Source organism: Elephas maximus, chromosome 11 (assembly GCF_024166365.1).
Source record: "Elephas maximus indicus isolate mEleMax1 chromosome 11, mEleMax1 primary haplotype, whole genome shotgun sequence".
Taxonomy (NCBI): Eukaryota; Metazoa; Chordata; class Mammalia; order Proboscidea; family Elephantidae; genus Elephas; species Elephas maximus.
This window is the reverse complement of record NC_064829.1, coordinates 115,928,864-116,057,199: the sequence shown is the minus strand read 5'-3', so window position 1 is coordinate 116,057,199 and position 128,336 is coordinate 115,928,864. Positions and strand designations below refer to the sequence as shown.

The window sequence follows — 128,336 nt, the reverse complement described above, 5'->3', positions numbered from 1 at the left end:
GCATTGTGCACAGAGGAATATGGATACATCTAAAAAACTGTGCTGAGCAGAGAAAATGAACTCATAGCATTAATGCCATTGGTGTAAATTATAAACACACAATATATGGTCTAGTTGATAAAGGATACACACACATGTAAGGATGCATACAAACATACCTATCCATAACTATGGGGAGAGGAATAGGAACTAGAAATGAAGGCGGAAAGAACAAACGAAATGAGTGTCGCATTGAACTATGTTGCTAATGTGAATTGAGGATTAGGATTGGCTCAATCCCTGCACCTGAGGTACAAAACAAAACAACAAAAAAAGAGCCATATCTTTCTTTTTCTTTCTGGCCTCTATCTCAATAGAAGGCAGAGTCTCGACAGCCTCAAACATTCCAACAGTGGGAGAGCTGAGACTCAGGAGATGCAGAGCCCCCTCCAGGATCAGAAAGAGACCACACTGCTATTTGAAACATCCATGTGCTGGGAGACAGGACACGCGTTGAATTTACAGTTCTGTCTCCCATGAGTAGCTGGCTCTCAGACATGCAATTCCACTTTCTGTGTTTGATTTCATCATTAATAACAACTGCCATGTGAACTGTTTACGTATATTACATTCTCTCAAGAAACCCTCACAAAAGCCTGAAAGGTTGTTATTATTCCATTTACAGCTGAATAAACTGAGGCTGAAGGAGGTATAGTCGCTTGTTCAAGCTTCTCTAAGCTGATATCCACCCAGGTCTAACTCCAAAGCCTCCGCTAGTCCCACAGAACAGCAGATACTCCCACTGCCTTTTCTGGAAGGACATGCGAGGAATAACGGTGAAAATGCCTCTAAGAAAGCTGACCAGGGAGCTGATTCATTCACCTGTCCCTGAAGGTTCTCTCCCCTCGTGGCTTCAAGAAATTTACTTTTCTTCACCATCTAATCAATTAGATCTCCCTGTCCTGAGCTTTGTAGAAAAAGCAGGAAGTCTTTGAGTACAGCAAATTAGTATGCTAAATAGGAACTAGTAATCAATGTGAAATCATGTTCTAAAAAGGAATTTTTTTTCCAGTGGTTTCTAAGAGACCCAATCATAATGGCAGCAACTTTGCCCAAAATTCATGTGCAGTCCTGGCATCCAAGTACGTTGCTGTCGTTAGGTGCCACCCAGTCAACTCCCGTCTCACAGCGACCTTCTGCACAATGGAACAAAACGGGGCACGGGCCTGCGCCACCGTCATGACTGACCGCAGATCACAGTGTGATCCACAGGACTTTCACTGTTCGAAGTCGACTGTCAGGCTTTCCTCCTCGTTCATCTTAGTCTGGAAGCTCCGCTGAAACATGTTTTCAGCATCATAGCAACACAAAAGCCTCCACTGGTAGATGAGTAGGGGCTGCACGTGAGGGTCACTGGCTGGGAGCGGAACCCAGGTCTCCTGCATGGAAGGCAAGCAGTCACTACTGAAAGGGACCCAGACTCTGGAAAATAAGTCACATAAAATTGTGCGTTTTGTTTGCTCAGGGAAAGCTGTCTGAAATGCATCAACAGAAAAAAAAATGAAAAGAAAAACTTTCTGTAGGCAGAATAAGCGCAATTGTAATGCATCTTAAGCTGTTATTAGTCTTTCACACTCATATCAACTGAGACTTTTTTTCCTCAGTTCATGTTTTTTTCCTAAATTTTATTTTGTTGTTTTTGTTGAGAATAAACACAGCAAAACATACACCAGTTTAAGTTTCTACATGTACAATTTAGTGGCATTGATTATATTCTCTGAGTTGTGCAACCATTCTCACCCACCTTTTGTGAGTTGTTCCTCCCCCACTACCATAAACTCACTGCCCACTAAGGTTCCTATCCAATCTTTCGAGTTGCTGTTGTCAATTTGATCCCATACAGGTAGTTCTTAAAACAGCATAATGCTCAAAGAAGATCTTTTTTACTAGTTAAGCTAAACTATTGTTCAGTTTTAAGATGCCTTCAGGGGATATTTTTAGTTTGAGGTTTAAAGGTTATCTCACAGCAATAGCATCAGGGCTTCATCCACCCTCCATGGCTCCAGAAAGTCTACAGTCCATGAGAATTTAAAGTCTCTTCTGCATTTGCCCCCTTTTGATCAGGATTCTGCTACAGAATCTTAGATCAAAATGTTCAGCAATGGTAGCCGGGCACCATCCAGTTCTGGTCTCCTGGCAAAGGAGGCAGTTGTTCATGGAGCAATTAGCCGCACATTTCATATCCTCCTCCTATCCCTGACTCCCCCTTCTTCCTCTGTTGCTCCAGGTAACAAAGACCAATTGTTGTACCTCGGATGACCATTCGCAAGCTTTTAAGACCCCAGGCGCTGTGCAATGAGCTAGGAGGCCAATTATTAGGCCAATTAACTGGGATGTCCCATGAAACCATGACCCTAAACCTCCGTACCAAGGAACCAGACCCCATGAGGTGTTTGTACATAAGCAGCCTCAGCAGCTGCTTTTTGTCGTAAATGTACCTATCACATGACTTTTGTCAGTTCAACTTTTTACAGGTGTACAGCTTATTGACAGCATTTACAAGAATCAGCCAGGCCACTCTACCTTTAATCAATGCGATTTTTTCCATCTCTGTTAACCCTCTTCCCCCGCCCCACCCCCTTTGTAACCACTAATAAGCTTTGGCTTCTTGTCTTTTCATGGAAGTGAGGTCATACAGTATTTGTCCTTTCATTACTGGCTTATTTCACTCAGCTCCATCCGTACCGTAGCTTGTATCGAGACTTCATTTCTCCTACCGGCTGATTACTGTTCTTTGTATGCACCACATTTTGTTTATCCATTCATCTGCTGATGGGCATTTAGGTTGTTTCCACATTTGGCTATTGTGAATGGTGCTGCAGTGAATATCGGTGCGCAAGTACGAGTCTCTGTTTTTAAGTCTTTTGGGTATATACCTAGGAATGGAGTTGCTGGATCATGTGGCAGTTCTATTTTTAATTTTTTGAGGAACCAAGACACAGTTTTCCACAACAGCTGTACCATTTTGCATTCCCACCAGGAATGGGTAGGGGTTTTAATTTCCCCACATTCTCACCAACATTATTTATTTATCTTAGCCATACTGCTGTTATTAGGTGCCATCAAGTCAGTTACTAATAAGAGTGAAATGGTATCTCATTGTGGTTTTGACTTGCATCTCTCTGATGGCTGATGATGCATCTTTTCTTGTGTTTGGTGGCCATTCGAGTGTCCTCTTTGGTGCAATGTCTATTCAAGCCCTTTGCCCATTTTACGACTGTGTTTGTTGTTGTACTTGTTGTTGAAAGGTTTATATATATTTTGACTATTAGATTCTCGTCGGAATTCAGACAACTTTTAATTATCATTAATTTTCAAATGATCATTGTTATTTAATTGAAATGTTTCACAAATTCTGAAACAAATTCAAGTTTTTAAGGCATAGTTTATACTTCTACTGTGAAGTTGGGCCATCTTTTTTTTCTGTGGGTATAAGGAACTATAAAAAGCAGAAAATACAGCATATAAGGAAAATTCAGCCTTACTTAGACTTATTCTTACTACCCCAAATGTAGCTAGCAAGGCATTTTACTGAGAAAAACTATTTCCTTTCTTAAAGGGGGAACTCCTATTTCTGATGCCATATCCTCTTTGAGATGTACATGATTATTTTCTCCCTTTCTGAATTTCTCTTGACTTTATGATGGAGGGTAGAAACACTGAGGATGCATCTGGAATATGCTATTACTACCAGAAAGTAAGGACAGCTGCAAAAAGGTAGCTTAAAGCGTCCTCCAGTGCTAAGTTCTGAAATATGAGCATCAAAAATATGAATTAATTAAAATTTGTTAAGATTGTTAAAGGGCATAAATTCATGAGACTCAAAAGAAAAATGTTGATATAAAACGCCCAAACACAAGGAAGGGCATAATGAAATAAGTACTGTGTAATACATATGGATCTCTTTTCTGTTAGGCGTATGAGGCATAGAAATGTGCCTAGATTTGTGTCTGTGTATATGTGAATGGATAGATTAGATAGGTAGATAGACGGAGCCCTGGTGGCATGGTGGTTAAGAGCTCAGCTACCAACCAAAAGGTCAACAGTTCAAATCCACCAGCCACTCCTTGGAAACCCTATGGGGCAGTTCCACTCTGTCCTATAGGGTCACTATGAGTCAGAATCGACTTGATGGCAACAGGTTTGGTTGGTTTTGGTTCCATGGCCACACTATTTAAATTTACTTACACATCTTTTTATTGTCTGTTTTCTCCATTAGAAATTAGTTCTACAAACAGGGATTTTTGTCTGTTTAGTTCACTACTGATTCTCCATTGCCTACAATAGAACAAAGCCTGGCACATAATTGGCACTCAATACAAAATTTTAAAATGAAATAGACACAGACACACATACATGAACACAAATCTTCTGCTTAATCAAGACTGAACAAAGAAAACTCTTAAATATGACAAGCAAAAATTGCATACACTGTAACAAGGCAGAAAGATGTGTTCAACACTAAAGGTCATACATAATGTTGTTGTTAGGTGCCATCAAGTTAGTTCCTACTCATAGCGACCCAATGTAAAAAAGAACGAAACACTGCCCCATCCCGCACCATCCTCATTTCATTATGTCTGAGTCCACTGCTGCAGCCTCTGTCAATCCATCTCATCAAAGGTCTTCCTCTTTTTTGCTGACCTACTTTACCAAGCATGACGTCCTTCTCCAGCAACTGGTCCCTCCTGGTAACATGTCCAAAGTCCATGAGATGAAGTCTCACCATCCTTGCTTCTGAGGAGCACTCTGGCTGTATTTCTTCCAAGACAGACTTGTTTGTTCTTCTGGCAGTCCACGGTATATTCAATATCCTTTGCCAACACCATAACTCAAAGATGTCAATTCTTCTTCTGTCTTCGTTCTTCACTTCGCAGCTTTGGCATGCATATAATATCAAAAGTATCATGGCTTGGGTCAGTCCAGCTTCTTGGATTATCTGCTCAGCATACAGACTGAATAAGTATGGTGAAAGGACACAACCCTGATGCACACCTTTCCTGATTTTAAACCATGCAATATCCCCTTGCTCTGTTCCAATGACTGCCTTTTGGTCTATGTACAGGTTTAACAGGAGCACAATTAAGTGTCCTAGAATTTCCATTCTTTGCAATGCTATCCATAATTTGTTATGATCCACATAGTCGAATACCTTTGCATAGTCAAGAAAATACAGGTAAACATCTTTCTGGTATTCTCTGCTTTCAGCCAAGATTCATCTGACGTCAGCAATGATATCCCTTGTTCCCCGTCCTTTCTGAATCTGGCTTGAATTTCTGGCAGTTCCCGGTCAATGTACTGCTGCAACCCCTTTTGAATGATCTTCAACAAAATTTTACTTGCATGTGGTATTAATGATAGTGTTCAATAATTTCCACATTCTGTTGGATCACCTTTCTTTGGAATGGGCACAAATACGAGTCTCTTCCAGTCAGCTGGCCAGGTTGGTGTCTTCCAAACTTCTTGGCATAGGAGAGTGAGCACCTCCAGCACTGCATCCGTTTGTTCAAACATCTCAGTTGGTATTCTGTCAATTCTTGAAGCTTGTTTTTCACCAGTGCCTTCAGCGCAGCTTGGGGTTCATCCTTCAATACCATTGATTTTTTATCATATGCTACCTCCAGATTAAAAAAGGGATCCAAGAGTCAATAACCATTGATCCCACCCAATAAGAAAGTGGAAAGAGTTCACCAGTGTGTTCTAAATGAATGAGTCTAATAGTAAGGACAATTAGCTGCAGGCTCAAACTCTCACCTCCTAGAACAGGAATCTCTACATGGTCCTAGGAAATATGAAATACTAATAAAATATAAATTTTCAGTAACACTAAAAGATTAGGTCAATTATCACAAGACAGTGGGTTGCACATAAACGAAACCTCAGTGCACAGAGAAACACCATACTGCAACATACAAACACCTATGCTAAAGGCATGGGCGTAAAAGATTTCTTCAATGTCACAAGTGAAGTTTAATCATAAAACCAGAGAATCAACCAGTGGCCTGGGCTTATGCTTACATGTATTTTCTCCATAAGGCACATCACAGTCTTCTTGTGCTTAAGAAAATAAACAGTACACTTCAGCATTGTGCTTGGAAGCCATTTTAAACAGTGAATTCACCAACAAAAAATGTGAAAAATGTAGCACTAAATAGACTGCAAAAAGGACATTTGTTTACAGTATGAGAGCTCAAACAAGAGAGCGGCAGGTCACTTCATTCAACCTCAGCTGGGAAAGTGTCCGGTGACTCACATTTTTCACTGCTGTGTGCATGTCCACAAATGATCATGAATACTGATTTTTGGATTACAAACATATTTTAGGGAGCAGGCAAATTTGCAAATACGGAATCTGTGAATTATGAGGATCAACTGTAAATATTCCTATATCTCCAGGAAGTACAAGAAATAATAAAATGAAGTAAGATAATACTAATGATTTTAGATTAGATGTGATATAAGTTTGGTAATGTTTGATAATCATTATATTTGTTTCTGTTCAAGGCTTGAAGTATTGAGTCCTACTATATCTGTAGTTTTTTTAAAGAGAATTTGTTTTAATATTTAAGAATTTTCAAATTTTTATTAGATGTTTAAATTGACTATTAAATTGTGAAAGTAGCCATCATCCATGCACATATATAGGCTCTTCTTTTTTCCCTAATTCATTTGTTATGATCTGTTTTTATATATGCTCTCTGGACAATGCTCAAGATTCTTACTGGTTCTGAATGTTCAAGGTGGCTAAGTTTCCATATCACCAAAGTTTACCTCCCTATATCTATGCAGATAAGATAGGAATATATTGCCCATACCCTCAGGTTCTTCATCACTCTGAAAGAATGGCAATGATTTATTCTCTAGAAATCTTAGGCTCCAATTGCTTTACTTTTACCGTTAGTTGAAAATGGCTGATCCTTTTTGTCTGCCAAAAATTCCATGTCTGATATCTCTAGTTTCAAAGAAATTATCCATAAACTTCTTCAACCAAGCTTACAGCCCACCTACAAAAGAAGACCTCATTTAAAATCCTATCTTATTACCGACTACCACTCAACATGTTCAAATCAACACTGAAAGCAGAAAATCAAATAATTCCTTTAAGATGAAGCACCATTCATTAAACTGATCCATCCAATCTTCTCTTAGCTTGCCATTCTCTCTTTAAAGGCTTATGGTGAGTCACTTCTGCAAATGGTTTTAACTATTTAAGGGAAAGCCTGTTAAGGATTTTACTAACTGAATTTTGAAAAATTCATCTTTATTGTGACTCAGACTAGTAAATACTAATTTCTTATCAATATATAAAATGTAACAATTCTCTCAGTTTTATAAGGCTGTATTTCCAACTTTCATGTACTTGACATATCATAACTTTTCTCCTCAGGATAAATAATTATGCCATAAAGAGGATTAAGGCTTTCTAACAATTACAGTAAACACAGGGTGTGTGAGTCAGGACTCTGAATTCCAAGTTAAAAATGCAATTCAAATTAAGCAAAAAAAGGGAACTTATTGGCTCATAAAGATGAAAAAATAATAAATGGTATAGACTTAAGCATGGCTGGATCTAGATCAAACAATGTCAACAGATATCTCTCTCATCTTCATTTTCCTCTGTGTCAGTTTTATCTTCGGGAAGGCTTTTCTCATGTAGTGAGTGGCAAAAATGATACGGTTAGTTTTTAATCTTACTTAATTATCAAAGCTAGCAATTCTGGAAAAAAAAATAGTCCTCTCTTAATAACCATATAACTCCTCAAAGGACTATATTGTCCCAGACAAGGCTGTTTGCCAATTCCTTATTAATCACAAGTCGGCCTGTGACCAATCCCCTGCTCTCCCTGATTATCAGTTTCATCAAAATCACATGCAGTAGGGCTGGGGATAAGTCAAAAAATGGGTTATAGATAAAAACAGATGTCCACTTCTCATGCTATTTCAAGTAAGAAAAGCATATGGACTGAAGGCTTTTCCGTATATACTACATTCATAGAATTACTATCTAAAAAGAATGAAATGATAATCAATAAGTAGTGATGATTAAATGTTCTCTTTCCTATATTTGTTATAATAGAGGGTTTCTCTATTATGAATTCTCTGATGTCTCCTAAGGGCTGAGGCACAACTAAAATTATTCCCACACTCACTGCACTTACGGGGTTTTTCTCCAGCATGAATTCTCTGGTGTAGCCTAAGGGATAAGATCTGATGGAAAGCCTTCCCACATTCATTACATCCATAGGGTTTCTCTCCAGTGTGAATTCTCTGATGCTGATTAAGGTATGAGCCACAACTAAAGGCCTTCCCACATTTGTTACATTCATAGGGTTTCTCTCCTGCGTGACTTCTCTTATGGTGAATTAGAACTAAAGCATCACTAAAGGCTTTCCCACATTTACTGCATTCAAATGGTCTCTCTCCGGTATGAATTCTGTGATGCCGATTAAGTTGTGAGTCAGTCCTAAAAAACTTCCCACATTTGATGCACTCATAGGGCTTTTCTCCAGTATGAATTCTCTGGTGTTGATTAAGGTGTGAGCGATAGCCAAATGTCTTCCCACATTCATTACACTTGAAGGGCTTCTCTCCTGTATGAATTCTTTGATGCAGAGTAAGGGCTATGCGCCTACTGAAGGCTTTTCCACATTGATTACATTCATAAGGTTTCTCTCCAGTGTGGATTCTCTGATGTTGATTAAGGTGTGCACTCTGTCTGAAGGCTTTGTTACATTCCTTACATTCATATGGTTTCTCTCCTGTGTGAATTCTCTGATGTTCAACAAGGAAAGCATAACGGCTAAAGGCCTTCCCACATTCATTGCATGAAAAGGGTTTCTCTCCAGTGTGGATCCTCTGATGTTGAGCAAGGTGTGCACTCTGTCTGAAAGCTTTGCTACATTCTTTGCATTCATATGGTTTCTCTCCAATATGAGTTCTCTGATGTTCACTGAGAAAAAAGTCATGGCTAAAGGCTTTTCCGCAGTTGTTGCATGCACACGGTTTCTCTCTGCCGTGAGTTCTCTGAGGCTGAGTAAAGAACGAGTAACAGCTAAAGGCATCACCACATTCATTGTATCCGTGGTGTAATTTTCCAAAATTCGTTGTCTGATGTTGAGTAAGTAATGAGTGAAAACGTAAGAGATCTGAAAAATCATTACTTTCATAAGGTTTCCCATGAGAAGGAATTTCTATATCCTTAGTAAGGTGTACACTCTGGTTGAATTCTTCATCACAGTCACTATCTATCAAAGATTCCTTTTCAGCATGGAGTCCTGCATGTTCAATTATGACTGAATTTGGGGGGACAATTTCTTCGTAAATATCAGATTTATGTACTGGCTCTTCTGCAGGAACTCTGTCTTGTGTTAACAGTACTGACTGCAGGGGGCTGCTTCTCCCAGAGTTACCGTATTTACGCTCTCTTTTCTCAGCAGGGGTTTCCTTTAGAGTTGTCACTTGCCTGATATACCTCTCCTGATTTCCCTGATGCTGCTCAAATTCACCCTCATATTTCCAGACTTCTCTGAAATCGGAGCACTCAAAGTCATGACTTGTAAGCCTTTCTATTACCATCCCCTGGGATATTTCATCTTCATCAATGTACCATTTTGGAGATATTTCCGTAATTTCACACCAAGACTCCCAGTCTGAAAAATATCAAGAACATAAATACTCCCTTTGCCAGGAGAAGGAAAATGTTATCAAAGAAATTAGAGAATTTAATTGTAGAGTGAAACAGGGAAAAAGTACATAGCTCTGAATACAAAGAAAGCACGAAGGATAAAGAAAGTTGATAGAAAAGGTAGTATGTTAGTGATGGGGAGGAAGTGATAGGTGAAACTGGAAAAATGCAGATAAAGCTAAATACCAAGAACATAAAGGATTGAGGCTGACTGATTGGATCATAATCACACTTTCCGGGCCTCTAGTCTTTAAAGCCTCCAGTCCATCCTGTACTGGTATTCACAAGACTGAAAGCCCCATGATGTTTACTTCTTTTTTGTCTTACTGTTGTAGCCAGTGCCTAGGGCAACTGGGATTTTTCTCAGTGTCTAGAAGAAATCTAGAGGTCAGCTTTTCTCAGCATTGAGAAAAAACTGATGCCTACAACAAATACATACAAATATATGTGTTTGTTGAGGTAAGGCAGAAAAAAAAATTTTTTTAAAAGGTGATCTCAAAAAGAGGGAAAATGAGAAAGTCCTTTTCATGTGTACCCCCACAATAATCAGTCAATACTACAGGGCCACTATGAGTCAGAATCAACTCGACAGCAATGAGTTTGGTGTTATACTCAATTATATAGAATCTACTACTATGTGCCCAGCACCTAGTAGAGGGAAAAAAAAAAATCTGAGACACAGGTCCTTCTCCCTTTTTTAAACTCTAAGGAGAGAGATAAAACTTTTATGTCCAATGATTCAGTATGGCACGAAATCAAAGACTTCTTAATGTGATATAGATATAGATCATTAGTAGTTACAAAATGTGAGAAAAAAGAAAACTCAAAACTCACTAGTTTAATTAAAGAATAATTCCTGGAGAATAAGATCTTGGTTTTCAAGGCTATGATCAAGTTCCCAAAATACAGTGATTATTTCAGTAAGAAAAACATCTGCATGTTTTGATGTGCTTAAGCATTATTTTAGAACTGCATGTGAGCAGTTTTGGGTTAGATACAGTCTCCCCATAAGTGTTTTCCATTTGTTGCAAGAATAAATTAGATCATCACAAAATTAAAAAGAAGAGATTATGCACCTCTACCTTCCTTTTTTTCCAATACACCCTCCACCCAAGGAAAGCCCCCATCCCTAGTAATCCCTCCTACATACAGTCCTGATTTTTCTCTTACCTGAGCCTCTATCTCAGCCCAGGACTGAGAGGGCTTTGTTCACTTATCCTCTGATAGGTCCACACTGTTATTCACTCTTTCTGCAGAAGCACAACTATTTCTGTTCCCTCACCCACTCTCCTGGAACCTCCTCTCCTGTGTCATCTCCTAGGGCCACTATATTCACTCTTACCAAGAAATATTTCTTCTCTATTCCAGGCAAATGGAAGCTTTATGCAATAACAAATGTAACAGTGAGTAGAAAAGGTCTGATGGGAGAAGATTATAGACATTTTCACACATGGGGGGATCTGAGGTGTCTGGAGCTCCAAGAAAGGGAAAGGAAAAAGGAGGATATTCTGAGCTTAGGCAGACGAACACTCCATAAGAAGTAGTCATCTAAGGGAAGTATAGTGCAGGAAATAAGCATTGTATGTGTGGAAGACACACTCACTATGACTAGAGTAGAGAAATAAACAACGATCTCATGATGGCATTCAGCAAAAGAGAGAAGGGAATTCACCCATATTATTAACTGATTGAAGGAAAAGCGAAGTTACAGATTCAGAAAAGTGGAAGAGAATCAAACAGGCATCTATGTGGTATAGTGGAAAAAACATAGGCTTTTGGGGTCAGACAGAGGTGGGTTTGAATTCCAACTCTGCATCTAGCTAACCAATTATTCTACCTTTAACAAACTGATGAACCTACCTGTAGAGCCTCAATTTCCTATTAGGCAAAATGAGGTAACCTTGCAAGTATAGTATAAGGATAAAAGATAAGATACTTGTGGCAAAATGAGTTCCTTTATGTGGCCTTTTGTCTTGGTCCTTTGGAAAAACACCTTGAGAGATCTTCCCCCTAAACCCTGAGGAGTTACCTTTGCCCTAGTTTTCTATCCCAGAGGGTTTGTTACTTTTGTCCAGGTTCACTGACATTTCCTGGGCAAGCTGTAAACAACTTGGTTTTGATACTTTTTGTCTGGCCCTGGGCTGCACCTGCCCTGTGATTGGTACGCACATTGCAGGGATTGGTCAATAGACTTTGCAAATGAGGTGAATTGTAGCCCAACGGCACCTACTCTGCAAATAAAGTGTCTGTGGCCTACCAAGAGTGGACTGGTCAGTCTGTGGCCCTGCTGGGAGGGGCAATGCCTTGAAATTGACAAAGTAGTTGTATATATACATTCAGCCAGCCCTACAGAGGACTGGCAAACAGAAAGCAGGAAGAGAAGCAGAAGGAAAAGAGAGAAAAGAAGCACAGGGAGAGAGAAGGCAAGGAACCTCCTAAAAAAGCTGAAACACAGGTTAAGTGCTGTAACACTGAAGACAGTGAGGGGCCTGGAAGGGGCCCAGTGGCAGAGCTGGCAGTGGCAGACAGCAGGGCCTAGAGGAGCCTGTCCATCCTCAGGGGGCCTGCGAGCTCTGCCTACATGCTTCCTGATCTTGATTCCTCAGTTGTAGCCTGTAAGTCCTGACCCCAAGTTATATCCTGTTTCTTAATAAACCACTTAGCTGGAATTACAGTCTGTGAGTTCTGTGCGGCTATTGCAGGGGATTAATAAACCCACAAGAGAAGTAGAGAGTGCTGTGAGACGGATGGTTGGTGTGACGGTTACGACTGTGTGTCACCTTGGTTGGGCCATGATTCTCAGTGTTTTGGCAGTTGTATGATGAGATCACTTCCCTGTTGAAATGTGATACGTGATCACCCCCATGATGGAATATGCCCAATGGTAGGAGTGGGGGCGGGGCCTGTGGCGGCTCATCACCCCCTCAGCCTTCATCTCTCCGCCCTCCACTACCCAGTTCCTTCCTGCTTGCCTTGCTAAGGTTTTTTGGCTTGTTCTAGATCCTGCAGCTGCCTCTTGTTTGTCCGACCTCTGGTTCTTGGGACCTGAGCTAGCAGCTTACCTGCCGATCTTGGGATTCATCAATCTTCACAGCCTGTGAGCAAGATTCCTGCTCTCTGACTTGCCAATCTTGGGTTTGCAAGCCTCTGCAGCTACGTGAATCAGGAGAAACCTCTATCCTGATCCATGGATTTGGGATGTTTCGGCCTCTACAATCACATAAGCTGTTTCCTTGAATATAAATCTCATTCTCTCTATATACATATATGTATTTTGTTATGCTTTACTCTAGAGAACCCAGCCTAAGACAGGTGGTGTCAGAATTGGTAAAAGGTTGGAGAGTGGAGATATGTCTGACCTCCACCTCATATGGATCAGCCATGGGCTGATCGTGATTCTCATTATCCCGCATGAAGTTAGATGGTACACTGCAATGGATCACTTTTATATGGACTTTCTCGCCATGGTCTTATAACTCCCACCCAAGTGATTGGGTGGGACTATGCAAATAAGGTAATTGTGGCCCACCAGGGGGTTGGGCAGCTTTGCCATTCTGCTAGGCTTAAAATGAGCAGTCCCAGAGGTAAAAGGAGAGGATCTCACCACAATCAAGAAAGAAGGGCCAGGATTGGAACACATCCTTTAGACCCAGGATCCCTGTACTGAGAAGCTCTTGGAACTAAGCAACTGAGAGAGACAGAGAGCTGTAACACTGAAGACAGCAAGACGCAGTGGCAAAGAAACAGCAGCAGCAGAGGCAAGAGAGCACAGTGAGCTTCCTGGGCCCATGGAGTCAGAAAGCTGAGTACCTTCGGACAGGAGGCTTGCTGGTGGAGTATGGTGCCTCTGGGCCGTTAGTGGAGCTAGGTTTGCTGGCCCATGGAGCTAGAGCTGGGTGCCTTTGGGCCAGGGCTTGTTGTTGGAGTGGAGTGCTTTGGGGCACTTATCGGGAGAGCTAAAAGAGCTTTGTAATACTTCCCAGAGCAGGGCAGAGGCTAAGGGACTGAAAGAGCTTTGTAACACTTGCCCAAGCAGGGCAGAGTCTGAGGGGCCAGAGAGGAGCATGCCTGTGGGTACGGCTGAGAAGAGGCTGTCTTGATCAAAGAATTGTATCGTGGGTATTCCTAAACCTGAATTGTAACCTGTTACTTCCCTAATAAACCCCATAATCATGAGTATTATCTGTGAGTTCTGTGCGGCCACTGCAATGAATTATCAAACCCAAAAGAAAAGAGTGCTGTGGGAGGGACAGTTGGTGTCAGAACTGGTAAAGATGGCGGAGAGAGGAGGAACGTCTGACCTCTGCCTCGTAGAAATCAGCCTTGGGCTGATCGATGCCGATGGTGATTCTCTCTCCATTTCGTGAAGTTAGAAGAGGTCAGATGCCGCTCCCTACCCGCCCCCAACACACACACCATTTTTACAGACTGGTTCTGACACTACTGACATTACTACTCCCACCAGTTTACAATACTTACAGCATACTCATAGCAGTGCCTGGCTCATTACAGATATTTAATAACTCATATTTCAGATAAAATGAAACAAATTAATATATAGTAGTAGGCTAAGATATTATTACATCTGTGTCTGGCTAAACCAGTTGCTGTTGAGTCGGTTCTGACTCGTGATGACCCCATGTGTGTCAGAGAAGAGCTGTGCTCATGTTTTCAATGGTTGATTCGTTGGAAGTAGAACACTAAGGCTTTCTTCTGGGTGGACTTGAACTGCCGATCTTTTAGTTGGCAGCTGGGCGCTTAGCCGTTTGCACTATCCAAGGCCTCTATGTCTTATGAGGCATTATAGTCTGATTGTCAAGTGGCAAGAAAACAATGGAAAAGGCAAATTTTGGGTCTAGAATGTATCTAGGAGATATGTCCGATATCAAAGATATGTAATTTCCAACTGGTTATTACCTATAAGTGGATAGAAGTTAGCAGTAAAAGTATGATCAACCTTGGAATCCAATCAGAAACGTATACTAATTATGCTAATGTGTAACGTTGGAAGAGGTAAAGGTCTAACTAGACTGTGGATCTACTCTCCCAAATGTTCAGCCATGGGTAAGAACAGGTAATAGATAAACTGAAAAAGTAAATCATCATTATATCCTTGACATGAAACCCAGGAGAATCTGATGGGATGTCCTGGAAAAACAGATGAGACCTATGGGTAAATCTTAAGAAAATGGAAGGAGGTCACTGCTAATAGCCAGAATATGTTCCAATGAAAAGCCTGACCAATGACATACAGACTGAGAGATTGTATCTCTTCTTTAAAAGACTGCATGAAGCTACGCTGTCCAAGATGGCAGCCACTAGCCTCATGAGGCAATTTAAATGTAAAGTAATTAAAATAAAATTTAGAAAAACTCAGTGTCCTTAACCACACTAGCTACATTTCAAGTGCTCAATACACAAGTATGGTTAGTGGCTACCGTACTGGCAAGCACAGACATAGATCATTTCCATCGCTGCTGAAAGTTCTATTAAACAGCACTGGATAGAGATCCAAGGCTAATATGACAAAAATCTTGCAATTAAATGAGGAAAAGACAGAAAAATTGGGATGGGGCAAGTTAAAGGGAAAAAGAATTAGAACAGAGCTTTGGACGGAGAAAAAGGAAAATGGTTGGAATTATCTTTTGTATCTCATTAAGCTGAGGAATGTGAAAATTGAAGAAAGGCACCTGGATCTAGTCAAACTAGAGAGGTAGAAGACAGATTGCAAGCTTGTAAGATAGTGAAAGAGAATTTGAAGTAAGGCAGTGAATGGAGATTACAATTAATATATATGTAATTGGGAGAGAGAAGGGTGAGCAAAAACACTAAAAAGGTCCTATAAAATGTTACGAAATTATTTTAAAGAAGATTTAAATAAACAAGAACATGAGATGAACTGCACCAAAAGAAAAAATAATATATGTATGCTTCCTTACCCCAAGTTAATTTATATCTGGTTAGTTTTAATCAGAACACCTGGAGGGTTTTATTTTTCATCTTATAAAATTATTTTGGAAGGCACATAGAAAAATGGTCAAGAATATTTTTCAAAAATTCTGGGACTGATGTCAGCAAGATGACAGCATATGTAGTTCCATGCTCCTGTCCCCCCACAGAAACACCGAAAACAAGCAGAAACCAGCAAAGTCAACTTCGTCAGAAGTCAGAGGTTTACAGCAACTAAGCAAATGCTGAATCAAGAAACAAGCAACTTCAAAAAGACAAGCTTTGGTTTTCTATGTGCTCACGCCCCACTCCCTCCCTGGCTTGGTGGCAGTCTTAAGCAGAAGCAGCCCACACTCTCAGAGAGTGATGCTGGTCCCTGGCTCCAGAGAGAGAATCGCAGACCTTATTCGCAAATTATTGTCTCTGTCTGTTCTAACCTGTCTGAGACCTAAGTGAAGGACTAATGCAAGGCACTCACCTCTGTTGGACCTATCTCAGAACACACGCAGGGTAGAAAAGTGATGGGTAAGCCCCAAAACTGTAACTTACTGCAGTTGCCTGGGGCTAAAGAGTGCAACTGAGGCAAATAATAGATGCTTAAAGACTGAGAGGAGAAGCAGGGAGAAAGGTTCTTTGGGAAATTAGGGCATTCAAAAGCACTTATGTATAAGGGAGAATTTAGAAAGCCCACACATGCACAGGGCCAGACACATGCTCAGAAAACACTTGAGAAAACTGCTTTCACCTGATCCCTAGGCTCAGTGCAAGCCTGGCTAAGTGCTGAAGGAGTGTCCCAGCACACAGATAATCTGAAATGCCTGAGAGGTTTTATTTATTTATTCTCAACTAGTGTTCAAGGAAATCTCTGCCAAAACGCTTGCTGAACACAAGATAAGGAACAAAAACTTCAGTGTCTTTGCAAAAGTAATTAAAGGGAGTCACTAAACACATGGACTACTACAAACTTCAATAATAATAATAATAATTAAAAAACCCATCAAACTCTGAGGAAAGGGGGGAATCTGATTTTCAGAGTTACCACGTTATAATATTCAAAAAAGAGGACAACCCTCAACAAGATGGACTGACACGGTGGCTGCAACAATGGGCTCAAGCACAACAATGATTGTAAGGCTGGTGCAGGACTGGGCAGTGTTTCATTCTGTTGTACACAGGGTGACTATGAGTCAGAACCAACTAAAAGGCACCTAACAACAATATTCAAATGTCCAGTTTTCAACAACAACAAAAATCACAAGGCATAAAACAAAACTGGGAAGCATCACCTATTCAGAAGAACTAAACCAACAGAAACTGTCCCTGTGTAAGACCACATCATGGACTTACTAGACAATGACTTTAAAACAATGGTATTAATATGCTCAAAGAACTAAAGGAAAACAAGAAAACTATGCATGAGCAAAATGGATAGACCAATAAAGAGAAATTATAAAAAGGAGCCGGACAGAAATACAGGAGTTGAAAAGTACAATAACAAAAATGAAAAATTCACTGGAGGAATTCAACAGCAGATTGAAATATGCAGAAGAAACAATCAGTGAACATGAAGATAGACCAGTGAAAATTTTTGAGTCTGAGGAGCAAAAAGAAAAATAAAGTGACACAGCCTAAGGCACTTGTGGGACACCAACAAGTGGACCAACATATGCATTACTGGAGTCCCAGAAAGAAAAGAGAGAGAGAAAAGGGCAGAAAGAATGTTTGAAGAAATAATGGCTGAAAACTTCCAAAATCTGATGGAAGACATTAATCTACACATTCAAGTAGCTCAGTGAACTCCAAGTAGGATAAACTCAAAGAGATCCAAAGTTAGACATAATGTAATAAAACTGCTGAAAATCAAAGTCAAAAAGAAAACACTGAAAGCAGCGAGAGAAGCAAATCATCATGTCCATCCTCAATAAGATGAACAACTGAGCTCTCATCAGAAACCATGGAGGTCAGAAGATAATCCGATGATATATTTAAAGTACTGAATGAAAAAAAACTGTCACCCAGGAATTCTATATTCAACAAATCTGTCCTTTAAACCAGTTGCTGTTGAGTCAATTCTGGCTCATGTTCACCCCATATTTTGCAGTGTAGAACTGTGCTCCACAGGGTTTTCAAGGCTGTGACCCTTTGGAAGCCAGGCCTTTCTTCCAAAGCACCTTTGAGTGGGTTCAAACAGCTAACCTTTCAGCTAGTAGTTGATCACTTAACAATTTGTACCACCCAGGAACTCATTTAAAAATGAGGGCAAAATTAAGACATTCTCAGATAAACAAAAGCCAAGGGAGCTTGTTACCACCAGACCTTCCCTACAAGAAATGTTAAAAGGAGTCCTTCCATCAGAAATAAAAGAACACCAGGTAGTAACTCACAGCCATATGAAAAAAAAAGACCTCTGGTACAGGTAATTCCATGGGAAAATCTAAAGACCAGATTTATTGTATTTTTGGTTTGTAACTCCACCTGTTATGTCCTACATGATTTAAAAGACAAATGTATAAAAAAGAATTAAAAATTTATGTTATTGGGCACATAAAGTATAAAGATGCAATTTGTGACAAAAACAAACGTAAGGGGAGGAAGTTGTATAGGAACAGTTTTCTTATATTATTGAAATTAAACTGACATCAATTCAAAATTGTTATAAATCTAGGACGTTAAGTGTAATCCCCATGGTAATCATGAAAAAACACCTAAAAAGTACAAACAAAAGCAAGAGAGAAGGGGTTAAAATGGTTCACTAAAAAAAAAAAACTAAATACAACAAAGGAAGTATTGGAGGACATGAGGAAGAAAAAAAAAGGAATAAGACACAAACAAAACAAATACCAAAATGGCAGAAGTAAGTCTCCTTTATCAATAATTATTTTTAAACATAAACTGATTAAACTCTACAATCAAAAAACAGAGATATGCATAAAAAAGAAACAGAGAAAGGCAGAATGGATTAAAAAATATGATCTAAACTATATCCCCTGTAAGAGACTCATTTAGATCAAAAAACACAAAAAGTTTGTAAGCGAAAGGATGAAAGAAAATATTGTACACAAATAGTAACCGAAAGAGAGTTGGGGTTGCTATATTAATAATCTGTTACAACAGAGAAGATCACTACAAAATGATAAACAGTTAAATTCATCAAGTAGATATAACAATTATAAATTTATAGGCACTTACTATCAGAGACCCAAAAATACATGAATCAAATGTTAACAGAATTGAAGGGAGAAATAAATAATAGTTGGAGGTTTCAATATATCATTTCCAATAATGGATAGAACACTTGGAAGATCAATAAGGAAACAGAGGGCTTAAACACTATAAACCAACAAGACCTACAGCCGTATAGAGAAGTACTGAAACATTCACCTAACAGCAGCAAAACATACATTCTTCTCCAGTGCAAATGGATCATTCTCCACGGCAAGCCACATGCTAGGTAACAAAAGAAGTCTCAATAAATTTAAAAAGATTGAAATCATACCAAGTATCTTCTCTGACCACAACGGAAGGAAACTAGAAATTAATAACAGAAGGAAATACGGAAAGTTCACACATATGTGGAAATTAAATAACACATTTTTAAACAACCAGTGGGTCAAAGAAGAAATCACATGGGAAATGAGGATATACTCAGAGATGGATGAAAATGAAAGCACAACGTATCAAAGCTTATGGGGTACAGTGAAGGCAGTGCTTAGAGGGAAATTTTATAGCAGTAAATCTCTACATTAAAAAAAAATAAAGATGTCCAATCAATAACCTCACTTTACAGCTTGAGGAACTAAAAAAAGAAGAGTAAACTAAGCCCAAAGGTAGCAGAAGGGAGAAAATAATTAAGATTAAACCAAAACCAATCATATTGCCATCATGTCGATTCCGACTTATAATGACCCTTTAGGACAGAGTAGAACTGCCCCACAGGGTTTCCAAGGAGCAGCTGGTGGATTTGAACTGCCGACTTTTTGGTTAGCTGCCAAACTCTTAACCACTGCGCCATTAGGGCTCCAATTAAAATTAGAGCAGAGATAAATCAAGTAGAGAATAAAAAACAACAGAATCAATGGAACCAAAAGTTGGTTCTTTGAAAAGATCAATAAAATCAACAAACCTTCAGCTTGACTGACAAAAGAAAGAGAAGATGCAAATAACTAAAATCAGAAATAAAAGTTAGAGACATTACTACTGACCCTAGAGAAATTAAAAAAAAAAGGATTATAAGAGAATACTATGAATAATTTTATGCCAACAATTAGAATACTACAAATAATTGTATGCCAACAACAATTAGATTACCTAGATGGAATGGACAAATTCCTAGAACTTCCAGTATAATGTTAATAGCATTGGTGAAAGTGGGCATCCTTGTCTTCTTCCTGCTCTTAGAGGGAAGGCTTTAAATCTTGAGTAGGATGTTAGCTGTTGGTTTCTTATAAATGTCTTTTGTCATGTTGAAGAAGTCTCCTTCTATTCCTAGATTCCCCAGTCTTTTTATCATGACAGGGTGTTGGGTTTTGTTAAATGCCTTTCCTGCATCAATTGACATGATTTTATAGGGTTATTTTTCTTTCATTCTATTAATGCAGTATATTACATTGATTCATTTTCTGATATAGAACCACCCTTTGCATTCCTGGAATAAATCCTACTTGGTCAGAGTATATAATCCTTTTAATACACTGTTGGATCTGGTTTCTTAGTATTTTGCTGGAGGATTTCTGCATCTATATTCATACAGGATATTGGTCTATTATTTTCTTTTCTTGGGTGTTTTTATCTGGCTTTGGTATCAGAGTAATACTAGCCTCACAGAATGATTTAGGAAGTGTTCTATTCTATTTTTTGGAAGAGTTTCAGGACTGGAGTTAAGTCTTCTTTAAATGTTGGGTAGAACTGACCAGTGAAGCCATTTGGACCTGGATTTTTCTTTGATGGGAGGTTCTGTTTACTGATTCAAGCTCTTCATGAGGGCTACCCAGGTAGTCATAAGGCCCGAGTTCTAACTCATGAGGAACCAGCTTTGGGCAGCTAAACAATAGAGAAAGGCTCCATGGGCAGTTGATGAGGACAGGGTCCTTTTACCTTGTGACCTAGCCCCATGGGGCTGGGTGATCTAAAGTGCAGGGAATTGTGCAGACTCCTGAGCCTACAGCTGGTGCCAGATGACCTGGCCTTGGGTGGCCAGAGATGTCCTGGCCTAACTCTGGATGGTTAGGGTGAGAGAGGAAGTGCCCTAGAAGAAGTGGCTTGTGACAAGGATCTTGGAGATGTGGGAAGGTGAAGCCTGAGACGTTTCCAGGTCAGAAGAGCATTCGTGCTGACCCTTGCCGTGCAGTTAGTAATAAACGCAGGGTTCACACACCTTCTCCCTTAGTAGCGCACTCAGCAAGGACAGCAGCGTCACACAAAGTGCATGCATGATTTTGATAATAACTTTGATGGAAATAAAACTCTAAAAAGAAATCTGTAACACCTGAGAATATGTGGGCAATCCCTGTGTGGTGGCGAGATGAGAAGGCAGAGGGGGACAGGAGCTGGTTGAATGGACATGGGGAACACAGGGTGGAGGGGAGGAGTGTGCTGTCTCATTAAGAGGAGAGCAGCTAGGAGTACACAGCAAGGTGTGTATAAGTTTTTGTAGGAGAGACTGACTTGATTTGTAAACTTTCACCTAAAGCATGATAAAAAAAAAAAAACTATAAATGTATACAATTCTGACCATAAAGCAAAAAGAAGAGCTGGGAAGGTCTGATATTCAGGGTATAGATAGAATTCTAGATAATATAATTTGATAGAAGTAGGGAGACAAAACCCCAGGGTATAGGTAAAGTTTCAGGCAAGCTTGGGCTGAAGAGATTTCAGCTCCTTCCCTTAGCCCAGGGTAGCCTCCTGAAGACTAGAGCAGCTTTCTCATGACTACCTGGGCTGGCACCTTCCAACAGCCCTCACTTACCAGTTCTCCGTCACTTACCTGCACACTGAGCATCTGACGTCTCTCTTTCCAACATCCAAGGTTGCTTCCCTTGCTCCAGTAAGGAGATCGTGTTTGGCTTAGAAATGGACAGTCCTGTTTCCAGGGGAATAAAATTGAGAGCAAGAGTGAGACAGACAGACAAATCAACATGTCACAGCTGTCCCAGGACTCAGATCCAACCTCTTGGTCATTAGCCAAGAAAACACATTAGAGGAAGGGCCAGTGAATGGAATGATGCTTATAGCGAGGATGAGGAAGACAAAGCTTCTTCCATAACAGTTCTCGAAGTGTGGTCCACTGAACAGCAGCAGCATCACCTGGGAACTTTTCAGAAATGCAAATTCTGAGGCCTTCACTCAGACCTACTGAATTAGAAACAAGAATGGTTCTCAGACTTTTAACAGGCACCAGAATCATTGGGAGGATTTATTAAAACCCAGAATGATAGGCCCCATTTGCAGAATTTCTGATTCTGTAGGTCTACAGAGTGTCGGTGTTAGCTGCTGTCTAGTCAGCTCCAACTAATGGCAGAAGATGGTACCGAGTTCTGCGTCATCTGCACGATAGTACGCATGTATGAGTCCACTGCTGTGGCTACTGTTCTCAATCTATCTCATTGAAGGTTTCCCTCATGTTCACTGACTTTCTAACAAACATGATGTCCTTTTCTAGCACTTGGTCTTTCCTGATGATGTGCCCAAAGTAAGCAAGCTGACACCTTGGCATCCTCACTTCTAAGGTGCATTCTGGTTGTATTTCTTCTAAGAGTGATTTGTTCATTTTTCTGGCAGTCCATGGTATAGTTAATATTCTTTGCAATGCTACAATTTGAATGTATCAATTCTTCTTTTGTCTTTTTTCATTGTCCTGTTTTTGCATTAATATGAGGTGATAGAAAAGACCATGGCTTGAGTCAGGTGCACCTTAGTCGTTAAAGTGACATCTTTGTTTTCCAAAACTTTAGAGGTCTTTTGCAGTAGATTTTTCCAATGAAATATGTCCTTTGATTTCTTCACTGTTGCTTCCATGGGTGTTGATTGTTGATCCAAGTAGAACTGAATCCTTGACAACTTCAATTTCTTCACTGACCAGTTGTGAGGATTTTCATTTTCTTTACATTCAAGTGTAATGCATACTGAAGGCTGTGGTCTTGTACCTTCACCAGTAAGTGCTTCAAGTTGTTTTCATTTTCAGCAAGCAAGGTTGTGTCATTTGCATATCAGAGGTTGTTAATGAGTCTTCCTTCAATCCTGATGCTGTGTTCTTCTTCAGATAGTCTACCTACCTTCTTGGATAATTTGTTCAGCATAGATTGAGTAACTGAAAGGATACAACCCTGATGTATACCTTTTCCAACTTTAAATCACACAGTATCCCCTTGTTCTGTTCAAACGACTGCCTCTTGATCCATGTACAGGTTCCACGTGAACACAGTTAAGTGTTCGGGAATTCCCATTCTTCACGTTATCCATAATTTGTTATGATCCACATAGTCGAATTACTACGCATAGTCAACAAAACACAGGTAAACATCTTTCTGGTATTCTCTGCTTTTGGCCAAGATATATCTGACATCAGCAATGATATTGCTTGTTCCACATCCTCTTTTGAATCCATGTCCTCTTCAGAATCTGGCTTGAACTTCTGGTGTTCCCTGTGGATGTACAGCTGCAGTCATTTTTCAGTGATTATCTTCAGCAAATTTTGTTAGCACATGATATTAATGATATTGTTCAATATTTCCACATTCCATTTGATTGCCTTTTTTTGGATAGGCATGAATATGGATCTCTTCCAATGAGTTGGCCAAATTTCTTGACATAGATGAAAAAGTGCTTCCAGTGTTGCAGCAGTCTGCAGAAGGATCTAAAATGGTACTCTGTCAATTCCTGGAGCCTTGTTTTGCCTCCAGTGCAGCTTGAACTTCTTCCTTCAGTACCAGTGGCTCTTAATCATATGCTAACTCCGGAAATGGTTAAAGTCAATCAATTCTTTATACTGACTCTGTGTATTCCTTCCACCTTTTTTTGATGCTTCCTGTGCCATTCAGTTTTTTGCCCATAAATTCTTCAATAATGCAACTCTAGGTTTGAATTTTCTCTTCAGTTTTTTCAGCTTGAGAAATGCTGATCGTGGTCTTCCCTTTTTTCTAACTCCAGACTTTTAAATACTTCATCCAGAGAGCTTCTAGAGAGTGGGGCCCCATAACTTGCATTTTAACAAATTCCCAGGTCATGCTGATACGGCCATTCCAAAGCACCATTCTACAAAAGAGAGCTGATGACTTCCAACTCTATCAAACTATCTCCCTCCATTTCCTGGAAATAAAACTAAAACCAAAACCAAATCCAGTGCCGTCGAGTCAATTCCGACTCATAGCGACCCTACAGGACAGAGTAGAACTGCCCCATAGAGTTTCCAAGAAGCACCTGGCGGATTCAAACTGCCGACCCTTTAGTTAGCAGCTGTACCACTTAACCACTACGCCACCAGGGTTTCCTTTCCTGGGAATAAAATAGGAAGTAGAAATTCAGCTAAGCACTTTAGATATGCCCTAGATATTCCCAATGGAGGAAACAAAAACACCCCAGAGGGAAGATTTTGAATTACAAGGGAGAGACATCCTTACCAAGCCATACCAAGTTCTTGTAGTTCTCCAGCATGACATCTCTGTATAAATCCCTCTGAGATGAGTCCAGCCCTTCCCACTCCTCTTGGGAAAAGTCCACAGCCACATCCCTGAAGGTCACCATTCCCTGAAATAAAAAATTATTTTTCGCCAAGCACCCAGACCCCATCTGGTTCTAGCAAAAAAGAATTCTGCCAGAGTTCAAAGTTCTAAGAGATTCAAAGAAAATAATTATTAGGAAACAATTATGAGCCCAGGTTTTTCAAATACTTTTAGGGAGAAAGATTGAAAACTGACTCATCCCTTGACATTAATTTTTGTGAAAAAGACAAAAAACTAGCTTATAACATTAAATAGTATATGAGCAAGGACTAAATTGTATGTTATATACACTAAGTATAAAGAAACTCTTATACAGAATTCCTTTATATTCCTAAAACTGGAATGTGTGTAGTACACAGTAGTGAAGAAAGACCTTGAATTGAGCTTTAACAAAAGGGTATGGTCTGAATTTAGAATGTATCCTGAATAAATAAAGAGGTATATGTGAAAAGATATAAACAGAACTTTCACTGGAAGTTTCTATGAAAAATAGAAAAAAGCTTTCATGTCCAAAAAGAGAGTGTAGACTATACCACTAGGCTGTGTGCTGTATAAGCGGAAGGGTATATGTTTTATAAGACCTGTCAATGCTTAAAAACCAGAGTTCCAGTTTATAGGATATGGTCTTTTTATTAAAAATAATAAACTGTCAAATACAGTTATTCTCCATAGCGGAGCTATGGCCAGTAATTGTGTGACTTCCGTGTGCTCCTCTATCCTTGTCTGCGTCCTGGGAGGCTGATCTGCATTGACTACGTCGGTACACTCCTTTTCCCTACCCCGTTTTCAGCTAGCTTCAGTCACAAGTAAGAGATGAGAAGGAGGCAAGTGAAGGCACAGTATTTATTCCCCTGGCTCCCTCCCAGCTGTGCCACTCTGGGTAACCTCTGTCCCTCAATCAAAGATCATACTGACTGTAAGAGGCCCTCTCCACACAGGACTCTCTGTCTGTAGGTAGAGACACAGGGTTAATAAGGGAACTCTGCTCTTACAGGCCCAGAATACAGTACTATCCTTTATGGTTTCTCTATATCCTAATCATATCTGGCAAATAGGCCCCTTTGAGTTTCTTGCTAGAACCGACTGATACACCTGCTGACCCAATGTACTTCGAGAATATATGACCAGAGATCCCAGAAAATCACTGCTAGACAACTCTACTACACTTCCCTAATAGATTCACTCTCCCATTCCCATGATGACTCTTTCATACCTTCTCTCTCTCTCAAACCACCAATCCTCTTCCCATTCTTGCTTTGAGCTGCTGACCCTGGTCCTCCTTTCACTGAGAAAATAAGAACAATAGGAAAAGAACTTCCTCAGACTCCTGCCACTGTATCTACTTACCTACCTGCATCTGTACTCATATATTTTGCCTTCCCTGTTACTATGGATAAACCTCTAAGCTCCTATCTAAGACTAACTCCTCCACTTGCCTACTTAAGGACATTGTCGCCTCTTTCCCTTGTAGTGTCACAATTCAGTAACAACCTTTCTCACTTCACTGGGTTATTCCTATCAGCATATGAACTGATACAGTATCTTCCAACTTATAAGTAAATACATAAATTCTCTTCAGTGATCTCACTCTAGCTATTGCTCCATTTCTCTACTCCTCTTAATAACAAAACACTTCCAAAGAGTGTCCAATAGAATTATAATGTGAGCTATATATATGATTTTAATTTCCAGTAGCCACATTAAAAATTTTAATAAAAATAAGTAATATTAATTTAATAATATATTTTATTAACTATGGAGCCCTGGTAGTAGAGTGGTTAAGAGCTATGGCTGCTAACCAAAAGGTCACAATTCGAATCCACCAACCGCTCCTTAGAAACCCTATGGGGCAGTTCTACTCTGTCCCGTAGGGTTACTGTGAGTAGGAATCGACTCGATGGCAATGAGATTGTTTGGAAACCCTGGTGGCATAGTGATTAAGAGCCTACAGCTGCGAACCAAAAGGCCGGCAGTTTGAATCCACCAGGTGTCCCCTAGAAACTCTATGGGACAGTTCTACTCTGTCCTATAGGGTCGCTATGAGTCGGAATCGACTTGACGGCAATGGGTTTGGTTTGGTTTTAGGTTTTATTTAACTAATACATATATATACACACATATGTATATGTGTGTGTGTGTGTGTGTATATATATATATATATATATATATATATATATATATATATATATATATATATATATATATATACGGAAACCTTGGTGGCGTAGTTAAGAGCTACCACTGCTAACCAAGATGTCAGCAGTTTGAATCCATCAGGTGCTGCTTGGAAACCCTATGGGGCAATTCAACTCTGTCCTGTAGAGTCACTATGAGTTGGAATCAACTCCATGGCAAGAAACTTTTTTTTTTTAAACATAAATGTTATCATTTCAATATGTAATCAATACAAAAAATTAATGAGACACTTTACATTCTTTTTTTTTGTACCGAGTCTTCAAAATCCAGTATGTGTTTTACACTTTCAGCATATTTCAGTTGTGACTAGTGGCTACTGTGTTGGCCAGCACAGACCTAGAATCACTGTCTCCGTTACCTTCCATTCTCTCTTTAGCCCACTATAATGACACTTTCATCCCAAACACTTCATAAAGTAGCTCTTGTCAAGGGTATCAGCAACTTCCAGTCTGTCAAATCCAATGGTCAGTTCTCAGTCTTCATCTTCCTCAGTCTCTCTCAGCAGAACTTAACTCAGCTGATTACCCCTCCTTGAAACGCTTTCTGCTCTTGAACTGCAGGACCCATAGTCTCCTGATTTTCCTTCTATATCAGTAGTTAGTTCTTCTCAGTCTCTTTCGCTGGTACCTCCTTTTTCTTGTCAGCCTCTAAATGTCTAATGCCCTAAGCTCAGCTCTTGAACGTCTTCCCTATCTACATTCACCACAACCCCACCCTCAAGATAGTCTCATCCTTAGAACCCTCATCCGTTGCTGGTAGGGATGCAAAACGGTATAGCTGCTGTGGAAAACAGTTTGACATTTCCTCAAAAAGTGAAACATAGAACTACCATGTGACAGTAATACCAATCCTAGGTATATGCCTAAAAGAATTGAAAGCAGGAATTCAAACAGAAACTTGTACACCAATGTTCACTGCAGCACTGTTTACAACAGCCAAAAGACAGAAACAACCTAAACGTCCATCAACAGATGAATAGATAAACAAAATGTGGCACAGAGATACAATGGAATATTACTCAGCCATAAAGAGAAATGAAGCCCTGATACATGCTACAACACGGAGGAACCTTGAAAACATTATGCTGACTTATATAAGTCAGTCACAAGAGGACAAATAATGTGTGATCCCACTTATATGAAATGGGCAAATACAAAGAGAAAAAAGTTATTAGTGCTTACCGGGGGTGGGAGGGAGGAGAGAAGAGGGAGTGTTAGCTCAGTGGGCACTAAGTTTCTATTGAAGGTGGTAGAACAATTTGGAAAAGGGTGGTGGTGATGGTCGCACAACATGATGAACAAAACCAGTATCACTGAATTGTACATGTATAAAATGTTGACTTGGTAAATGTTTTGTTATATTTATTTTTACCACAATAAAAAACCAAACCCATTGCTGTCAAGTCGATTCCAACTCATAGCGACCCTATAGGACAGAGTTGAACTGCGCCATAGAGTCTCCAAGGAGCACCCGACAAATTTGAACTGCCGACCCTTTGGTTAGCAGCCGTAGCACTTAACCGCTACGCCACCAGGGTTTCCTTTACCACAATAAAACAATTAAAAAACATAATTTCATCCTATGCCATGGCTTTAAATACTTGATGGCTCCCAAATTCACCTCTCCAGTCTTGATCTCATTTCTGAATTCCAAATATATACTCACATTCCATGTGGATGTCCAACAAGTCTCTTAAACCTAATATACTGAAAACTCAATTCTTAATTTCTATTCCCACCCCAACTCTGTCTTCCCGTCACAGTAAGTAGCATGACCATTTATGCAGTTGTCCAGGCCAAAACCTTTGTAATTCTTGACTTTCTTTTTCCTCTCACACCCCAGGGCTAATCCATGATCAAATCCCGTAATTTCTGTCTCCAACATATATCCAGAATCTTACCACCTCCAGTGCCACCACCATGGTCCAAGCCTCTATCACCTCCCATCTGGATTACTGTATTAGTCTCCAGACTGGCCTCTCGTATCCCACCCTTTTAAAATAAAAATCACATCACATCACAAACACTTCAATGGTTCCCCTCACACTTAGAACAAAACTCCAAGTTCTCTTCATAATTTTATGTAACTTGGCCCCTAGCTACTCCTCTGACCTCCTCGTGCTCGTGAGTCACTGGCTACTCGCTTTTCCTAGGACACATCAAACACGCCCCCACCTTAGTACCTTCGTACTTGCTGTTCCTTCTGCTTTTAAAGCTCATCCCCAGATCTCCCCAAAACTTACTCCCTTTCACTGAGGCCTCTGCTTAAATGTCATCTCCTCAGAGGCTGTCCCTGACCTCTCTACTCCATAAGGCACTCCACAGTCACACCCTATGCCTTTATTTAACTCGCACAACAAACCACAATCCAACCAAAGAAGACACTCCTCTTCCATTACACGTTTGAGGATAACACTAAGTAAAAAAGATACTAAGTGTTTTGTAGAAGGACTATATGAACAAAAGGTGGAGAGATAAGTGGAGAAGGTGCTCACTAGACCATCTGTGACTCTCCCTGTGGTCTCAAAGTCCAGAAAAATAAGGTGGAATTTGTGCAAACAAAACGAAAACATCAACTTACTTGGGACATGGCTTTACAAAGTCCAACAGCCATTTCTCCTTCCTTCTTCAGTTTTCTCTTTGGGAGAAGAACAAAATCCTGGGAAGGGAGAGTTAAGGAAGAATAAATGGCAGACCAGCCCTATTTTGTTGGTTCAAGATGGGCAAAGATAGAACTATTCTCCCTTTATGGTGTCCACATCCTCATTACATGGGGCAGTACCAGCCCTTCCAAGACCTGAGTAAGAGGCCAAAACTAAACTTGACCTCTGAAATCCTGGAGGGTACTATGGTCACGCAGGCTGAACTCGACAAAATCTAACGTCCACCCTATGGCCAACAAGGTTGATTATGATCTGACCTCTGGATGCCTTCTGGCCCCATTTCTTACCAATCGCCCCCTGCTTACCCCACTCTACACAGGACTCCTTGGTGTTCCTCAGACACCATGCACAGTCCTCCTTTAGGGCTGCTGCTCCATGTGCTTCCCTCTGCCTGGAACCCTCTTCTCCCCAGTAGTAGCATACCTCACTCCCTCTCTTCATTCCCGTCTGCTCAAATGCTACTACCCGAAAGGGGTTTCCTGGAACATCCTACTTAAGGAAAACTTCCCTTCCAGTAACTCTCTTTTCCTTACCCTGATTTATGTTTCTTCTTAGTATTTATTACCATCTGACATGTTACATATTCTTTTTCCATTTCTCATCTGTCTCCTCCACGCCCTCCCCACCCCCACAAAGTCTTAAGATCAAAGAGATCTAGGATACGTTTGGTTCACTGGTATAACTGCAGTGCTAGAACAATGCTGGAACTGTTGTAGGTGCTCAAAAAATATTTGGTAAATTAATAAATAAATCTTACTGTGCCTCCCATAATATAAATAATGATGTTACACATGTTGCGTATATCATTATCTCATTTAATTCTCCCCAAGGTAGATATCCCCATTTCCCCATTTTACAAATAAGCCAAATTGAGGTTCAAAAACCATAAGCAATGAACCCAAAGTTACAAGCATCCAACCAAGATATGACTCAGAAACTGGTCCTCTTTCAAGAAGCCACAATGTCTAAATGGGAAATACTCAGCAAAACCTGAGGAATCAGTGCCATATATTCCTTAAAGAAGCATCTTCAGAGATGGTAGACATTACCTTTATTACCCCACAGAAGATGCACCCTGAGGGACGCAGCAAATTTTAATTCTAAATTAACAACAAACTGTGCAGCATGAAACAAGTCCTTGTCCACTCAGAGGCAAGATTTCTTCATTCTGAAAACGGGGATAATTGTGTGACCTAGAATTGAGGCTACCTGATTCGTCCTGAGCTACTTCACACTTAGCCAACTCAGTCTCTAGGAAGTTGTTTCCTTAGTGAAGTGCAGTTTGAAATTGCCCACTATTGCCTGTGCAACCTGAGGAGAATCAGTGCAGTCTTCCCGGCATCTGGACGCAGCAGCCCTGAACAGTACAGGCCTAAAAGAAACTTAAGTCTCGGTTTGCAAATACCTGTGTATTCCTTAGATATGTCTCTGTATTTGAGATGAGCCACCAACCTCTAAAACAAACTGTGATAAAAAGACTTGGGCTTTATAGCCCCCAGACCCAGGTGACTCTCCACTCCTTTTCTCATTAACTACATAACTGTGGGCAAGTTCTCTCTCAGAACCTTTCTTTATTCACTGTCAAAAAGTGTCACCCTAGTTCCCATTGAGATTCTACACAAAAATTTGGGGAAAAAATGAGGACATTTTTCTTTACTGAGAGAGTCAGCCCTGGAAACTTAGCTTACTTGGTACATAAGAAATAAAGCCATGAATCCAACCTCTGTCAGCACCAAAATGGAAAAGTTTTGACAAGGACAAGGCTAAAATCTCCAACTCAATGGCCTAAGCAGAGGAAGACTGGGCTTCAGGCTGGGCTTTCCTCCAGCAGGGGCAGCCAGTTTGAGGATGATCTCACTACAGTGTCTTTTAGACTGGGTCCTGTTACTCGCAAGAGGACTGAAGAAAGAGATCCAGATTAAGTTACATGTCCGTAAAGTTCCTAGTCCAAGACCAGGAAAAATCCCCTCCAATACCTTCAGGGCCCAGGGCTCTCAGTTTTCACCCTCACAATGTGGGAAAGATCAAAGAGTTTAGTAATTAAGTGCAAGGACTCTGAAGGCAAACTGCCTTGGTTCAAGTCCCCATTCTGTCACTTATTAACGGTGTAAACTTGGGCAAGTAATTTTGATCTTTCTGTACTTCACTATCACACACTACGTCTCACACAATGAAGCCCACAATCGCACATACACATTTCAGTTCTCAACCAATAGCACACAGTCTCACAATCACAACCATAATCTCTCTCTCTCACTGTCTCACACACACACCACTCTAGCACGAAAACAGGGAAATGGTCACACACAATTACTCCAAGAGCGACAGTCACGCACACTCAGCGACAGACCACACAAAGTCATATATTCTGTCACACAACTCACGAAAATTATACCTTCAGAGATAGTCATGGTCACACAAAATCGCACCTGTCAGCTACATTCAGTTATATCCGCAGAGACACGTGGACAATCACATTCACACTGCGACACATACACACAGTCTCACGCGCAGTCTCTCACACCCATATACAATAGCATAGTTGTAGCTGCACACACAAACGCACATATTCATACACAGACCCAGACTGTCAGTCACGCACAATCGCACACACACAGTGACATAAATCATATCCTGTCACATCCACAGCCTCACAGTTACACATGGAGCCCTACACAAGGTGACACACTCTCACACAGTCTCCCTGGCAGCGCCCGCCAGGTCCCCATCCCCGCCACTGCCGGTCGCCCGAGCCTGGCCCTGGCCTGCTGCTGTAGCTCGCGGCCGGGTCCACCTCACCTCCCGGAACCACGGCTCCAGCATCCGGCCCCGCAACCTGGGACCTGCGACCTCGCCTCCCAGAATGCCCCGCGGGGAGGAGCACTATGGAGCAGGGCGGGGACCCTGGCGCGCGTGAAACGAGCTTCGCGCCGCGGGCTTCTTCGCTGAACTACATTTCCCAGAAGGTCCAGCGGCCACCTCCCACTCGGCGTCTGTGCTACGGGCGGCCGCGGCGGACAATGCCGGTGCGCGGTTACCTTGTGCGAAGTGACGGTGGGTAACTATGACAGTGAGGCTGCGCGTGTGCGTGACTGTGACTGAACGTTCGGTGTATCTTTCGCCGCACATCTTTGTGCTTGCGCATCGTGGGGGGCAGTGGTTCTGTCAGTGCAGTGAGCGTCGGCATTTTAAATCACGTCCCTGTGATTGGGGGTCGTTGCGTGAAAGACTGTGGGTGTGTCACGCCGAAAAATGAGAGTGAGTGTGGGTGTGTGAGTGAGACTTTGGCTGACTTTGGGGGCGACCATTTCTGTAACTGTGTTCTTGTCCCAGACGCTGCAGGAGTTTACCTCTGACAGGCGGGGTAGCATCCTTCCTTTGCTCCTCGGCTTACCGTTTGAGTCTGGTGCGGTCTGTGTCATCCCGTTTTTATATCCCTTTTTCTACTTGCACTTAATGTAATCCCGGGCACGGAAGGGTTATTAGGTTCATTTGTACAGGGACACTCCTTTGTACCAAAGCCGTTTGTAATTTGCAGCAGATAGCTCTTGGGTTCCTCTTCCTGGTGTTTTCAACTTTTGGCTTTACAAATTAGAGCCCAGCTTTGAGAAAACTGCCCAGTCAGGAGGACAAGACGGTGAGCCCCTGAAATAAAGTTCCAAGCCAAGCAGCATTTTTCCGCATCCCCAAACCCTGGAAGATTTGAAAGGTGCACCCAAGTCAGGATCCTAGTAAGCAGGGGTGTGTGAAAGCAAGCAGACGTGGTGGAAATGAGAACCCATCCTTGGAGGATACATCCCCCAAATCCCTCCCCACTGAGAAAGCGCTGTAACAGTTAGGGCAGGAGAGTCTTGGACAAAAGGATTCTGGCTAGTAGGTCTGGGATGACTTGCTATTTATCGCGTAAAATTGGGCAATGTTACTTTGAGAAGAAAGCAAGCGTTTCTTTGTAAGGCTCTAAAACAAATCCTCATTTAAGAGTTGAGTTGCTTTATTGCGGGAATTTACAATGATAATTGTGGTTTTATACTTGACAAATACATTGAACAGTTCTTCCCTGGACTTGTCAGGTAGGTTAAAGGATATCTGGGACATTTCACGCTGAGATGCTGGAAATTTGAGATTCCATTTTTGACTGGCAAGGTATACCTTCAGAGAAACTTTGGATCATGTATGACTATCTCTTCCTATGTCAGTAATTATTTTTCTTATCTCACACCACCAAGTCCAAAGCTGGTTTGAATTAGTCATCTCCTAGGAGTATGGCATTTTCCTCGAAGTATCCCCAGTGATTATGAGGGATCTAACTCCTTTTTTTAAAACGTTTGTTTTGAGAATATACACAGCAAAATATGCTGATTTTTGCCTTTTGATATATACTACTTAATTGGACACCTATACTCCACCATCTTTGTCTGAGATCTGTGTAATGAATATTTTCTCTCAGCATTTTTTTCCACCCCCATTTGATTTTTACAGAATTTGGTAGTTGGTATTGCATCATATTATATCATATCGTATTTTAACATATGTAGTTATTGCACTGGGTTAGAGATGTGACCAAGTTTCATCATCAAAGGGGGAGTTTGTGTTGTTTCTAGTTTTTCTAGTTGTTGCTGGGTGACTTCGGAGAAGATGAAGTATCTGGGGGGGGAGCTACTTTGACGGTACGTGGACACCCAGTGTCTCACCATGATTCTGCCCACTAACTTTAGCATTCATTGATGATTACTGCCTGAAACAATTATTACCATGGAGTTTACCAAAAAGTCATTTTCTATTCCTATCATTCCTTCCACATATTTTACTTCAATTCTACCATATGGAGGAATGTTCCCTTCTTATTTATTTTTTTCAGTGTGGTCTTTTGGATTATTATTAAATAAGTTTTAATCCATGATTCTCACTATATTTGTGTATGTGGTAAATATAGATATTAAAAAAAATTGTCAATTCAATGTTTTTTACAGGTAAAACTAATTATGTTCATTATATGGTTAGCCAACACCACTGTTTCCAAAATTTTCCATCATCCTTAACAGAAGCTCAGCGTCCCCTAAGTGAGAAGTCCCCGTTTCTCCCTCCCCTCCACGTGCCCATGATAACCACTAATAAACTTTGTTGTTGTAGTTTTTGTATATATATGTATATTTTTATTGTGCCTTAGGTGAAAGCCTACAGCTCAAGTTAGTTTCTCATACAAAAATTTATATACACATTGTTACGTGACCTTAGTTGCTCTCCCTATAATGTGACAGCACACTCCCCCTTTCCACCCTGGATTTCCCGTGTCCATTCAACCAGATCCTATCCCCTTCTGCCTTCTCATCCTGCCTCCAGACAGAAGCAGCCGATTTAGTCTCATGCATCTACTTGAACTAAGAAAAATACTCCTCAACAGTATCATTTTATGTCTTTTACTCCAGTCTAATGTTTGTCTGAAGAGTTGGCTTGATGAATGGTTTTAGTTCTGGATTAATAGAGAGTCCGGGGCCATGTCTTCTGGGGTTCCTCTACTCTCAGTCAGACAATTAAGTCTGGTCTTTTTACTAGAATTTGAATTCTGCTCCCTGCTCTGTCAGGAACTCTATGTTGTGTTCCCTATCATGGTGGTCACTGGTGGTATCTGGGCACCATCTACTTCTGGTCTCAGGTTGATGGAGTCTCTGGTTTACGTGGCCCTTTTTGTCTCTTAGGCTCATATTTTCCTGTGTCTTTGGTGTTTTTCATTCTCCTTTGCTCCAGGTCGGCAGGGACTAATTGATGCATCTTAGATGGCCACTTGCTAGCTTTTAAGGCCCCAGGCGCCACTCACCAAAGTGGGATGCAGAACATTTTCTTAATAATAAACTTTGTTGTACCAATTGACTAAGGTAACCCCCAAAACCATGGTCCGCAGACCACTGCCCCTGCTACTCTGTCCCTCCAAATGCTTGGTTGTTTTCAGGAAACTTCTTAGCTTTTGATTTAGTCCATTTCTGCTGAATTCCCCTGTATTGCATGTTGTCCTTTCCTTCACCTAATTTTTGTCTATCTAATTACTGAATTCCTCTCTCCCTCCTCCCCACCCTCATAACCATCAAAGAATATTTTCTTCTGTGTTTAAACTCTTTGAGTTCTTATAATACTGGTCTCATACAATATTTGTCCTTTTTTAAATAATTTTTATTGTGCTTTAAGTGAAAGTTTACAAATCCACTCAGTCTCTCACACAAAAACCCATATACACCTTGCTACACACTCCCAATTACTCTCCCCCTAATGAGACAGCCCACTCCCTCCCTCCACTCTCTCTTCTCGTGTCCCTTTCACCAGCTTCTAACCCCCTCCACCCTCTCATCTCCCCTCCAGGCAGGAGATGCCAACATAGTCTCAAGTGTCCACCTGATCCAAGAAGCTCACTCCTCACCAGCATCCCTCTCCAACCCATTGTCCAGTCCAATCCATGTCTGAAGAGTTGGCTTTGGGAATGGTTCCTGTCCTGGGGTGACAGAAGGTCTGGGGGCCATGACCACTGGGGTCCTTCTAGTCTCAGTCAGACCATTAAGTCTGGTCTTTTAATGAGAATTTGGGGTCTGCATCCCACTGCTCTCCTGCTCCCTCAGGAGTTCTCTGTTGTGTTCCCTGTCAGGGCATTCATCCGTTGTAGCCGGGCACCATCTAGTTCTTCTGGTCTCAGGATGATGCAGTTGCTGGTTCATGTGGCCCTTTCTCTCTCTTGGGCTCGTAATCACCTTGTGTCCTTTCTGTTCTTCATTCTCCTTTGATCCAGGTGGGTTGAGACCAATTAATGCATTTTAGATGGCTGCTTGCTAGGATTTAAGACCCCAGACGCCCCTCTTCAAAGTGGGATGCAGAATGCTTTCTTAATAGATTTTATTATGCCAATTGACTTAGATGTCCCCTGAAACCATGGTCCCCAGACCACTGCCCCTGCTACGCTGGCCTTCGAAGCTTTCAGTTTATTCAGGATAACTTCTTTGCTTTTGGTTTAGTCCAATTGTGCTGACCTCCCCTGTATTGTGTGCTGTCTTTCCCTTCGCCTAAAGTAATTCTTCTCTACTATCTAATTAGTGAATGCCCCTCTCCCACCCTCTATCCCTCCCCCCTCTCGTAGCAACGAAAGAATGTTTTCTTCTCAGTTTAAACTATTTCTCAAGTTCTTACACTAGTTGTCTTATACAGTATTTGTCCTTTTGCAGCTGACAATTTCACTCAGCATAATGCCTTCCAGGTTCCTCCATGTCATGCAATTTTTCAGATTCCTCACAGTTCTTTATTCATGCGTAGTATTCCATTGTGTGAATATACCATTATTTACCCATTCATCCGTTCATGGGCACCTTGGTTACTTCCATGTTTTTGCCATTGATAACAGTGTTGCAATAAACATGGGTGTGCATATATCTATTCGAGTAAAGGCTCTTATTTCTCTAGGATATATTCCAAGGAGTGGGATTCCTGGATCGTATGGTAGTTCTATTTCTAGCTTTTTAAAAAAGTGCCAAATCGATGTTTCTGGGTTGTTAGAGTAAGATGAAATCTCATTGCAGTTTTGACCTGCATTTCTCTAATGGCTAATGATCAAGAACATCTCCTCATGTATCTGTTAGCTACCTGAATGTCTTCTTCAGTGAAGTGTCTATTCATATCTTTGCCTATTTTGTAATTGGGTTATTTGTCTTTTTGCAGTTGAGTTTTTGCAGTATCCTGTAGGTTTTAGAGATCAGGCGCTGATCAGAAATGTAATAGCTAAAACCTTTTTCCCAGTCTGTAGGTAGTCTTTTTACTCTTTTGGTGAAGTCTTTGGATGAGCATAAGTGTTTGATTTTCTTCCTTGCCAATCTGGATGCCCTTTATTTCTTTATCTAGCTTAATTGCTCTGGTTAGGACTTCCAGCACAATGTTGAATAAGAGTGGTGATAAAGGGCATCCTCGTCTGGTTCGCAATCTCAGCGGGAATGTTTTCAGGCTGTCTCCATTTAGGGTGATGTTGGCTGATGGCTTTGTATAAATGCCCTTTATTATGTTGAGAAATTTTCCTTCTATTCCATTTTGCTGAGAGTTTTTATCATAAGTGTTGGACTTTGTCAAATGCCTTTTCTGCATCAATTGATAAAACCATGTGATTCTTGTCTTTTGTTTTATTTATGTTGTGGATTAATTGTTTTTCTAATGTTGAACCGTCCCTGCATACCTGGTATGAATCCCACTTGGTCATGAATTTTTTTTTGATATGTTGTTGAATTCTATTGGCTAGAATTTTGTTGAGGATTTTTGCATCTACATTCATTAGGGATATAGGTCTATAATTTTCTTTTCTTGTGGTGTCTTCCCTGCTTTTCCTGTTATTGATTTCCATTTTTATGATCTTATGGTCAGAAAAGATGCTTTCTAATTTTCGAAGTTTTGAATTCTGCTAAGGCTTGCTTTATGACCTAATCTGTGGTCTATTCTAGGGAATGTTCCATGTGCACTAGAAAAGAAAGTATACTTGGTTGCTGTTGGGTGGAGTGTTCTGTATATGTCTACGAGGTCAAGTTGGTTGATTGTGGCATTTAGATCTTCCATGTCTTTACTGAGCTTCTTTCTGGATGTCCTGTCCTTCACCGAAAGTGGTGTGTTGAAGTCTCCTACTATTATTGTGGAGCTGTCTGTCTCACTTTTCAATGCTGATAGTTTGTTTTATGTATCTTGCAGCCCTGTCACGGGGTACATAAATATTTAATATGGTTATATGTTCTTGGTATATTGTCCCTTTAATCATTATATAGTGTCCTTCCTTTTCCTTTCTGATGGATTTAACTTTAAAGTCTATTTTGTCAGAAATATTGCCACTCCTGCTCTTTTTTGATTGTTGTTTGCTTGATATATTTTTTTCCATCCTTTGAGTTTCAGTTTGTTTGCGTCTCTAAGTCTAAGGTGTGTCTCTTGTACGCAGCATACAGATGGATCTTGTTTTTTAAACCATTCTGCCACTCTCTGTCTCTTTATTGCAGCACTTAGTCCATTTACATTCAGGGTAATTATGAATAGGTATGAATTTAGTTCTATCATTTTGATGTCTTTTTTTGTGCGTTGACAGTTTCTTTTTCCCACTTAATTTTATGTGCTGAGTAGGTTTTCTTTCTATATTGTCCTCATATTTGTTGTTCTTGATTTTGTTTCTCCTGAGTCTGTATTTTTCCCTTGTATTTTATTTTGATGAGTAGGATAGTTTGTCTCCTTTGTGGTTACCTTATTATTTACCCCTATTTTTCTAAACTAAAACTAACTTTTATTTCTTTGTATCGCCGTATCTTTGTCTCCGTATGGAAGGTGTATGATTACATTATTATTTTAATGTTGTCTTCTTTTATATAATACCATCGCTGTTACCCTGTGTTGAGCTTTTTTTTTTTTTTGATTTCCCTGTCTGGGTGGACTTCTGGTTGCTCTGCCCAGTGTTCTGGTTTTGGGTTAGTACGTGATATTATTTGATTTTCTAACCAAAGAACTCCCTTTAGTATTTCTTGTAGTTTTGGTTTGGTTTTTACAAATTCCCTCAACTTGTGTTTATCTGGAAATGTCTTAATTTCACCTTCATATTTAAGAGACAGTTTTGATGGATATGATTTTTGGCAGGCAATTTTTTCCTTTAATTTTTTAAATATGTCATCCCGTTGCCTTCTTGCCTGCATGGCTTCTGCCGAGTAGTCCGAGTTTATTCCTATTGGCTCTCCTTTGTAGGTGACTTTTGTTTTATCCCTCGCTGCTCTTATAATTGTCTCTTTATCTTTGGTTTTGGCAAGCTTGATTATGTCTTTGTAACTTTCTTTTAAGATCTACCTTATGTGGAGTTCGATGAGCATCTTGGATAGATATCTTCTCAACTTTCACAATATCAGGGAAGTTTTCTGCCAACAAATCCTCAACAATTTTCTCTGTATTTTCTGTTATCCCTCCCTGTTCTGGTACTCCAATCACTTGTAGGTTATTTCTCTTGATAGAGTTCCACATGATTCGTAAGGTTTCTTCATTCTTTTTCAATTCTTTTATCTGATTTTTCTTCAAATATATTAGTACCAAGTGATTTCTCTTCGAGTTAAGAAATTCTAGCTTCTACTTGCTCAATTCTGCTCCTCTAACTTTCTACTGTTATCTAATTCTGAAATTATATTGTTAATCTTCTGAATTTCTGATTGCTGTCTGTCTATGGATTTCTCCAGCTTATTAAACTTTTATGTTCCTGAATAATCTTTCTGATTTCTTCAGTTGCTTTACCTATGTGTTCCTTGGCTTGTTCTGCGTATTGCCTCATTTCCTTCCTGAAGTCTTGAAGGGTTCTGTACATTAAACTTTTGTATTCTTCATCTGGTAATTCCAGGAATACACTTTCATCTAAAAGATCCCTGGATTCCTTGTTTTGAGAGCCTGTTCAGGTGATCGTGGTCTGTTTCTTTATGAGACTTGATATTGACTGTTGTCTCCGAGCCATCTATAAGTTATTGTATTAGTTTATGCTTGCTTACTGTGTCATAACTGCTTGCTTTGTTTTGTTTTGGTATACCCCTATGGGTTGCTTGAGTAAGCTACCTTGATTATTTTCACCTTTGGAGCTCTGGTGTCCTGTCCCCAGCTGGCTAGAGCTGTTATCAGGTATTATCAGTCTAGGAGTCCATTCAGTTTTTTCTTGTATGAATTCAGCTCAGGTTTCCAGGTAGCTGATATCAAGTGTGTGCTACGGGCTGTGTCCTACAGTCTTAGAGGGGCAGAGGTGATTGGCATATATACCAGTATCTGATTGCAACAGGGGGTCATGCTCTAAACAAGGCAGGGGGCTGATAACCAACCCCCAAGTGTCTCTGAGGAAAACGCATCTCTGTTCCCTAGAACGTGCTGGTGGGTGGGTTCTGCAGACGGACCATGGGCACCCAAAGTTTTTGTTGTAAGGACTGGGAGGTACCAGTTATCTTTGGACCGCTGTCGTGGGTGGTTGGGTGACCTGAGTGGAGCTACCAGTCCTTAGGTCCCTGTTGTGGGTAGGCGAGGACCTTGTTTAATACGCAAAGCAATGTCAAACGTCAAATACCCCCCTCTCCACCGCACAGCTGAAATGGTTGGAGTTTGCCAACAAGGGCCTGTTCTCCAGAAATAGACCCACACAGGTCCATATAGAAGGGAAAGGTGCTCAAGGTCCACGGATGGTTTATGCCTGGACAGGAGCCGCTTCTGTCCTGAGCTCCCCCAATTAATGGGGCTAGCAAGTTCTCTTTTCCCCCCAGTTGCAAATTTTTTCCTTCCCCAAGGCCAGGAGGATGGCTCTAGTTCCTCACCACAGTCTATCTCAGGCCCAGGAATTCAGCCGCTGAAGCTGGCTTGGGGTGGGGGAGACGCGGTAAAATACATGCAAGTACTGAGCTTTTGCCAACAGCACGCGGTTCTCCTCAGGTTCCGGAGGTGTGAGTGGGCTGTGTGGCTGGCTGCTTCTTCCTGAGGAAACTGCGGCCAAACGCTAGTACCAGCCCACTGCCGCCACTGCTGCTCAGGAATGGTGCCTGAGGGCTCCCCACGATTCAGGTCCGGTAACCCCTCTCCACTTCTGAACGGCCTCTCCCTCGCCCTGCCCCTCAGTTCATTGTCTAAGCTTGCGTTTGATGCTCAGGGCTCCCAGCTTGTCACAAATATACTCGTTTCGCTTGTCTTTTCGGGTCTTTGTTGTAAAGAGGGCTCGACAGAAGCTTGTCTATTCTGCCATCTTGGCTCCACCTCCAATATCTGTCCTTTTGCAACTAATTTCACTCAGCATAATGCTTTCCAGATTCATCCATGATATCAGATGTTTCGTGGATTCCTCGTTGTTCTTTATTGTTGCATAGTATTCCACTGTGTGAATATACCATAATTTGTCTATTCATGCGTCCTTTGATGGGCACGATATCTTTTTGATATTGTGAACAGTAGTGCAGGGAACATGGGTGTGCATGTATCTATCCATTTGATGGCTTTTATTTCTCTAGGATATATTCCAAGGAGTGGGATTGCTGGATCATATGATATTTCTATTTCAACCTTTTTAAGGAAGTGCCAAACAGATTTCCAAAATGGTTGTACCATTTTACATTCTCACCAGCATTTTATAAGTGTTCAAACTCTCTGCAATCTCTCCAACATTTATTATTTTGTGTTTTTAGGATTAATGCTAGCCTTGTTGGGATGAGATGGTATCTCATTGTAGCATTTCTCTAATGGCTAATGATCGTGAGCATTTCCTCTGTAACTGTTAGCCACCTCTTTGGTGAAGTGCCTGTTCATATCCTTTGCCCATTTTTTAATTGGATTATTTGTCTTTTTGTTGTTGAAGTTTTGCAGTACCTTAGAGATTTTAGAGATTAGACCCTGATCAGATATGCTGCAGCAAAAAATTTTTCCCTAGTCTGTAGATTGCCTTTTTTCCTCTTTTGGTGAAGTCTTTTGGTGAGCATATGTGTTTGATTTTTAGGAGCTCCCAGTTATCTAGTTTCTCTTCTGGTGTTTGAGCATTGCTAGTTATCTTTTATATTCTGTTTATGTCACATATCAGGGTTCCCAATGTTGTCTCTATTTTTATTTCCATTATCTTTTATCATTTTAGATTTTATATTTAGGTCTTTGATCCATTTTTAGTTCTTGTGCATGGTGCGAGATATGGGTCTTGTTTCATTTTTTGCAGAGGAATATCCAGTTATACCACCACCACTTGTTAAAGGGATTGTCTTTTCCCCATTTAATGGATTTTGGGCCTTTGTCAAATATCAGATGCTCATAGGTGGATGAATTTATGTCTGGATTCTCAACTCTGTTCCACTGGTCTATGTATCTGCTGTTGTTCTGACTACCATGGCGATATAACAGGTTCTAAAATCAGGTAGTGTGAGGCCTCCCACTTTGTTCTTCTTCTTCAGTAATGCTTTACTTATCTGGGTCTCTTCCCTTTCCATTTGAAGATGGTGATTTGTTTCTGCATCTCATTAAGAAATGTTGGAATTTGGATCGGGATTGCACTGTATCTGTAGATTGATTGCTTTGGGTAGAACTGACATTTTCACAATGTTGAGTCTTCCTATCCATGAACAAGGTATGTTTTCCCACTTATGTAGGTCTCTTTTGGTTTCTTGTACTATTATGTTGTACTTTTCTTTGTATAGGTCTTTTACATCTCTGGTTAGATTTATTCCTAAGCATTTTATCTTCTTGGGGGCTATTGTAAATGATATTGATTTGGTGATTTCCCTCTTCGAAGTTCTCTTTGTTGGCGTAGAGGGATCCAACTGATTTTTGTATATTTATCTTGTATCCTGATCCTTTGCTGAAATCTTCTATTAGTGCCAGTACTTTTCTTGTGGATTCCCTGGGGTTTTCTCTGTATAAGACCATATCATCTGCAAATAGAGGTACTTCCTTACCAATTTGGATGCCCTCTATTTCTTTTTCTAACCTAATGGCTCTGGCTAGGACCTCCACCCCAATGTTAAGTAAGAGTGGTGCTAAAGGGCATCCTTGTCTGGTTCCCATTCTCAAGAGGAATGCTGTCAGACTCTCCATTTAGGATGATGTTGGGTGTTGGCTTTGTATAAACACCCTTTATTATGTTGAGGAATTTCCCTTCTATTCCCATTCTGCTGAGAGTTTTTATCATGAATGGGTATTGGACTTTGTCAAATGCCTTTTCTTTGTCAATTGATAAGACCATGTGGTTCTTGTCCTTTATTTATGTGATGGATTACACTGATCGTTTTTCTAATGTTGAACCATCCCTGCATACCTGGTATGAATCCCACTTGGTCATGGTGAATGCGTTTTTTGATACATTTTTTAATTCTCTTGGCTAAAATTTTGTTGAGGATTTTTAAATCTATGTTCATGAGGGATATTGGCCTGTAATTTTCTTTTTTCTGGTGTTTTTACCCAGTTTTGGTACCAGGGTTATGTTGGCTTCATAGAATAAGTTTGGGAATATTCCATCCTTTTCTATGTTCTGAAATATCTTTAATAGTAGTGGTGTTAACTCTTCTCTGGAAGTTTGGCAGAATACTCCAGTGAAGCCATCAGCGTCAGGGCATTTTTTTGTTGGGAGTTTTTTTAATCACCTCTTCAATCACTTCTTTTGTTACAGGTTTACTTAGTTGTTCTACCTCTTTGTGTTAGTTTAGGTAGGTAGTGTATTTCTAGAAATTTATCCATTTCCTCTAGGTTCTCAAATTTGTTAGAGTACAATTTTTCATATTATTCTGTTATGATTCTTTTAATTTCAGTTGGGTCTGTTGCAATATCGCCCATGTCATTTCTTATTTGGGTTATTTGCTTCCTCTCCTGTTTTTCTTTTGTTAGTTTGGCCAGTGGTTTATTGATTTTGTTGATCTTTTCAAAGAACCAGCTTTTGATTTTGTTAACTCTTTCAATTGTTTTTCCACTCTCTATTTCATTTAATCCTGCTGTAATTTTTATTCTTTGCTTTCTTCTGGTGCCCGGGGCTTCTTTTGCTGCTCTCTTTCTATTCATTTGAGTTACAAGGTTAATGTTTTTATTCTGGCCCTTTCTTCTTTTTTGGATGTGTGCATTTAGTCCTATAAATTGACCTCTGTGGACTGCTTTTGCTGTGTCCCAAAGGTCTTGGTAGGATGTGTTTTCATTCTTATTGGATTCTGTGAACTTCTTTATTCCATCCTTAATTTCTTCTATAAACCAGTAGTTTTTGAGCAAGGTATTGTTCAGTTTCCATGTGTTTGATTTTTTTTTTCCTTGCTTTTTCTGTTATTGATTTCTACTTTTATGACTTTATGGTCAGAAAAGATGCTTTGTAATATTTCGATCCTTTGGATTCTGTTCAAACAGCTACCTCATGAACGCAATTAAGTGTTCGGGAATTCCGATTCTTCTCAATGTTATCCATAATTTTTTATGATCCACACACAGTCGAATGCCTTTGCATAGTCAATAAAACATAGGTAAACACCCTTCTGGTATTCCCTCCTTTCAGCCATGATCCATCCGACATCATCAACGATATTCCTCGCTCCACATCTTCTTCTGAATCTGGCTTGAATTTTATGGCAATTCCTTGTTGACATACTGTTGCAACCACTTTTCATTGATCTTCAGCAAAATTTTACTTACGGGTAATATTAATGATATTGTTCGATAATTTCCGCATTCTGTTGGATCACCTTTCTTTGGAACAGGCATAGATATGGATCTCTTCTAGGCAGTTGGCCAGGTAGCTGTCTTCCAAATTTCTTGGCATAGATGAGTGAGCACTTCCAGCACTGCATCCATTTGTGGAAACATCTCAATTGGTATTCATTCCATCAATTTCTGGAGCCTTGTTTTTCACCAGTGCCATCAATGCAGTTTGGACTTCTTCTGTTAGTACCATCAGTTCTTGTTTATATGCCATCTCCTGAAATGACTGAACGTTGACCCATTCTTCTTGGAATGAACAGTGACGCTATTTTTTCCATCTTCTTCTGATGCTTCCTGCATCATTCAGTATTTTCCCTACAGATTCCTTCAATACTGCAATTCGAGGCTTGAATTTTTTCTTCAGGTCTTTCAGCTAAGAAATGCTGAACGTATTCTTCCCTTTTGGTATTCTAACTCCAGGTCTTTGCACATGTCATTATAATACTTTACTTTGTCTTCGTGAACCATCCTTTGAAATCTTCTGTTCAGCATTTTTGCTTCATTATTCCTTCCTTTTGCTTCAGCTACTTGACATTCGAGAGCAAGTTTCAGAGTCTCTTTTGACATACATTTTGGTCTTTTCTTTCTTTCCTGTCTTTTTAGGCACCTCTTGCTTTCTTCATTTATGATGTCCTTGATGTCATTCCACAACTCGTCTGGTCTTCAGTCATTAGTGTCCAATATGTCAAATCTATTCTCGAGATGGTTTCTAACTTCCAGTGGGATATACTCAAGGTTGTACTTTGGCTCTCTTGGACTTGTTTTGATTCTCTTCAGCTTCAACTTGAACTTGCATATGAGCAAGCGATAGTCTGTTCAGCAGTCAGCTCCTGGCCTTGTTCTAACTGATGATATTGAGCTCTTCCATTGTCTCTTTCCACAGATGTAGTTAGTTTGATTTCTGTGTATTCCATCCAGCACGGTCCACATGTATAGTCACCATTCATGTTGTCTAAAAAAGGTATTTGCAATGAAGAAGTCGTTGGTCTTGCAAAATTCTATCATGCAATCTCCAGCATCATTTCTATCACCAAGGATATATTTTCCAACTACCAGTCCTTCTTCGTTTCCAACTTTCACATTTGAATCACTGGTAAGTACCAATGCCTCTTGATCACGTGTTTGGTTAATTTCAGACTGCGGAAGTTGTTAAAAATCTTCAATTTCTTCATCTTTGGCCTTAGTGCTTTGGTGCATAAGTTTGAGTAACAGTCATATTAACCAGTCATCCTTGTAGGAGTGTGGATATTACCCTATCACTGACAGCACCGTACATCAGGATAGATCTTGAAATGTTCTTTTTGATGCTGAACGCAATGCCATTCCTCTTCAATTTGCCGTTCCCAGCCTAGTAGATCATATGAGTGTCTAATTCAAAATGGTCAATACCATGGTGTCCACTTCAGCTCACTAATACCTAGGATATCGATCTTCATGTGTTCCATTTCATTTTGATGATTTCCAATTTTCCTAGATTCATACTTCGTACATTCCATGTTCCGATTAAATAGATGTTTGCTGCCATTTCTTCTCATTTTGAGTCATGCAACATCAGAAAATGTAGGTCACAAAAGCTTGACTCCATCCACCTCATTAAGGTCGACTCTACTTTGAGAAGGCAGCTCTTCCCCAGTCTTATTCTGAGTGCCTTCCAACCTGACGGGCTCAAATCTGGCACTACACCAGGCAGTTTTCCACTACTATTCATAAAGTTTTCACTGGCTAAATTTTTTTGAGAAGTAGACCACCTGGTCCTTCCTAGTCTTAGTCTGGAAGCTCAGCTGAAACCTGACCACCATGGGTGACCCTGCTGGTATCTGAATACCAGTGGCATAGATTCCAGCATCACAGCAATATGCAAGCCACCACAGTATGACAAAATGACAGATGGGTTGGGTTGGTCTCTATGCATTTGCCTATTCTAGATTATACAATATTTGTCCTTTTTTGTCTGCCACTTCACTTAGCATAATGTTTTCAACATTCCTCTATGTTGTAGCATGTATCAGTAATTATTTTTCTTTATGGATGAGTAATATTTCATTATACTTATATACCACATATTGTCTATCCATTCATGTGTTGACGGATCATTTAGGCTGTTTCCATTCTTGTGTATTGCAAATAGTGCTCCAAGGAACATTGGGTTACAAGTATCTGTTGGCACTCCTCCTGTCAAGTCTTTTGGATATATTCCTAGGAGTACTGCTGGGTCATACGATAATTCTGTTTCAATTTTTTCAGAAATTGCCAAACTGTTTTTTCGCAGTGGCTGTACACTTTACAATCCCACCAGCAAAGGATGAGGGTCCCAATCTCTCCATAACCTTGTGGACACTTGTTTTCTATTTTTTTTAAATCATAGCCATCTTAGTGGATGTCAAGTGATACCTCATTGTGGTTTTGATTTGCATTTCCCTAATGAGTAATGGTGGTGAGCATCTTTTCATTTGTTTGTTGGACCATTTTAATATCCTCTTTGGTTAAATGTCTATTCAAATCCTTTTCCTATTTTTTTACTGGGTTGTCATTTTGTTGTTAAGTTGTAAGAGTTCTTTATATATTCTGGATATTAAACTCTTATCAGATACATGGTTCCTAAAAATGTTCTCCCAATCCATAGGTTGTCTCTGCACTTTGTTGATAAAGTCCTTTGATGAACAAAAGTTGTTAATTTTGATGAAGTCCCATTTAACTATTTTGTCTTTTGTGACTTGTGCTTTTATCCCTGTTTTCTTCTGAGACTTTTAAGGTTTTAGTTCTTACATTGATGTCCTTGATCCACTTTGAGATAGTGTTTGTATACAGTGTGAAGTATGGAGCAAGGTTCATTCTTTTGCTTGTGGAAATTCAGTTGTACCAGCATCATTTATTAAATAAACTATTCTTTCCACATTGGATGGACATTTTAGTCTCATATAAAATCGACTGGCCACATATCAAGGGTCCATCATAAGAATTAGTGTGGACTTCTCTCCAGAAACTCTGGAGGCCAGAAGACAATAAATCAGCATATATAAAATACTGAAGGAAAACAATTACCAACCAAGAATTCTTTACCCAACAAAGCTGTCATTCACAAATGAGGGGGAAGTCAAGGCATTCCCAAATAAACAGAAGCTCTGGGAACCTGCCACTAACAGACCAGCTCTGCAAGTACTACTTAAGAAAGTTCACCAAATGGAAGAGAAAGAACATTAAACAAATACTAGAATATACACAAGGGAAATTAAGGGGGGTGGGGTGTGTGGAGAGATCTCCAAAAAACCTAACAGCATGGGCAAATAAAAGGACCAAGTATATGATATTTTCAGGGAATAAACTCAATAGTTAAGCAATAGTTAGGTTCCCCAAGCAATATAATACTAAGTGTGTCAAAAATAAGTACAAATTAAACACATCAGATATAGGATTTACAATGATGTCAATGGCGACTCACCAACAGAAAAGGGGGAGAAGCAAAACAGGAATAGTTTTGGTATTTTACTGTTGTATGTTACTTGTTGTTCGTATGTTAAATGTTGTTCCAATTGTAAGTTGTGTTATGTAATATTTGTGGTAACCACTAAGAAAACTCCTAAAAAAAATACACAGGAGAAAAGAAAGAAGAAACTCAAAAAGATTCATCACAAAAACAGCAGCTAAACACAAGAAAATGAAAGTAAAAAGACAAAGAAAATATATGACATTCAAAAAATTAGCAAAATTAATGAGGTAAATACTTCGTTTTCAGTAATAACCTTAAATGTAAATAGGCTAAACTCCCCATGCAAAAGGCAGAGAGTGACATGACGGTTTTAAAAAAACATGATCCATCCTTTTGCTGCCTGTAAGAAACAATCCTCAGATATAAGGACACAGACTGAAAATAAAAGGATGGAAAAAAATATTCCATGCAACCACTAACCAAAAAAGGGCAGGGGCAGCCATACAGGTATCAGATAAGATAGACTTCAAGTAAAAATCCATTTAAAAAGATAAAGAAGTACATTACACAATAATAAAAGGGTCAATCCATCAAGAACACATAATAATTATAAATATATATGTACCTAACGTCAATGTTCTAAAATAAAAAATACATAAAACAAATATTCACTAATGTTAAAGGAGAAATAGATAACTCCACAATAATTCTTGGGGATTTCAACACATCACATTCAATTCTAGATGGAACATATAAAAACAGTATCAATAAGGCACGGACAACTTAAATAAAACCATAAGCCAATTTCACCTAATGGACATATTTAGAACACTGCACCCATCATCAGAAATACATTTTTCTCCATTACACATAGATCATTTTCCAGAACAGACCATACGCTAGGCCACAAAACAAGTCTCAACAAATTTTAAAAGACTGAAATCATACAAACCATCTTCTCTGACCGTAAGGGCATGAAGCTAGAAATCAACAACAGGAAAAATAAAGAGATGAATAAATGGAAACTAAATAATACACGCTACTAAAAAACTACTGGGTCACTGAAGAAACCAAAAGTTAACTTAAAAAATACTTCAAATCAAGTGAAAATGAAAAGACATCAAAATTTTGGCACAGTGCTCAGAGGAAATTCATAGCAATAAATGCCTACATTAAAAAAGAAGATCCAAGATCAGTAACTTAAACTAAAAACTTGAAAACATAGAAAAGGAACAGCAAAAGAAGCCCAAAGTTACCAGAAGAAAGGAAGTAATAAAGATTAGAGGAGAAACAAATGAAACGGAAAACAGAAAAACAACAGAAAGAATCAACAAAACCGGAGCCCGGTTCTTTGAAAGATCAGTAAAACAGACAAAGCACTGACTAGACTGACAAAAGAAAAAAAGAAGGAGAAATAAACAAAATAAGAAATCATACACCATGATCAAGTGAGGTTCATACCAGGAATGCAAGAGTGGTTCGACCTTAGAAAATCAATCAGTGTAATTCACTCAGAAATAAAACAAAGCAAAACAAAAACAAAATGATTGTACCAACTGATGCAGAAAAGGCATTTGATAAAATCCAACCCCTCTCAGCATAATAGAAATAGAGGGGAAATTTCTCAACATAATCTATGGCATATATGAAAAACCAACAGCCAGCGTGATTCTCAACGGAGCAAGACTGAGAGGAATGAGACAAGGATGCCTGTTACCACCACTCTTATTCAGTATTGTACTGGGAATCCAAGCCAGAGTGGTAACACCAGAATGAGAAAGAATGTAACCAACGTGACTGAATTATACAATATAGGAGTTGTTGAATTAGTGTATGTTTTGCTGTGTATATTTTCGCCAAAAATATAATTTAAAAAACAGCCCAGATAATTATATTTTCAGTTATTTCGAGCCTGCCTGTTTTCTATACCCCACAAAACTGCACCCAACATCTGCTAGCCTTAGAAAAAAAAAAAAAAAGACCATTGCCATCGAGTCGGTTCTGACTAATAGCGACCCTATAGGACAGAGTAGGGTCCCATAAGGATTCCAAGAAGCAGCTGGTGGATTTGAACTGCTGACCTTTTGGTTAGCAGCCAATCTCTTAACCACCACACCACCAGTGCCATAAATAGGATAAACCCTGGGGCTATAAAAGACTTCAAACTCCTATTGCCCTTTGGCGCCCTCTGACCCAGAGGTTCCCCACGTTGCCACTCAGTGACATCATCTAGACAAGTGGGTCCGCTCTTAGATCCCCATCTCCCTGAGGAGTTCCCTTGCCCTTTTTCCTTCTGGGTTGCCCACATGCCCCTTCTTTTGGAAGGTCTTATGCTGTGAGGAACTTCCCCCAAATGCAAACCTATCAAAGTATTACCCACATAAAGCTCATTATAAGCTCCTGCCAGCTCAGTCTTATCTTTTCCTTCATCAGCCCCCTAGTCCCTCGAACTCACTTCAAAGTGGTGACAAGGATGAGAAGATTTCAGCGATGATCACAAACTTTATATGGGGTTCACTTGGTCAGGAGGACAATCAAATGGCAAAGAAATCTTGGATGGGCTCAAGTGGCTGTGACTCAAAATTTGTAACACCTTTTCTACTCTGTTCTACGGGGTCGCTGAGTCGGAATCAACTCAATGGCAGTGGGTTTGGTTTTTCGGTTTTCTGTATGAGGTTGTCAAGGCATTGCTCTTTGCTGTGCTGCATTTGGTCTTTTTCATAATATACCCCTGTAACCTCTTTGGCCTCCCCAAAGCACCAGTGTTTTGAGTAAACCCATACCATTAAAACTGACTTTTGAGGTCAGAAGTCCCCCGCTATCCAGGAAGGGAGGTCAGCCCACCTGCCTGGGGCCCTCGCTAGATACGGACTGGACTTTTAAGATCTGTGGGCCCAAACAGAAATGGGGAGGAGTGCATGCCTCTGGATGGAGGGTGGGCTGCCCCTGACCCCATAGTGCACTTAGAGGAGCTCCCTAAGACCTGCTGATGATTTGCTGTACTCCAAGGCTAGAGGACATTCTCGTCCCTTAGTACCATTATAGCAGGCAAAGGAGCCAAGAAGGCAGAAGCATCAGGCAGAGGCCGGTCTCATCAGCATAGTTGGGGCAGCCATCTTTACAATCAGGTAGCATGCCTCTGGAGCCCTGGTGGTGTAGCGAGCGGTTAAGAGCTCTGCTGTTAACCGTAAAGGTCGGCAGTTTGAGTCCACTGGCTGCTCCTTGGAACCCTGTGGGGCAGTTCTACTCTGTCATATAGGGTCAGTATGAGTGAGAATCTACTTGACAGCAACGGGTTTGGTTTTTAGCATGACTCTGTTCCTCTCACACTCATATCTGCTGCTGCAGACAGCATCGTTTCAGCCTCTCCCACAAGGGATATCAAGACCCCAACTCCTGGGCCAAACAGGATTAAGTGTTACTTAAGGTTCCTAAAGGCAAAGAAGTTTATATCCTTCTCCTCCCAGGACTATAAAAAACGTTAGTGTCCTGCTGAACAAGTGGTCCAAACCATGAAGCATGTTGGACCTTGCTGCTTGTGGCCACTTCTCACCAAGATACCACCTGGAGAGGAGATAGCAGCTTCAACTTATAGGTTAGACTGGGAAAATATTTGCTAATTCCCTTGAAGAAGAGACTTCATGATCTCACCATAATAGTGACTGGGATAATTTACCCTCTGCCCTGCCAGTAACAACTCACAAAGTGATAAAGACAGAAAAAACAAAATGGGAGGGCCAAGAAAGGGTGGTTCTTGCTTGGAGGCCCAGTCTCTCCTTAAGGACCTTTCCCAGGAACCATATTTTCTATGTTGTAGATAGCTACCTGTATCCTAATGCGAGCTGAAGTTAGACAACCAGCTGCCATAGTATGGGACGGGAAACGAATCTGCACAAGTCCACAGAGGAGTCTTTGAACTTCAGTCCATGTGTGCCTTGTTGACGTTGATGTTTATGGCTTGGAAGGCTGCTACATTAAGCCTTGTAACACCTCAGGCAGATTGCCACTGGAAAAAATAAACCTAAGCCAAAGATCTCCTTCATCATCTGGGAATGCTGGCATTGGCTTATCAGGCACAGGTCGTGTGCAGCATGATGAATAAGCAGGTCCAGAGGAGGCTGAACTGAGGTCTGAGTCTATCCAGTTGTTTCTTAGTTGTGTCCTGCCAAATATAAGTACCCCTTACTGGCAATGATGACTAAGACTAAAACAGTTAAGAGGCCATAGGTACCCTGGATTTAACAGAAACACATGAAAGACAAACTCAGAGTAAAGTGTTGCCTGTTAACTCTACAAATAGCACCTCACCTGGCCTAAGCCACAATTACTATCAACAGTGAGGCCAGCCCCCCACACCTAAACCACACAAACCATCCGAAGCCATCCTCATAAGTCCCTGCTATGCTTCAGTCCAGTGTTGCAGCCACCGTGTCAATTCATCTCATGGAGGATCTTCCTCTTTTTTGCTGACCACCTACTTTTCCAAGCATGATTTCTTCCAGGGACTGGTCCCTCCTCATAACATGTCCAAAGTATGTAAGACAAAGTCTCACCATCCTTGGTTCTAATGAGCATTCTGACTATACTTCTTCTAAGACAGACTTGTTTGTTCTTCCGGTAGTCCATGGTATATTTAATATTCTTCACCAACACTATAATTCAAAGGCATCAATTCTTCTTCAGTCTTCTTATTCACTGATCAGCTTTCGCTTGCTTAAAACACCATGGCTTCGGTCAGGTGCACCTTAGTCCTTAAAGTGACATCTTTGCTTTTTAACACTGCAAAGACTTTTTCTGCAGATTTGCCCAATGCGTTGTGTCATTTGATTTCTTGACTGCTGCATCCATGAGTGCTGATTGTGGATCCAAGTAAAATGAAATCCTTGACAACCTCAATCGTTTCTCCATTTATCATGATGTTGCTTATTGGTCCAGTTGTGAGGATTTTTGTTTTCCTTAGGTTGAGGTATAATCTATCCCTAAGTGCTTCAAGTCCTCTTCACTTTCAGCAAGCAAGGTTGTGTCATCTGCGTACCACAGGCTGTTAATGACTCTTCCTCAAATCCTGATGCCTCATACTTCTTCACACAGTCCAGCTTCTCCGATTATCTGATCAGTATACAGATTGAATAAGTGCAGTGAAAGGATGCAACCCTGACACACACCTTTCCCGACTTTAAACCATACAGTATCCCCTTGTTCTGTTCGAACAACTGCCTCTTGGTCTAAGTACAGGTTCCTCACAAGCACAATTAAGTGTTCTGGAATTCCCATTCTTTGCAATGTTATTCATAATTTGTTATGATCCACACAGTCGAATGCCTTTGCATGGTCAATAAAACCCAGGTAAATATCTTTCTGGTATTCTCTGCTTTCAGCCATGATCTACCTGACATCATCAATGATATCCCTTGCTCCATATCCTCTTCTGAATCTGGGTTGAATTCCTGGCAGTTTCCTGTCCATGTTCTGCTGCAACCTCTTTTGAGTGATCTTCAGGAAAATTTTACTTGTGTGTGATATTAATATCGTTCAATAATTTCTGCATTCTGTTGGGTCATCTTTCTTTGAAATGGGTACAAATATGGATCTCTTCCAGTTGGTTGGCCAGAACGCTGTCATCCAAATTTCTTGGCACAGATGAGTGAATACTTCCAGCGCTGCATCCGTTAGCTGAAACATCTCAACTGGTATTCCATCAATTCCTGGTGCCTTGTCTCTCACCAATGCCTTTAGTGTAGTTTGGACCTCATCCTTCAGTACCATCAGTTCTTGATCATATGCTACCTCCTGAAATAGTTGAATATTGACCCGTTCTTTTTGGTAGTGACTCTATGTATCACTTCCATCTGCTTTTGATGCCTGCTGCATTATTTAATAATTTTCCCGGTAGAATCTTCAATATTGCAACTCGAGGCTTGAATTTTTTCTTCAGTTCTTCCCTTTTGGTTTTCTACCTCCAGGTCTTTGCACATGTCGTTATAATACTTTACTTTGTCTTCTCAAGTCACCCTTTGAAATCTTCTGTTCAGCTCTTTTACTTTATCATTTCTTCCATGTGCTTTAGGTACATTCAAGAGTAACTTTCAGAGTCTCTTCTGACATTATTTTGTCTTTTCTGTCCTGTCTTTTTAACGATTTCTTGCTTTCTTCACGTATGATGCCCTTGATGTCATTCAACAACTCGACTGGTCTTCAGTCATTAGTGTTCAATGGGTCAAATCCATTTTTGAGATGGTCTCTAAATTCAGGTGGGATATACTCAAGGTCCTACTTTGGCTCTTGTGGACTTCTTATTCAACTTCCATTGGAACTTGCATATGAGCAATTGGCCCCTCGTCTTGTTCTGACTGATGATATTGAGCTTTCCACTGTCTCTTTCCACAGATGTAGTGGATTCAAATCCTGCGTCTTCCATCTGGTGAGGCCCACGTGTATAGTCACCATTTATGTTGGTGGAAAAAGGTATTTGCAAGGAAGAATTTGTTGGTCTTGCAAAATTCTATCATGTGATCTTTGGCATCGTTTCTATCACCAGGGCCATATTTTCAAACTACCTATCCTTGTTTCCAACTTTCGTATCCCAATTACCAGTAATTATCAATGCATCATGATTGCATGTTCAATCGGTTTCAGGCTATAGAAGTTGCTAATAATCTTCAACTTCTTCATCTTTGGTCTTAGTGGTTGGTGTATGAATTTGAATAGGCATACAACTGGTCTTCCTTGTACGTGTATAAATATTATTCTATCACTGACACTGCTGTACTTCAGGATAGATCCTGGAATGGTCTTTTTCACAATGAATGCAATGCAGTTCTACTCTGTCCTATAGGGTCACTATGAGTTGGAATCAACTTGATGGCAATGGTTTTTTTTTTTTTTTTTAAGACACTGTTCAAAGGTGGGAAAGGGTATATGATTGATCATCACATTCTGTGAAGGAGAGAAAGAACTAAGGATGGATCAGCAGATACTCATTAAGGCAGGTTAATGGACCCAGTAAGGTGTGGCCAAACACTGCCTGAAGGTGTTACTAAGACAGATACTGTGCATGGTGGGGGGTGTTTTAGGGGGAATGCCTAGCCCCATCTTCTGCGGCCCCACCCCCTTGACCTAATACTGTTCGTTTGTGCCCCTCTCTACTTCTGTTGTGAGCCATGATGTAAAATGGGTTTGTAGAGGGCTGTACCTCTCGGTAATTAATTGACATTACCCAGTGATGAGATTACAAGTTTTTACTTACTTACATAGGGGTTAAGATACAGATGAATTTAGTAAGATTCATTATGAGGTCAGTCCACCTCAGACCTCAGGGTGAGTTAACAGAGGAAATCTCTTCTGCACACATTAAGGCCCCAAGACACACTGCACATGAAAGACCACGAGGCAAAGGGGTCTAGGGGTTTACCTTAGAATGCACGGGAACAGGGAAAGGGGGTGAGGAAAGGACTTTTGTTCAGCAGCACCTGGTCTGACCATCCTGTTACCATACTGCTGCGTCTTTGTTCAGACTCAAACAGTATAACATGGGTGCATGACCAGAAAGAACACTCCCTCCCATTTTCTAGCTATAAGATTAAGTTTGTACACCTGCAGTTCCTGATTAATGATATAATGGGTTAAGAATCAGCTCGAGAAACTACCTCCCCTGTGGTGCCTACTTCAGTACAATTGTCACAGAGTTGCTGGGAAGCAAATCTCATGCTGGGATACCAGTAGCTTTCCTCCAGCTACCCACCTTGCTTATCTGTTCATAGCAAAGGGAAGACCATTTCTGCACATCCTGCATGCCTGTATGCCACTCCTGGCATCACCAACAGACTGGCCTAGGGATACATCCTTCTTCTGGTGCAGCTTCCCAGATGCTGTTCACATCTGTGAGGCTGTTCCCACTCCAGTCTTGGGCCAACCTAACTTCTGAGGAAGGCCCACTCCCATCTGCCCTCTGGCTCCGAGGGCACATTGGTCAAGGCAGGATGAGGTTCTAGGGCAGGCAAAGCCTTTTTTCCAGTCACTCTGAAGCTGACCATGGGATTTGGGAATCCTGATGGGGATACTGGAACACTGAGCATCCCCTTGGGATTTCCTCTGCTTTGTTTTCCCTTCTTTAAATGATTGGCATCAGGTCAAACTTTTTACAATGACTTTTCAACTTTAGGGATAGGAAGGGGCACAGCCCAGGTAAAGCCTGGAGGTGAAACAGCCTGGTAGGTTTTAGGCAAGTTGGTTGTCTCCACTGGAGCCTCTTATGCTGCAATATAGAAAAATCAGAGAAGGGTCACAGGATGAGTAGGGGTCAATACTCCACAACATTCATTTATGGAGTGCCTGCTGTATATAAGGCATGGGTCTAGGATCAAAGCAGTGAACAAAACAGGCCAAAAGTTCTAGTGGGGGAGACACAAAGCAGGGTGTCATGGCAGTACATGAAGAACAATAAAGGAGGGGGGGTGCATGGATGATCGGAATTTTAAACCAGGCAGGAAGAGCAGCAAGGCCTCTGTGACACTGGAGTAAAGACATAAGTGAGGAAACCACTCAGATATAATAAAGGACACAGCAAATACAAAAACCCTGCGGTAGGACCTGCTGTGTGTAGCACATGAAGATGGTTTTTGTGGAGTATATGGCATGAAGAGGGACAGAATATATGTTGGGGTTTGCTTTGAGTTACTGATTTGTTATTTTAATTACGCAGGTCAGGACTTTAAGGAGAATGAGTTGGGAGAACTGTGACAGCAGAAGGGAGACAGGGGTAAACAGTTGACCCAGGTGATCTGAAAATACTTTTATCACTGAAGCCCTCTTGAGTGTAGTAGTTCACAAGAGACTATGCTGTGAGCTAAATTAGTGTCACCAGACACTGTCTGGGAGATAACAGCAGTAAGAAGACATGGTGTTTAGCACTAATGGGCAGGCATCAGGCATTGTCACAAGAAATTGGCTGTCAGAAGTATTAGGCATCAAAAGAAAATGCACTGGGGGCTCATGTAAGTCTAAGACACCCAACTGATGGGTAATGAGGGGGATTACAAGTCATGATGCTTGGAGCTAATTGGGGTCATCAGACACTATGAGGGTATTGTCTGTATACATGAAGAATTTTTTCATTTATTGTGGTATCTCTTCCTTGATAAAAATACTCAGTGAGGGATTGGATATGTATGCATAGCTGTGTTAAACAGAAGAATGAAAACATACAACTCTGGCAGACAGTATGTTCTGCAACATACACCCCAAAGAACTTAAGAGTTTATCCCTATTGTGTATATTGTTCTACCATTCCACTTGTTGGCGTTGTACCCATTCTAGACTAACACGATTATCATTAACATAATTTAATCTTTTCTATGAAGAATTTGACAATAATGATCCACCATATTTTCATTTCCTTCCCAAGATGACTGGCCCAAGATTTTATGATGCTAGTGACAATGTGGGAAGATTCCCCCTCATTCAGTGTCCTCTTAGAGTCCCTCTTCTGAATAGTCACGTGTGACATCCGGATGGAAGCACCTCTACCTACAATAACATACATACTTTTTATATTGCATGAATTCAACAATGTACAATCAGACCTGACCTCGGTTTTCTTAGTTTCTCTCAAGTGTGAATATTCTGATGCACATCGAGCACAGATTTCTGAAAGAAACCTTTCCCACAGATGACACACTTGAAGGGTTTGTCTCCAGTATGCGTTGTCTGGTGTTTATTCAAATTTGACCTATCAGTGAAGGCCTTCCCACACTCAGTACAAATGTAGGGCTTCTCTCCTGTGTGAATTCGCTGATGCACTTGGAGCTGTGATTTCTTAGTGAAAGATTTCCCACAGTCACTGCATTCATAAGGTTTTTCTCCTGTATGAATTCTCTCATGTGTAATCAATTCTGAATTCTGCCTGAATGTCTTCCCACATTCAAAACAGACGTAGGGCTTTTCTCCAGTGTGAGTTTTCTGGTGCTTACTGAGATTTGACCTGCCACTAAAGGCTTTCCCACACTCAACACAAACATAGGGTTTCTCTCCTGTGTGAATTTGTTGATGCACTTGGAGCTGAGATTTCGAAGTGAAGGATTTCCCACAATCACTGCATTCATAAGGCTTCTCTCCAGTATGGATTCTCTGATGGGTAATGAAGTTTGACTTCCGGATGAAGGCTTTTCCACACTCAGGGCATACATGGGGTTTCTCTCCAGTATGAATTTTCTGATGCACACTGAGTACTGATTTCTGGTTGAAGGCTTTCCCGCATTCATGGCATTCATACTGTCTCTCTCCACTATGAATTTGCTCATGTATATTGAGGTGTGACTTCTGGGTGAAGGCTTTTCCACAGGTAGTGCACTCATGAGGTTTCTCTCCAGTATGAATTCTCTGATGTGTAATCAAGTCTGATTGTTGAGTGAAGGCCTTTCCACATTTGTGACATCTGTAAGATTTCTCTCCTGTATGAGTTTTCTGATGTGTAATGAGATTTGACCTACTGGCGAAGGCCTTCCCACATCTAGTGCACATATAGGGCTTCTCTCCTGTGTGAATTCGTTTATGCACATGGAGTTGTGACTTGGAAGTAAATGATTTCTCACAGTAACCACATTTATAAGGTTTCTCTCCAGTATGAATTATTTGATGTGCAATCAAGTGGGCCTTCTGGATGAAGGCCAGCCCACATTTCATGCATAAATATGATTTTTCTCCAGTATGAATTCTCTGATGAACTGTGAGTGCTGACTTCTGAGCGAAGGCTTTTCCACAATAACTGCATTCATAGGGTTTTTCTCCAGTGTGAATCCTCTGATGTGTAATTAGCTCTGACCTGTAGGTAAAGGCCTTCCCACATTCAGTACAGATAGAAGACTTCTCTCTAATTTGAGCTTTCTTATGTGTAATGAGCTGGGAACTGCTGTTGAAGACCTTCCCACATTCAGTAGATATACAGGGCTTTATTCTTGTGTGAATTCGTTGATGTACCTGGAGTTGTGATTTGGAAGCAAAGGATTTCCCACAGTCATTACATACGTATGGCTTTTCTCCAGTATGAATTCTTCTGTGTGCAATCAAGTGTGTCTTCTGGATGAAGGCTTGTCCACATTCAATACATATAAAGGATCTCTCTCCTGTATGAATTTTTTGATGCATCTTGAGAGTGGACTTTTGCATGAATGCTTTGCCACAATCACTGCATTCATGGTGTCTCTCTCCAGTGTGAATTTTCCAATGTATACTGAGATCTGAACTATAAAAGAAGCCTTTTCCACATTCACTGCATTTATAGGGTTTTTTTCCAGTATGAATTCTCTGATGCCTGAAGAGAGAAGACATATGGAAAAAGGCTTTTCCACATTCATCGCACTTAAAGGACTTCTCTCTAGTATGAATTTTCTGGTGTGTAATATAGTCTCGCTTCTGTACAAAAGCCTTCCCACATTCAATACATATATAGAGTTTTTCTCCTGTGTGAAACTTCCGACGTACCTTGAATTGCAACTTCTGAGTGAAGACCTTTCCAAATTCAGCATGTTCATCGGGTTTCTCCTTAGTATGAATTTTCTGATGTTGGGAAGGTGCTTGTTTATAGCTGAAGATTTTTCCACATTGATTATAGTCCCCTAATTTCTCTCCTGTTGGAGTATTTTCATGATCCATATTTGAAGAAATTTTACCATACTTGACAATCTTATTAACATTCTTTGATGTGCTGTTTCTATTATGACTGTGTAAACGTAAATTACGTTTCAACCCATTTCCAAATGAGTCATGTTGATAGGTTCCTTCTTGGGAAGGAATAAGGTTTGGGCTCACATGAATTATTTTTCTTATGTCCTTATGTTCATAATCCTTCTCTGTATTCAAGATCTTCTTCATGAAAACAACATGACTTAAAGATTTCTTTTCTTTTTCCTGATAGTTCTCTATCTGGTCACCAATCTGCTGCAATTCTTCTAGAATGAGATACAATAAAAACCTTATTTGTATTACTACCTTCCCTCTCAATATGGAAAGAAGCTTTTATACAAATTCCCTGCTGCTGGGTTTCAAACCCAAATTCCTCTTCTCAAAGGAGAAGGAGTAGATGATTTTAGCTTAGAGAACTGCTAGCAAAGGCCAGAGGAGAAGGTACATATGGCTCATCCAGGCTGAAAATAAGAGACGAGGGTGAGGGTGAGTCATTGGATGAGAAGGGTCGTAATGGTGGTGATAGGAAACATTCTGGAATACAGTGCAACAGTTAGAGGAAATCAACTAGATGAAAACATTGCAACACAAACAGAAGTAGAAAGAATAAAACAAAGAACAAAATATACAGCACAGTAACAATTATTTAAACTAATGATACATATCCCTAAATCATTTTAGATTTTATAAAAGCATTTATAAGTCAAAACATATATCAAAAAAACATATATATACACATTATCAATACATACGTTTTAATCATATGAAACTCATAGAACAATTGCCTACAGTGGAAAGAGACACAGGTATGGGGTACAAAGAGAAAAGGGAATAAATCAAGGAATAAAATAAGAGAGACTCCTCACCTAGACTGATGATGATAGTGTTTCCTGAACTGAGGACTATGATTAACGCAAACTTGTCACGTGAAGCACAGAAATGGAGTAATAACAAAAATCAACCAACCAGCCAGAGACCACAGTCAATGTGAAATCACTCAAGCCACAGTGGAAGGAAGTGTCAGGAAGGATGATCAATAATGTCAAACGCAGCAGAAAAGTACTCTCCAAGGTTACATGACAGTGATCTTTAAGCCATAGATTAGAGGAAAGGCATGAGGAAGGCGGGGAAAGTGAGAAATCTCATGGCAGTGGCTACAAAGAAAACGGAAAGAAAATCTGGTTGGAGATGAAGTTCTGAGGCATCGCACAGTAAGAAAGAAATGAAAAGGGTTTAGCAGGAGTGGGAGTGTGATGCATGGCAATTTTGAAAGAAAGCAGATCCATGACTGCCTGAATGTGTAAGGAAAGAATGTAGGAATATGGGGAAGGTAGAAAGAAAAAAAAAAGTTAGAGAAAAGGAGCATAACAAAGAAAGTAAGGTATTTAGAAAGTAAGATAGGCAGGCTGGCATGTGATCCAGAACCCAAAAAGCCAAAGCAAGAAGAAAGCTGGGAATGACAAAGGTCATCCATGTAGAAGGCATTTAATTATCTGAGGCCAGTGTCAAAGGTCCTCAAGAAATACTAAAAATTTAGAACCTTCCAGAAAAACCATCTTAATAGCATTTTAAAGGTAGCAGCCTTTCTCAGGACAACTAATATTTACTCCCCTATCTCCCATCGGCCTGGGTCACACTCACTCACCTGGACAGCTCTGATGAGGGCTCTCACCCTGCTCCTTTCCTTGCTCCACCGTGAAGAAATCTGGTTTGGGACCCTGATACCCTATTCATGAAAAATGACAAAGGATTGGATCCACCTAAATATGTCTCAGAGGCCAATCAATAAAGCCTTGTTCTTCAATGCTTTGTTTTTGGAAAAGTAACCATATATCCCTGGGAATACAGTACTCTGTGTCTGTGTGGTGAAGAATTTAACTTCACCCAAAAAGAGGTCTGGCCTTTGTCCTGGCTCCTGGGGGGTAACCTCTACATCCTTGAAATTTCCTGAATGACAGTAGTGTCTTTGTTATTCACAGAGGGTCCCTCAGACCATACTCAATAGTTGATACTAACAATATGACTCATGATAGGGCTGGTCAAACTGATAGTCTTAGGGTAGGAACTGGCCAGACAGGAAAGACCAATGATGTGATTAGAGAGTTGAGACTTTGAGCTACATTATATCACCCCAACTTCAGAGAGGGAAGTGGGCTGGAGACTGATTTCAATCACATGGGAAATAATTAAATCAATTGTGCCTACACAAAAAAGCCTCAATAAAAATTCCAGACACTGCAGCTTGGGTGAGCTTTCTGAGTGGGCAATATTCCATGTGTATAGATACACATCAGTACTAGGAGGGTTAATACATTCCCAAAGACATGGAAGCTTCATGTTTGGAACCCTCTCAGATTCTGTCCTGTGAATCTCTTCCTTTAGTTGGTTTTGATTTGTATCTTTTTGCTATAATAAAACTAATTTTAAGTATAGTGCTTTCCTGAGTTTTTTAAGTTGTTCTAGTGAATTATCAAACCTGAGGCAGTCTGTAGGGACCCCTGAATTTATGGCCAGCTGCTCTGAAGTGAGGGTGGCCTGGGGATCATGAACTTCTGGCTGATGTCTGAAGCAAGGGCAGTCTTGTCGGTACACCGTGCCCTCTAACCATGCAGTTTGGCTAAAATCTTGTAGTTGATGTCGTAAGTCTTGGGCAAACTTGGCAGTCTACAGGACTGTGCCCTTAATCCAGGCAGTTCAGCTAACTCTGGGTAGTTCCCCAAAGGGATGATGAAATCTGGGCAAATCAAGGACAAAATCGTCATATACTTCCGATGCCCCAGAGCATTCAGCAACAAAGAATGGAAGCACTCTCCAAGAGGCCGTCTCTATCCAGGTTACTTACCTACTGAAAGCAGGTGGCTGTAAGTCTCCAACATCACATCTCGGTACAGGTTTCTCTGATCAGGGTCTAAGTACTGCCACTCCTCTCTGCTGAAATCTACAGCCACATCCTTGAAGGACACTAATTCCTGTAATAGTACATTCCTGTTCAATGTGAGCAGTTGTCTTTGGGGGATGGAGAAATGATATTTACGAATATGGAATGTGGATTTTGTTTTTGTTGTCAGGAGCCCTGGCGGCACAGTGGTTAAGAGCTTGGCTGCTAACCAAAAGGTCAGCAGTTCAAATCCACCAGCCACTCCCTGGAAACCCTATGGGGGCAGTTCTACCCTGTCCTGCAGGGTAGCTATGATTAAGAATCAACTTGACAGTAACAGGATTGGTTCGGGTTTACTAAAAGTTCACCTCCCCTTTTCCCAACATTTTATTATGAAACCTTTCAAAGTTACAGAAAATTTAACAGAATTACACAGTGAACACCTGTATACCCACTGTCTAGGATCTATCATTAACATTTTACTCTACTCACACACATCTGCTGTTGTTAGGTGCCATCAAGTCAGCTCTGACTCATGGCAGCCTTACGTACAATAGAACAAAACATCACTCAGTCCTGTGCCATCTTCACAATCGCTGGTATGTTTGAGAACTCTGTTGCAACTATTGTATAGTGCCTTTCAATCTAGGGTGCTCGTCTTCCAGCACTATATCAGATAATATTCTGTTGTGACCCAAAAGATTTTTACTGGCTAATTTTCAGAAGCGTATCTTCAGGCATTTCTTCCAGCTTTGTCTTAGCCTGGAAGTTCTATTGAAACCTGTCCACCGTGGGTGAACCTACTGGTATTTGAAATACCAGTGGCATAACTTCTGCCATCACAACAGGACGCAAGCCTCCACAGTACAACAAACTGACAGATAAAAAACGGATCGCACATCTACCCATCCCTTTATCCATCACTTTACTTTTTTGATGCATTTCAGTATAAACTGCAGATGCTGGTATCCTTTCTCTCTAAATACTGCAGAATGCAAATCATTAACTAGAGTTTAACATTTGCTTACTACTTTTTAGGTAAAATTTTCATACAATGAAGTGCACAAATCTTTAGTGTACCATTTGAAGTTTTGACAAAACATACATGAGTGTAATACAGGAATTGTTTTTAATGATATTTCATATACAATGCATATCAAATATCTAGTTTTTCGTATTTTGTGGAATAAAGACATCTAAGAAACATCTTCTGCTATTCCTTGTGTATTAGTCAATTATTCTTTGTTCAAAACTGAAGATTGAGGCTCCTCCCCCAAGATGGCGACATAGGTAGTTGAGTGTCTCCATCACCCAACAATTTAAGAAACAAAATAGCACAAACGATACGGTGGAACTGATAGACTCAGACCTCTAGTGACTAATCTAAGAAATAAAACACCAGGGTGAAGGCAGACGGAAGAGCAAGACTACAAGGCAGGAAAATCTTTCTCTCCATCACTATGACCTGTCCAGGCCACATGTAATTCTGAGCTAGAAACAGCCAATGTTGGGCAGAACAACCGCCCTGTGAAATACAAACAGGCAACCGTGCTCCCTAGGGCTAGGACAGCAGTAGAGAAACTTAGGTCCATTATTTCGAAGTCTTAACATCAGTCTGGATGGAGCCAGAAAAAGAGACAAAAAGTGAGATCCTCAGAAGAAATCAGTCCCCTCCCAGTCCAGCAAGACTAAAAAAAGGGGGAGAAGGAAACGTATTGCCTACAGGCTCCATAACAAAAGAGACATGTTGAAACTCAACGGATATAAAAATAGGGTGATTCTCTGAGCAGACCTTCAGAGACTTAAACCTTTCCCAAATACCTAAAACCTATGAAATCAGATCAGAACATTTTATCAACCAAGGAAGTGCCTGAGGCCCCACCACAGGACAGGGAAGAGCAGCACACACTCCCAGAATGGCTGGCTGACTCCCAGGACAGGCAGGAAACCCTGGTGGCATAATGGTTAAGAGCTAAGGCTGCAAACCAAAAGGTTCCAATCCACCAGGCGCTCCTCGGAAACCCTATGGGGGCAGTTCTGCTCTGTCCTATAAGGTCACTATGAGTTGGAATCGACTCTACCACGAGTTTGGTTTTTTTGTTTCCCCCAGGCTTTGCAACAGCACAATCTGGAAAGGCTTCCTGCAGAGAAAATTATCTTTATGTCCCTCCAAAGACTCAAACAAATGGTTAGTCAGTGCTAGAAAAACCAAGGGCCAGAGAACCAAAAAGACAAGCTTCTCTTGGCCCTGCCGTCTGTCACCACCACTCTGCCGCAGGGCCTCTTCTGAGCCTGCTGCCGCCAACTCTGCCGCCGAGCCCCTTCCGGGCCTGTCACTCTTTTCAGGGTGACAGCAACCCACCCATGTCACAGCTCTTTTAGCAGGTTCCTAGGCCACAAAACAAGTCTCAGTAAATTTAAAAAGACCGAAATTATGTAAACCTGAAGATTGAAATCTCTTGACATCTTCTTGCAACTGAATGAACAACCTGTGACACTAGTTTCTGAGCAATCTAGGATCAATCATTATGCTACTCCTGGAAACACAGAAATGAATTATTAGTTTCTAGTCTTCTAGCAACTTGAAAAGACTTGGAAGATAAACAAGACTGAAGTTTAAAGACAAAAAAGAGACACAAGTTCACTAGGTTTTAAAAGGTGAGGCACACTGAGGGCTCAAAAGAGGGAAAAGTACATTCTACATGGAGTAAGTTTACACTCTCTACAGTGAAGGAATTTAAGCTGTAAGATGAGAAGTCTGACACAGAGTGAGGGTGGGGAGATATTTCCCAGAAAAGACAAAGCAAATACTACAGATAGAAAAAGACGTAAGTCTGGGGAACAGCAAATCGTGCTGTATATCGGGGAACAGACTGCATGATGTGTCAGGAAGGTAGCTTTGGGGAAAACCTATCATAGAACAAGTACAGATTCTTACACTTTAAGTAAAAGAATTAGGATAATCAGATTTGTATCTACAAGTTTTTTTTCTATAAGTGTACTGAAGGATAGCCAAGTATCTGGTGAGAAAAAGTTCTTCTTTATAGAGTGATTCTGACTAACAAATGAAGAAGTTAGAATAGAAGTAGAATATTATTTTGTTAACTCCTAATGAGATAGGGTCAGCAAAAAAGAGGAAGACCCTCCACAAGATGGACTAACACAGTGGCTGCAACAATGGGCTTGAGCATAACAACAACTGTAACGACGGCGCAGGACTGGGAAGTGTTTCTTTCGGTTATACACAGGGCTGCTATGAGTCAGAACCGACTCGACAGCACTGAACAACACAATGAAATGATGGATTTAGACAATAATCACGAATGTATGCTCAAATGTATAGGTGAAAGGCTGAAGGGAAGCTTATAATGGATATCAGCTGATAATATATGCACCCACTAATCAATCTTAACATCACAACAAGAGTTAACCCGTTATTACATGCCTCCTGACATGACACAATAATTAATTTCATTATATCACATTAGAAGTATTCTTGCCAAAACAAAAATCAAACCTGAATCTCATCAAGCCTACAGATCTAACTACCATTCAATTCATAGGCAATGTGAAGAACAGAGGAACATACTGAACAATATCAAGACCAACAATATCAGCCAAATCCAAATGACTAGTTTCTTCAAAAAATAAATTACAAATACGGAGGAAGTCAGCACAACTGGACTAAACCAAAAGCTAAGAAGTGTCCTGAATTCAACCAAACACTTCGAGGGAAAAGGTAGGAAGGGTCAAAGATCTGGGGACCACGGTTTCGGGGGACATCTAGGTCAATTGGCACAACAAAGTTTATTAAGAAAATGTTCTGCATACCACTTTGGTGAGTGGCATCTGGGGTCTTAAAAGCTAGCAAACAACTGGTCCCAACCCACTTGGAGCAAAGAAGAATGAAGAACACCAAAGACACAAGGAAAATATGAACCCAAGAGACAGAAAGGGCCACATAAACCTGAGGCTCCCTCAGCACGAGACCAGAAGAACTAGATGGTGCCCAGTAACCACCAGTGACTGCCCCACCAGGGAACACAACACAGAGTCCCTGATGGAGCCAGAAAAAAGTGGGGTGCAGAACTCAAATTCTAGTAAAAAGACCAGACTTAATGGTCTGACTGTGACTGGCCCCTGGACTCTCTGTTAGCCCAAAACTAAAACAACTCCCCAAACCAACTCTTCAGACAAAGATTAGACTGGACTATAAGACATAAAATGATACTGGTGAGGACTGTACTTCTTAGCTCAAGCAGACACGTAAGACTAAGTGGGCAGCTCCTATATGGAGGCGAGGTGAGAAGGCAGAGGGGGGCAGTAGCTGGTTGAATGGACACAGGAAATACAGGTAGAGAGGAGTGTGCTGTCACATTATAGGAAGAGCAACTAGGGTCACATAACAACGTGTGCATAAGCTTTCGTATGAGAAACTGACTTGTAAACTTTCACTTAAAGCACAATAAAATAAATAAATTACATAATAAATAGTATGAAGGGGAATCTTTTCGATATTGTTGCTGTTGTTACACGCCATTGAGTCACTTCTGACTCATTGTGACCCTATGTACAAGAGAACGAAACACTGCCTGGTCCAAGCCTACTATTGCTATGTTTGAGCCCATTGTTGCAGCCACTGTGTCAATCCATCTTGTTGAGGGTCTTCCTTTTTTTTGCTGATCCTCAACCAAGCATGATGTCCTTTTCCAGGGACTGGTCCCTCCTGACAACATGTCCAAAGTAAGTGAGAAAAAGTCTCATCATCCTTGCTTCTAATGAGCATTCTGGCCGTACTTCTTCCAAAACAGATTGGTTCATTCTTATGGTAGTCCACAGTATATTCAATATTCTTCACCAACACCATCGTTCAAACGCATCAATTCTTCTTTGGTCTTCCTCATCCAATGAGAAAAAAGAAGCACACTAACCAAATGAGATCTGCGGACCCTGCCTGGGTCTTAATTAAAACAAACCGACATTACAAAGACACATGTGGTACTTTTATTAGAGAAATGTAATCAAACTGGGTATTGATATTAAGGAATTACTGTTGTTTTAGATATGGGAAAATGGCCTACTCGTTAAGTCAATCATAAAGAAGGGGAAAGAATTATTATACATACGTACAAAAGTATTTATGATAAAATATGGTGTCTAAGGTTTCTTTTAACTCTAGTAGGAGGAAAGTAGTTTTAGATGAAATAAGACTGGTAGAATACTGATGACTACTGAACCTGAGTGACAGTATGGAGGAATAAGGGTTTCTTACACTATTCTATTTCTGTACATATTTAAATCTTTTCATAATAAAATGTGTGTGTGTGTTTTTCAGGCAGATGGCCAAGGGCTACCTTTATTTTACTTTTTTACTGTACTTTAGGTGAAAGTTTATGGAGCAAATTACCCATTCCCCATTGCTGTCAAGTAAATTCCAACTCATAGTGACCCTATAGGACAGAGTAGAACTGCCCCATAGGGTTTCCAAGGAGCACCTGGTGGATTGGAACTACCGACCTTTTGGTTAGCAGCCATAGCTCTTAACAACTATGCCACTAGGGTTTCAGTTTCTCATTAAACAATTAATACATATATTGTTTTGTGACATTGTTTGCCAACCCCAAGACCTGTCAACACTCTCCCCTTCTCGACCTTGGGTTCCCCGTTTCCATTCATCCAGTGAAGCTCTCACTTGTCTATGCCAAGAAATTTGGAAGATAGCTACTTGGCCAGCCAACTAGAAGAGATCCGTATTTGTGACTATTCCAAAGAAAGGTGATTCAACCCAAAACCTGTTGCTGTCGAGTCGATTCCAACTCATAGCAACCCTATAGGACACAGTAGAATGGCCCCATAGTTTCTAAGGAACAGCCGGTAGATTCGAACTGCTGACCTTCTGGTAAATGCTGTAGCACTTAACCACTACACCACCAGGGTTTCCAGGTGATTCAACAGGATATGGAAATTACTGAACAATATCATTAATATCACACACAAGTAAAATTTTGCTGAAGATCATTCAAAAGCAGTTGCAGCAGTACATAGACAGGGAACTGCCAGAAATTCAAGCCGGATTCAGAAGAGGACGTGGAATGAGGGATATCATTGCTTATGTGAGATGGATTCTGGCTGAAACCAGAGGTTTACCTGTGTTTTACTGAGTATGCAAAGGCACTTGACTGTGTGGATTATAACAAATCACAGATAACACTGCAAAGAATGAGAATTCCAGGACACTTAATTGTGATCATTCAGACCCTACACATAGACCAAGAGGCAGTCATTCGAACAGAACAAGGGGATGCTGAGTGGTTTAAAATCAGGAAAGACGTGTCAAGGTTGTATCCTTTCACCATACTTATTCAGTCTGTATGCTGAGCAAATAATCTGAGAAGCTGGTTTATATGAAGAAGAATGGGACGTCAGGATTGGAGGAAAACTCATAAACCACCTGATATATGCAGATGACACGACCTTACTTGCTGAAAATGAAGAGGACATGAAGTACTTACTGATGAAGATCAAAGACCGCAGTCTTCGGTATGGGTTACACCTCAACGTAAAGAAAACAAAAATCCTGACAACTGGAACAACAAGCAACATCAAGATAAATGGGGAAAAGATCGAAGTTGTCAAGGGTTTCATTTTACTTGGAAATACAATCAACACCCATAGAAGCAGCGCTCACGAAATCAAACAACATATCGCACTGGGCAAATCTGCTACAAAAGACCTCTTTAAAGTGTTAAAAAGCAAAGATACCACTCTGAGGACTGAGGTGTGCCTGACCCAAGCCAAAGCATTTTCAATCACCTCAGATGCATGTAAAAGCTGGAGAATGAATAAGGAACCCAGAAGAATTGATGGCTTTGAATTACGGTGTTGGCAAAGAATATTAGATATAACATGGACTGCCAGAAGAAGGAACAAGTCTGTCTCAGAAGAAGTACAGCCAGCGTGATCCTTGGAAGTAAGGATGGAAGACTTCATCTCATGTACTTCGGACATGTTATCAGGAGGGACCAGTCCCTGAAGAATGACATCATGCTTGGTAAGGTAGAGGGTCAGCGAAAAAGAGGAAGGCCCTTGATGAGATGTGCTGACACAGTGGCCGCAACAATGGGCTCAAATGTAGCAATGATAGCGAGGATGGCGCACGACTGGGCAGTGTTTTGCTCTGTTGTACATAGTGTTGCTACAAGTTGGAATCCACTTGATGGCACCTAAAAACAACAACAAATACACACACACACAAATGAGTGCATGTAAAACTGGTGAAATCTGAGTCAGGTCTGGTTTTGATATTTATACAGTATGTCAGCACTGGGGGAAACTGGACGCAGGGTTTGGAGCAGGGGAGACTCTCTGTACTATTTATCCCAACCCCTCATGAATATACCATTATTTTAGAATAAAAACTTTAAAAATATATTACTAAAAAATAGATTATTCTGAAACATAGAGGATAACTTAAAATGCGCAAGACCGAAAGGCCGGTCAGGAGACCTACTCTACAATTCACATGAGAGAACATAAATACCTAAAGCAAGACTATAGTATTAACAAGGATGTAGAAGTAATTGGTATTACTTGTTAACAGGGCAGAACTGATCTCAATCGTGAAGATGAGAAAAAGGAACTCAAATTTAATTCTCAGTTGTCAGTTTTGTGCAGCTGTGTAGATTCTGGTGCCATAAATGGGTCTGAAGACTAGAGAAAAAGGATGTGGAAGGAGGAAAGGAACACTGAATTAAATTTTGCACATATTGTGATTTAGATGACAGAACATACACAAGGATGTACACCAGTCACCTAGATGGAGAGACAGTGTGGAGATGAAAGTTAGGAGTCATAAACACAGCAGGTCACTAGATTCAAGGAGGGAATGAGCACTCAGGAGAGACACGGTATATCGATACTTGTGGTTTTCGATTTCTAAAATTATGACTGAAAGCTATCTTTTTGGTTTTTTCATTTAATTGTATTCAGAGATTATAGTCTGCTTCTTTGTGATGCACTAATTCTGTTTCTGGGGTTTAGAACACTGGTATTTCCTTGAAAATGTTCCCTGTATACTCGAAAAGAACACACGTGCTCTAATTTTTCTCTTTCACAAACTACATGTTCACACCCCACACACACCAACCTCCACACACAAAATACCCTACCATCAAGAACTTAATGAGGAATCAGGAAGGTATTACGTTAGTTTGGAGCATGGTTTTGACTCCTCACCAAACACACTTACTGGAAACAGTTTGTCCAGAAATAAATCTCACTGAAAAATAATAGTAAACACCTCCTGGTGTATAAAGACACTATAATCAAAAATGATGGAAAAACGAGAGATTGAGAAAACACACTGGAAATACACTGCCACACAGTAAAAAGGAAAACATTTTGTGTGTAGCAGGAATTTGCACTCAGCAATCCTATCCCGCTCACAGCATCAACTGTGCAAACTAGTCCAGGAAGACTAAGATCACCCACTCACCTCTGATGTCAAATTGTGTGGTATATTCCATTCTATTCCATACTCGTCACTTGGACATCTTAGCTTCCCTTCCCTGGTCAGTTCAGACCCCAGTTGCCCAGGTAGCCTTTCTATCTCATCCCTAGACACCCAGGCCTAGGTCATCTCATCCCTAGTCACCCAGGGTGAGGTCAGCTCATCTCTAGACACCCAGTCTAGGTCAATGAGTGCCAGCCACAAGCTCAGAGTCCACCTAACTCCCTCTACTTCAGACCAACCAGCCTCAACTACTCCATTTAGGTCTGATAATTCACTGGAATGATTTACAGAGCTCTCTGGAAACACACCTGTGGTAAGCTTTAATATAACTGAAGTGGATATTGAAAATATGCACAGGGTGAGGTTCAGGAGGGGTCCCAACTCGGAGCGGCAACATCTCAAGAGGACATGCGTACCCTCCCAAGAACAGATGTTCACTCTCACCAAACAGAAAATGCTCTGTATCACTCTTGGAGCAGAATTTCTCCCTGCCAGTGCAGTTCTTGGAGTAGAGATGCCCCTTGCCAGTGCAGCTCTTAAGAGTTCTCCGAGCTCTTATAGCGCTCCGTCAAAATTTCAGATAGCTGTCATCAGAGCCGCTCTCAATCAGGTCCTCAGACAGCTCTCTGTTGGACCAGCTTTCGGTCAGGACCTTGGATGGCTCTCCTGGCACAGCACCTCCTGTCCCTCACCCTCAGCCATGTGCCACCACCTCAAGCACTCTTGGCTGGGCACTGCCTCTGTTTCTCTGCTCTTGGCTGCCTGCTGCTCTCCAGTCTGCCCAGCTCTTAACCTGTACAGCTCCATCTGGTACAACTTTTAACCAGATTGGAGGGTTTCCAGGACAGGCTTCCATGTTCCAAAGGATGCACCATGCCTCCTGGCACTTGTCAAACAGAAAACTCCATCTGAGCCTCCATGTTACAGGGCCTTTATGAGCCAGTCCTCTTGCTCCTTTGCCAGTTAACGGGCAAGCTACTTCTCAATTACCTGAAGGGGTTCCCTAGCCAGACCAGGCAAAACTAACAAACCCTCAGGGGTAGTCAACAACTTAGGAAATACCCTAAGGTCAATTTTCAAACACCAAGGGCAAAAGGCCACTAAAGGGAGCTCACTGTATCACAGGCGTTGGTCCAGCCTGAAAGAACCAAGAACGAAGGCCACGGAAGGCAATCCCACACGTTGCACATACTACCTACCTAACCGTTACTATCTACTCAATTCCAGCCCATAGCAACCCTACAGGACAGAGTAGAACTGCCCCATAAGGCTTTTAAGGAGCAGAATCAACTAGGCGACAACAGGTTACACCTGGCACACACCCACTATGAATTCAAGGAATTCACTAAAACAATTAACTCCTTAAAACAAACAGAGATATAAGAATCCAAGGAAGAAATAATGAATAGGTGGAGTAAGGAAATGGCTATTTACATTTTTGAAAAATAAATTGGCAGACCTAAGTGGAAAAAAAAAAAAGCAACAAAGAAATGAAGACCTTCCTGAAAGGAAAGACACTACCAAAACACGAAAGTAAAGACCAGATTAAGACAAGTGAGCAACATCAAACGGAAATAACGGAAATAAGGATGTTTAAAGGATAATACAAAGCAAAACAAAAACAGAGTTCCACGTCCAAGAAATAAAAGAATCCTTTAAGTGGAAGAATATAACTTTCATCATTATTCACAGTGCAAATTTAATAAATTGTTTAAGGGATTAGAATAAAGTTAAAAAGGAGACACTAAAAGCACCAAACAAACAAAAATGAGCTCAAGCCTTCCGAATTACCAGAAAGAATATAAAACAAAGCAAAAATACATAATATATAGTGTAAGATATAAAAAGCAGCACCTATATCACAACATAACACAAAATGCAGCTTTCCGCTGCTGTAGAGAAGAAATGAAAAAGAGGTCTGAAAGATGACAGCATACAAGCAAAGGCCTATCTGGAAATGCTAACAGAGAGGAAGCAAAGGTCTCCAACTTAATATCGGACAGAGCTGAATACTGGGGAAAAATATTAAATATGACAAAGACACAATCCAAAGTGAATTTCAGATGCCGTTGCTATCACTCCACCAAATTACACAGCATCAAAATTTACAAACAGAAACTATAGGAACATAGATAGAAATATCATGGTGGGGGGCTTTAATAATACCTCCCAACTCCAGGAGATAAAGTGGAAAAAATGAGAAACAGTTTAAAAACTTCAGAGCTATGTAAGAGAAATCCAATGATATATATGAAATTCTATATTCTAAAAACAAATTTTTCCTCAAGTACCTACGGAACATTAAAGAAGCCCTGGTGGCACAGTGGTTAAGCCCTCAACTGCTAACGGAAAGGTCAGCGGTTGGAACCCACCAGCCACTCTGCCGGGGAAAGCTGTGGCAGTCTGCTTCCGACAAGATTCCAGCCTTGGAAACCCTACTCAGTCCTACAGGGTCTCTATGAGTCGGAACGGACCCACAGCAGTGGGTTTGGTTTTTGGTTTATGGAACGGTAAGAAATATTAAACATAGAATTTGTGCCCCCAAACCCAAAACATTTAATAATGACATTCCAAAAAGCTGAATTAATGCAGATAAATCTCTCCAACTATGCAATCCCAATTTTATTAAAATTAGAATTTTTTTAATGAAAATCTTAACACCTAGAAGTAAAAATGTGGTAAATGATAATTAAGTATTTGGTGGGAAAATAAAAACATTATTCAAACCACAAAAGTGACCAACTTCCCCCTTATTCTGGCTAATATGAGTGAATGCTGCTTCTTTACCAATTATACCGTTAGCTTCACTCCATTCTCCCTATGTTCTAGACAAAATTATTAAGATACCCAATCACACACTTACCCAACAGCAACAGAAGTGGAGATGCACTGAGATTCAGCTCACTGCCCTAGACCAAAATCCTGAACTAAAATGCTACCACTTCTTACACATCCAATAGAAAAACAAGACATGACAGGAATGTCCACTGCTGCATTGTTCATAATGTATTTTGCCAAACAGAAGTTAAGAAAGCAATGTGCAAATTATGTCTAGCATGCCACCTTTTATGAACCGGAGAGAAAAAAAAAAATCTCTGTTATTTTTATGTGTGTAAAGAAACTAAGCAATCAGATAAAACTAATAAAATTGGTCATCTGTACTGGAGCGAGCAGATGAAGGTCAGAGGTAAGCAAACAACAGTCCCCTCCCTCACTAACACACTTTTCCCTGTACTGCTTTTTCTATTTATTTAGTTTTTTGAAGTAGATGTATGTATTCAAAAAATTAAATTATGCGTAATAAACTCTCACAATATCTTCAGAGGGATAAGAAGTAATATTACATCTATGGAATAAGAACAGTATGTTAACAGAAAGGAATGTTTAAGGGGAAATGAGAGCTTTTAAAAATTAAAAGTGAATGAATATGTTGACAGCAGTAATGAGAGACTTAACAGAAAGAGAAGAGTAAAGAAATAGAAAAGAGTGGAGGAAAATAGGATGGAGAATCAATGTCTGACAAACAGAAATTTCAGAAAGACAAGAAAAAATGTTTGTGTATCGGGAGACAGTTTTGGAAGAAATGAGGACTTTCAAACCCCTGCACAAAAGTGATTTCTAACCAGCAATTCTATTCTCAGCCAAAAGATCAATACAGCGTGAGGGTGATATAAATGACATTTTTCCTCGATATCCCACCTCTCCACTACCACACAATTGGCCTCTAGAGGCTGAGACATTAGCCATGTGTCACTCGCTCTTGACAGGATAATCAAGATTTATGTCAGGAGCAGCAGGACTAGAGTCTGGCTGCTTTCTGTGGCCAGTGTGCCTCTGCCCTGAGGTTCTGATGACAGATCAGAGAGCTCTCCCAAGATGAATTCCCACCCCAGGGCTCCTCCTCCTCCTCACCTCACGTGAGCTGCCATGTTCCTCTGGAGCCAGGACCAAGGATTCCTGGGGCAAGGTCCAATGAGCTGACATGTCCACAGTGGGCTTCAACTCTTCTTCTCTCAGCAGCCTGAACCCTGATGGACATCTGTAACTCAACCAGAGCTGCTAGGGAAAGATGGGCTAGAGTCTGGAGGACGATCTGGCCCAAAGGCTCCCCCAAAACACAAAGAAACCTGAAAAGACATGTCCACATGGTCGGTCATAAACATTTTCTGGGAACACCAAGGTGCAGGCCCCCACATAACAGTTTGACAATACAGTGGCTCTCAAACTTGAGTATGAATTTGAATCACCTGAAAGTCTTGTTAAAACAGCTACAAATTCTCAGGCCTCACCCCATAGCTTTGGATTCAGTGGGTCTGGTGTAGGGCTCAAGAATGTGCACTTCTAACTAGTCTGCAGGTGATGCAGTGCTGCGGAGAATATAAAGTCTAACAAAACCTTGTCTAGGAATTAGTCATGGGAAAACCACAAGAGTACAGTAACATTACTGAAGGTTTGCACTGCAGCTCTACCGCCATTCAGCTGTCAGAATATAAAGAAGTTACTTCAGTTTTAATTTCAAAAATGAAGATGAAAATGCCTACATCACAGAGTTATGAAAGTTAAATGAGACGATGCTTGTAAAGTACTCAGCACCTCCACGGCACACAAGAAGCACGTATCAGCAGTTACCATGCAAGGTGCAAAGACACTTTTCAGGTACTCCATTTTCACAACAATCCTGTCAGCTAAGTGTTGTTACAATTATTATTTCACACCTTTTATAGAAGAGGACAGTGGTGCTTAGACATGTACGTAATAGGTCCAAGGACACATTGAGTAAGTGGAAACCAGGGATTCCAATCTTGCCTGCAAGGCCTTATGCAACAGACCCTCAGCCACTCTGCCACAGGGAACCTTCTTCAGGGTAGCCCCAAAATGTTACTGCCATTTCCTATTGACTTCAAAGAGCTCAGGCTGTGGGTGACCACGACTGAACTCCTTGCCAGTGGATGTGTATCCATGGCAACCTACACAGACCACCCTCCTTATGGATTCAACTGTGTCCCCAAAAAATATGTTGTAAATCCTAACCCTATACCTGTGGTTGTAACTCCGTTTGAGAATGCATTCTTTGTTATGTTAATGGACAGTATCAATGTAGGGGGCGACTTAAACCCATCTCTTTTGAGATGTAAAAGAGATTAAACAAGCAAGGAAGCAAGCAGAGATAGGGGAAGGTAGATGTTATGCTACATGAAGATCATCAAGGTGCCAAAAAACAAGGACCTTGCCCCAGAGCCAACAGAGAAAGCCTTCCCCTAGAGCTGGCACCCTGAATTAGGACTTCTATTCCCCTAAACTGTGAGAAAATAAATTTCTCTTTGTTAAACCCACCCACTTGTGGTATTTCTGTTATAGCAGCACTAGATACCTAAGATAATCCTCTTCTGACAAGAATTCAAATGTAAACTCAACTTTCTCAAGGCCTACCTCGACTTTGAGAATCAGTACATCTACCAGGGCCTTTAAACACCCATGAGGTCTGGCCTGTCAACAACTTGTTACAGGGCTACTATCTGCCAATCACTGATCATCTATCCTTAACTATATTTAAGTAATGTAATTCCAATTTTTTCTAACTTGGTAAATTGATTTTATGGTTCATATTAAAGCATAATTGTGCAAGAAAATGATGTAAGTGAATACTGAGGGGGCACTTGCACTATCAGATATTAAAACTTACTATTAAAATAAAATCAAAACAAGAAAATCAATAAATAAACCAGGCAATACTGATTTAAATAAGTGACAAAAATAGCATTTAACTGAGCGTGCCCAAACGCTCATTACATAAATGACACTGACATAACTGGCCATCCTCCTGGAACAGAACAAACTAGAACCCCACCACACACCATACATGAGACTCCATTCCAGAAGGACTGAACATTTAAGTATCTAATTTTTAAAAACCCCAAAGAATATTAAACTTTAGGTAAATGCATTTGTATAACATTCTGGGAAGGTGGGAGGGAAATTATTATACACAAGAGAAAACCCAGAACCTATAAAAGAAAAACATATATGTCTGATGTTTCTTAATTATGTTAAAATATACCTTAAGATTGAAAATACACCTTAAAATTGAAATAAAGATAGTAGAAAAAAGCTGGACAAAGAATATGAAAATTCAAAGAAAAGGAAATTTAAATAGCAGTAACAGAAAAAACACGAACTTTTGTTAAAAGAAAAATGCATTAGTGCAATTAGTTACCATTTACCTCAGAATGGTAAAAACAAAAAAAGGAACAATATCCAGTGCTAGAAAGCACTTGAGAAATTCAGTTAACATTGTTGGTGGGAGCTTGAATTGATAAAATATCCTTTTAGTCACTTAAACATATCTATTATGAAAAATATGTGTAACTGTTCCCAATAATATAGCTTCGAATATATAAAGCAGAAACTAACAAAAAAGACAGGTGAACATATCATCTTTCCAGTGTCAGTAGTTTACCTTCCTCTGTAATTAAGAAGACCAAAAAAAAAAAAAAAAAACCAATAGTTAATAATTAGCGAACACACACTGTTTCATGTAACAGATGATTTATGAAAACTGACCATGAACTAGGCCATAAAACAATTTTTCAACTCATCAAAGAATGTGCATTATACAGAGGACATTATTTGAAAATTTAAAGAGCACTTCTTATGAGTCAAAGAAAAAGTAACTGAAATTTAAAAAAAGAGAACACGCAGGACTTGAACAACAATGAGAATGTTACATACGGAGGTTTGTTCGTTCATGTTTTTATAGGGGCGCTATGAGTCGGAATCGACTCGACGACACTGGGTTTGGTATATTAAAGGCTGAAAATTAATTAGCTTAACTTTCAACTCATTAGAAAGCCAGTTCATCACAAATCCCACCGATGACCCCACACTCTCCGTCATTGACCACAGACCCCCATAACCCCAACACCCCAAACCATTCATCTCAAAGATCTCATCACTGACTTCAGAGACCCTTATCACTGACCTCACACACCCGCCATTACTAACTCTACAGACACACCCAGTCAAGGACCCCGTAAAACCCGTTGCCGTCAAGTCCGATTCATAGCGACCCTATAGGACAGGGTAGAACTGCCTCAAACTGTTTCCAAGGAGTGGATGGTGGAACCGAACTGCTGACCTTTTGACTTAGCAGCCGAGCTCTCCACCACTGCGCCAGGAGAACGCCTACTCACGACCAGCCAAACCACCTCAGAGGCCGCTCCGCGTTAAACCATAGAGGTGCTTGCGGCAGGCGCTGCCAGACAGCCTTCCGGGGACCACTTCCGCTTCCTGTCCGGCCTCTAGCTCCTCCCACAGGGGCTGTCGGTATTGCAGGCTCACAGTCACCTCAGAAACCGCAAGCGGCAAGCTGTTAACGCAGCGCCGGTTTTCTAACGGGGACTTGGTTCTGTTTCGGAAAGAGGCGCTGTAGACACAGAATATGGCCGCCCCCACAGGACAACGCTCTATACGGGCCGCCATCGTGGAATCGAACTCTGAGTATGGTCTTTGCTTGGATAGGCTTCCAAAAAGAGGAAGAAATTGGAGCTCGGGGTTGCGGCACTGTGTGTAATATTTGGAAAAGGTAAATCGCCGATCGGAGTGCAGCACGGTGCGAAGAGCAGGTCTCTGCTGGGAGAAACCACCAGGGAAGAGAGGGAACTAGGGAGCCAGGGAGGAAAGGCACTGGGGGAGAAGGAGATAGGTCTTGTATGCGACAGCCAGATCCTGGGGTAAAACAGCACGCTGGTTGGAGGAAGTATAGTGAAATCAGGGTAGTACAATCCGCTTTTTGGAGAAAGGCTCCCAGAGGGTGGAGCAACCACCAGACTTGAGTCCAATACAACTAGATGGTGCCTGGCTATGAGCACTGACTGCTCTGACAGGGAGCACAATAGAGGGTCCTGGACAGAGCTGGAGAAAAATGTAGAACAAAATTCTAACTCAAAAAGAAAGACCAGACTTCCTGGCCTGACAGAGACTGGAGAAACCCTGAGAGCATGGCCCCCGGACACCCTTTCAACTCAGTAATGAGGCCACTCCTGAGGTTCACCCTTCAGCCAAAGATTGAACAGACCCCTAAAACAAAATGAGACTAAAGGGACACACCAGCCCAGGGGCAAGGAATAGAAGGCAGGAGGGAACAGGAAAGCTTGCAATAGAGAACCTGAGGTTGAGACAGGAGAGTGTTGACATGTCATGGTGTTGTTAACCAATGTCATGAAACAATACGTGTACTAACTGTTTAATAAGAAAGTAGTTTGTTCTGTAAACCTTCATCTAAAGTACAAGAAGAATTTAAAAAAAAAAAAAAGGGTGGAGCAAGCGCCTGGGTGAAACCACCCTTGGAGACTGGGTAGTTAATCCTCTCCTTGAAGATACCACCAGTTGTGGGGGTGGGCGGGAGAAGTCAGGCTGTCTCCTGAAGGTTGGGGGAATGTCTTCATTTGCTTCAACCCTAACTCAAACAGATAGCAATAATAATTGTAAAAAGATCTTTAATATATCTAACTGATATTTTCTCAATGAATGAATAAAAAATAAGTCGCCAATGAGTCAGTTCTGACTCATGGTGGCCCAGTGTTTTTCAGAATAGAACAGTACTCCACAGGGTTTTCAAGGCTGTGACCTTTCAGAAGCTGACGGCCAGGCCTTTCTTCCAGGGAGCCTCTGGGTTGGTTTGAACCATCAACTTTTGGGTTAGCAGCCAAGCATTTAACTCCTTGCATCACCCAGGGACTCATGTGAATAAAAGCCTCTTTAAAATAAAAAAAAAAAGTTTGCTATTCTTACTTATATGTACAAGAAAAACTGAGTAATAACAATATCCTCACTATGTAAATGAAGCCTTGAATTCAATCTCTGACTCTACCCTTAGCTTCTCCTATATTGAAATTCTGGAACAGCTAACATACCTATCCTTCCCCTCCCCACATTTCTCTGGTGAACTAAGGGTTAATGAACACATACTTCCTTTCACCTGGTGAACTCCTAAACATTCTTCAAAACTCAAATATTCCCTCCTCCAGGAAGTTTCACCCGACAGTGGTGGGAGATCCTGTGCCCTACTGCAGTTATTGTTGAGACTAATCCCAGCAGGTGGAGAAGGTGTTTGAGACAACTAGACCTAGGCTCTGGTGTGCTCATGCTGAATGCCCTCAGACCAGTCATGGCCCCTCTATGGATTCAGCTTAAAAATAGAACCAGCTAGATGTTTGGACACTATTTGACTTAGATTTTCCTTCTCCCAAAGCCTGGTCTAAAAAAGTCTGCGGAAGTCCATTAGTGCATACACATTTCTACCAGATGTCTGAGAATACTGTTAATTCTGTTGGTAATGTGGTTGTGTTAAGAGGACCTTTTATAAATCCATAAGGAAATTTTTATGGGTCAAATGATATTAGGTTTAAAAAATTCCACTGAGAAGTGGATGGATGAAACAAGAATAATAGAAATGTTGATAAATTTGAAGTAGGGTGACAGGTACATAGATTTCATTACAAGGTTCTCTTCTTTAGCATTTGTGTGAAATTTTCATAGTAAAATTTTAATTAAAAAGGAAAGGAATTAAAAAAGGTTATACAAAAAAAATATCAAGAAGAAAGCAAATGTAATGATATTAGTATTAGACAATACAGATTTCAAAGCAAAGAATATTAACAGGGATATTTCATATTTTAAAAGGATGTAGCTACCAAGACCATACAACACTTCTAACATTTATCTAACAATGTATTTCTGAAATATACGCAGCAAAAATAATACAGCAGGGAAATTTTTAGGACTCCACAACCACAGTAACAAATGTTAACTGTCATAAGCTTGGTCAAACTCCATTTTATTAATTGCCTTCACCTCTAGTTTAGTTTGGTCATTTTAGAGGGCGGTATGAATAGCACGTGGGGGTTTCTCACTAGGCACCCCCCACACCTCCTGACTCACTCTTATAATAACTTGGGCCACAGGCTGGGTCTTCATGTTGCCCCACCCAGAACACTGAATGTGCTATGCTGATAAGACCCCTACATAAACGACCCGACTCCCATAAAAAAGCTGTTATACTTACAGTTTATTACAGTGAAAGCATACAGATTAAAATTAACAAAGGAAAAAGGCACATAGAGCAGAGGCCAGGAAACTAGGCGCAAGCTGCCTGTCGTTCTCTCCCAGTGGAATTGCATGGACAGTGCCTAATTCTCCCAGAAATGATGCATGGTAACATGTACAAAATGCTGCCAACCAGGGAAACTTAGCAAGCCTTGTGGTCCAGGGTTTTTACTGGGGGTCAGTCACATAGGCGTGGAGTGTCTGCATGGCTGACCTTTGTTACGGAGTCTCCAGTCTCTCCAGAGGCCCCTATCATAAATCACAAGGTTAGCATACACTATCTGGGATGGCCCAGAGCCCCAGGAAAAAAATACACCCTTATTACGCAAGATATTACAAGAAATTAAAGGTTATGTCCCAGGATCTGGACAAGGGTCGAACCTGTCTTTTGAATGCACAGGGTTTTGAACAATATAGCCTAGCTTACTTAATCCTTTAGCGCATACATATGACATCATTTTAGAGTTGAAGGCAACTAAAATAAAAACATATGTTTTAAGGTCTGTATAAAATTTATATATATCCATACAATACAATTAAATAAAAAATAAAGCAAGGGATGGATGACTTCAGGATTCAAGATGATGGTTCCCTTGGGTAGGAGAAGCCAGGGGTGGGATGAGGAACATAAAAAGAAGACGTGGGTTATTTCACAGCCCCTTTTGGGGTGGTACTTTAATGGGTGCTAATTCTATTAATAAAAATAGCTAAGTCAGTGAATAAAAGAAAGGAAAATTGAAATTTTGGTTAATCATGAGTTGTTGAGGCAAGAAGTTGAAAATGGGCTCCCTGCAGAACGGAAGCACTAATCCAGCCTTGAATAAAAAAAAATTATGAGCAAAGCCCAGAGGTGCTGCCTTATGGAAAGAGCACAGGAAGACAAGAGGCTGGGAAATTACCATCTTCTATCTACCTGCCCGTGATGTCCTGTTGGCCCAGGACAGGAACCATTCCCAAAGCCAACTCTTCAGACAGGGATGCTGGTGAGGAGTGAGCTTCTTGGATCAGGTGAACACTTAAGACTATGTAGGCATCACCTGTCTGGAGGGGAGATGAGAGGGTAGAGGGGATTAGAAGCTGGCGGAATGGACACAAAAAGAGAGAGTGGAGGGAGGGAGCAGGCTGTCTCATTAGGGGGAGAGCAATTGAGAGTATGTAGCAAGGGGTGTATAAGTTTTTGTGTGACAGACTGACTTGATTTGTAAATTTTCACTTAAAGCACAATAAAAATAAAAAAAATTAACGTTTTCCACACTCTAAAATGAATGTGCCTCCTCCTAAGAGGCTCTGATTTGTTTATTCCAAGTATTACTTATCACTGTCTCCAACCAAGACTAGGACTCACCCAGACTTTGTGTACCTGGGGTACAAAATCCATCTGAAGGCCTATTTGGTGGCTACAATTTCTTAAGGATTTATTTTTCTTTCCCTTAGTTTCCTCTACTTGACTGAGTACTAGGACAGCTTCCTTAGAGTCCCTTGAGGTTTCGAGGAAGAGGGTCTCTTATAAGACATCTCACCTTAGGGATCCTGGCCTTTTCTCTCCATCCTGCATGCCCATACCCTACGTGGGAAGCATTGGCAGAGGACCTCAGGACTCAGGATATAAGCGCTTCCCTGCTCTGATATCTGCTTACCTCTCTGGGTACAGGCTTTTATTTAAAAAATGTGCAACAGAGTCTCATTCTCTCTTCATAAATTCAATGCTTTTATTTAAGATGATTTAAAATAACTTACACAGTGATTTTTGTTATTTTTGCAGGAGAGTAGATCCAATAAATTGCCCCACTAATGGGAACTGCAAGCCTTCTCTGTATATTTGTAATATATATTTATTTTTCAGCTATGTTGCAAATTTTTTCTGACTTTCTCACTTACCTTTAAACGTTATTTACAGTATCTAACATTATTCAAATGTTTTAAACCTCAATGTAGTAAGTTACTGCGTGTAGGTTTTGCATCTTATTACAAAGATATTTTCCATTCCAAGATTTCAGTAAGTTTTATCTATCTTTTCTAATAACAAGCATTTGTTTTGTTTCACATAAACTTGTATTCACATAAGTAAATTATAAAGTATATCATAAAAAGTGATATGAATTGATTTGTGTCCTAGTCATCCACTGCTGCTGTAACAGAAATAACACAAGTGGATGGCTTTTACAAAGACAAATTTATTTCTTCATTGTAAAGTAGGCTAAAAGTCCAAATTCAACGTATCAGCTCCAGGGAAAGCCTTTCTCTTTCTGTCAGGCCTTCTCATCCATCTTCCCCCAGACTAGGAGTTTCTCCACACAGGGACCCTGGGTCCAAAGGACGTGCTCTGTTCCTGCCACTTCTTCCTTGGTGGTATGAAGTCCCCCCTCTCTTCCCTTTCCTTTTTATCCCTTGAGAGATAAAAGGTGGTATAGAGCACACCCCAGGGAAACTCCCTTTACATTGGATCAGGTATGTGACCTGGGTAAGGCTGTTAAAATCCCACCTTAATCCTCTTTAACATAAAATTACAATCACAGAATGGAGGACAGACACACGATACTGGGACTCATGGCCGAACCAAGTTGACACATATTTTTGGATGACACAATTCAACCCATGATAAATTGTGTCCCCGCAAAATGTGCTGGAGTCCTAACCCCTATACCTATGAATGTAATTTAATTTAATTACCTTCCATAATGAAATGTAATGTAATCAATCAAGCAGTTGAGGTCGTACCAGTGTAGGGTGGATCCTAAATCTAATCACTTCTGAGTTATAAAAAGAGCAGTATAGATACAGAGTCTTACATATAGACACAGAAGGAACCCAGACGCTATATGACAACAATGAGGGCAGGTGGATATGCAAGCCCAGGAACTCCAAGGATTGTAGGGTACTAGAAGCTGAAATAGTCAAAAAAAAAAAAAGTGAGCCCTCCCACCCCCCTGCCAGGGCCACACCCTGAATTCAGACTTCTAGCGCATTGAACTGTGAGAAAATAAATTTGTGTTCTTTAAAACCACTCGCTTGTGGCATTTCTGTTACAGCAGTACTAGGAAACTAGTGAAGAATTGGGCATCAGGATTGCAAGAAGACTCATTAACAACCTGCGTTACGTAGATAACACAACCTTGCTTGCTGAAAGTGAAGAGGGCTTGAAGCACTTACTGATGAAGATCAAAGACCAAAGCGTTCAGTGTGGATTACGCCTCAACATAAAGAAAACAAAAATCCTCACAACTGGTCCAATGAGCAGCATCATGATAAATGGAGAAAAGATTGAACTTACCGAGGATTTCATTTCACTTAGATTCACAATCAACATCCACGGAAGCAGCAGTCAAGAAATCAAACAACATATTATTACACTGGGCAAATCGACTGTAAAAGACTTCTTTAAAATGTTAAAATGCAAAGATGTCACTTTGAGGACCAAGGTGTGTCTGACCCAAGCTATGGTATTTTCAATTGCCTCATATGCAAGCAAAAAAAAAGCTGGACAATAAATAAGAAGGACCAAAGAAGAATTGACGCCTTTGAATTATGGTGTTGGCGAAGAATGTTGAGTGTACACGGACTGCCAGAAGAATGAACAAATCTATCTTGGAAGAAGTACAGCCAGAATGCTCCTTAGAAGCAAGGATGGTGAGACTTTGTTTCAAGTACTCTGAACATGTTATCAGGAGGGACCAGTCCCTGGAGAAGGATCATGCTTGGTAAAGTAGAGGGTCAGCCAAAAAAGTGGAAGACCCTCAATGAGATGGATGACATAGTGGCTGGAACAGTGGGCTCAAACATAGCAGTGATTGTGAGGATGGCGCAGGACAGGGCAGTGTCTCATTCTGTTATCCATACGGCCCCTATGAGTTGGAATCAACTCAACAACACCTAACAACAACAACAACAGGAAATGAAGACAAAAGGAGTTTATGTAATGTATACTTAATGTGTACAACATAAAAAATAAGCACTAATTAAAATGCCATCTCTTAAAAATATCATATTATGAGTACCTCTGAAGCCTTTGTATGCCTTTCAGGTAACCATCACTCTGCATTATAATTAATCTTTTTGTTTATATATCTACATGCTTATGTATTCTCAAGTAATATATTGGTTATTTTATGTTTTAGAATTTTACATATAGGTGGTGTCTTAGTTCTCTAGTACTGCTGTACAGAAATACCACAAGTGGATGGCTTTAACAAACAGAAATTTGTTTTCTACACTTTAGGAGGCTATGAGTTCAAATTCAGAGCTTGAAGGGAAGGCTTTCTTTCTCTGTTATCTCTAGAGGAATGTCCTTACCTCATCAGCTTCTGCTTCCTGGTTCCTTGGAGATCTCCATGTGGCTCGGCATCTGTCTTACCCCCCTCTCTTACTCTCGCTTGCTTGTTTAATCTCATATCTCAAAAGAGATTGATTCAAAACACACACTATGCTAATCTGCCTCATTAACATAACAAAGACAACCCATTCCCAAATGGGATTATGACCACAGTCATAGAGGTTAGGAATTATAACACATATATTTGAGGCATTGGGGTTTTTTTTTTTTATATTTGGGGGACACGATTCAAGCCGTAACAAATGGAATCATACTCTATGCATTCTTCTCTGACTTCTTTTTCATTGAAATTTTTGCTTCTGAAAGTCACTCAGTTGATGGCTGTGTTAATGTTACGTGTCAGCTTGGCTAGGCTATAATTCTTTTTGGTTTGGCAGACACTACGTAATCACCTCCCATTTTGTGATCTGATGTGAGCAGCCGATCAGTTGAAAGGGGGTGTGGCCTACCTCCAATCTCACTCTCTTTCCTGAACCTGCACTCTCCTCCTTGCCTGACCCCTGATTCTTGGGATGTAAGCTGCAGAAATCTCTGGCCTGCTGCCTGACTGGCAGATTTTGGATTTGCCAACCCCTGCAACCCTGTGGCCCAGCAGAGGCCTCCAGCCTGCTGCCTAACCTTCAGATTTCAGGTTCGTCAGTCCCTGCAACCACGTGAGCCAGAAAAGTTCAGCCTGTTGCCTGAACCACATATTGGAGACTTGGCAGCCCCCACAATGGCGTGAGCTATTTCCTCACAACTGCATGAATCATTTCCCTGACGTAAATTTCTCTCCGTATGTATTTATATATGCTTCACTGGTTTTGCTTCTCTGGAGAATGCAGACTAAGACGATGGGTTTAGCTATGTTTCATTCATTTTCATTGATGTATAGTATTTTGTTTTCCGGACATGCTGCAATTTTGTCATCCATTTTCCTGTCAAGCGATGTCTTGGTGTTTCCATATTTTTCCTGCTACAATAATGCTTCTGTGAACTAACTGTCTCAACCTTGTCAACTGTGTACAATCTTTAGGGTATATATCAAAAAGAAATTCTGTATGGCATTCCCATCTTCAGCTTTACTAGACAATGCCAAAATATTTCAAAAGCCGTTTACCCACATAAGTTTTCTTTAGGGATGAAACAAGTATTCTAGCATTCTAGCAATTGATAATCAAAATTCTAATATCTGCACATCTGGTAGGTGTCAAATGACATCTCATTGTGTGTGCATTTAAGAAAAATTTTATAGTAGTAAAGTGTATGGAGGCCCTGGTGGTGCAAACAGTTAACATGCTCGGCTGCTAACCAAGAGATTAGAAGTTTGAGTCAACTGAGAAACACCTCTGAAGAAAGGCCTAATGATCTACTTCCAAAAAACCGGCCACAGAAAACGCTATAGAGCACAGTTTACTCTGATACACATGGGATCATCATGAGTTAGAGTCAACTCAATGGCAACTAGTTTTGGTGTATAAAAAAATTTTGTTATTTCAACCATTTTTATGTGTACAATTCAGTGACATTAATTACCTTCACCATCTTGTGCACCTCTATTTATTTTCAACTATTTTCATCACCCTGAACAGAAACTCAGTATCCCGTAAACAATAACTCCCCTTTTCTCCCTGCCACCCACTGCTGGGAACCACCAATAAACTTTGGTCTGTATGCATCTGTCTGTTCTAGATATTTCATGTAAATGGGACCATGCAATATTTGTATTTTCATGTCTGACTTATTTCACTCAGTATAATGTCTTCAAGATTCACTCGTGTTATAGTATGCAATATTCCTTTGTATGTATATACCACATCTTGTTTATCCATTCATCTGTTGGAGGACAATCAGATTGTTTCCAGCTTTTGGCTGTTGTGAATAATGCTGCAATGAACGTGGGTGTACATATATCTGTACATACTTAGGAGTGGAATTGTTGGCTTATAGGATACTTCTATGCTTAACTTTTTGAGGAACCACCAAACTGCTTTCCACAGCGGCTGCAGCATTTTACACTCCCACCAGCAATGGGTGAGGGTTTCAATTTCACCACACCCTCACCAACACATGTTATTTTCCATTTTTATACTAGTTATGCTAGTGGGGGTAAAGTGGTACCTCATTATGGTTTTTAATTGCTTTTCTCTAGTGACTACTGATGTTGAGCATCTTTTTATGTGCTTATTATTGGCCAATTGTGTATCTTTTTTGGTGAAATGTCTATTCAAGTCCTTTGGCTTTTTTTTTAAATCAGGTTGTTTGTTGTTCTGCTGTTGAATTGTAGGAGTTCTTTATATATTCTAGATATTGAACCCATGGCAGATATGTGGTTCTCAAATATTTTCTCCCATTCTGTAGGTTGTCTGTTTACTGATAAATTCCTTTGATGCACAAAAGTTTTTAATTTTGATGAAGTCCAATTTATCTATTTTGTCTTATGTTCTTCATGCTTTTGTTGTCATAACTAAGAAACCATTATAAAAAACTAGATCCCAAAGCATTATCTCTACGTTTTGTTCAAAGAGTTTTACGATTTTAATTCTTACATTTATGTAATTGATGTACTTTGAGTTCATTTTTTTATTGTGTAAGGTAGGGGTCCAGCTTTATTCTTTTTTGCATGTGGAGATCCAGTTTTCCCAGCACCATTTATTGACATCTTAACAATATTAAGGCAATATCGTTGTATTTATTTAGGTCTTATTTTAATTTCAGGAATGTTTTATACTTCAGTGTACAAGTTCTTCATTTAAACTTATTCCTGATTACACTTATTCCTAGCTATTTTATTCTTTCAGATGCTATTATAAATGAAATTGTTTCCTTAATTTCCTTTTCAGATTCCTCATGGCTGGTGATAGAAGCCCAAATGATGTTTGCGTCTTGATCTTGTACACTGCAACTTTGCTGAGTTAATTTATTATTTCAAGTAGCTTTCTTGTAGGTTCTTTATGATTTGCTTATATAGGGTCATTCATCTATGACTAGAGAGAGTTTTACTCCTTACTTGTCAATCTGGACCTTTTAAACATTGTTTTCTTGCCTACTTGCTCTGATTGGGACTTCAGTATAATATGGAGGGCAGTGGTGTGAGGGGGCATCCTCATTTTTTTCCTGATCTTAAGGGGAAAGCTCTCAGTTCATCTACACTGAGTTCACATTAGCGGTAGGTTTTCCTAAACTCCCTTTAACATATTAAGGAACTTCCCTGCTATTCCTAGTTTGTCAAGTGTTTTTATCATGAAAGATTGTTGGATTTGGACAAATGCCTCTTACTGCATCCGTTGAGATCATTACATGGTTCTCCTTTTTTCTGGTAATGTGGTGTATTCCATTGATTTATTTTCTTATGTTGAACCACTCTTGCACTTGCGGGATAAATACCTCTTGGTCATGGTGTATACGCCTTTTAATATGGGGTTGCATTTGGTTTGCTAGTACTCTGTTGAAGATTTTTGCATTTGTTTGTGTAAGGGATAGTAGTCTGTGATTTCTTGTGGTGTCTTTTTCCGGCTTTGATATCAGGGTAATGCTGGCCTCACAGAATAAATTAGGGAGTGTTCCCCCTATTCTATTTTTTGGAATATGCTAAGTAGGATTGGTGTCAATTCTACCGTAAATGTTTGATAGAATTCTCCAGGGAAAACATCTGGTCCAGGATTTTAAAATTTTGGTTTGAAGGTTTTTGTTTACTGATTCAATCTTTTCACTTGTTATGAGTGTATTCAGATTTTCTAATGCTTCTTGAGTCAATTTAGGTAGGGTATGTGTTTCTAGGTATTTGCCCGTTTCATCTAAGTTATTTAATTTTTTGGCGTACAATTATTAAGAGTATTCTCTCATGATCCTTTTTATTTCTGTAGGGTCAGTTATAATAACCCCACTTTTATTTACTATTTTAGTTATTTGCATGTTCTTTCTTTTTTTTCCTCTCTCAATCTAGCTAAAGGTTTGTCAATTTTGTTGATCTTTTCAAAGAGCCAACCTCTGGTTTCATTGATTCTCCCTATCATTTTTCTATTCTCTGTTTCATTTTTTTCTACCCTGAGTTTTGTTACTTCCTTTCTATGTTAGCTTCTACTTTTCCTTACTATTCTTTTCCTATTTCCTCAAGTGGTAAAGTTAGACTATTGATTTGAAATTTTTCTTCTCGTTCAGTGTAGGTGCTTGGTGCTATAAATTTCACTCTGAGCACTGCCTTCGCTGCATCCCGTAAGTTCTGGTATATTACGCTCTCCTTTCATTCACTTCTAGGTGCTTTATCATTTCTCTTTCGATTTAGTCCTTGACTCAGTGGTCATTGGACAATGTATTATTTATTTCCACATGTTGGTGTACTTGCCAATTTTCACGTCATTATAGATTTCTAGTTTCATTCCATTGTGGTTGGAAAAAAAAAAACTTTATATGATTTCAAGCTATTAAAATTTGTGGCACTTGTTTTTTGACCTAGCATATGGCCTATCTTGGAATATGATCTATATGCACTGAAGGAGAATGAGAATTGTGCTGTTGTTGGTTGGACTCGTTTGACAAATGCCTGTTAGATTTTGTTGGTTTATAGTGTTGCTTACCACCACTCATCTGCCAGTGTGTCAAACTGTTTGGCCTGCATATTGCTGTGATGCTGGAAGCTTTGCCACTGGTATTTCAAATACCACCAGGGTCACCCATGGTGGACAAGTTTCAGAGCAGCAGCCAGACTAAAAAAGACTGGGAAGGAGGACCTGGCAATCTACTTCTAAAAAAAATTGGCCAGTGAGAACCTTATGAATAACAGCAGAACACTGTCTGATATAGGGCCAGAAGATGAGCCCCTTAGGTTGGAGGCACTCAGAATATGACTGGGGAATGACATTTCTTAATGAAATGGAGAAACAAAGCACCAACTTCATAGGGAAGGGAAAGAGGCCCCAGATAAGAAAAGCATTACTGAAAAACAAGAACAAAGTGGGAGACCTCACTCTACCTGATTTTAGAGCCTGTTATACCACCACAGTAGTCAAAACAGCCTGGTACTGGTGCAACAACAGATACATAGACCAACGGAGCAAAATTGAGAATCCAGCCACCTATGAGCAGCTAATATTTGACAAAGGCCAAAAGTCTGTTAAATGGGGAAAAGACAGTCTCCTTAACAAATGGTGCTGGCATAACTGGATATCCATCTGCAAAAAAAAAAAAAATGAAACAAGACCCATACCTCACACCATGCACAAAAACGAACTCAAAATGGATCAAAGACCTAAATATAAAATCTAAAATGATAAAGATCATGGAAGAAAAAATAGGGACAACACTAGGAGCCCTAATACATGGCATAAACAGTATATAAAACATTACTAACAATGTACAAACACCACAAGAGAAATTACATACCTGGGAACTCCTAAAGGTCAAACACCGATGCTCATCCAAAGACTTCACCGAAAGAGTAAAAAGACTACCTACAGACTGGGAAAAAGTTTTTAGCTATGACGTTTCCGATCCGCCTCTGATCTCTAAAATCTACACGATACTGCAAAAACTCAAAAACAAAGACAAATACCCCAATTAAAAAATGGGCAAAGGCTGAGACCAGAAGAACTAGATGGTGCCTGGCTATAACCAATGACTGCCCTGACGGGGAACACAACAGAGAAACCCTGAGGGAGCAGGAGAGCAGTGGGATGCAGACCTCAAATTCTCATAAAAAGACCAGACTTAATGGTCTGACTGAGACTGGAAGGACCCCAGAGGTCACGGTCCCCAGACCTTCTGCTAGCCCAAGACAAGAACCATCCCCAAAGCTAACTCTTCAGACAGAGATTGGACTGGACTGTAAGATGGAAAATGATACTGGTGAGGAGTGAGCTTCTTGGGTCAAGTAGGCTCATGAGACTATGTGGGCAGCTCCTATCTGGTGGGGAGACCAGAAGGCAGAGGAAGTCAGAAGCTGGCTGAATGGAAACGAAATTAGAGAGTGGAGGGAAGGAGTGTGCTGTCTCATTAGGGGGGGAGCAACTAGGAGTATATAGCAAGGTGTATATAAATTTTTGTATGAGAGACTGACTTGATTTGTAAACTTTCACTTAAAGCACAATAAAAATAAAAAAAAAAGAAAGGAAATTGCCTTACATATTTCAAAAAAAAGAATGGGCACAGGATATGAACAGGCACTTTACAAAAGAAGACACTCAGGCTGCTAACAGATACATGAGGAAATGCTCACAATCATTAGCCATAAGAGAAATTTTGAATTGGACTACCATATGGTCTACTGTGCCAGCAATGACAGATTGAAGAGAAATGGTGTCACCTTTATTGTCAAAAGGGACATTTCAAGATGTATTCTGGAGTATAACTCTGTCAGTGATAGGATAATATCCATACACTTACAAAGAAGGCCAGTTAATATGACTATTATTCAAATTATGCACCAGCCACTAATCCCAAAGATGAGCAAACTGAAGCTTTTTACCAACTTCTGCAGTCTAAAATTGATCAAATATGCAATCAAGATGTGGTGATTATTACTGGTAATTGGAAATGTGAAAGTAGGAAACACAGAATCAGTATTTGGAAAATATTGCCTTGGTGATAGAAATGATTCAGGAGCTCACATTATAGAATTTGAGAATACCAATGACTTCTTCATTGGAAATACCTTTATTCGACATAAACGACTACTATACACATGGACCTGGCCAGATGGAATATATGGGAATCAAATCGACCACATCTATGTGATATCCATTGGCCTGTGAAAAACTCACGTTATAGACTCAAAATACTAGATGTTTCACATTCCATTTGTTAGCAAACTTCTGCTCTTTTCTTTTCCATAGTAAAATTTTTGGGCTTTGAGGTCTGCTTTTTTTCTCTTGGAGGTATCTCACTAAATTCCCATGCTTACCCTTAAAAAAAAGCTTACCCTTAAAAAATGTGTGTCCTTCTGGAAAGATTAATCCAAAGGACTAATGGACCACATCTACCACGGCCTCCTCCAGAATGAGTCCAGAACAACGAGATGGTGCCCGGCTACCACGACTGATTGCTCTGACAGGGATCACAATAGAAGGTCCCAGATAGAGCTGGAGAAAAATGTAGAACAAAATTCTAACTCAAAAAGACCAGACTTGCTGGCCTGACAGACTCTGGAGAAACCCTGAGAGTATGGCCCCCGGACACCCACCCCTTCAGGTCAGTAATGAGGTCACTCCTGAGATTCACCCTTCAGCCAAAGATTGAACAGACCCACGGAACAAAAGACTAAAGGGGAGCACCAGCCCTGGGGCAGGGACTGGAAGGTGGGAGGGAATAGGTAAACTGGTAATAGGGAACCCAGGTTTGAGAAGGGAGAGTGTTGACATGTCGTGGGGTTGTTAACCAATGTCACAAAACAATGTGTATACTAATTGTTTCATAAGAAACTAGTTTGTTCTGTAAACCTTCATCTAAAGTAAAAAAAAAAACAAAGTGCCCTTCTAACTGCCAGGGAAATAAATCTCTACAAGACAAGCAGAAAATGATCTCCCTCTGCTGCAGCTATAGAAAGCATCATGACAATCTCCTGGGCCATAAAACAATCCTAGCCAACAGCCAGTTTTCACAAATCAGGCCTGGAGGACACCTTGCCTTCTGAAAGTGTCCTGTGAAAGTCACCCCTAACCTCTTAAATCTTTTCGTTTCTGATTCACTGCCTTACATGGTAATCTTCTTCCCTGGTGTTCTGGATTGAATCCTATCCCCTAAGGATGTATGTCGACTTGGCGGGGCCACCATTCCAAGTGCTGTGTGGTTATCCATCATTTTGTCATCTGACATGCTTTTCCTACGCATTGTAAATCCTACCTCTATGATGTTAATGAGGTGGGATTAGAGGTAGTTATGTTAATGAGGCAGGACTCAATCTACAAGATTAGGTTGTATCTTGAGTCAATCTCTTTTGAGATATAAAGAGGGAAACGAGCAGAGAGACAGGGGGACTGCATACCACCAAGAAAGAAGGGCCAGGAGCACAGAGAGTCCTTTGTATCTAGTGTCCCTATGCTAAGAAGCTCCTTGGCCAGGGGGAGATTGATGACAAGGACCTTTCACCAAAGCTAACAGAGAGAGAAAGGCCTCCCCTGGAGCTGGCACCTGAATTCGGACTTCTAGCCTCCTAGACTGTGGGAGAATAAACTTGTGTCTGTTAAAGCCGTCCACTGGAGGTATTTCTGTTGCAGCAGCACTAGAGAGCTGAGACCCCTGATATAATAGAAGGGCAGTTGTTATCTCAGAGACATACATAGTAGTTCCTTTTCTTTAAGCTCCTCTCCCACATATAGGGAGATAAAATAACATTTTAGTTCATACAAGACTAAACCGTTTCAAGAAAACAATCCTGGATTAAATGTTGTTGTTAGGTGCCCTCCAGTCGGTTCCGACTCATAGTGACCCTGTGTACAACAGAACGGAACACTGCCCGGTCCTGCGCCATCCTTACAATCGTTGTTATGCTTGAGCTCATTGTTGCAGCCACTGTGTCAATCTACCTCCTTGAGGGTCTTCCTCTTTTCCGCTGACCCTTTACTTTGCCAAGAATGATGTCCTTCTCCAGGGACTGATCCCTCCTGACAACATATCCAAAGCATGTAAGATGAAGTCTCACCATCCCTGCTTCAAAGGAGCATTCTGGTTGTACTTCTTCCAAGACAGATTTGTTTGTTCTTTTGGCAGTCCAGGTATAATCAGTGTTGTTCACCAGCACCAATATTCAAAGGCGTCAATTCTTCTTCAGTCTTCCTTATTCACTGTCCAGCTTTCACATGCATATGATGCAATTGAAAATACCATGGCTTGGGTCAGGTGCTCCTTAGTCTTCAAGGTGACATCTTTGCTTTTCAACACTTTAAAGTGGTCCTTTGCAGCAGATTTACCCAGTGCAATCCATTGTTTGATTTCTTGGCTGCTGCTTCCATGGCTTTTGATTGTGGATCCAAGTAAAATTAAATCCTTGACAACTTCAATCTTTTCTGTGTTCATCATGATGTTGCTCATTGGTCCAGTTGTGAGGATTTTTGTTTTCTTTATGTTGAGGCGTAATCCATACTGAAGGCTGTGGTCTTTGATTTTCATTAGTAAGTGCTTCAAGTCCTCTTCACTTTCAGCAAGCAAGGTTCTGTCATCTGCATAACCCAGGTTGTTAACGAGTTTTCCTCCAATCCTGATGCCCCATTTTTCTTCATATAGTCCAGCTTCTCGGATTATTTGCTCAGCATACAGATTGAATAGGTATGGTGAAAGGATACAACTCTGGCACACACCTTTCCTGACTTTAAGCCAGTCAGTATCCCTTGTTCTGTCCAAACAACTGCTTCTTGATCTATGTAAAGGTTCCTCATGAGCACAATTAAGTGTTCTGGAATTCCCATTCTTCACAATGTTATCCATAATTGTTATGATCCACACAGTTGAATGCCTTTGCATAGTCAATAAAACACAGGTAAACATCCTTCTGGTATTCTCTGCTTTCAGCCAGGATCCATCTGACATCAGCAATGATAACCCTGGTTCCACGTCCTCTTCTGAAACCTGCCTGAATTTCTGGCAGTTCCCTGTTGATATACTGCTGCAGCCGTTTTTGAATGATCTTCAGCAAAATTTTGTTTGCGTGTGATGTTAATGATATTGTTCTATAATTTCCACATTTGGTTGGATCACCTTTCTTGGGAATAGGCATAAATATGGATCTTTTCCAGTCAGTTGGCCAGGAAGCTCTCTTGCATATTTCTTCGGATAAACGAGTGAGCACCTCCAGCGCTGCATCTGTTTGTTGCAACATCTCAGTGGATATTCCATCAATTCCTGGAGCCTTGTTTATCACCAATACCTTCAGAGCAGCTTGGACTTCTTCCTTCAGTACCATCGGTTCCTGATCATATGGCACCTCTTGAAAGGTTGAACATTGACTAATTCTTTTTGGTATAATGACTCTGTGTATTTCTTCCATCTCCTTTTGATGCTTCCTGCGTCATTTAATATTTTCCCCATAGAATCCTTCACTATTGCAACTCGAGGCTTGAATTTTTTCTTCAGCTCTTTCAGCTTGAGAAACGCTCAGCGTGTTCTTCCCTTTTGGTTTTCCATCTCCAGTTCTTTGCACATGTCATTATAATACTTTGTCTTCTCGAGCTGCCCTTTGAAATCTTCTGTTTGGTTCTTTTACTTCATTTCTTCCTTTTGCTTTAGCTGCTCGGCATTCGTGAGCAAGTTTCAGCATCTCTTCTGACATCCATCTTGGTCTTTTCTTTCTTTCCTGTCTTTTCAATGACCTGTTGCTTTCTTCACGTATGATGTCCTTGATGTCATTTCGCAACTCATCTGGTCTTTGGTCACTAGTGTTCAATGTGTCAAATCTATTCTTGAGGTGGTCTCTAGATTCAGGTGGGATGAGCTCAAGGTCGTATTTTGGCTCGCGTGGACTTGTTCTGATTTTCTTCAGTTTCAGCTTGAACTGGGATAGGAGCAATTGATGGTCTGTTCCACAGTCAGCCCCTGGCCTTGTTCTGACTGATGATATTGAGCTTTTCCATCGTCTCTTTCCAGAGATGTAGTCAATTTCATTCCTCTACGTTTCATCTGCTGAGGTCCATGTGTATAATCACGGTTTATGTTGGTGAAAGATAGTATTTGCAGTGAAGAAGTTGTTGGTCTTGCAAAATTCTATCACTGAAACATGCTAATTACTTCCTTTGTAGGCCAGAAAAGTTATTACATGCACTAATATTGAGCAGTATATAAAAATAAACATGTATAAGCGTGGATATAACTAGACTGTGGTTAAAATAACTCACATTTTATAAATCGATTCTTGGAAACCTCAGACAATACTGCAGATTATGTGGACCTAAAATGTTATATTATCTGAGTAAACTTTTAAAGCAGTATATTTCTCTGACATATTCTTATATCAGCAATGACTATGTTCTTTACAATGACATCTTAAACATATTTTCTAAAATGCCTAATGTTAGGAGTTCAGAATAATAAATATTGAATTCTAGGGAAATTAAAATTCAGAGAGAGAAAATAGTTACAAAAATAAATAAATAAAACCCACCCTGGTGTCTGTACTTATGTATTCTTACGTATAACTATAAAATTATGCTGGGAAAAGAAATATTTTACAAACACTACAAAAAGTTTAATAAGATGAATTATTATTAAAAAGCAGTGTTTAAAAGTTTTAGGGATACTGCCCTTGAAACATATTGTTTTTACTAAAGAATTTATGTGTGAGATTACATAATGTCTGGAATATGCTTTAAAATACTTCAGAAAAAAAAAAGTCAGAGAGGACTAGATAAAACAAGATTGGTAAAGGGTTGATAACTGTTACGGCTGAATTGCACACAAGTTAGTGGGGGGGGCAGTGTTCATACTATTCTGTCTACTTTGTGTATGTCTGAAAATGTATATAATCAAAATTTAAAATAACAAATGTATTATTTGGCCTAATTATATATGAGTGTATTTGAACATATGTTAATATGTATATGTTAAAGCATATGGAACATTAATTATAAAAACAACTTGTAATTAAACTACAGATCTTATTTGAAAAAGGACTGGTGGTTCAAAGAAAAGAAAGCTGATCTCAGCAATATGCATTTGTTCTCAGTGAGAGTTGTAAAAACCCACCCAGAGTGAGTTGTAAAAGTCCTTTGTTTTTTCATGATTCTGTAGGTGGAGAGAAGTGGCTGTTATCACCTGAGTGTGAATTTCTATTTCCCCAAACCTGTTACCATTTACATGGTCTCTTTTTAGGTTTGGGGGACCTCCATGTCTATAAGCAACTGAAAAACCAAGATCAGGCTCCAAGTTCAGAAATCCTGCACCCTGTCAGACTGTTTCTTCACTTCTGGAGGCGCATAGCTAACGCAGCGGCCATTTCTAGGTCTTTCAGGTATTGTCAATTGACCAGCGCTCTCTGGCCATTTTATTTTTTTGGAGGGGGGGATGTTTCCTTTCTCCATGGCTGGGCTCCAAAAAAACTTTGGAATCTCACAGAGCATCTTTGATTTTCAAAAGTTTCATTACAATGTGTGGTGGGGTATATCTCTTCAGGTTTATTCTATTTGGAGTTCATCAGGCTTCTTGAATTTGCAACTTCAATTCCTTACTCAGGTCTGGAAAGTTTTCTGCCATTATTTGTTCAAATATCCTTTCTGTCCTTTTGTTTCTTCTCCTTGTCATGATTCCCGTGATGTGTAAGTTGTTTTTTCTTAACGGTATCCCACAATTCCATTTAGCTTTACTCATTTTTCTTTTTTTCTCCTGTTTTTCTCGGGTCTTGATAAATTTAGTTAGCTTTTCTCAACTTCACTTATCCTTTCTTCTGCCTGCTCAAATCAATTGCTGAATCCCTCCCTTGCTTTTTCTAATTCATTTTTTGTATTACTTGGTTTCAAGATTTTTTTTTAATGTTTTCTTTTTTCTTATTGACATTCTCATTTTGTTTCCTGATTTCCTTTAATTATTTGTATGTTTCTTAAGTTCCTTGAGTAGAGTTAATGTTTGGAAGTCCTCTATTTTCTCGTTAATCAGACTTTCACGGGACTAATTTCTGTTACTTTGTATTGTTCTTTTGATTGGACTGTCTTTCCTTGCCTCCTTGTATGGTTTACAATTTTTTTTTTTGTTCAACCTGGGGCATTTGAGTGTTATACTGTGTTAATTCTAGTATTCAGTCTTCTCTTTCCCAGGAGTTGTAGTTGTATGAAGCTTCTTTCTCTTTTCCCTTTCCTCCTTTTATATTCTGCTAGAGGGTGCTCTGTTCTTTTAAATTATGACATGAAGCCAGGAACACTTCTTCTCCAGGGCAATCCTTTTTTGAAAGTTTCCAGGGGCAAGCTTATCTCAGAGATAAGCCTTTGGTACCCACCCCCCCCCCTTTTTTTTTAACTGTCATTGACTGCCATTAACTATTCACTTTTATTTTATTAATCTGATTGCAGAGCAAGTGTTTTTTCTTTGCTTCCTCCCCCCTTTTTTTCTTTCTCCTCCCTTCCCTTTCTTTCTCATTTCTCTGAGCCCTGTCTGAAAGGGGGTGGAGGATTAGCTTCTTCACCTGGCTCATGTGTCTCTCCACTCCCTCTGGGTGCCACCTCACAGGTATGGAGAATCTAAACCAGCAGACTGTCAGCTAAAGGCAGGTTCTTCACTTCACCATCGGACTGAAAGGGTCAAAAAAAAAAAAAAAATCTGATCAAAAAATCAACTTTAAAAGATTTCATTGGGCAGGGAAAAAAATGTGAATAGGAGCACCCTTCGGAAGAGCTGGGCTCCTCACATTACAATTTTGATCATCTTATATGCAAGACAAACTGTTAAGGGATTTCCCAAAAGGAAATTTAAAATGGTTGGTTGTCATGCACTTAATCGGCAGGAGGTAGCTTTGATTGGTTTATTTAGTTTGCATGTCTACATTCTATAGGCTAACTATGGTTTATCTATTTAAATTTTTCCCAGAACTTTCTTTATCACAGGAGCTCTGGTTGCACAATGGTTAGAGCATTCAGCTGCTAATTGAAAGGTCAGTGGTTCAAAGCTGCCATGGTTCAAACCCACCAGCCACTCCACAGGATAAAGAGTGGCAGTCTGCTTCCATAAAGATTACAGCCTTGGAAACCCTATGGGGCAGTTCTACTCTGTCCTATAGGGTCACTCTAAGTTGGAATCAACTGGAAGACAACGGGTTTGGTGTTTTTCTGTTAAGGCATGCGAGTTTCCTGCCACAGGCAAAGGGAAAAATGGTGATCTAGTAAGTGTTGCTGGGCGGAAAGCCCAGGTTCAGGCTTGGCGAGACTCATCTCAGCTAATAAACCAGACTGAGGTGGGAGTGTAGAAAGGCACCTTTATTTCATTGGGGTAGGAAAGGAACAGTCGAGACTGTTGCCACCAAGACTGATCAGTGAGGGCAAGGGGAAAGGTTATTTTTAAGACGTTTATTAATAGCAAGTTCATACAAGATACACCAGCAACATTCTTAATACTACGTAGGTGCAGTGGGGTTTACATAGCATCGCATGTTTAGAATATGGCAATTAAACTCCACCCAGAGGCAAGGAAGTTACTATGTACGACGTATTTAATGAGCTGAAAGGTTATCCTGGCCATCAACGTGCCTAAACCAGTTTCCGCCAATGTCCTGTAGTTTTGGGCAGCAGTTACTGAGAGGGGAACCAGGATTTTAATGTAAAGCTAGACCGCATGCCAAGCAAAGGAACCAGGATTGTAATGTAAAGCAAGCTGCTTGAGGCAGTGGAATTTTCCACAGCCTTGGGACCTCTGTCTTATACGTCAGGCATTGTCAGAGTGGCCTCCCACTCCTAAAAGAATCGGGACACGGCTGCACTCTTCACTGTAGGCAAGCCTAGGACCAACGTAGAAAGTCATCTACGACAACGTTCTTCGGCCAGAGCCGGCGCCTCGCCCTTGTCGGTCTGGACTACATTTCCCCCAAGTTCCTGCGGCCCACTCAACTTCCGGCGCATAGTTGGGGGGAACTCTCCCCCTTCTCGTTTTTTAGGAAACATGGCTCCCTGGGGTGAGTAGGTTTGGTCTATAGGGGAAGATTATCCCCGGGGTGTGAGGCCGGCCTTCTCTCAGAGTCTCACTCCAAGCCTGCGTTGGGATCTCTGAGAGTCCGGGCGCGATTCGGCGCAGGAAGCAGGGATTTCCGCCTGGCCTAGGCCGGGCGCTAGCGGGGCTCCAGAGGGCTGGTGGCACCGCGTCTGCGGAGCTCAGGCTCCGGACTCCATTTCCCAGCGGCCTCGCGGGAGGAGGGCCGCCACTTCCGTCGGTCGCCGAAAGCCTGGGCCTCGAGGGAAGGGACTTGCGCTGACCCGCCTGGGCCGCAGGGGTTGGCTAGGCTCCTCAGGTGCGTTGTCGGGGGCCTGCGGTGACCGACGGGGCGGGTCCAGAGCCGGCGGCCTACCTGTGCCTGCGGTTGGGCTGGGGGCGGGGGCGCGAGGCCCCGGGTGCCAGGTGTACGGTTGTGACTTTGTGTGATTATGTGGCGCGGTGTGTGCGGATGAGATTGTGTGCACTTGTGGAGGGTGTGCGCAGGTGTAAGTGTATCGTCGCCGTGGGTGATAATACTGATAGTGAGGGGCTATGTGAAGATGAGGCTGTTTCTCCATGAAGGGTCTGTGATTGTGTGTGACTGCGTAAATTTGTCAGACGTTGTTTGGGGGAGTGGGGAGAAAATCTTTAATTATACAGCTGTGACTGTGTGTTACCCTGTCTAGTGTGTGTGACTGTGAGCCGCACTAAGCGTACAGGGTGTCTGTGACTGTGAGAATTATGTATGGGTGTGATCCTGTAATTGTGTGGGGTTGGGGGCAGCGCCTGTGATCGTGCCAGACAATGTGTGTCCTGTTTGGTGGGTGTGTTGTTATGACTGTGAGACGCTGTGTATGGGGGCAGGGCTGCAGCTGTGAGTGGGCCAGTAGCGAGTGTGGTGTTGTGACTGTGCAGCACTGTATGATTCTGTGTGGTGCTATGTTTGAGGGGTCTGTAACCATGTGGATGTGACTGTGTGTATCTCCCCGGGGTGGCTGTGGGACTGTGATTGTGTGACCAGGTACAGTGATTGGATGAGGAGTGAAAGTGATTGTATGGATGTGAGTATGTGAGTCCTCATAGTGGGTGAGTGAGGCATTGGGCTTGTGGCTGTGTGGGTGACTCCAGCGCCCTGTCCCAAGTGACCCCTGTGAAGTCAGGACAGATTCTAGTCTTGGACAACAAAGACTTGACTCCTCTGTGACGCTAGGAATGGTCAGGATGGCCCAGACTCTTCAGACCAACCTTCCTCCTTAACTCTCTTCATGGGTGGGAGGGATGGGTCCAGACTAATCTTTGATCTGGTCAGTCTGGGCCACAAGAAATGCCTGGTGTCTCATGATTCCCTTCTTCCTTAGTGCTGCTCTTCTCAGAGAGGTCCCAGAAGAGGAGAAGGAGGAATGGCTGTTGACCACGCCACGTACAAGGTGTGCTGGTGTTTCCTTTTGCTTGCCATCTTCTGGGCCATCTTGCTTAACATAAACTTATCAAGTGACTTGGCTCCTACAGATTTCCTTTCCAGAAAATAATGGGAAGCCCTGGGCATGGACACATAGATCCAGTATCCTCGGTGACTTCCCTCTACATAATGTTCACATATTAATTTAGAAAATAGCTCAGTTTCTCCTGTGTACTAAGTTTTACTTCTTTTTAAATTTAATATATATTAATTCTTACATGGAGCCCCTGGATCATGCCAATGGTTAATGCACACAACTGCTAATGGAAAGCTTGGAGGTTGTAGTCCACCCAGTGGCACCTCAGAAGGGTCTGGTGATCTACTTCCAGAAAAGCAGCCATTGAAAACCGTATGGAGCAGTGTACTCGGACCCAGACGGGGGTGCCTGGAGCTGAAGTCAACTCCACAGTAACTGATTATTGTATAATAAATACAATTACTTTAAAGAATTTCTTTAGAAATTCACAGGTTTTCTTTTTTTTATTACTGCATATTATATACGTAAAGAAAAGTGCTTAAAATACAGACACATAGTTTAAGAAGTAATTATAAAGAGAACTTCTATATTATAAAAATTTGAATTTCGTCAGCACTCCAGAAGCCCCGTTTGTCCAACTGTCGAATACACCTAGAACTGCCCCATAGGGTTTCCAGGGAGCACATGGTGGATTCCAACTGCCAGCCTTTTGGTTAGCAGCCGAACTCTTAACCACTATGCCACCAGGGTTTCCTGGCATCCTAACGTTGAACCCGTTGCCGTCAAGTCACTTCCAATTCATAGCGACCCTATAGAACAGAGGTAGAACTGTTCCACAGAGTTTCCAAGGAGTGCTTGGTGGATTCAAACTGCCAGCCCTTAGGGTTAGCAGCCGTAGCACTTAACCACTATACCACCAGGGTTTCCATCCTAACGTTAGTAGTAGCTATTTTCTCATTTTTTTAAATAGTTTTAGCACGTATGTATGCATCCCTAAACAATATAATTTTGCCTTAAAAAAAATTCATAGAAATAAATTGTGCTGTGTAATGTTCTTTTGAGTCCTACTTTTCTTACACAATATTATGTTTGTTTGGTTTCCCTTTGTTGTTACATATAGCTGTAGTTCAGACGTTGGCTGTCTGCAGTTTTTGGCTCTTATGAAAGTGCTGTTCTGAGTATGTTTGTAGAAGTGCCTTGGGTGCACATACACATTTTGTTAAGGTATAAACGTTGGAAAGGAATTGCTAGTCTGTGAGATATATGTGTACCTTTCGTTTTCCTAGATAATACCAAACTGATTTTCAGTATGGTTGTACTAGTTAAATTCCTACCCTCAGTTTATAAATGGCACCAAAAAACCAAACCAAACCCATGATTGTTGAGTTGATTCCAACTCATAGCAGCCCTATAGGACAGAGTAGAACTGGCCCATAGGGTTTCCAAGGAGCTGCTGGTAGATTCAAACTGCCGACCTTTTGGTTAACAGCCATAGCTCTTAACCACTTTGCCACCAGGGCTCCATAAATGCTACAGTCATTCTGTATTCTAACACCTGATTCCTTGGTATTTTAGTCTTTGATGAATCTAATCTGCTGATGTAATGATATATCATGTGGTTGCAATCTTTATGTATACATTTTTATTATAGTATAACATTCTGAAAAGTATAGAAATCAAAATATAAAACTTGACGAATTTTACAAAATGAACATATTCATTTAATCAGAGCTGAAATCAGACCAGGAAATAGAACATTATCAGCACACTAGAAGCCCAATTCTTGCCCCATCTGGTCGCTCCCTACCTCTTCCAGAGATAACCTTTCTGTCTTTCATAAGCATAGATTAATTTTTGTCTGTTTTTGGCTTTTATATAAATAGAATCCCAAGGTATCTACTCTTTTGGGTTGGCTTCTTTTGTCCAATATTACTTTTGTGAGATTCATCCATGTTGGTACATGTTTATTGCTGTTTAAAGTTCCCTTGTATGAATGTACCACAGCTTATCCATTCTATTACTGATTGGCATTTGGGTTGTTTCCAGTTTGGAGCTATTATGAGCAGTGCTGCTATGAACATTCTTGCACATATACTTTGGTGTACATATAAATGCATTTCTGTTGCATATATACCTAGGAGTGAAATTGCCGGATCATAGGTTATATATGTATATTTGACTTTAGTTGATATTGACGGTTTTCAGAAATGATTGTACCAGTTTATGCTCCCAAGTTCAGTGAATAGACTTTAAAACGAGAAACTTTATTAAAAATAAGGAATATTTCATAATAAAATTGTGGATCCACCATGAAATTATACGGTTCCATACGTATATATCCTTGTTAAATGCTTCAAAGACACTTGATAGAACTAAAAGGAGCAGTTGACAAAAAATCACAGTGGGGGGACTTTCAACACTTTTTTCAATAGCTGATAGAACAATCAGTATCATACCAATAAAGACAGATCTTCTGGACAATGTGATTGATATATGGAATGTAATTGACATATATCAAGTAATGTATCTTGCAACTACAGAATGTATATTATTGTCAAATGCAGATGAAACATTTACCCGAATTGATCATAAGCTGGATGGTAAACAAGTCTCAACAAATTTCAGAGGATTGAAATAATATTGTTATGTCTTCTGACCATAGTGGAATTAAGCTAAAACAGCTGGTAACTAAAAGATAACGGGAAATACCCCAGTGTTCGGGATTTAAACAGTGTATTTCTAAGCAAATAGATGAATCAAAGAAGAAATTGCAAGGTGAAGTTAAAGATATTTTGAACTGAATAGTAAAGAAAATATCACATCTCAAACCTTTGGGGGTGCTGCTAAGCCTGAACCTTGAGGAAAGTATATAGCTAAAAATGTAAGTATTCCAAAAGAAGAAAGTTGAAAAATTAATGATCTATATATTCATCTCAGAAAGCTGAGGAAAAGTACACTAAATTAAATCCAAAGAGAGTAAAAGATAGGAAATAAGAATAAGAACTCAAATATACATTAACATAGATTTAAATATAAAACTAATATACAGTAGGGAAAATGGGTAATTTTTTCGAATTAATAAAATTGATAAACCCCCAGCAAAACTTAAGGAAGAAAAAGGAGATATGACACAAGCGACCAATTTCAGATATGAAAATAAAAAAAAAAAAGACGAGAAAAACCCAGTCACCAGTAGCCAGCTGTCGTGGAGTCGACCCCACTCGTGGCAGCCCCACGTATGTCAGTACAGACCTGGGCTTCAGAGGGTTTTCAACGGCTAATCTTTTCAGAAGTAGTTCACCAGGCCTTTCACTGGGCACCTCTGGGTGGGCTTGAACCTCCAACCTTTAACTTTGAACCTTTCAGTTAACAACCAAGTGTGTTAACCATTGTACCACCCAAGATTGAATTTGCCATTTTGGTTTGGTACCTGGGACCTGGTTGCACAATATAAGGTGCTTGTAACAGGAGCCACTGATCACTCTGAGTCCCTTTTTGTACTTCATCAGAATTTTACATTTCTGTTTTTAATATAGATTTTTATTTTTGTAACTCATTTTTTTACTGGGCGCAATGAGTACTTTAAGTTTTGCATAGTCTGCAGTTTTGTTACAATTTATCATCCTGTTACGGAGATATAGTGACCTGGGCTTTCAGTGTTTGAAAAACTTAAATCTCCCTTATTAGTATCACACTGTAATTATTAGGGGTTTAGGATTGTTGGTGGAATGTTCATTTCCCAGGTGCTAACGGATTGAGTATTCATTCGGGACATTCAAGTAATTTATTGCTTTATTGAACTCTGTTTCCGTGTGGGCGTGTGTGTGTGTCTGTAGGTGCTGATTACTCTGGGATCCTGTTTCTATCTCGGGGTATTACGTGAGACTCTAGTGTGATGAGTTCTTCCTGTTGGATACAGTTCTTTCTTTTTCTGGGGCTAACTGGCTATTTCAGAGTTGCCTGAGTTTATTTTTTCCATCTTGTGCGGATGGAAATAAGTCCCTTATACCAGAAATATGAGTAATGGTATGGAGAAATAACCCGTATATAATCACTTCTTCATTATCACAGGTTAAAAAGAAAGGAACCCTATTATAATCACCCTTCTCTTTTGTGTATTTCATAACAATTTTTCTCTCATATGTCATGATGGAGTTACAGCCTTTCACAGACAGTATTTCAGTTAACCTTAGTAATCACAGACTCCATCATAGTAGAAGAAGGTGTTGCAAGAGAAGTGTTCATAGTATGTTTTTGCACAGATTATTACTACTTGTGTATCTCCCTGATGACTAATGATGCTGAGCTAGGTTAGCTTTCAAGAATCCACTTCTTTAGAATCCCTTACTAGTGTAATTTCCACCGAAGTCCATTGCTTCCCCAAAGGCATTCCCATTAATGTTGGGCTAGGTAATGACCCTATTTCCTATTATGAAAAAGAAATTGAGGGTGTCATGAACGTTTTGGGTGGCTGATGACAGAGAGGAATCAGCATTATTGCATGGTTTTTACCAGGAAAATGTGTTGGGAAAGAAATTAAGATAGAAAGGGCTTAAAAAAAAACCCATTGCTGTCGAGTCAATTCTGACTCATAGTGACCCTATAGAACAGAGTGGAACTGTCCCATAGGGTTAGGCCCAACAAAACTGGGGAGACTGATTCTTATTCTCATTTTCTCTTGTAGGAAACTTCAGGCTTTTAGCCAACTTTTTTTCTTCTGCACCGCCCAAATAACTTTAATTCAGAGTAAGCCTATTCAGAATACCAAGTGCTTAAATTACAAAAATACCACCCCTATTCTAAGTTCACTACTTTTGTGCTGGATAATTTTTTTTTATTATTTTTATTGTGCTTTAAGTGAAAGTTTGCAAATCAAGTCAGACTCTTATACAAAAATTTATAAACACCTTGCTGTATACTCCTAATTGCTCTCCCCCTAATGAGACAGCACACTCCTTCCCTCCTCTATTTCATGTCCATTCAGCCAGCTTCTGACCCCTCTACCCTCTCATCTCCTCTTCAGACAGGAGATGCCAATATAGTCTCATTTGTCTACTTGATCCAAGAACCTCATTCTTCACCAGTATCATTGTCTATCCCATAGTCTAGTCCAATCCCTGTCTGAAGAGTTAGCTTTAGGAATGGTTCCTATCTTGAGCTAACAGAAGGTCTGGGGACCGTGACCTCCAGGGTCCTTCTAGTCTCAGTCAGAACATTAAGTCTGGTCTTTTCATGAGGATTTGAGGTCTGCACCCCAGTGCTCTCCTGCTCCCTCAGGGGTTCTCCGTTGTGTTCCCTGTCAGGGCAGTCATCAGTTGTAGCTGGTCACCATCTAGTTCTTCTGGTCTCAGGCTGATGTGGTCTCTGGTTTATGTGGCCCTTTCTGTCTCTTGGGCTCATAATTACCTTGTGCCCTTGGTGTTCTTCATTTTCCTTTGCTCCAGGTGGTTGAGACTAATTGATGCATCTTAGATGGACGCTCGCTAGTGTTTAAGATCCCAGACACCACTCTTCAAAGTGGGACAGAGAATGTTTTCTTAATAGATTATATTATGCCAGTTGGCTTAGATGTCCCCTGAAACCATGGTCACCAGACCCCCACCCCTGCTACACTGGCCTTCAAAGCGTTTAGTTTATTCAGGAAACTTCTTTGCTTTTGGTTTAGTCCAGTTTTGCTGACCTCTCCTGTATTGTGTGTTGTCTTTCCCTTCACCTAAAATAGCTCTTATCTACCATCTAATTAGTGAAAACCCCTCTCCCTCCGTCCCTCCCTCCCTCCCCCCCTCCCTCTAGTGACCGTCGAAGAATATTTTCTTCTCTGTTTAAGCTATTTCCTGAATTCTTATAATAGTGGTCTCATACGATATTTGTCCTTTTGCAACTGACTAATTTCACTCAGCATAATGCCTTCCAGATTCCTCCATGTTATGAAATGTTTCACGGATTCATCGTTGTTCTTCATCAATGCGTAGTATTCCATTACCTGAGTATACCGTAATTTATCCATTCGCCCCTTCATGGGCACCTTGGTTTCTTCCAGGTTTTTGCTATTGTAAACAGTGCTGCAGTGAACATGGGTGTGCATATATCTGTACGTGTAAAAGCTCTTATTTCTCTAGGATATATTCCAAGGAGTGGGATTGCTGGATCATATGGTAGTTCTATTTCTAATTTTTTAAGGAAGCACCAAATTAATTTCCAAAGTGGTTGTACCATTTGGCATTTGCACCAGCAGCGTATAAGTGTGCTGGATAATTTTTAGATAGGAGAATCATAAGAAAGTTAACAGTCTCATGAAGTTACAGAGTCATTACTGGAATGCTCAAGTACTATACAATGAAGAAATATTTTTAGCTGACATTCTGGGAAAGAATTCAAACAGCTGAAGGTACCTGTCATGCCCACAGCCTAAGGAGTGAAGTGCCCATTTGAAATGTAAAATTTTCTTTTGTCTTGTTTTATCATCTTAAAAGAATGAATTTTGCTGATTATATATTCATTGCGGAAATGTCTCACATTTATTTACTTCCTCGATTAGTTGCTAATTAATCTCTTGCCCACAATAATTTGTCAAAGTACGAGAAATTTTTGAAGGTTGATAAAAATCATTTACCATAAGAAAACTAGAGAAATATCACCGCGAACACATAACCTGAGAAAGAAAACCTTTCAACTCTGGTACTGCGTAAAGTAGCCTAACGATAATAGTACTTTTGCCCAGCAGCTTAAAGTTTCAACATATGCCTCCAGTTTTGGGTTTCTCATTCAATTTGAAGAAGGAAAGGAAAAGAGAATATAGAAGAAAAAAGAAAGGGATCCTGGGTAGTAACTAAATGAATAATTTATTTTATAAGGATCAGCACAGAGCTGGTTCCTGTGAGGCAGAGGTTAAAGAAGTCCCAAATGCCCAGCTCTTCCACACTGCTGTCCCACTCCATCATCTCTAACGTCAGCTGCTCCCCCTCCTCTCAGTACTCTCGCTCCCGTCTTTGGTTCCCTTACTGGCTGCAGCGTCTCACAGGACTCACGAACTGTATCAAGGGTGTGGATCACGTGGTTGTGGAGGCTGGCAGGTCCCACATTCATGGGTCAGGTGTAGACCGTCCGGACTTAAGTGGCTGCGGAGGCTGACGAACCCAAACCAGCAGGTCAGACCACAGGATGCTGGCTTACAAGTCTGCATAAGCCAGTGAATCAGGTCAGTTGATAGGCTGCTGGCCCACGGGGCTGTGGGGGCTGGTGGATCCAGAATCGGCAGGTCAGACAGTAGGCCTCTGGCTCAAGTCCCAAGAACTGGAGGTTAGATGATCACAAACTAGATGTAGGATTCAGGTGCAGAGAGAGAGCGTGCCCCACTAGGGCATCCACATGTATATGGTGGATGCAGGCCACACCCCGGGGAGGGCATGACTTGAGTAAGGGTGGGTCTTGAGTCACACCCTCCTTCAAGGCTGTGACGCTCGATGTACCCTACACCAGTCCTGCCTCATTAACATGTAGAGGTTGGGATAAAACGGAGGACAGCCACACAATACTGGGAATCATGGCCCAGCCAAGTTGGCACATAACCCCAACCTTCACAGGTTCCATATACCTTATTCCCACTCAATCATTGAGTCACAAAGACCATGGCTAGAAGAGCCATATTAAGTAATTCAGTAGCTGGTTCCGTGATGTAGTACAGGGGAAAAAAAAAAAGTTTATATCTAGAACTTCTTGCTATTGTCCAAAAGTGAGGCTGTTTTAAAAAAATACCAGGCACTGTGCTGAAAGATCTCCTTTTAGGAGACTGTTGGAGGTTACACTAGAGGAGGATTGTAAAGAATTGGATTCTTAAAAACTAAGCTGGCTCAGCATCCTTAGTCATTGGAGAAGAGCACATCCAAACTGGAATGAGATGCCACCTCACACCTACTAGAATGGTTGTAATAATAATAATAAATATTGCTAAAGATTGAATTGTTTCCCCAAAATGATAGGCTACAGTCATAACCCCTGAACCTGCGAGTGTGACCCTGTTTAGAAGTGTGGTTTTTCTTTTGTTATATTAAATTGTATTAAAGTAGGTTGAGTCCTAAACTTAATCGCTTCTGAGTGGTGTCCTGTAAAAAGGGAGCACAGACACAGAGGGACACACACACAGGGGAAGGTACTGTGTAAGGATTTATCTACAAGCCAAGGAACACCCAGGGCTACCAAAAAGGAAAGACCTTCCACTAGAGCGGTGCCTCGATTTGGATTTCTAGCTCCCAGACTGTAAGACCACAGATTCCCCTCTAAAGCCACCCACTTGTGCTGTGTTTGTTACAGCAGCACTAGGAAACTAAGACAAACGTACAATAACACGTTTTGACAAGGATGAGAAATTGGAACCCACATATGCTGCTGGTGGCAATGTAAAATGCTACAGGAGTCTTGAAAAAGAGTTTGGCAGTTCCTTAAAACGTTCAACATAGAGTCGTTGTATGACCCAGCAATTCCTCTCCTAGTTATATGCCTAAGAGAACTGAAAACATGTTTTCACAAAACTTGTATACAGATTTTCATAGTAGCATTATTTACAATAGTTAAAAAGTGGAAACAACCCAACTGTCCATCAGCTGATAAATGGATAGATAAAATGTGGAATGTTTATACAATGGAATATTATTTGCCCAAAAAATGAAATGAAGCAATGATTCATGCTACAACACGCATGACCCATGAAAACGTTATGTTAAGTGGGAGAAGCTAGTCACAAAAGGCCACGTATTGTATGATTTCCATTTATATGACATGTTAATAGGCACCTCTGTAGTGTCAGAGCCTTTTGGCACAGTGATCAAGAGCTCAGCTGTCATCAAAAGGTCAGCAGTTCGAATTCACCAGCTGCTCCTTGGAAACGCTGTGGGGCAATTCTACTCTGTGCTGTTGGGTTGCTATGAGTTGGAATCGATTTGACAGCAGAAGGTTTCGTTTTGTTGATAGAGTCAGAGCGGGTTACTTAGGGTTGGAGGAGGAGGGAGAATGGGGATTGCTATTTAGGGTTTTGTGGGGGACAGAATCTTCTAAATTAGTTTGTGGCGATGGTTGCATGACACTGAGAATATACTAAAATGCATTGCATTAATACACTTTAACTGGGTAAATTGTATGGTGTGTGAATTATATCTTAAAGCTGTTTAAAAAAATAAGTTAAAATTTGTGGGGATCTGGATGAAACAGTATTGTCTATAATTTAATAATTTTTGAAGCTTGTTAATGGGTACTTGGGGGTTCTTTATACTGTTCTACTTTTGTGTATATTTTTGGCCAGTGGGAGCTTCTTTAAGTTTGCTCCTGAGTCCTTTTAACATAACATGATGATAATATTTTCTGCAAGCTTCCTTGCTTTCTGGTCTGACAAGATGTTTAGGCTCATCCTATGTATTTCTGTGTCAATCCTGAAATCAGCTCTTTCTCCAAAGAACCTTGGTTCCTTTTATTTGAAAATGGTATTAGAGACCACACTTTTGACACCTGAGTCTTCATTGCTACTGGGTAAATCATTGCTTCTAGACCTTTTCAGTGGACAGAGCCAGAAATTTATTTGTTTGTTTTTTATATAAAATAAACACGTTACTCTTGCATATATTTCTGAAATCTAAAGATACTGGATCTCAGTGACACCAATATAAGCACTCATTTCCTTTATCTCGTGATATAAACATAATAGTCTCAGATGTGTTTCTTTAATTACACAAATTATATGTGTTTATTGTTTCAGGGATCAGTGATGTTCAGTGATGTGTCTGTAGACTTCTCTCAGGAGGAGTGGGAATGCCTGGACCGTGCTCAGAGGGACTTGTACAGAGATGTGATGCTGGAGAATTACAGCAATATGGCTTCAATGGGTAAGGGCATCTATACCAGTAATTCACGGTCTTCTTTCTGGAATGTCTGCTTCTTTGACAGTGAAGTGAATTTCTCAGCTACTTGTCAAGTTCCCAGCTGAAATTCTGCTCCCAAATAAATGATTTGAACTAGAATGAAAAGGAAGAGTGGGAAATGGACAGCTCCAATGGGCTATGGCTGAAGCTGCATCTGCATCTTTCTTTGGCTTTTCCTATAGTGGCATCTCTTCCTTGATCACCAAGGGACTGTATCTGATTTCTGGGATACCCGCAGCATAACCATGTTCCTTGTCTTTTCTCGTGAGCAGGAGTTTACATTCCTAAGCCTCAAGTGATCTCCTTATTGGAACAAGGGAAAGAGCCCTGGATGGTTGGCAGAGAGCTGACAAGAGGCCTTTGTTCAGGTGAGTGAAAGATGATTGGATAAAAGTAGGGTGTTACAGGTGATAACTCAGGTTTATCAGTGAGATAACAGTACCTTTGAAATGTTATGCTGGGGAAAAGACAACACAGATACAGGAGAGGTCAGCACAGCTACACTAAACCAAAAGCAAAGAAGTTTCCTGAATGAACAGAACGCTTTGAAGGCTGGCATAGCCGGGGTGGGGGTTTGGGGACCATGGTTTCAGGGGACATCTAAGTCAATTGGCATAATAAAATCTATTAAGAAAACATTCTGCATCGCACTTTGGAGAGTGGCATCTGGGGTCTTAAACGCTAGCAGGTGGCCATCTAAGATGCATCAATTGATCTCAACCCCCTGGACCAAAGAAGAATGAAGAACACCAAAGACAAGGTAATTATGAGCCCAAGAGTCAGAAAGGGCCACATAAAGCAGAGACTACATCATCCTGAGACCAGAAGAACTAGATGGTGCCTGGCTATAACCGATGACAGGGAACACAACAGAGAACCCCTGAGGGAGCAGAAGAGCAGTGGGATGCAGACCCCAAATTCTCATAAAAAGACCAGACTTAATGGTCTGACTTAGACTAGAATGGCCCTGGAGGTCATGGTCCCCAGGCCTTCTGTTAGCCCAAGACAGGAACCATACCCAAAGCCAGCTCTTCAGACAGGGATTGGACTGAACAATGGGATAGACAGTGATAACTGGTAAAGAATGAACTTCTTGGATCAAGTAGACACGAGACTGTGTTGAACATCTCCTGTCTGAAGGGGAGATGAGAGGATAGAGGGGGTCAGAAGTTGGCCGAATGAACATGAAAAGAGAGAGTGGAGGGAAGGAGTGTGCTGTGTCATTAGGGGGAGAGCAATTAGGAGTATATAGCAAGGTGTTTATAAATTTTTGTATGAGAGTCCGACCTGATTTGTAAACTTTCACTTAAAGCACAATAAAAATTAAAAAAAAAAAAAAAAATGTTATGTTGGAAGCTCCCATCAAGGCCCTACGCCTGTGGAGAAGTATCACCTTTTAGCGTGAGCTTTCAAATGTCCTGTTTCATCCCTTCCCCCACTTTCCACTCTTTCTGCTACTACCTTCTCCAACACTCCTCCTAGTTTCAAGCAAAAGTGTCCTTCACTTCCCCTCCAAAGAAAATTGTTTTACCCATATTTTAGGTTCAGTTCCTTGCTAGCTTTTTCTCTTTCACATTTAGACTTATATAAGTGCTTTCTATTACTACCCCCAGATAATATACCGTGACTGTCTGTGTTTGTATGTGTATCAACATCGGAATCCTACCCACCTGCCGCACCCCCATTCTTCATTATAGCTACCTTCCAATGACTTGTTCCATTAGTTTGTCTTGCATTTTCCTTTTATCTAACACTTCTGATTTTCAGATTTGTGCAAGGAAGTCTACCAAGTGCTGAGATTTACTAAATTTGTCATCTTTTAAGAATTCAGAGTCTAAAAGTGGTACTAAAATATATCCACAAATAAGTTCCACAAAGTAGAATCTAGTAAAAAAGAAGGTCAGATAGAAAGCTTAACAGGAAATCAAGATCTAAATACACAGAAATGGAATTAATTCATATCGAAATGGTAGTTAGAATCTTAGAAGCGATTACAGTCATTCTTAGTTATCTAGTGCTGCTGTAATAGAAATACCACAAATCGGTGGCTTTAACAAACAAATTTATTTTCTCACTGTTTACGAGGCTAAGAGTCGAATTCAGGGCCCTGGATCTCCGGGACAGCCTTCTGTGTCTGTTGGCTCTGGGAGAATGTCCTTTTCCCTTTTCAGCTTCTGTTCTTTGATTCCTTGAAGATCTCACATGGCGTGGCATCCATTGTCCTCCATCTCTGCTTTTTCCTTGGTTGCCTGCTCAATCTGCTTTTTTATACCTCAAAAGAAATGGGCTTAAGACGCACCCTATACTAATACTGCCTCGTTAACATAAAAAAGAAAACCCATTCCCAAATAGGATTATAACTACAGGTATAAGGGTTAGTATTTACAACACATATTTTGGGGGGACACAGTTCAATCCATAACACTCTATAGACACAATTTTGGGAAAAAAATATTTATGTCTATATTGAAAAGGAATAGTGGCAGAGAAAGAGATTTAGGAAGAAGAGTTCTTATTAGGCTGTTACTCTACATCAAGGGTTGATCCAGGTGCTGGGGTTATATTATTGAACAAAAAGTTCAAAGGGAGTGAACTTCTGGATCTTACATTCTAGAAGCTCGGTATATATACATGTGTGTATGTAAAAAATGTCAAGAAATCAAACCATGTATTGTGTCGGGAAAGTCTGGTGCAAAAGATCCCTTTAAAGTGTTAAAAAAGCAAAGATATCACTTTAAGGACTAAGGTGCACCTGACCCAAGCCATGATGTTTTCAGTCGCCTCATATGCATGTGAAAGCTGGACAATGAATAAGGAAGACCAAAGAAGAGTTGACACCTTTGAATCAAGGAGTTGGTGAAGAATATTGAAAATACTATGGACTGTCAAAAGAACGAACAAATCTGTCTTAGAAGAAGTACAGCCAGAATGCTCCCTAGAAGCAAGGATGGTGAAACTTCATCTCATATGTTTTGGACATGTTATCAGGAGGGACCAGCCCCTGGAGAAGGACATCATGCTTAGTAGAGGGTCAGCGAAAAAGAAGAAGACCCTCAACGAGATAGATTAACAATGGGCTGCTACAACAGGCTCAAGCAGAGCAACAGTTACGAGGGTGGTGCAGGACCAGGCAGTGTTCATTCTGTTGTACGTAAGGTCGTTACGAGCTGGAACCAACTCAGCGGCACCTAACAACAACAACAACAACAGTATCAGATGGTGGTTAGTGCTTTGAAGAGGATAGAAAAGGCATCTGTGGTGAAATGAGTTCACTTATGTGCCCTTTTTTCTTGGTTCTTTGGGAAAATGGCTCCAGAGATTTTTCCCCTAAGACCCAGTGGGCTTGTTACATTTCCTGGGAAAGTAGTAAACAACTTGGTTTGATACTTTTTGTCTAGTTCTGAGCTATAGCCTGTCTTGTGATTGATATATACTTTGCAAGGATTGGTCAGTAGATTATGCAAATGAAGTGACTGTAGACTATGCAAATGAAGTATCTGTGACCTACCAAGAGGATTGGTCAGTTCATGGCCTTGGTGGGAGAGCCATGCCTTGAAATTGACCAGGAGTTTGTGTATATAGGCAGCCAACCCCACAGAGGTTTCAGAGACAGACAGAAGCAGAAAGGAGAAAAGGCAAAAGAACCAGAGAGAAAGGAGGCAAGGAACCTCCTAAAAGATGTGTTACATGGGTCAAGGGCTGTAACACTGAAGGTGACGACAGGCCGGGAAGGGGCCCAGCAGCAGAGCTGGCAGTGACAGTTGGCAGAGCCAAAAGGAGTTGTAGCCTGTTGATTCTAATTCCAAGTTGTACCCTTTTACTTCCCTAATAAACCCCATAACTGTATCATATTGTCTGTGAGTTCTGTGTGGCCATTGCAATGGATTATCGAACCAGAAGAAAAGTAGGGAGTGCCGTGGGAAGGATGACTGGTGTCCAAATTGGTAAAGTTTGGAGGGTAGAGATACGTCTGACCTCCATCTCAAAGGGATTAGCTTTGAGCTGATCGTGGTCATTATTCCCCCTGAAATTAGACAGGTTCTGACAACACTACATACCACTCCTCTCACCATTGCACAGCCTCTGTAATGAGGTGATATTTTAAAGGAGTATGAAGGAAGTGAGGGAATATCCAGTAGAAGAAATTCAGGCAAAGAAAACAAGAAGAGTGAGGTAGGAGCTTGTTAGCTCCTACCACTGTGGCTTGAGGATAGTGAGCAAAAAGGGAATGGTTTGAGAAAAAAATCAACAAAAGTTGCTGAGTATGTGTGTTTTTGTGCTGGCTGCAGGCGGGGATATGTGTCTGCAGATTATTTGTGTCTTGTGGGCCTTGGTATGGGCTTTGGCTTTTATTCTGAATAACATGTTAAGTCATTGGATGATTTGAGCAGAGGAGAGACGTGGTCATGTTTTTTAAAGGATCACTTGAACTCAAAGGTTGTTAACCTTGAATGCCTTTTCGTAGAATTAGGAGGTCCGTGAACTTGGATTAAAAGCAAAAAAAAAAATGTTTATTTTTAGTAACATTAAAATTTTGCCTTTCCTAGTATAATGTGTGTGACAAACCATAGTAGTAGTAGCAATTCCTGTGACTTTGTAAATCACAAATATTTTCCTATTATTTTACCATTGTATATGTATTGAAATACCATTTATGCTCTTCATGATTTCAGAGTTACTATATGTCATGGGTTGAATTATGTCCCCCCAAGATATGTGTCAACTTGGCTAGGCCATGATTCCCGGTATTGTGTGATTGTCCACCATTTTGTCATCTGATTTGATTTTCCTTTGTGTTGTAAATCCTGTCTCTGTGATGTAGAGGTGGGATTAGTGGCAGTTACGTTAATGAGGAAGGACTCAATGTACAAGATTAGGTGTGTCTTAAATCAGTCTCTTCTGAGATGTAAAAGAGAGAAACCAGCAGAAAGATGGGGGTCCTCATCCTTTCGACCCAAGGTTCCTGCACTGAAAAGCTCATGGACCACAGGAAAATTGATGACAAGACCCTTCCTCCAGGGCCAACGGAGCGAGAAAGCCTCCCTTGGAGCTGATGCCGTGAATTTGGACTTCTACCCTACTAGATTGTGAGAGAATAGATTTCTCTTGTTAAAGCCATCCACTTGTGGTATTTCTGTTATAGCAGCACTAGATGACGAAGACACTGTAGTAGTACTAGACTAACTGTTCTATCTTGTTATTTAGTGTATTATTAAAGAAGAAAATTCTAGGCACAGAGAAAAAAATTTTGAAGGCTCTGATAAGAGGGGACAGATTGGTGTTTTTGAAGAGCAGAAGAAGGCCAGTTTAGCTGAGATATATGAGCAGGTGACAGTGAAGTGTTATACAAGGTTGGAGAGGGAGGCAGGAACCACAACATTTAGCCTTGTCGGTGATCATGAGGAATTTGGAGCTTGATCAGGAGAATGGCAGGCCAAATTTCATTTCGGTCCCTGAAAATGAAATCCTTGACAATTTCAGTGCTTTCTCCATTTATCATGATGTTGCTTCTTGGTCCAGTTCTGAAGTTTTTTGTTTTCTTTGCGTTGAGTTGCATCTCAAGTGCTTCAAGTCCTCTTCAGTTTTTAGCAAGCAACGTTGTGTCATGTGCATTTCACAGGTTGTTAATTAATCTTCCTCCAGTCCTGATGCCCCATTCTTCTTCATATAGTCCAGTTTCTCGGATTATTTGCCCAGCATACACATTGAGTAAGTTTGGTGATAGGATACGGCCCCGATACACAGGTTTCCTGACTTTAAACCACGCGCTATCCCTTCGTTTTGTTTGAAAGACTGCCTCTTGGTCTGTGTACAGGTTCCTCATGAGCACAATTAAGCATTCTAGAATTCCCATTCTTCCCAATCTTATCCATAATTTCTTATGATCCACAAAGTCGAACGCCTTTGCATAGTCAGTAAAACACAGGTCTGATTTCAGCCAAAATCCATCTGACATCAGCAGTGATATCCCTCATTCCACGTTCTCTTCTGAAACTGGCCTGAATTTCTGGCAGTTCCCTGTCGATGTACTGCTACAACCATTTTTGAATGATCGTCAGGAAAAATTTAATAGTGTACAACATAAATGATATTGTTTGATAATTTCCACATTTTGTTGGATCACCTTTCTTTGGAATGGGCACAAATATGAATCTCTCCCAGTCGGCTGACCAGGTAGCTGTCATGCAGATTTCTTGGCTTAGATGAGTAAGCACTTCCAGCGCTGCATCTGTTTGTTGGAACATCTCCGTTGGTATTCCGTCAATTTCCGGAGCCTTGTTTTTTGCCAGTGTGTTCACTGCAACTGCCACTTCTTCCTTCAGTACCATCGTTTCCTGATCATAGGCTGCCTCCTGAAATGGTTGAACAGCGTCCAATTCTTCTTGCTACTTTGACTTTGTGTATTCCTTCCACGTTCTTTTGATTCTTCCTGCACCATTCAGTGTGTGTGTGGGGGTGCACGCACATCATTCAATATTTTGCCAATAGAATCCTTCACTATCACAACTCAAGGCTTGAATTTTTTTCTTCTGTTCTTTCAGCCTGAGAAATGCTGAGCATGTTTGTCCCTTTTCATTGTGTGTGTCCACTTTTTCACATCATAATATTTTACTTTGTCTTCTCAAGCTGCTCTTTGAAATCTTCTGTTCAGCTCTTTTAATTCATCATTTCTTCTGTTTGCTTCAGCTACTGTACATTCAAGAGCAAGTTTCAGAGTCTTCTGACCTCAATTTTGGTCTTTTCTTTCTTTCTTGTCTTTTAAATGACTTCTTGCTTTCTTCAAGTATGACGTCTTTGATGTCATTCCACAGCTCTTCAGGTCTTTGGTCATCCTTGTTCAATGCATCAAATCTGTTTCTGAAATGGCCTCTAAATCCAGGTGGGATATACTCAGGGTTGTATTTTGGCTCTCATGGACTTGCTCTAATTTTCTTCAGCTTCATCGTGAGCTTGTGTAAGAGCAGTTGATGGTCTTTTCCACAGTCGGCCTCTGGCCTTGTTCTAACTGATGATATTGAACTTCTCCATCGTGTCTTTCCAGACATGTAGTCGATTCCATCTGGTGAGGACCCTGTATATAGTCACTATTTATGTTGTTGAAAAAAGGTATTTGAAATGAAGAAGTTGGTCTTGCAAAATTCTATCATGTGATTTCCACCGTTGTTTCTGTCACCAAGACCATATGTTCCAACTACTGATCCTTCTTTTTTATTTCCAGCTTTTGTATTCCAATAACCAGTAATTATCAACACATCTTAATTGCATGTTTGGTCAATTTCAAACTGCAAAAATTAGTGAAAATCTCCAGTTTCTTCATCTTTGGCTGTAGTGGTTGGTGCGTAAATTTGAAAAATAGTCATAGTAACTGGTCTTTCTTGTAGGCGTATGGATATTATCCTATCACTGACAGTGTTGTAAGATCTTGAAATGTTCTTTTTGACAATGAACGTGATGCCATTCCTCTTCAAGCTGTCATTCTGGGTATAGTAAAGCATATGATTGTCCAATTCAAAATGGCGAACACCCATCCATTTCTGCTCACTGATGCCCAGGATATCGATGTGTATGCATTCCATTTCATTTTGATGACTTCCAATTTTCCTAGATTCATACTTTGTACATTCCACGTTCTGATTATTAATGGATGTTTGCAGCTGTTTCTTCTCATTTTGATTTGTGCCATATCTGAAAATTAATGTCCTGAAAGCTTGACTTCGTGCACGTTGTTAAGGTTGACTCTACTTTGAGGAGGCAGTTCTTCCCCAGCTGTATTTTGAGTGCCTTCCAACCTGAAGAGTTCATCTTCTGACACTGTTTCAGACAGTGTTCTGCCGCTTTTCGTAAGGTTTTCACTGGCCAATTTTTTCAGAAATATACCACCAGACCCTTCTTCCTAGTCTGTCTTAGCCTGGAAGCTCTGCTGGAAACTGTCCACCGTGAGTGACCCTGCTGGTGTTTGAAAAACCAGGGGCATAGCTTCCAGCATCACAGCAACACCCAAGGCACCACAGTATGACAAACTGACAGGCGAGTGGGTGGTTTAAAGGGTTTGAGAGCTTAACTAAGGAGACTGGACTAGGAGGCTTCTTCAGTGGTCTGGGGAAGAGAGAGAGGGGATTCTGGTTTTAAAAAGGACCTGGGCAGTGGAGACAGAAGAGTCTTCCCTGCCTACACTCACATCAAATTAGTTTAATACCTTCAATTTACCTCAGGCTATTCACTCATGTGGCTATCCGTTTGTTACCTTGTTCATATTTTATCCTTTATAGCCTTTATTAAGGAGCCCAAGAAACCTCCTTTGTATGCATTTATTCCTCTCAGAAGACCTTTAATGAAGATCAGAAAATTTTCCATGTTTTCTAAGACATATAGTATGATAACACTCCTACATATGTACATGCTCATATGTATATGTAAATTTAACTAGTCATCTTATAATATGGAAGATGGTGTGAGTATTGTGTATTTACCAAGATTTCTGGATGACTCTGATCCACGCCAATATTTGAAAATCATTGTGGTAACATATTTCCATAGTCTTCTCTGTTCTCTTCCTGTGCTACAGCCATTAATTTCTGTGCATTACTTGTCAGTTTTTTGGATTCTACAAGTTTACATGTTAACTGTCATGTACTACAGCATATTGTTTTCACTTTAATGTTTTTTTACCCATGTTATAAAGTTGAACTTTTAACAAAAGAAAAAAAAAATCTTTAACATTTCATTTTCTTTCAGATCTGGAATCAATGTGTGAAACCAAGTTATTATCACTAAAGAAGGAAGTTTATGAAATAGAAGCATGCCAGAAGGAGATAATGGGCCTTACAAGACAAGGCCTTGAGTACTCCAGTTTTAGAGATGTTTTGGACTATGGAATCCACGTTGAAAAACAACTGGGATATTTCAGTCAAGAAATATTAACTCATGAGTACATGCCCAGATTTATTCAACACACTTTCCTTACTCTACATCAAATAATTAATAATGAAGAGAAACCCTATGAATGTAAGAAATGTGGAAAGGCCTTTAGTCAGAACTCACAATTTATTCAACATCAGAGAATTCATATTGGTGAAAAATCTTATGAATGTAAAGAGTGTGGGAAATTCTTTAGCTGTGGCTCACACGTTACTCGACATCTGAAAATTCATACGGGTGAAAAACCCTTTGAATGTAAGGAATGTGGAAAGGCCTTCAGTTGCAACTCATACCTTTCACAACATCAGAGAATTCATACTGGTAAGAAACCCTATGAATGTAAGGAATGTGGAAAGGCCTTTAGTTATTGCTCAAATCTTATTGACCATCAGAGGATTCACACTGGTGAAAAACCCTATAAATGTAAAGTATGTGGTAAAGCCTTTACTAAGAGCTCACAACTTTTTCAACATGTAAGAATTCATACAGGTGAGAAACCCTATGCATGTAAGGAATGTGGCAAAGCCTTTACTCAGAGTTCAAAGCTTGTTCAGCATCAGAGAATTCATACTGGCGAGAAACCCTATGAATGCAAGGAATGTGGGAAAGCCTTTAGTAGTGGTTCAGCACTTACTAATCATGAGAGAATTCACACTGGTGAGAAACCCTATAATTGTAAGGAATGTGGGAAGGCCTTTACTCAGAGCTCACAACTTCATCAACATCAGAGAATTCATGCTGGTGAGAAACCCTTTGAATGTCTTCAATGTGGGAAAGCCTTTACTCAGAATTCACAACTTTTTCAACATCAGAGAATTCATACAGATGAAAAACCATATGAATGTAATGAATGTGGAAAGGCCTTTAATAAATGCTCAAACCTTACTCGGCACCTGAGAATTCATACTGGTGAAAAACCCTATAACTGTAAGGAATGTGGGAAGGCATTTAGTAGTGGCTCAGACCTCATTCGTCATCGGGGAGTTCATACTGATGGATAATAAAAGTTAAAGTTCTCCCCTTCCAGATATTTTAAATGAAAAATTTATGTTTGATAGTAACCTTCTTTCACTATTTTTAAAGCTGTCTCAAATTTTTATTTTATGTTTCAGTTTTGTTGTTGTTAGGTGCTGTCAGGTTGGCTCCAACTCATAACAACCCCATATACAAAAGAATGAAGTACCGCCCAGTCCAGTGCCATCCTCACAATCGTTGTTATGCTTGAGCCCATGGCTGGAGTTTTAATCCAAATGTATTTCACTCTAAGGTATAAACAAGGGTCTAAGTTGATACTTGTTCTCCCTGTTCCCCCAAAATCATATCCTAATGCCATTTACTCAATACTATTAACTATCACTTGTTGTTTTGTTTACCTTCTTGGTGATACGGTATATTCTTATATTTGCTTGTGTTTCAGAGCTGTCTTTTTTTTTTTTCCTGGTTTATGTATGTGTACTTGTATCAGTACCACACTATTTAAACTTTGTTGTCTTTATAATATTTTTAAATTCTCAGTAGACTTGTAACTTTGTTTTTGAAGTCAGTGTTAATGTTTTTGTTTTATTTTATGAATTTATACTATCTTATTATAAATAGGAAATTTACAGAAAATATAAAAAGCCAAGATTACTTGTAATAATACCAACTAGAGGCTGCTAATCTCAAGTTTTTGTAGCAAATCCTACCAGACATTGTTAATGAAAGTATAATCATGGTAGGTATTGTTGTGTTAGGTGCTGTTGAGTCAATTCTGACTCATAGAGACCCTATAGGACATAGTAGAATGGCCCCATAGAATTTCCAAGGAGCAGCTAGTGGATTTGAACTGCCGACTTTTTGATTCACAGCTGAGCTCTTAACCATTATGCCACGAAGGCTCCATGGTAGGTATGCTGCACCTTTTATCATGCTAAAATACAAGATGGTTGCATTTCAGTAAATACAGATATTATGAATTTATTATGCATACTGATTTATGGTATGTTTAGCTCTATTTTTTTTTTTTTTTTTTGCAATTTTAAAAGCTTCTCTGATTGGATCTAAATTCATCTTTGATTTTTTTTTTCTTCTTTTAAAACATGTATTTTTAGTGCTGAAGTTATCCACATTTTCTCTTTATAAATTGTGTTTCTTTCCATCAGCAGCCCTAATCACAATCCCATACTAGAAAGGTAACGACTGTTATCAGAGATTTGTTTATTCTTCCAGATTTTTTTTCTATTTTTACTTATATATATTAGTGGTGCTTTATTACGTGCAAGTATATGTAATCATGCTGTATGTATTGGTTTGGTGTAAGGATTCACTGAATTAATAAATGTAAAGTGCTTAGAAATATTCCTTTCACATAGCAAGTATTTAGTGAAATTATCCACTATTTCCATCAATACATTCATTATTACCATTATTATTTTTAGAAAGGATTTTAAATATGTTGTTTACCTTTGTCAAAACCAGAGAATTCATATTAGAAAAAAGAGAAATGAATGCAATAAGTGTGGGAAAGCGTTTCCACAGTGCTCATTATTGTCTGTCATGGGATTTAAAAAAAGGAAGAATAACGTGGGTAGTCTTCATGGAGGCTTCATCTTTTATGCTGCACAAGGATTAATGTCAGTATGAAACTCGATATAATGAGGGGTACTTGAAATAACAGCTGTCAAAAAAGTAGGGAGACATGGGAATATTTTTCCTAATAATTCTCCATAAAAGCAGAAAACCTAGAGGTTTTCTTTGAGAATAAACAGTAACAATAGGATAACCATTAAATATCTGAATATTAATTTCATGTTCTCAACATGAGTTAAAGAAAGAAAACCTTAAAATACACATTATTTAAGTGAGACTGTAAATGACAACACTTCTGTAGAACTTGAGTGGCAGTCAAAGCTGTATTAAGAGAAAGTTGTATAACCTAACGTATGAGTGTATTCAGACCAAGCCAGACCCATCGCCGTGGAGTCGATTCCGACTCCTGGTGACCCTATGGGACAGAGTAGAACTGCCCCATAGAATTTCCAAGGACGACCTGGTGGATTCGAACTGCCAACTTTTTGGTTGGCAGACATAGCTCTTTTAACCGCTATGCTACCAGGGTTTCCAGAATATATTGAAAAGATTATAAATTAAAATTACTATAGGACCCAGGGAGTTAAAACAACTGTAAAAAAAGTAAGTCCAAAATGTGAGAGGAGAAAGGTCTTCCTAAGTATAAAAGGCAGAATTAATTGAAAGAGAAAATGAACCAGATGTAAAAGAAAAATTCATTATTTGACAAAACGAAAACGTAGATAAATTTTGGTGATTCTGGTGAGCATATGATGACAAATGAACAATATTTTGAATGACAAATGGGAGTGGCTAAAGAATTTAAGAGTATTTTTTGGCTGATGTACATCATTAGTTGTTATGGTAGCATAACTTGTGAATACGCAAAACCCATTAACTACACTTTAAAAGGTGAATATGTGAATTGTATCTGACTTCTAAAAACTTTTGAAAGTACTATAGCTGTCATAAATGTGTGCATAAATGTATGAGTAACTTGAGGTGTTAACTTCACCTAAAGCACAATAAAAATTTTTTTAGTACTATAGATATTTTTATAATATATATGAAAACTTAGGCAAAACTGATTTTTGTAAGAAATTGTTCATTGTCAGAACTGATTTGAAAAGAGGTGTAAAATCCCAATAGTCTGCTCTCCAAAAGGAACACTTTAAAATTGGACCCAAAAAAATCTGTTAAAATTTTAATGTCAAATAACTACACTAAAGAATTCATCAAACTAGGTTTTTATAGGTGAAATCTATGAAAATTCCAAGGGACTCCCCCAGGACATAGTCTGAGAAAGCAAGCTATCACCTATATTTTTATAAATCCTGTGATTAATAAAGAATGTTAAAATTTTCCTTAGAGAACACAAGGTATGTGTTCAGAATCAGCTATGAAAATATGCAACCTAAATTAGCAAATTAAATTTAGTAATCTTGAAAGAAAACAAATATTCTTCACAATCTGAATTTAGAAACAAGAAGATTCTGAGAAATCCTTATCCAAACTTGCACACTTCTTGCAAACCAAATTGATTTAAGTAGTATTCCTCAGTATCCAAACACCAAAACCTGCTACCATCGAGTCGATTCCGACCCATAGCGACCCTATAGGACAGAGTAGAACTGCCCCATAGAGTTTCCAAGGAGCGCCTGGCGGATTCAAACTGCTGACCTCTTGGTTAGCAGCTGTAGCACTTAACCACTACGCCACCAGGGTTTCCATCCAAACACAGGATACTAAATTTGGATGTCGGTAGTGATAGATTCTTGGAATGCACCACAAGATAATTCATATGGAATTTCTGTAATTCAAATAACTAAAGCACTATAAATGAAATTGGAGCCCAGGCGGCACAGTGGTTAAGAGCTTCAACTGCTAACCAAAAAGTCATCAGTTCAAATCCATCAGCCACTCTTTGGAAACCCTATGGTGCAGTTTTCCTCCATCCTATAGGGTAGCTTTGAGTCAAAATCAACTTTATGGCAGTGGGTTTGGTTTTCTGTTTTGGGGGTAAATGAAATTCTATTTTCAATCCCCAACATTTAGATGCTGTTTTTTTCTTGCAGTATTTAACAGAATGGGATATGTTTTATAAATAAATTATAAAGAGTTGTGATCCTATCTGCTGTAATATTACTATGTTCATCCATTTATACCCTATTGATTTTCTCACTTGAAAAGTCTTAAAAACACAGCCAGCAAATCCAATTATTGCCATGCACTTTACTATAGGAGATGGGGGGAAAGGTTGTTAAAACTGGCACAGAACAGTTTTCATTGTAATTCAGATGTATAAGGATGTGAAAGCTCTTCACCCATGAAAGCAAGAAAAACGTTGACAAGATAAAGATCATACCTTCCTAGGACATTTATAATAAATCAATACTCAACATTATACTCAATAGAGAACTATTAAGAACTTTTGCCTTGAAAATGAGAAATACACAAGCATGCCCACTCTCTCCACTCCTATTTAATTTTGTATTGGAAGTCCTACCCAGAGCAATAAGGCAAGGAAAAGAAAAAAAAGGTATCCAAATTGGAAAGGAAGAGATAAAACTATCCCTATTCAGGGATGACTACCCTATATATAAAAAATCCCAAATAATCTACTAAAAAGCTTCTAGAACTAATAGAGGAATTTAGCAAAGTTGCAGGATACAAGGTCAACACGCAAAAATCCCTTGAGTTTCCATACAACAGCAATGAGAAATCTGAAAAGGGTATCAGAAAACAACTCCATTTACAGTAGCATCTAAGAGAATAAAATATCTAGGAATAAATTTACCCAGGGATGTGAATGACTTATACAATGAAAATTATAAGACACCGCTGAAAGAGACTAAGGACTTCAATAGATGGAAATATGTTCCATGCTCATGGATTGGAAGACAATGTAGTCAAGGTATCAATACTACCCAAAGAAATCAACAGATATGACACAATCCCAACCAAAATTCAAACATTCTTTACAGAAATGGAAAAAACAATTCTCATTTTTTATGTAATGAAAAGAGACCCCAAATAGCCAAAGCAATTTTGAAGAAGAACAAAGTAGGAGGCCTCACACTTCCTGACTTCAAAAGAGATTACACAGCTACAGTAATCAACAGCCTGGTACTGGCCTAATGAAAGACACATAGACCAGTGGAATGGAGTTGAAAATCCACAAACAAATCCAAACTTCTCTAGTCAATTGATTTTTGGCACGGGTGCCAAAGCCACTCAATAGTAAAAGAACAGTCTCTTCAACAAATGGTCCTGGCAAAACTGTATTTCCATGTGTGGAAGAATAAAGCAAGATCCATACCTCACACCATACAAAAAACTAATAAAAATGGTCAAGGACCTAAATGTTAAACCTAAAACCATAAAGGACTTGGAAGAAAATAGAGGAGCAAAGCTTTGGGAACTTTTTGTTATTGTTCAATGATACATAATTACAACAATGAATTCACAAGGAACAAAAAACATAACTGGGACCTCATAAAAGTTAAATACTTATGTTCATCAAAAGACATTATTAAAAGAATAGACAACCTAAAGACTGGCAAAAAATCTTTGGGAACAATATAGCTGTTAAGGGTCCAATATCTAATATGTATAGAAAACACCTACAACTTGACAAAAAAAAAAAAGGGACAACCCAGTCAAAAACTGGGCAAAGGACGTGAACAGACAGTTCACCAAGGAGGATATCCAAATGGCCACCAGACACATGAAAACATGCTCACCATCATTACCCATCAGGCAAATGTAAATAAAACCACAACGAGATACCATTTCATTCCCACTTTGACAGCCAAGATTTTAAAATTAAAAAAAAAGAAATACGAGTGTTGGAGGGGTTGTGGAGAAATTGGAACAGTCATCCATTGCTGGTGGGAATGAAAAATGGTACAGTCTTGTGGAGAACAGTCTGGTGATTCCTCAAAATCTAGAGGAACAGCTGCCATATAACCCAGCAATTCCACTGCTAGATATATACATTTGAGATATATTAGAAGTGACACAAAGAGGCATATGAACACCTATGTTCATCAAAGCACTATTCACAATAGCAAAAGGATGGAAACTAAGTGCCCATCAACAGAATGGGTAAGTAAAATGTACATACATACCATGGGATACTAAACAACGATGAAAAATGATTTCCCAAGACATCTTGAAACATGGATGAACCTGGAGGACATTATGTTAGGGGAAATAAGTCACTCATGAAAAATACTGAATGTTCTCACTTCTATAAAATGATACGAACAAGTAAATATATAGAAACTAATGTTCATTACTAGTGACCACGGGTTGTGTGTGGGGGGGGTGGATTGTCTAGACACTTGTTATTTCTCGTGATGGGAAAGGTAATCCCAAATGAGGGTGAAGTGTACACAGTTTGACAAAGGTAAAAAATGTCACTAAAAATTACACAAGAAAAAAAGATGTTCTGAAATTGCTATGGCATACATACTTTTGAAACAACAAAAACAACCAAAAAAATCTATGTGTGGGTATGTGTGTAGGCATATATGTTGTTGCTAGGTGACATCCAGTCACTTCCAACTCATAGCGACCCTTTATATGTACAGCAGAAGCAAACACTGCCCAGTCCTGGGCCATCACAATTATTGTTACACTTAAGCCCATTGTTGCAGCCACTGTGTCAATCCATCTTTCTGAAGGTCTTCCTCTTTTTCACTGACCCTCTACCAAGCTTGATGTCGTTCTCCAGGTTCTGATCCCCCCTGACAACATGTCCAAATTATGTGAGACGTAGTCTCGCCATCCTTCCTCCTAAGGAACATTCTGATTGTACTTCTTCCAAGACTGATTTGTTTGTTCTCTTGGCATTCCATGGTATATTCAGTATTCTTCTCCAGCACCACAATTCAAAGGCGTCAGTTCTTGTTCAGTCTTTTTTATCCATCATCTAGTATTCACATGCATAGGAGGCGATTGAAAACACTATGCCTTTGGTCAGACGCACCTTAGTCTTCAAGGTGACATCTTTGCTTTTTAATACTTTCAAGAGGACTTTTGCAGCTAATTTGCCCAATGCAATGCATCTTTTGATTTCATGACCACTGCTTTTATGGGTGTTGATTGTAGATCCAAGTGAAATGAAACCCTTGACAACTTGGATCTTTTCCCCATTTATCATGATGTTACTTATTGGTCCACTTGTCAGGATTTTTGTTTTCTTTACGTTGAGGTGTAGTCCATACCGAAGACTGTGGTCTTTGACCTTCATCAGTAAGTACTCCAAGTCCTCTTCACTTTTAGCAAGCAAGGTTGTGTCATCTGCATAGTTCGGGTTGTTAATGAGTCTCCAATCCTGAAACTGTTCTTCATATAGTCCAGCTTCTTGGATTGTTTGCTCTGCATACAGATTAAATAGGTATGGTGAAAGGATACAACCCTGACACACACCTTTCCTGACTTTAAACTACGAAGTATTCCCTCGTTCTATTCAAATGACTGCCTCTTGATCTATGTACAGGTTCCTCATGAGGACAATTAAGTGTTCTGGAATTCCCATTTTTTGAAATATTACCCAAAATTTCTTTGAT

The 128,336-nt window shown here is 40.2% G+C and overlaps 3 protein-coding genes across 14 annotated transcripts; 1 reads left to right on the top strand and 2 right to left on the bottom strand.

The window, feature by feature from the left end:
* Nucleotides 1-7,532: 7,532 nt before the first annotated feature.
* Nucleotides 7,533-32,188, bottom strand: ZNF527 (zinc finger protein 527). Of its 9 annotated transcripts, none has more exons than XM_049902186.1 (6): nt 29,912-32,188; nt 29,167-29,244; nt 25,604-25,675; nt 24,299-24,415; nt 21,657-21,752; nt 7,533-9,689 (listed from the first exon to the last, which is right to left on the bottom strand). In XM_049902186.1, coding segments are annotated over exons 2-6 (1,893 nt in total). In that variant the 5' UTR covers nt 29,168-29,244; nt 29,912-32,188; the 3' UTR covers nt 7,533-8,082. The 9 variants fall into 9 exon arrangements, with proteins under 9 accessions (XP_049758143.1, XP_049758145.1, XP_049758144.1 ...); XM_049902188.1 differs by having other exon boundaries at nt 29,167-29,223; nt 32,048-32,065; XM_049902187.1 differs by having other exon boundaries at nt 31,944-31,953.
* A 4,169-nt stretch (nt 32,189-36,357) lies between these two features.
* LOC126086089 (zinc finger protein 585A-like) lies at nt 36,358-78,168 on the bottom strand. Of its 2 annotated transcripts, XM_049902166.1 has the most exons (5): nt 78,081-78,168; nt 74,858-75,072; nt 62,398-62,524; nt 61,201-61,281; nt 36,358-59,821 (listed from the first exon to the last, which is right to left on the bottom strand). In XM_049902166.1, exons 2-5 carry the CDS (start codon nt 74,927-74,929, stop codon nt 57,483-57,485), a joined length of 2,619 nt encoding a protein of 872 aa, XP_049758123.1. In that variant the 5' UTR covers nt 74,930-75,072; nt 78,081-78,168; the 3' UTR covers nt 36,358-57,482. The 2 variants fall into 2 exon arrangements, with proteins under 2 accessions (XP_049758123.1, XP_049758124.1); XM_049902167.1 differs by lacking the exon at nt 61,201-61,281.
* Nucleotides 78,169-99,755: 21,587 nt separating this feature from the next.
* Nucleotides 99,756-121,419, top strand: LOC126086102 (zinc finger protein 383). Of its 3 annotated transcripts, XM_049902241.1 has the most exons (5): nt 99,943-100,266; nt 101,309-101,377; nt 111,132-111,258; nt 111,567-111,662; nt 120,031-121,419. In XM_049902241.1, exons 2-5 carry the CDS (start codon nt 101,351-101,353, stop codon nt 121,212-121,214), a joined length of 1,434 nt encoding a protein of 477 aa, XP_049758198.1. In that variant the 5' UTR covers nt 99,943-100,266; nt 101,309-101,350; the 3' UTR covers nt 121,215-121,419. The 3 variants fall into 3 exon arrangements, with proteins under 3 accessions (XP_049758200.1, XP_049758198.1, XP_049758199.1); XM_049902243.1 differs by lacking the exons at nt 99,943-100,266; nt 101,309-101,377 and adding an exon at nt 99,756-99,933; XM_049902242.1 differs by lacking the exon at nt 101,309-101,377.
* The last annotated feature ends 6,917 nt before the right edge of the window (nt 121,420-128,336 follow it).

Coding starts and splice junctions, on each gene's coding strand:
- ZNF527 (XM_049902184.1), bottom strand. CDS start 32,071: ATGCTGGAGCCGTGGTTCCGGGAG. Junction 29,245..32,047: donor TGGAGCCGTGGTTCCGGGAG/GTGAGGTGGACC, acceptor CTCCCTTCCCAG/GATTTTGTTCTTCTCCCAAA. Junction 24,416..29,166: donor TTTGTAAAGCCATGTCCCAA/GTAAGTTGATGT, acceptor TTTTTATTTCAG/GGAATGGTGACCTTCAGGGA.
- LOC126086089 (XM_049902166.1), bottom strand. CDS start 74,929: ATGTCAGCTCATTGGACCTTGCCCCAGGAATCCTTGGTCCTGGCTCCA. Junction 61,282..62,397: donor CAGCCACCTGCTTTCAGTAG/GTAAGTAACCTG, acceptor TTTCATGAATAG/GGTATCAGGGTCCCAAACCA. Junction 59,822..61,200: donor CCCTCATCAGAGCTGTCCAG/GTGAGTGAGTGT, acceptor ATCTCATTCTAG/AAGAATTGCAGCAGATTGGT.
- LOC126086102 (XM_049902241.1), top strand. CDS start 101,351: ATGGCTGTTGACCACGCCACGTACAAG. Junction 101,378..111,131: donor TTGACCACGCCACGTACAAG/GTGTGCTGGTGT, acceptor TTATTGTTTCAG/GGATCAGTGATGTTCAGTGA. Junction 111,663..120,030: donor GACAAGAGGCCTTTGTTCAG/GTGAGTGAAAGA, acceptor ATTTTCTTTCAG/ATCTGGAATCAATGTGTGAA.